Source organism: Physeter macrocephalus, chromosome 4 (assembly GCF_002837175.3).
Source record: "Physeter macrocephalus isolate SW-GA chromosome 4, ASM283717v5, whole genome shotgun sequence".
Classification (NCBI taxonomy): Eukaryota; Metazoa; Chordata; class Mammalia; order Artiodactyla; family Physeteridae; genus Physeter; species Physeter macrocephalus.
In genome coordinates this window covers 76,084,482-76,207,129 of record NC_041217.1, presented here as the reverse complement: position 1 = coordinate 76,207,129, position 122,648 = coordinate 76,084,482, and the positions used below count along the sequence as shown (strand labels likewise).

Below are 122,648 nucleotides of genomic sequence, written 5' to 3'. Positions count from 1 at the left end.
GACCGGCAGTCAGTCCCTGGCAACACTGCTTTATGACATGCCCTCGAGGGCAGCATTAAGCAGGGTGCCTGCACATACCAGGTGTTAAATAAATGTTGGCGAACTAATGAATAAGTGATTACTAGCTCTCTTATTGGGGATGAGAGGGGTACATTTGACCAAATATTGCTGGTGAGTACAAGACAGAGTAAGGAGTCTCTGGGTCCTCTTCTTCCTTTCACAGGAGTAGTATCAGGGGTTGCTCTTACCTGCAGCAGGACCTTGACACATTGTGGCTGGCAGGAAATGGTGGCCAAGTGCAGGGCGGTGCTCCCTGGAAAGCGCAAGAAGGGGAGAGGGAGGGTGGGTGGCCCCATGCATACCGATGACTCACAGGGAGGGAAGGCAAGAGACGCACGGTTAATCAGAGGGAGATTAGAGAGAGAGGCTCTCAGCCACAAGGGGCCAGAAATTCCTGTTCCTCAAGTGCCTGGTACCTGCGGTGGAGGTGGGAATGGGGGTGAGGTAGGCCCAGCTTGCAGGGAGCGAACCCCTGGAAGGACACTGGCCAGAACTTATGAGGAGAGAAGCAGGAGGGCTACAGTTGGAACCTCCAGCAGGGCCCAGCACTGGCCCCCCACCCCCCGACTGCTGCTGTAAAGGGAAAAGCAAGCAGCATGCCCCAGTGCTTTAGTCTAACTCACCATTCTCATTCTTGCTGTTGATGTCAGCCCCATTTGCAAGTAGTATAGTCAGACATTCTGTCAGGCCTTCGGAGGCTGCCAGATGAAACCTGCCAGGATCAACACAAGGATGAAGGGACCAGGGGATGAGGAATGGGAGAACATTAATGAGCACCGCCTACTAAGCTCCGTCACCCCGGAGCCAATCCCAAAAGCAGAGAGAGAATCTCCCGTAGCCTGACTTTCTGAGAAAGAGAAGCCTATATAAATGGCCTACCATTAAAACTTCAGAGGAGGCTGGGAGCAAAGGTAGAAATAAGAGCTACAGGTCTCAAGCAATCTCAGAGTACTGCAGGGGTGTCCAGGGAACACATAATTACCTGTAACTCAGCACAGGACACTTGGCAGACTGGAAGTGTCACAGGGTGGGCCAGAGCAGAGGGCTGGACATTTGCAGCCTGACTTGGGAAGAGACAAGGGCTAATATCCCTCTTGTCCTAATCACTCCTTCCAGCCACATGACTCTCATGGCCACCACTGCACTCCTAATTTCTCAAGCATACACAACCTCCTATCTGTACAATGAAGAAAAACTCTATTTAGTGTATGTTTCAGTTTTCCGTTTGTTTCATGGGTTTTATGTCCTTTTTTGGTCAATTTTGTTGATGTGGGTCGTGAGGTGTGTGGACCTCAGGGACAATATCTTCTTCCCCCACTTTGTGCAGCACTTGATATGTAGCAAAGATTTATTGATATACTTGCTAATTAAGACAAAAAAGGGCTCTGACGTTGTAGGCATTTCCTGGTCTTACATCATATTGGGGTTTGGGGTTTTTAAAGAGAACCACATACCAAGGGTGGGGATCAAGAAGGCTTACTTACGGGGACTGGCCGTTCGAGTCTAGCTTGGTGGGTCGGGCAGATTTCCTGGAGGCGAGGACAGCCACGCATCCCACGTCCCCCCGCCGCACTGCCTCCAGAAGCTTCTGATCACGGCGGTTCCATCTCTCCACCTGGTCCAGAGCCACAGATTGTGTGAATATAAGAGACGGGGGTAGAGTGGAAAAAGAAAAGAAGAACATGGTTAGGATGCCAAGCAAGGGAAAAGGGACATCCCTGAGATCCTTTCAATGTTCCACAAGTCACTCAGTCTAGATCATTTAGTCCTTCTAGGTGGGCCAGTTAAATAGTCACCAACTCATATGCCACTGGGGAATACTGCCCGTTATTGCCAGCCCTGGACCAGAAGGTGCTTGGACTACTGAATTAAAAATCATTTTTGAGGACTGAATGCATAGTATTTCAAATGTCTTTTTATCAACATTATGATTATTGTTGTTAGGTGCACAACCTCCCAGCAATCGTAGCCATGACTTCTTTCCCTTTTGCTCTTTAGGTCTTGCTGGAGCAAACTGAACCAAACTGACCACTCTGGACTGGGTTCACCTTGCCTCTCAATGCCCCGTGCTCCTCTGTTTCTTTGTTCTCAGATATTTGAGAAATCAAGCCACCTAGCTTTGGGTCATAGCTAGGAGTCCAAATACCTATCCATAGCATCTCTACCCATTGGCTTTGGGGCCCAAAACTAGGAGGAGAAGCACAGAGTTTTCGTTTTCCCTTCTCATACCTAAGCCCTCTGGCTAGTCCTTTTTCCCCTTCCATGGCAACAACAACCAAAAGGCAAAGACAGGTCCCTAGCTAGGCTTGAGGAGGCAGCTCCCCTCCTCCACCCTTCCCTCCCTCCTCATTTTCCTGGCAGGGAGCAGCTGTCCCAGACAACAGCCATACCTGGGCACGCATTGTTCTACCATGCCAGCTTGACTTTTTCAGGTGGTGGGGTAATTACAATAATTGAAGTATCACAGGACATGAAAGAGCTGTGTAAAAACACCCAGAGCTGAAAGCACAGAAAAGCCTGGTTTGGTCCAGAGAGGAAAGGAAAGGAAAGGAAGAAAGGATGCAAAAATCTGTGGAATGGTGAAAAGGGCCCGAGGTGAATATTTGTCAGCAGGCCTAAATTCACGGCCTGGTTCAGCTACTTCAGTAATTCACAGACTTCAGCTATGTGACCTAGAGTAAGCCATTGAACACCTCTAATCTGTCTCCTCATCTATAAAATGTGGAAAATAATAACTACCTCATCATGCTGTATTAAATGAGCTAACTTATATAAAATCTCTCTGTAGGGCTTCCCTGGTGGCGCAGTAGTTGAGAGTCCGCCTACCGATGCAGGGAACACGGGTTCGTGCCCCGGTCCGGGAAGATCCCACATGCCGCGGAGCGGCTGGGCCCGTGAGCCATGGCCGCTGAGCCTGCGCGTCCGGAGCCTGTGCTCCGCAACTGGAAAGGCCACAACAGTGAGAGGCCCGCGTATTGCAAAAAAAAAAAAAAAAAAAAATCTCTCTGTAAAAAGCTATACAAGTGTATGGCATCCTTATAAAAAAACAGGAAGCAGTGGGGGACTGGTGGCGGCACATTGCATTTTATGAGGTGTAATTGCAACAAGAAGAGGCTATAGGAGAAGGTGGGGAAAAAAGGGGTATATGGAAGCCAACTCATTTTCAGATACATAGCCCGGGCAAATTATTAATCAAGAACAGGAAAGACTTTAAATGACTAAACCATAAAATTTTCTAAGGTAGATGGATTCTGAGGTAATACTCATGAGGTAATTCCTCGTAGCCCTTTTAAGTGCTATTTCAATTACCCTCTCAACATCCCTGGAAAGTAGTTAGGGCTGATATTATTTTATCTAGTTGACAGAGAAGAAACTGAAGCACACTGAGGTTAGATAACTGTCCAGGGTCATACCACAAAATAGTGGTTAAATTGAGATTAGAACCCAGGCCATCAGATGCCCTATTCTATTTCTCACCACCAGGCCATGTACTACGGAGCTATGGAAGGTTAACTTATTTTCAAATAAACAGTCTAAGACCGCCTCCAGGGTAAAGCCACCCACCTTCAGACACTACTCTGTACAAGAAGAAGAGTCTCCAAACAGGTTAATTCTCAAAGGACATAATAAGCAAAATGACTGCTCCACATACCAACAGACTGAGATGTAATAACACGTTATCCAATGCCCCCTGGGGGGCCAGATCACCCTCAGGAAAAGCAGACAGCTAGAACTACACCTCCACACAGGACACCACCATCAGCTGACCTCAATCGGAAGTTCTCTGTTTAAAATCCTGATTCTAACACTTTCTATCCTTGTGAATTGAGGCATGTAACAACTTCTTGGAACCTCAGTTTGCTAATAAAATAACACTATATAAAGCACCTAGCACTGTCTGTCATGTAGTAGGTACACAGTAAATGTTAGTCCTAATCCCCATCCTTCCTAGCCTTGCTTGGCACATTTTGGGTGTTCCTGGGCTCAGAATTCTCCATCCAGGGGAGTGGGAGGAAGGGATCTTGATCATATCGGGTAATGTATGCCAGTCAAGCTGTATAGATGGTAAAGGTGCTTCTTAGCAAGGTAGATAATTCTCTTTCCAGCTAGATAGTTCTAAATCCACCCAATTTACTTCCTATAATCTTGTTATACCAAGAAGAAATTAGAATAGGTAGAAATTCTTCACAGCCAAACCTCCACAGAGCTAGGGTGAAGAAGAACAGAGGGGAACTTCCCTGGCAGTCCAGTGGTTAGGACTTTGCACTCCCACTGCAGGGGGCACGGGTTCGATCCCTGGTAGGGGAACTAAGATCCCGCATGGCCACATGGCACGTACAAGAAAAAAAAAAGAACAGAGGGATGCTTCCGAATTCCAAGATCCAGTCTATTGTTCACCCCAGCACCTTGGGAAAGAGGATAACCATCACAGCCTCAAGGGAGAAATCACCAAATTAATCAGCAGACTCAAAACAAGGATAAGCTTTGTAGCTCCCGTAGCATTGGCGGGGTGGGGGGGTGTGGCTTTGTAGAAGTAATTGCAGCCTCTCCTTATCTCTGGCCGTGTGTCTATGACCATCCTATCAAGATGGAACACACCAACAGTAGAGAGAGAAACAGCAGAGAGAGTGGTTATCTCTGTAGGACAGGTGAATGGAAATGGAAATGCTGCCCTGGAGGAACCAGGAGCTGTCTCTCAATTTTTAAAATGCAATTGACATTCCTCTAAGCTGATCCAGTGCCTACTGTTTAAAGCTATTTTCTGACTTACTTCCTACATAGGCAGAGTAAGCTGCCTATGTAAGACACCCTCAAAGGTATCATCTACTTGACTAGATCAAAATGAGATTATAGGAGCTGGCTTTTGTTTGTTTGTTTCTTAAACTTCCTATACGTATTCTGGATGACTTAGATTAATTTTTAAATGATCACAGATCCTTCAGTCCTTATCTCAATCTGAGGGTGCAATTTGGATCCAGGGGTGGGAGCAGGGAAGGAAAGGGGCAATCTTCTGCCACGACTGGGAAGCCAGGCTTTGGGAGTGGTCAGGAAGGCTGTCACACTATTTCTCTGACAAACTGGTTCAGAGCGGTTAGCCACCCAGGGAGTGGAGGAATTTATCATGAGAAGTGTGGGGAAGTTTCAAGAGGAAACAATTTACAGCTTAAACTGGTCTGTTTTCAATCTCATTGGGTCCATACCCTGACTGAGGAAACAGTTTTCTTTCCAGCTAAGTAGTTCTAAATCCACCTAATTTACCACCTATAATCTTGTACTAAGAAGAGTTTAGAATGGGTAGAAATTCTTCATGGCCAAACCTCTGTAGAGCTGGGATGAAGAAGGACAGAGGAATGCTTTAAAATTCCAACATTCAGCCCATTGTTCATCCCAGCATCCTGGAAGGTAGGCATTGACCAACAGTTGGAGAATCAGGATGAATGAGATAGTTTCCGGATTCCTAAGGAGCAGGCAGACTCCACAAACCTGAAAGGGCAGGGCAATGTAGAGGACTTTCAGTAACTAAGGAAGAGTCCATGTGAATAAGAAAATCATCCTGAGTTAAGACATTCTGGGTAGCCTCAGATTCTGGTACCTTTAGTAGTCATTCAGTAACTGCCTTTTGATTGGTTGATTAATGTGTAGAAACTAAGTGGGGAAGCAAACATTAAGTGGGATGAGAACAGGCCTCAACAGAGTTCCTACTCTTGCCTCGTAGGTCACTTCCAGGCTTCTGTGGCCTGCCCATGCAGAGTGAGCTGAGCATTTCTCACGTTTGCTCAATGAATGACCTCACAAAGTCAAGTTAGGCTAAGCAATATTACTACAGGTAGTTGGCTACTTCACTTCAAAATGAACCGTCATCCCAGTCTCCACACAAAATTTCATCCCTAGATAGGGGGGGGTCTCTCTGTAAGACATCTTCAGAGAAGGAGAAGCTATACCCTCCCCTAGCCACTCCCTTCTGTAGTCTTCCTCCCTGTGTTTTGTTCTGGGAGAACATGGGGAGGACAGTGACTTCTACTGGGAACCCTCAGAGTGAATCCATTTTATCCTCTTTGCCTCTCACCATTACCGTTCCCCAGCTCAGTCAAAGGAAGCAGAGAGTATAGGCCCTAAACAACTGGGTGAGGGTCTAGAATGAAGGAAGATTCTGGGGAGAAGCAGGCAGAAGGCCTTGACTGGTCCAAGAACCAGTGTGATGACCAGGCACTGCAGTGAACTGGCCAGAGTGGATTCTGCAGGCAATTTACCCATTCCTTGGGGAGCAGCCAGGCCACTGTCCTCCTCTGGCAGTGCCTGTCAGGCTGGCCAGGCCGGAGTGCAAGATTAACCCGCAGAGAGCAGGCAGAAGGAGGTCGGGGAGTTGAACAGCCACTGGACAGAGAGGAGCAGAGCTTGAAGGGGAGAACAGGAGAAGGCTGCTGCTGTCAGAGCACCGACTGGAAAGAGGTTTGGAGTGGTGTCTGAGAGCCAGTGGTGGTGATGAGAGAATGGAAGTAGAAGTAGCATGGGGTGAAATGGGGGCAAGGACAGAGAAGACTCTATGAGGAAGGGCTAGGGGAAGGCACGGGGATGGAAGTACTTGCTGGACTGAGAGCAAGGATTAAGCCATATAGGGGGGCAGGCTTGTGAGGACAAGGCAGGGCTGGTAAATGGGGTGTGGGGCAGTACTTGGGAGATAGAAAGGGGCTTGGGGCTGAGCAGGGGCTGGGGATAGGACAGATGCTTGAAGGTAGTTCAGTACTGGGAAACAGAGAAGTAGAGAACATAGCCTTTGCGAGGGGGCAGGGGCTGCCGGAAACATATCAGAAGTTGGGTGTGTAGATGCTTGGAGGACAATAAAGGGCCAAGGGAAAGGACCTTGTGGGGGACAGGGTCTCGAGGAAGGCAGGGCGGGAGGGCTGCACTGCGGGAGCGGAAGAGCTAGAAAGACTGATAAAGAGAAAAGGCGACGGTGCGTGGAGATGGGACTCAGGACTTTTGTCACCACAGGGCTTGGACCCCAGCCTCATGCCCATCCTCCCAGACATTGTAGCACATACCGCCACCTGTGAGCTGGAGCAGGAGAAGATGCGCTTCATGGCCGGGGCCGGGGCCACGGGGGGACGGGGACGCGCGGAGAGCAGGGTCACAGGTTCCTGAACCCACCGGACTCTTCTGCCGCTGTGTAAGAGAGCTGTCAAAAGCAAACCGGGACCCGCCCCAGGACCCACCCCATTCAATCAGAGGCAAGAATCCGAGGGCTGGGCTTAAAACTCCGCCCCTGGCCCAGCCGCACTCCGCCGTTGCGGAGGCAAAACTCCTGCAGTCTCCGCCTGGGCTTGGTCTCAAACCTCACCCTTCCAAACCGAACCCGCCCCCAGCTCCGACCTGCTCTATCGCAAAAGGGACCCCAAGTCCCCAGACCCGGGCTCCGGCTAAAACTCCTCCCCCTACCCCGCCCCGCCCCTCCCCGCCGTTCCAGGCTGCGGCTCCACCCCAAGCCCCGTCTCAGCCCCGCCCCCCGGAGCGCAGCCGCGGGAGTCTCCGGGTGTGCAGGCCTCTTAGCAACTGTCGCATTTAACAACTGGTGACGACGATTTGATTATATCCAGAGACGTTTGCCAACTTAGTTACCTCTGCTTCCTCCCCCCATTCCACGGCCAAAAACCCAGGCACAAAGAAGGATTTGAAGAGAGCAGTCTGGAAACGGGAGGAGATTGTAGTGCCGAGCGAAGGACTGAGCGTGGATGATGCACGACCCACCGCAACGTGAAGAAAGGGGACCAGGCCTAATATCCCAACGCACCTCTACGTTAGAAAAGGGCACAGGGAGAGGAGCGATTTTTTTTTATTCTAAGCATTCCCTTCCACAAAAATACTCCCAAAACTGCCTTCACTATTTCCACTGCCCTTTAAATTCAGATTCTCAGCAATTCGTGCTTGAACAGTCAGTCTACCCGTCTCTCTTTTCTCCTCCCTTCAGCCAGAGAGAGCACACTCAAATGCATATGAAAGCCTACAGGAAAGTTCAGAGTTCTTAACGTGGTTTACTAGGCTCATCAGGAGCTGCACTCTGCCTGTTCAAGTCTCATCTCTCACTACTTTCATAAACAGTCTAATGCTCAGGCTGCTCTAATCGACTACAATTCCCTTCCCGACTGGTGATTAATCCTCCCTGGAATGCCTCCTCTCACACTTGGTGGCCCCTCAAGACTTTTTTTTTTCTGTAAACTTTTAAAATCCCTCCAACCTCACCTAAAAAAGTGTGCCTCTTGTGTGCAACACATTTCTAATACTGATATGTCGTCTAGCAGCCAGCTCTCTGTATTTTCCATTATATGTTTACATGTTTGTTTCCCCTACTAGACTGGGCTCTTTGATGGTAGGAGTTGCATTTTATATTATTCAAATTGCCTAGCACATATTAGGTGCTTAATGTCTGATGAGTGAATGAACAAAAGAATGAATAAAGGAACAAAGGAGCAACGATGAGAAGAAAGCAACACCTGTGTGTCTGAGGAGAGCCTGGTGTTTCTACAGTGGCTTCTCAAACTGGCTCTGCTTCAAAGGAAGAAAGAGGTTAACAGGCTTTTTGAAGAATAGGTTGGGGTTAGAGAAAGTCCCATTCTGGCGCTGAGGAATAGAGAAGAGAGGGATCTCTAGGTGGAGAAAAATATTAAAAGTACTGTTTTAATCATGTGGAGAGAGAATTAGATGAACCAGTCCTCAAGGATATCCATCTTCCTTTGCAGGCTGACTGGGGAAAAAGAGGGGAAATCTGTCAACATAACCATGGCCGCAGTCCTTGCCCCAGAAACAAGTGTGCTGCATAAATGTTGATCAAACTATAGCCTATATGAATTGTACTAAGGGCCACCATGGATCCTCCTGCCACAAAATAACTCACCAGCTTGGCACAGAATGGTTGTCCCAGCCTAATAGGCCAGGTAACTATAACAATAGTTACCATTTATTAAGTACTTACTATATGTTTACTTTACTTGAATCATCTCATTCAGTCCTCACAACCCTAATAAGTTTAAAGTCAAGAAAGTCAAGACATTGAGAAGTTAAATCTGTTCAAGGTCAAGCAGGATTTAAGTGGTAGAGCTTAGATTTAAACCCAAGTCTGTCTTCATTCTTAACCACTGCTCTACACAGCCTTTTATCTGAGCCTCAGGGTAGTTATGACTTGCCCAAAGCCACTTAGCTCATAAATGGCAGACCTGGGATTTCAGTGTAGGCCTATGTGTTTACCAAACCTACACATTTTACACTCTACGCTCACTTAAGTAGGTGAGAATTGCAGGAGGCTAGAGTACATCTCCAGTGGGAGAGTCACAGAAAATATTTCAAATACTTCATAACCTTGCCTTCCAGGGACTCAATTGTAAAATTGAGTCTCAAGGTAAACCGAGACTCCACCTCTCACTGTTTGTGAGCAGTCTATATCCCAGGGAACTCAAATAGAGCCAGAAGTCATTTGACACTGAATTTTATTTGTTCTGACCATCTGATATACTGTCTTCCCTGCTAGGAAACAGAGACAATGCTGTCTGCAAAAGGCCAGAGGCATGCCAAAATAAACACTGTGACCAGATCTCAAGAACAGCCCTGGAGGACAGAGTCGGTGGCGGCTAGTCAACTGCCCAATCGGGTCCCCTCTCTTCTCAGCTTTAAATGGGTGCTGATTCTTCAAATGGCTGTCAGAGCTGCCCTCTGGAGACCAGTAACTAACTTTGGTGTCCAAAGTCTTGATTACAGAGAACTGTATGTTACCCAGTTGTCAATGAGAATCCAATTCTCTTTACTGGCCATGACCAAAAAATGGGAGTCAGGTGGTGGGGTGGTCCAGAGATAGAAACTAACTTGAGAATATCCAGTAAACATCAAGCAAGGGCTGTCCAACTGATTCTACCAGAGAAGCCCTACCAGGTATGACTGGAGATGCCCCAGAAACATTTCCTAGGAGCTATTTGTGCTACATAAACAGTTCCAAGTAAGTAAGGGCTTGCTTCCCAGAGACCTCTTGCCACCTACTTCGGCTTCTTCCTTAATTCAGACCCCATGGGGCTGCTGCTTCCCAAATCTAGTAAGGTGAAAGGGTTTCCCACCATCAAGCAATCCTCTCCCTTCTCTCTAGTTTCTATAAGGAGGCTCCAAGGAGGCTCATGAGTGTGTGAGGCCTGAGAGAAGAGAAGACTGCCTAGGGTGTCCAGTCTTCTCTGTTATTCCAGCTCTAGCCACGTGGGGGCCCCTGGCTCCAGAGAATCGGGCACCCAGCTCTGGCTTTGCTCCCAGGGAAGGCTGGAGAGTTGGGAAACCCTTGCCCAGCAGGCCTGGGGCAGCTCCGTTTCACCAGCACCTGAGGGCGGGCGAGTGCACCACGAAAGTCTCAGGTTTCAGGGGGATGGCAGTTGCCTGTCTAAAGGCTTCTCTGTTCCTTGGAATTGTACAGAATGTCTCTTGTGGCTTTTCCTCCTCCCTCCTTTTTTCCTGTTGACTCTCCCCATCCGGCCCTCTGAATCACCAGACTCCACAGGAAAGCAGCAGATGTTGACTTTACTTCGTTCAAGCCAACGTCAGCTCTCTCCCCTGGAGTGGGGAGAAGGCAGGAAGGTGAGAGGTGGAAAATGGAGGAAGATAACCCTCGTCCTTTCCAAATTGTGAGGGAGCATGTAGAGGGAAACTGAAAGAAGTCAGGGACCTAGGCAAAAGATTCTTGATTCCTGGGGATGGGGAAAAAAGGGCCCTACACTAAGGCCCCAGTGTTGGCTCTGGAACCAGGATGGTAAGGAGGGAAGCACAGGGTGGGAGTGTTTAGTGCCAGCCCTTCTTGTCTGAGGTAAGGCCTCATCTCTTGCCAGCAGCATCCTCATGACTCAAAGGTCAAATCAGGCTGCAGGTCTGGGGAGATAGTCCAGAGGCTTCTTCTTGTCCCGTCTGAGCCCCCAAACCTCTGCTGTTATGCAAGTCTTTTGGAGAAGCTGCCAGGGAGGACTTTCTAGGGCTTTATTCTACATTCATTGCTCCAATTTCTCCTCTCTTTTTTTCTTCCTCGGGGATTTTCTTACGGGCAAAGAAGCCAAGCTGTAGGGAAAGAGATAAGAGTCATCACCAAATGCCCTGCCTGGGGACCCGGCCAACAGCCCTCAGATGTATCTGAAGTCTTCAATTTTGTTCTGCTTCCAAAACTGAGATTCAAATTTATTTTATTTGGCTTAGTTTAATTCAGCCAACATTTGTGGAAGACAGTGAAGGAAATCTGGGCATGACACCCACAGCCTGCTTAGCTGCCCAGCACAAATCCAGTCCTCCCGGCTATAAACAAGGGTTCCTTAATACACGAGCACCACGCCCCGTACTCCCCACGACAGCAGTGCTTACCTTCCAAAGGCAGAAGACAAGGAGAGCAAGCAGAAGCAGCCCCCCCAGGACGCTGCCAATGAGGGTCCACAGGGAGATGAGGACAGGGCGGGACTGAATCACCTCCAGGAGGCTCTGCATAGGAAGAAGAGTTGTTTTTTATTTGCGCCCTTTCGCCCAGCTAGCCTCACCCCACATTGTAGCAAAGCCAGCCACAAAACAGAAGACGAAAAGGAAAGAGACTGAGGTACGAATGGAGGCAGTGGGACCCCACCCTTCTGATTTATCACTTCTGACTGCCTGACGGCTGCCTAATGAAGACACCTCTGTTCTGAAAAAGCTCACAGGTGCCCTTAGGCCACTGCCACCCTTACTAGTTCCACAGCTCTCAGACCCAGTCTCCAGCCCCACCTCACTCCAACGGGAGGCTTCAGTCAGCTGTAGGACACTGCCCTCCTCAGTTCCCAGCTCGAAGGTGCTGACCACTGTCAGAGACTTGAATTTGGCCTGTGAATGGAGAGACATTTAAAGTGAGCCATCATCTGAATTGGGAGATTGGGATTGACTAATATATGTATAAAATGGAGAACTGATAAGAATCTGCTGTATAAAAAAATAAATAAAATAAAATTCAAAAAAAATAAAGTGAGCCATCATCAGGTGATAAGGCTCTCAGAACCCTAATGGCAAAGATAAGGCTGAGGGGCACAACTTCCAGGACGTTCAAAACCAGAGGAAAAGGTTGGAGACCGATGGGGAAAGAAAAGAAGGGTAACAGATGGAAAGCCTATGGCCCTTCATGTACTCTGTTTGCTCTACCTGAAATGCATTCAACTCCTCTTTCTTTGGCTAACTCCTACCCTTCCTTTAGATGTCATCCCCTCTGGGAAGCAGGGAAGTGTTCCTTCCTAACCCCCATCACCCTGGATCAGGTTATAATATTCTGTTTACTTCTCTGTCTTTCACCTCTGAACTCTAAGATCCTTGAGGTCAAGGGTTGTGTTAGTAATTTATGTGTCCCTAGTGCCTAGCACAGTTTCTCAATCAATCTTTGTTAAAAGAATAAATAAATGAATGAAAAAATGATACCAAAGAGAGATAGAGAACCAGACTTAGGGAAGGATGGCCTGTCAGACTTCACTTCCCCTGAAAGATGCCTACATCCCAGGGATCTTGTGTAATTCAAAGTATACGGAACACGGGAAGGCACAATATAAACCCCTAGTACTAAACAGCTGTTATAATTAAGAGGTCATTTCCCTTCTCAGGAACTCACACGACTCCTGACTGCCTATCATATTAGGTTCGATTTCATCTTCCCGGCTTTAAAGAACTTTCATAATCTAGATCTCTTTCACTATACAATATCACTTCCTACTACCCTCCATGCTTACCCTGCATGTAATATCAACTATTTACTCATTCATTTAATAAAAATGTATTAAATCACTACAATGAGTTAGGCATGGTGCTAAATGTTGGGGATATTCTCCTCAGTGTCTACCTAATAGAGGGCTTTTTATATAGCAGGCATTTGATGGGTTGATTGAATTTAGGTATCCTGTAAATGTTGGTTGATTATTGATATAACACTAAGAGATGATAAATGGAGGAAAATACAAGAATAGTAACTAGCTTCTAGTGAGTTCATCTCATTATTCACTTAGTCTTTACAACAATCCCATGAAGTAGGTTTTTCTTCCCCATTTTAGAGATGAGGAGAAAGAAACTTAGAAAAATGAAATAACTTTGTGAGTAGGAGGCAAAGCTCAAACTTGAACACGAGTCTGTCTACCGGAAAAGGCTATGCTAAAGTCCCAGATAGGAGCAGCAAGGGAAAGCAGTGGAAAAGGAAAAGCTTACCCTTCGGAAAAATTCATTGTGAACCAGCCTCAGTAGTCCAACAGAGACCTCAGTCCCCTTTGCCAGTCGCCCAAGGTGGCACCTCATGACCTGACACCGGGAATTGTTCCCATTCTACCAGAAGAGAGAGACAGATCAGGACACTGGGGTGGAAATATCCCTCACTCCCCACTCTACTCTCCAGCCCAAGGCTCCAAACTCTACTGCTCCCCCCTGCATTCCCAACTCTGGACACCTTCTTCACCCTCTTGTGACTCATACCAGCCAGCTTGTGTGCTGAAGCTCCTCTGGATGCACAGGGGGCTCTGGGGGCTCAGTCAGGTTCTGCACTGTGCAGCTTGCCTAGAGGAAGATCCAACTTGAGGGACCCTCTTGATGGTGAGGGGCCGGCCACTCCAGGCTGAGCAGGAACACACCACCCACACTCTTGTAGTTCTTCCCTGGGTGATCCCTTTCTTTCATCTCATAGAAGCTACATATGTGAAAGAAAGGCGCCCCCAGGGAGGGAGGAGCCCGGAGAGCAGTGACCCAGGACGCTGGGAGCTGGGTGAGTCCACCAAATCAAGATGGCAGGGTTCCATACGCCCCTAGCCCAGACTCACATTGTTAGTGATGACTTGAGACAGTGACAGGAAGTAATTGCCCCCGTGGGCCACAGCTGGAAGGAGGGCTGAGATGATGAGGCCACTGACCACATAGCAGCCAAGGTTCTGAACCTAAAAGGAGGATTGGAAATGGGAAGAGGTGAGAGACAGAGAAAGACCCTTCCTCATCTGTTCCCCTTTACCCTGGATACCACTGAAATCTAAGAGAGACTCCTCCCATGCTTTTCCCAGGAACTCCTCCCCCTCCCTCTGCTTATGCCAAGGTCCCTCCAGCTTCTCACCCTAAGAGTGGTTTTGAATTCAGGGCCAGGGCCCACTGGGAGGGTCCCATATGGGTGAACCTCATAGCGGTGCAGAGTGGACTCACTGCGTGGACACCAAGTCAGGAAGCACATGGTCACAGCCGTGACACAGACACAGGGGCACATGATCAGCACACAGACATGGATTCAGGGAAGGTAGGGCCAGCACATGGATAAAGAGATGGGGGTACATAGAGAAGATAGAAATGAGACATGACATAGACTTGGTACAAACTTTATGGCCACACCCCATATCCCATCACACCAGCTCCAACCCCCAGGGCCCAGCAAAGCCCTACAACTAGGATGCATAGGTATACCTATACCTAAGAAAGAAAGATGCTTAAGAGAAGCTTCAGCCTGAGTGGGACTGAGGGCAAAAAGATAGAGCAGCCCTAAGGGTTTGGTGTTTGGGAACACTGAAGCACATGGAGGGAGAGGGGGGAAACATAAAGAGTATGAGTCTGGGGTCAGAATGGGGTCTCAGTGGGGAGCTGAGCCATACCTAGAGAATAGGAGGTGAGGCTCATACTGGATGTAGGCTGAGGTCTGGGCTGTGTTATCATGAAGCGTGCCATTTCTCTCCAGGCTATTGCTGTAGGGTCAGGGGGAGAGGCTCGCATCCCAGCCCTGTCTCAGACACCCCTCTCTAGAGTAAAGGAGTCACGCTGTTTCCACCCCTGCTCCCACCCACACACCACCACCACCAAGACCCAACAGGAGAGGCCTGGGAGGAAATGCCCATTGTTCTCACCTGCTGGCAGTCAGCCTCACAAGGACCTGGCTCAGGAGGAAGGAGCAGCTAAACTCAAACTCTAGCAGAAAGGTCACCTGGGGGAGAGGGACATGGTAGATTTCTCCTCATGGGACAACTACAGAGGAACAGGAGCCCTTGTGTGCCTCCTTTCCTAAACTCCCAGGCCCCGCAGATTCCAGCCCCTGATCTCTCAGAGGCCCTTTCTCATCCTGGGCCCCAACTCACCTTGGCTCCAGCCTGGAAGACAGGATGCCCCACGCTGCAGAGGCGGGCATGAGGGGAAGGGGCTGCACACTCCACCTTCGCTGGCCCGTACCCCTGAGAGCAGAGGAAGGGGGGTGGAGGCTAGGGTGGGGCTGCAACCGCCCTCCTGCCTGCAACTTCTAAACACAGCCTTTCCCTAGGGCCCCTCACAGACAATACCCCAATCGTCCTCCTCCTTCCCTGACTCCTCCCAAATTCCCTCCCCTAAGGGCACCTGAGGAATAAAACTGGACAGGTGAAGGTTTCTGGAGAAGCTGAGACTCAGGCTAGTGTTGTAGGCATTTTCCTTCCTGTTCTCCAGAGTTGCTGACACCAGCACTTTCCGTCGACCACCTCGAACCACGAATGGGTCCTTCCTAGGAGTCATGGATAAAAGAGAGCCCAGAGTTGAAGGAGTGCCAGAAGCCTCGCTTCTGTCTTCCTGGGCAAGAAACAACCCTCAGTCTCCCTTCAAGTCCCTTCTGATCTGTCTCGGGTCACCCCCATTTGGCCAGTTCATGTCCATCCCACCTGGAGCCTCTGATGTCCATATTAGCTCGAAGTACCAGATCTGTGACACATTCATTGTCAGGGCCACAGTCCTTCGAGAAGGGGACCTAGAGGAGAGAGAAGGGGCTGAGGGCTGAGAGGAAGGCGTGGGAGAAAGGAATGGGATTGAGGGAAAAGTGAAAAGAGTGGGTGCCCAAGTTAGATTTCACTGTGATCTCATGTCTCCTCCCTCCCCTTTCTCTTGAATTCACTGAGAAGGGCAGTGTTGGGACCCAGGGCAGGGCAGGGCTTGGCACTTCTGACCAGCTTTCGTATGGAGGTGGGTGAGCCCTCATCCAGCACAGGCCCTGGCTTTGTGGTGTTGTCCAAAGCAAAGGTCACAGTCAAGGCCACTGGCCGGAGGTAATCTGATGTATCCTGAGAGAAACCAGAGTCAAGGATCATGGGGAGCCAGGATTAGGGATACCACCCAGGAATCCTAGCAGAATGTGATAATTATGGCGATATTTACTGAGCACTTTCTGCGTGCTGGGCACTGTCCTAAGGTTTTATCAATACTATTACATTTAATTCTAAGACAGCTAACTCCTATTTTGTAGTTGTTATTATTATCCCCCCTTTTCAGGCAAGGAAACTAAGGTTTGCAGGTTATATGACTTGCCAGAATTCACAGGTGGTAAATGGCAGAGCAGGACTCAAACCCAGATCAGCCTGACTCCACAGTCTGATCTTTCTCACTTTCCTGACTCTGGCTTTCTTGCCGATCCAGCAGAAAGTCCTCCCTCTGATCCAGCCTTCTTCTCACTCCCAGGCCCTGATGCAAAGCAGTTCCTGCCCCCTCCTCACCAGCACATGGAAGTGCAACGGCTCACAAGTGAGAGTCCCCACACTGAGCCGGAGCCGCCTACGGGACAGCCTCTGGCCAGAGCCGTCAAACGCTGCACGGGCCCCAGCTGTCCACTCATCCAGCGATGCTGTGAACCGCACATCTGAATGGGGCAGGCAAGAGTGCAGGTGGAGAGGGGTCCCAAGACCATGGCAGGCAAGGGGTTGAGAGCTGCCTAGCATGCACGCTAGTCACTCACGGAATTGGCGATCCCAGCGGCCGGGAGTGCGGGAGGTCACTTGGAAGCAAAGGGCTGCGGATAGGCAGGCTGCCTCCTGGCTGCGTCGCTTGCAGTCCCTCTGAACCACACTGATGGCCGACGGGGTCACATCCAGTGAAGGGGCCAGGTGAACAATGGGCCGGGAGCTGGGAACAGGATGGGAAAGAAAGTCTAACAGAGGGAAGAAAGCCCTTTGAGAAAGGCAGTCCCCAGTGTTTGCCTCCCTGAGGTCAAAGGAAAGAATAAGGAGCTAGGGGACACATGTGTCCGCCTCCCCGGAACCTTCTGACAGAAGTAAGATAATAGCTAACATTTTTTAAAATTAATTAATTTTTATTTTTGGCTGCCTGGGTCTTCGCTGATGCGTGTGGGCTTTCTCTCTAGCTGCGGCGAGCAGGGGCTACTCTTGGCCTTGGTGCATGGGCTTCTCACTGCGGTGGCCTCTCCCGTTGCGGAGCATGGGCTCTAGGTGTGTGGGTTTCAGTAGTTGTGGTACGCGGGCTCAGTAGTTGTGGCGCACGGGCTTAGTTGCTCCGCGGCATGTGGGATCTTCCCAGACCAGGGCTTGAACCCGTGTCCCCTGCGTTGGCAGGCGGATTCTTAACCACTGCACCACCAGGAGAGTCCCAATAGCTAACATTTAATCAGCATTTGCCGTGTGCTAGGCACTGTGTTTAGATCTTTTCACAGATTATCGTGTTTAATCCTCACAACAAACCTCTAAGGCAGGTACGATTATTATTCCCATTTTATAAACTAGGAAATGGAGGCACAGAGTAAGTTGATCAAGAAAGCCAAATGTAACTTTGTGACTCCAAAGCCCTTGCTTTTAACAGCTATGCCGTGCTGTCTACTGCTACCTGAGCTGGGGCCGCTCACCTGAGCAGGATGGCTGCCCCTTGGGCACCCACAGCAACATCTACCAGGTCATCTCCATCCAGATCTAACCGGCCATCCACACTTCGGCCAAAGTAGCTGAGGGCATGTGGCATGGAGACAGCAGCAATCCGCTGAGAGGGAGAGAGGAGACACTGAGCAGAGACTCACACAACTGGTTTCCCAGGCCTCCCACCTGGCTTTTTCTAATTCTCCCCTCAGGCATGAGAGAAACTTGCCTGTGTTCAGGAGTCCCTAGTACAGCAACATGTTTCCTACCCCACCGCCTCACCTTTTTGGCTACTGATACAAAAGGCACTTGTTCAGTTTGGGTCTCAAGCCCAGGGGAGCAATGATAACCAAAGGGGGCACCTCCTTTCCCCTTCCTCCCACCATGCCCCTGCCTCGTTGGGGCACTCCTGACCTGGGCAGGATGGGGCTTGACTCCACTCTGGGTCCCGTGATAGAGGTACAGTGCTCCACGGTGCCCATCCTCCAGGGGCGCTCCCATAGCCACATCAGCAAAACCATCTTGGTTCAGATCAGGAAGGGCAGCCATGGCAAAGCCAAATCGAGCATCCTGTGGGGGTTCTGGCTGAAGTGTTCCCTGGAGCGTCAGCAAGGACTGCTGGTGGAGGTGAGGAGAAGACAGAAGATGCTGATTTGACAGTCCCAACCACTCGGCCAGCCCTCAAATGTGTGTGCCTTCCCTCACTCCCTTTTCCCCCCAGAGACGAGCTCTAGGGTATCCCAGCAAATCTCACCTGGCCCACCAGATACACATAAACACGTCCTGTCTCCTTGTTCTGGGGCCCCAGGAACATGGGGGCAGCCACAAGCAAGACATCAGTTGTTCCATCCCCATCCATATCCAATGGGCAGAGCTCACTGCCAAAGTACGAGCCAATCTGGAGAACGGTGGGTAGTGGTGACCCCAGAGGAAAGGGAAGGCAAGATTATGGACAAGTGGGAAGCACCTGCCAATCTGGTCCTCACATCCCTGACAGACTCTGCCAACCAGAATTCAACACAGACTTTTAAGGCCCCTCTCTTGTCCCTTCACTCTCTTCCCCCACAGCCTGAAGGTCCCTCAGGAGCCAAGGGTCTCACCCTCCCTTGGATGCCCTACCTGCTCTCCCTGGAGGCTCTGGGCGACCCTCACAGCCCCATCTTTCTTAAGCTGGAAGGCGATGACCTTTCCTCGATGTCTAAACCGAGGAGCTCCTGAAAGAAAGAGGCGGCGTCCACCCCGCAAAAGCATGGAGGAAACAGAGTAACCTAGAAGTGGACAAGGAATCGGGGGTGAAAGGGAAAGAAGATGGGGTCAGAGTAGGAGGTTTCCCTAAAGGCACAGAAGGGGGTCCCAAAGGAAGGTAGCAGGAGATCAGTGAGAAACTGCATGAGTTAAGAGTGAGCACCTTATACCCTCCATCCCACACCCCACTGAGGAAGCATTATTTTCCCCCTCCACCGTCTAATCCTTTGCAGCTCTCTGCTACTCACCCAGGTAGGCTGCATGGTTCTGCAATGCAGGGGGGAACTCATCTTCCAGGGCCGTCCGTGGCGGGAAGAGGCGGCGACCTCCTTCAAGCCATAACACTGAGCCCCCCCAGTCATAAGCCCCTACCATCCCGAAGAGAATCCCATCCTGTAGGGCAGAACCAGATGGGGTCGCTGAAAAGACAGTGGGGAATAAGAAGAAAAAGCTCTCCAGGAGTGAGAGGGTCACTGAGGGCATGCTGGGGTCAGTTGGTGAGGTATGGGAAGGTCAGCATGGACACTGGTTAAAGGAGGAATCTAGAAGAGCCCTGGGGTTGAAGCTGTCTGAGTTAGAGGCTGGAAGGAGTCAGACGTTGAGAGGGGTCAGAGTCTGTCCAACCTTTAGCCGATGAGTAGAGAAACCAATCTGAGACATTTCCAGCCCAAAGGAGCTTTCATTTTCTCCGTGGGACCCTTGAGTGTGAGAAAACATCATGAGGCAATATAAGGGAAGACAGTTTCCCCTTTGACCTTCTGAACTTATTCCAGAAGCCCACCTATACCCCAGAACTCCCCCTACCCTGTCCTCTGTTTCTCCAGGGTTATCATTACCCTCAAGGCCAAAAATCCGGTCCCCTAATGCATCCACAATGTCAGTCAGTGCTGCTTCATCTGTGACATTGAAGAAGAATCTCTCATCTGGATCACTGGCAATAGCTCTGATTTCCCGCAGGAAAGAGCTGGGGTCTCGCTGCCGCCGGAGGTAGTGACCAAGGACCTGGGGTCAGGAGATAAAGGTGGGGTCTGCTGGCTGTGTGCTGTGAGACGGTAGAGCTGTACAGGACACAGCCAACTAAAGAGAAGAAAGAGAATATGGCTGATGTCTGGGAAGTGGTCAATGCCCGTCTTCCTTAAGTTCCCAGTCCTCAGTGTCACCCTCCCCAATCCCTTCTATCCTTCCAGATCCAGAGCTGTTCTCACCGCAATCCCATAGCGTGTCACTCTTCCAGCTTCACAGGCCTTTAGTGCTGTAGGAAGTTCCTCTCCATCATGTGACTCTCCATCAGTGACAACCACCAGTAGCCTGGCAGCCTCTGGTCGGCCCCCACGGGACTGACTGAATCCTTCTGTGCTGAGAAGAGAGAGAAAGGAGTGAGGTGTGATCAGATGTGTGCAGATAAATACACATACACACAGTACTTAACGCTGTCGGCAGTTCACTGAGGCCAGGCCTCTTGCCTTTTAGCCCATCTCCCCAGCTGTCTAGCATAGAGACTGGCACACAGTAAGAGCTCAAATATCTGAATGTCATAGAACATATAGAGCAGCATATCATCAATGCAAGTAAGTATAAAATCCATTCACTCATAGATTCATTCAGCAAATATTGTATTTAGGAGGACAAATATTAAGGGAACGTAGAATAAAGGAGAATGGTCAGGTCAGGGGAGTCTTCCCAGAGATAAGTTTTGTCACGTTTGGAAAATGGGCTAGGACATGAGTGATGGAAAATCCGAGGGCCAAGAGAAAAGTGGGAGTGGAGGTATATAGGCAGAGAGAATTCTGTCTGCAGAGATAAATAAAGCAGAAACATGGAGAGACACAGACACAGACAATTTGTAGAAATGCAATGAGTGCGATGACAGCCAATTTAACCTTCCCCCACCTACATTAGTGTGCAAACAAAGATAAGCTGGCAAGACGTCTTGGGATGTACACAGTGCACTCCAAAGCCTCCCCTAACCCTTCTGGCTTCCCACACCCCCCTTCCCAGTGCCTCACCAGGCCATCATTATTGCTTGAGCAGTCTTTGTTTCTCGTCCCTCCCGCCGGCTCAGGTTCCTTGCTGCTCTCACCACTTCTTCTTTGGTTCGGAAATCTCCCAGGGACCACTCATGTACAGAGCTCTCCCCATACTGTACCAGTCCCACCTGAGTATAAAGTGTGCACTCTAATGGAGTGTGTGTATGGGGGTGGGGAGTGGAGAAGGTACGCGAGAGAGGGGAGACGAGCACCTGGATACTACTGAAGATGCTACCTGCATTTACCTCCTCTCTCCCTGTCTCTCCCCCTCCAAGCCCATCCATGTTGCCTTCTCTTACCTGTATCTGCTCCGGGTCAATAAATAATCTCCCTACTAGTCTTCGCAGGAAGGTCTGAACTTCAGACCAGGGGTAGATGCTGTTGGAGCCATCCAACACAATGACGACATCCATGTATGTGGGGCAGCCTAGGAGGAGGGGTATGGTGATGGGGAACCGAGGGGTAAAGGACATTGGGCATGGGGGCAACAAGGGAAGAGGTCACAGGTGGGCACATTTAATTCAAACATTTATTGGGCACTTCTTACATATAAGGAAGGTAGTGTGCCAGGTCCTGGGTAAATATAAAAATGAATAAAAGAGAAGATGGGCATATATACAATTGACTAAAAAAACAAAGAAGGAATCCAGCACTAGTCGAAACATAGCACCACTCTGTGATGTGAAAGAAAAAAAGAGGGTCAGTCCTGATGGTGGAGAATCAAAGGAGGCAGCGACTGAGAAGATACTGAAGACTGGAGATGTTTGAGGAGAGGAGACTAAACAGGAAGGCATTTGGGTGGAGAACACTTTAAACAAAAAGAGATGGAGGTATAAAAATAGATGACACACAGGAGAATGGTGAGGTGAAGGCTATAGCCAAGGTGCAGGGTATGAAGGGATATAGTGAGAGTTGAGTTTTTGAAGTTGATTAAATCAGTTCATGGAGTCTTGACGACCTGGTAAAGAGTCTGAATTCTCATCTGTTAGGAAACATGGAGCTTTTGCGGACATGTTAGGTAGCAGTGAGGATAAGCCATGCAGTTCCCCTGTCAAGCATCATACCCTGTGGCCCCATCTTTTTCCCACCCTGCACCCAGTTCTAGGGACTGGGTCCTCAGGCCCTTCTCCTGGCTCACGTTGTACAGTGGGTGCCAGGCTTCCCTGGGGCCGGAACGAAGCATCTACACGGGCACATATCCCAGAACTGAAGACAGATGAGCCACAAGCACGAGACCAGAGAGGGGCACAAGCCTGGGGATGGGTAGAGGAAACAGTTACTCCCAGGCTTGGGAGGGCACCCTCAGAACATGCTCTTTGTCAAAAGAGGCATTGAGACCACTCCCCAAGACCCCCCTCCTTGCTTTCTAGGGTTTTTAACTCCTTGACCCCTCCACATAGACCAGTTTCCCTTATCATATCGCCCTTTTCTCTACCACAAACCTTCAGAGACCCCGCCACCACCCTTTCCTTAGCTTACCATGAATCCCCCATCACCAGCTGTCTCCAGGAGAGACATCCCCAGGTGCATATTCACAGCAGGACGAGATGAATTTCCTAGTGGATAGTCACCTGGTTGGAGTGGAGTGGAAGAGCATGAGATCATGGGGTCACAGATGGGGTGATTGAGTTCAGGGTGATTTTGGAAGAGGATGAGAAGAGGTCCGGATCAAGTCAGGAAGAGGAGTACGTGGGATATGGAGGTAAAGAAGTAAGGTGTGATATCACTCATATGTGGAATCTAATTTTTTTTAATGTTATCTATGAACTTATTTACCAAACAGAAACAGACTCACAGATTTTGAAAACAAACTTACGGCTACCGAAGGGGAAACATGGAGGGGGGAGGGATAAATTAGGAGCTTGGGATTAACATACACACACTACTATATATAAAATAGATAATCAACAAGGACCTACTGTATAGCACAGGGAACTCTACTCAGTATTCTATAATAACCTATATGGGAAAAGAATCTGAAAAAGAATGAATATATGTATATGTATAACTGAATCACTTTGCTGTACACCTGAAACTAACACAACATTGTAAATCAACTATGCTCCAAAAAAATTAAAAAAAAAAAAGTGAGGTGTAAGGGGTCAAAGCTACTAGTGTATCAAGGTTAGGGGTTAGGAGTGGAAGAGTGAGGAGTCTTCTTACCCAAGTGGCCCTTGGCACATGGGGCATTGTGGGAGCCCCCTACAGGGCAGCGATAAACATCCCCCCTTCGGTCACCTGAAGGCCCATCCCAGGGGGCACCCACCAACATCCTGGGAGGAGGAAATGAATACAAGCATAGCGTAAATATGACACTTGAGATAGGCCAGAGGGAAAGGGCATGGTGACGGCAAGTCTAGAGCCCCAGCCATTTCCAAAGAACCAGATTAGTTTATATTTCCATCTACCTTGCCTCCCCTTTAACAGCTCTATCACAGTCCCAATCCCACGGCCCTCTGGTTTTCTCCTCACCATCGGCGTCCACCCCCAACATGTTGTAAGACACTGTATCCAAATTCAGCCTCCGGTGGCCCTGGAAATAGGCGTGGGTGGTGCACGTCCAGGTTAAAGGGGGAGCAGAGACCTGGGGGCCCAGGATCATAAGGTTAGCAGGAATCAGCCAGAGAACCTAATGAATGCCCAGAGGTACAGCCAGAGAGAAACCGTGAAGGGAACTTTTTGATCTCAGCCTATCTCCCTTCTTTTTACTCATAAGCTGCCCTGGACTCTGCGAATGTCATCTACTCCAAGCAAGGATGATTTTCCTCCTGTGTTGGGGTCCAGATGTCTAAACTGTGGCCCTCTGCCATGCTGTTGCACAGATGTATTTCCATTCCTATCCCCCAAATTTCATTTACAGACATGTCTGGAAGGGTCAAATTCCTCTTTTCTACATCATTCCTCCTACACATCCTCCTCTCCAAGCTGTGAGGGTCAAAATAGGGAGAAGGCCTTTCTGCAGCCCCAGAACAACTATTCCTTACAAATTCTCCCCAAACCCAGGACCATAGGGAAAACAAGAGGAGGTTAGTGAACACTGCATGTCTGGGTCTCTTCTTCTCTTCCTGTCTCTTCTTGACTCCCAGTATCATTGTTATACTCTCACTCTCTTTCTCCAATGTCTAGGTCTCTGGCTGATTCCAGCCCTGGAAACCTCAGTGGTAATTAACTGGGTGGAGCCACTTGCCTGCCTACATACATGGTTTGCCATACATCCTTTCCAAGGGTCCCATCACTCCCAAAGTTTCTCATGATCCACTTCCTTTCTAATTCATCCCCCCTCCCAACTGCCCCCTGCCTACTTGCATCTCTTCCTTAACTCTCAGCCCACTCTAAAGACCCCCTCAATCATGTTCTTGCTGACTCTTCCCTCCCAACCCCAATCTGTTTAAAATCAGAGCTGGTATTTTAGGAAACGAAGATTACAGGGCACTGATGAGGAAAAATTCCAGGCCTCTTGTCCCTCCCATGGTTCTTTCCCTGTGACTTGTTCCTTCAAGTAACCCCCCCCAGGCCACCCCACCACCACTTTCACCAATGGCTATAGCTCTGTCTCAAACCAAGCTCATTTTCAGAAAAGTGTTTTGTATGTGAGGCTTTTTGCCTCCAGGAAACTGGCAAGGCTGTATGACCAGCAACTGTAGCTCATTGGTTAGATAAACCCAGAGTTCTGACCACACAGTTAGTCAGTTATGTCTCAGGAACCCAGAGACAACCAAGGGCAGGGAGAAGTAGGGAGGGGGATAATAGTAATCAGATTAGCCACGTGGACGTTCACATCATGTTTCTTTTTGACTCCTCCAGGGCTTAGGACAAAGTTTTATTTAATTGGACACAAATGTTACACAAGGCACTGGACAGCTTCAGCCTTTGCCAGGCAGTCATATGTGTGGGCAAAAGAATGCAAACCCATGCGCACGTGTACGTGCGCGTGTGCGCACACACACACACACACACACACACATACACACACGCACACACATGAAACATAGAATCGGTTAACCTCCTAACCTAACTCCCAAAGAATTTTAACCGTAAAGATCCCAATGCTAAACAATCCATATATCTTCCATTCCCACCAGAAACCAAGAAGTTAACCTCCCTCACCTGTCAGGAACATCAAGGGCAAGAACAGGTGGGGGATGAGGGGGAACTCCATGTCTGGATGTTCTCTGTCTGCGTGAGAAGTCCTCTGTGCCTCTGTCCCTCTCCTTCTCTGTTTTCTGTACTTTCCCTCCCATCCTGCCCCCTCCCACTGGCAGCTAAAAATAAAGTTGGAAGGAATGGGAGGAGTAATGGTGGCGAAGTGTGAGGAGCCCCAGACCAAGGAAAGGAGGAATGAGCAATTTTAGTGTATTTCTCTGCCTTGGTGCTGCCCCCTGGAGGCATCATCTCAGTATCCAAAGAGAACACAATTCTTGACTTTCTGTCCTTTCTTTCTCTTCCTTTTTTTTCTATCCTTTGTTGTTGCCTAGCAATAATGCTTTCCTCAGGTTTGGAATAGAAGGTAGGAGTGGGAGACAGATTCTTTTTACCTCCTAACCTTATTTATCTCAACCTGGAATATGGAAAACGAAAGAGCTGATAACAGTGACATCATTTCCCCACCTACTCAGAGTCCCAACATGTGAAGACACAGCCCACCCACAAACCAAGACTTACCATCCCCATTCCACTTAGTTCTTTGTGACTATTGGCCTATGCTGCCTTATGGCATCATAGTTTTTGAAGGAACTATAAACCATGAACTGGTATGGGGTATGCTTTGTGGAACCAGTATGATTACTTTAACATTAGACCCCCCCATCTCCTCAACTAAGCTATAAACTTCTGAAGTTGGGACCATGGAGCCTCTTAGCTTTTTGTATCTCTACCACTTAGTATTATGCCCTACACACTGTAGATGCTCAATAAAAGTCTGTGGGTAATGATGCCAGTGGCTAATCCTATGGAAAACCCAAACCATAGTGACAGAAACAGGGGCCTCAGATGACCAGAACACATGGGACCAGACCAAACATCAATGAGCAAATTGATCTTTAATTTGCTAACCTGGAAGGCTTGCTATCCATCATGGGCTTGGGTCTCAGCTATTTACACAGAATCACTGTACAGTATTTACAACAAGATGCTAAACAGAGCATCATCCTGGATAGTCAAAGAAGGGGTACGGAAAGGCTAGAACAAAGCCCTGAAATCAAAGTGTAAGCAGAAACCTGCAGGTGTGAGTGGAGGGAAAGGTAAGGGCAAATCATGAGAAAGGTTGGTGAGGTAGACATGAGAGAGGAAAAGGAAGCATGAAACTACTTCTGGTGCATGTGGGAAGAGTCCACTGGGACATAAAGCCTTCAAAATTATAATCTGGAGTCTGAAGGGGAAAATAACGGCCACAAGTCACCTTTGTGAGGAAAAAGAAGAAGGCAGTTAGAACCTTATAGACCATACCTTCTACCTCCCATACCAAAAAGTAACCCTGCTGACTAAATTCCTATGACAGGGGACTGAGAAGGTACAAAAGAGATACAGAGACAGAATCTTAAATAGACTTAAGAGACAGTAAAAAGAGTCAAGACAGACACAGACAATGCAATGAAGAAGGAAAAGGACAAAAGTTCCAGCAGATCTGAACATGTGAATCATCCAAGTGACTTCACAAGTCACCTCTCCTCACCTCATCTTCCCCAAAGCTCCTCCCTCTTACTCCCAAATCTCTGGATTTTAGCTTTAACCAAGGAGTGGAGTTAGAATGGGGCTGGTACACGGGGACAATCTAAAATTCCATCTCACCAGTTCAGATCCCCTCCTTATCCTGTACCAGAATATCAGGGCTTGAGTCGGAGCCAAGGGCATATTAGGGTGAGAATAGACAGGATGGAGGACACGAGGCCACAAAGTCCCACAATTCCAGGACCACAGCGCCAGAGGCCTAGTTTGTCCAGTGGAATGAAGAGATCACAGGCATTTCTGACCACATCCAGCAGGAGAGGGGGATGACCTCGAAGGACCCGAGCCAGGAGCAGGACTCGGAGCCGAAGCTTCAGAGCCACCTGGGGCAGACCTCCTCCTGGAGCCCCTGGACCCCTAGGTCCCCCAGTTTCAATTCCTCCTGGGACTCCTCCTCCAGAACCCTTCAGTCGCCGACTACAAGCTGAAGACTCTTGTTCCATCAGTAGGCGAATCTCATAAGCATCACGACTCAAATTCATGATGAGGGAAAACAGATAGTACCTGGGATACACAGGGGAGAAAGGTCAGTACAGATACATATACCCACTTAGCATATCCAACAGAACATTTAAACTTTTTTCCCCCATAGTGCAAAAGGATTACATATTAGAATACCAGAAGTGAATGTTATTACCCACTATTAGAAATGTCCTTCCACCTTTCTGTAACTAATGAGTTTACGTGTACCTTAAGATCCTGGCTTACAATAATGAGCATCATGAAATATTCCAAGATCAACCTCATATTTCACTTTTCCACTTGGCAACCCATTAGCACACACACATTCAACTTGAACTACAATAATGCAATTTTTTTTAAAAGAACACCTTCAGGGCTTCCCTGGCGATGCAGTGGTTGAGAATCCGCCTGCCAGTGCAGGGGACACAGGTTTGATCCCTGATCCGGGAAGATCCCACATGCGCGGAGTAACTAAGCCCGTGTGCCACAACTACTGAGCCTGCGCTCTAGAGCCCGCGAGCCACAACTACTGAGCTCACGTGCCACAACTACTGAAGCCCGAGCTCCTAGAGCCCGTGTTCCGCAACAAGAGAAGCCACCGCAATGAGAAGCCCGCAAACCACCATGAAGAGTAGCCCCCACTTGCCCCAAACAGAGAAAAGCCCGCGCACAGCAATGAAGACCCAACGCAGCCAGAAACAATAAATAAATTAAATAAAATAATAAAATAAACAAATTTATTTTTAAAAAAACACCTTCAGTTGTTTCAAAGACTCAAACACATAGACCATTTAAATCCAATACTTTTGTTAAAAGAAAACAAACAAAAAAACGACGCCAAGCTTGCCAAATGTGTTAGATTATAAATTCCTTAAGAACAGTCTACGTTTTTTGATTTTTAATCCATTCTGACAACAGTGGTCTGTATGCAATATAACTGTCCTACCCCTAATACATATCCTGAATCCACATCTATCTATTGTACTCCACCATCACAGTCTAAGCCACCAACATCTATTGCTTGAACTACTACTTTAGTCTTTTAACTGGTTTCTCTACTGCCACTCTTGTCCCCCACCCCCAAGAATCTAGTTTCACACAATAGCTGGCATAAACGTAAATCACATTATACCCTTTCTTAAAACTCTCCATGGTTTCCTTCCTATCACATTTAGAATAAAATACCTTAGATAGGCTTACAGAACTCAACATCTGACCCCGCCTCTCTAATTCCGTCTTGTACCATTCTTTCCTTTAATCACTATGCTCCAGCTACATTGGTTTCTTTCTATATTTTGATCCCATTAAGCTTGTTCCTGCTTTAGGACCTTTACACTACCTCATCCCTCAACCTGGAATAATCTCTCTCCAAAATCTTCAAATGGCTGGCTCTTCCTTGCACTTTAGGTCTGAGCTTCCATGTCACCTCTTCAGAGAAGCCTTCTCTGACCCCCGATTCTAAAGTAGCAAGCCATTTACTGTCTATCACATGACCCTATTTTAATTTCCTGCACAGCACTTACCACTCTCTGATGTTTTTCTTATTTATTGTTTCTTTGTCCCCTCCCATTACAATGTAAGCTCCATAGGAGCAGGGATGGTGTTTGTCTTTACCACTGTATCCCTTTGTCTAGACCAGTGCCTAGCATATACTAAGAGCCGAATAAATATTTACTGAATGAAAGTATAAACATGGCATATAAACTCTTCTAGGGAGTTGCTTTTCCATACCACTCCAGCCATGCCTCTGCCCCCACCCTTCATACACCATAAGTCTTGTTATAACTGTAATCACTGAGAAAGATGAAGAGAAAAGAGAGACATAAGTGGAGATGGAAAGATGCTAATATAATGTAAAATAACAAAGCAAATCATAGGGAAACAAATAATATGTATAGAGATCATTTTATTTCCAAATCATATTCCTTTCCACCTTCATTATAGCCTGCTCCTTAGTCCAAGCCAACATCATTTCTTGGCCGTATTAGGGCATCTTCTCCTCTTTAGCATTACTGCAATCCATTTTCCACACTACAGCAAGAGGGATCTTCTTTAAATGCAATTTGAATCATGTCACATCCCTACTTAGAACCCACTGTACTTAGGATAAAATTTAAACAAAACTAAATGAAAAAAATCCTACCATTACCTAGGAGTCCTTGCACGAATGATCTGGCCCATGTCTACCTGTCCAGTTTGAAATTATGCCCTTACTCAATACCGTCCACCACACTGGCTTTCTTTCTACTGCTCTAATTCCATGAAGTTCTTCTTGGTTCAAGGCCTTAGAATGAGCTATTTTCTGTTTGGAATGGTCTTCTCTGCTACTGTTTGCTTTGTATAACTTCTACTCAGACATCAGGTCTGAAATAAAATTTAATTTTCTCTAAGAGCTCTTCTCTGACCTTTCAATCTAAATTAGCTCCCCCTGTTATATATCTCATAACACCCTGTACTTCCCACAAATATTTGGTTTGGTGATTTTTGTTTTAATATCTGACTCCCCCACTAGACTAGAAGCTTCATGAGAGCAGGAACCATAGCTCTTTGGCTCTTTGCTTTATTCCCTGGCTCATAGTAAGCAGCTACTAAGTATTTTTAGAATGAATGAATGAATGAGTAAGCAGCGAGGGGCATAAACCTGTGGTATAGACAAAAGCAGAATTAAAGCAATGTAATGAATATCTAGTCTTGTCCAATCTTAGTCATTCATCATGAAAGAGCATCTGTCTTCCACCTGCCCCCATTCATTATTCTCTGATGGTTTAAGATCTAAATGAAGGTTAGAAGCCAAGTGATTAAGATGTGTATATTCTGGGAAGACCCAAACGATCATTCTCTCATGAAAGGCAAGCTATGCAGTATGGAGAATACGATAGGTCTTGTAGGATAAAAGGATATCAAACCTGAATGAACGCTGGGCCCACTTCTCCTGATCCACACGGGGAGCAAGTCCAGACTTTCCAGCCCACAGGACATTGTCACAGGCGAAGTACAAGGCTCTATTGAGGTGACTAACAGTGATGCAGAATCTCAGGACAACATCTGATAGATGCACAGCTCGTTTGGCTGACTCAAGGGCATCTGCTGAGTTACCGAGGCGTAGAACTTGTGGGGATTAGCAAAGAAAAGCAAGGATTTGAAAGTAGAGAGGCAAACAGAGAGCAAGACACAGAGAAAGAGAGAAAGCAAGAGAGTGAAAGTCAAGCAAGTGATAGAAACAATAATGAACAATTTTTTAAAAACAGAGTAGAAATAGTTCAATTTTTTTTACGTCCAATTTAGTTTTCTCAAATTTGCCTCATTCTTTCCAATCCTTCATTACTCTTACACCTGCTCTCTCACCCCAATCGGGAGGCTTGCAGAGGATAAGGGCAGAGGCAAGTGAGGGAGAATCGGCAGAGAAGGTCAAAAACAAGAAGGAGGGACTAAGGAAGAATAGCTGGGGATGGAGGAAGTGTTGAGGTAATAAAAGGAAAGGCACAATTACTTACGCTTTCTCCCTAGGCTCAGATGACCCTCCAGTTGTCGAATCTGTTTCTGTAACTCAGAACTGGCCCCATGTTTCTGCAGTGCATGGCCAAGAAGGGAGCAAGCATACTGGGCGGCCCTGGAGGAGAGAGAGGAGAGAGAGGTAAGGTAAGGTGGAGACCTCCCTCGTCTCCCCCTCAAAAATGTACTTCAAAAGGCAAGTATGGGGCTTCCCTGGTGGCGCAGTGGTTGCGCGTCCGCCTGCCGATGCAGGGGAACCGGGTTCGCGCCCCGGTCCGGGAAGATCCCATATGCCGCGGAGTGGCTAGGCCCGTGAGCCATGGCCGCTGAGCCTGCGCGTCTGGAGCCTGTGCTCCGCAAAGGGAGAGGCCACAACAGTGAGAGGCCCGCGTACCACCAAAAAAAAAAAAAAAAAAAGGCAAGTATGGACTCCCACTTCCCCTGTTCGAGACCATTCCCTTTCCTCCTCTTCATGGCCATATCTCACCGTTTCTCCTCCAGGCCAGGGGAAGAGAAAGGTATAAGAATAAAAAGGAGCCTAGAAGGGGTTGGGAAGCACTACTTGGAATTGAGGAAATAAGAGATCTGATAATGTAAAGCCTGAAAAGGACAATGAAGGCGGCAGGGGGTCCATCACAAGCACATCAGTGTGAGCATGTATGTGATATGTGAGGGAGTGGGGGATAGTTGGAGGACAGGTTATTCTTCAAAACAGGTGAACTAAGAGATTTTCCAGGCCTTGAGATGAATCGAGACTAGAAGGCAAGGCGGAGGCAGAGGAGCTAGCGGGTGACAGTAGGGTGAGTGGACACGGGAACTTCGGAGTGCCTCCTCCGCTCTGGGAAGAGTCCAGGTCGCTATTTGCCACGGAGCGAACGCTCCTCATTCCACCATCGCCCAGTGAGGAAAGTGCTGGTCTTATGTGAACACGCAACCCTGAGCGGCCTCCCCGCCGGCCCACTCGTGCCTCAGTTTCCCCATCTTTCCCGTGAGCAGAAACGAACCATGGCCTCACGGCCGGCTCAAATCAGCCCCTCTCGGTCCGTCCGGGCCCCCGTAGCCCGATTTGACCCTGTTTGACCCCCGTAGTGTGAACTGACCTCGCCTCAAGAAGATCTTCCTCTGCCCGCCCTCCCCCCATTCCTATTCGGGCCGCACCTACACAGCCGCTCCCGGGCCTGGCTCTGAGCGCTGAAGCGGACCCAGGCGTCCATGACAGCGACAGCCCGGCTCCACAGCTTCGCTCCCGCCCCACTTCCCGCCCCTAGTCACGCCTCCTGGACAACCCAACGGTGCCGCGCGAGGGACAAACATCATCAGAAAATAAAGGGAGTGGAGCCGGCCCCTGAAGCGAAATTTCAGAACGAGAAGGCCTTGTCTCTGGGCCTATACCTGCGTGTTTTTTGTGCGTGTCTCCGTCGCCTTTTCCTCTAATCAGGTGATCTCTGTTGCCTAAGCACACCTCCAGAGGCACATTCTTCTTTAAATATTCTGGACCAAGGGCGGGGCTTGCTGGAGTCCGGGCGTAGCGAGACGGCGCCGCAGTGCTCTCGCCAGGGCAGCTAGGATAGGGTTGCCCCCAACCCTGGGGTGTTTCCAGCAGAACACCCCCAACACACACACACACACACTCACTTGCACGCTCCGACCGAATCCAGGGCTCTAGGGGCTAAAGAAGTCTATGGAAGTAGAAGCCAGCACCAGATCCCTGTTCCCTGCAGGACCCTGACAGTTGGACAGGTGACCTCCAGAATACAGACGGAGAGTCTCCAGAGACAGAGGCTTTAGTGGACGAAATTCGCAAAATAACCAACTCATATCCTTAAAAGGAGAGAGAAGAAACAGTGGACGCAGCTAACCTCTTCAAACCCACACTTCATCCCCCTACCCCTTTCCCTTCCAGGTCACCATGTCTGCAGGCAACGGCACCCCCTGGGGGTCAGCAGCGAGGGAGGAGATCTGGGCGGGATCAGGAGTAGAGGTGGAGGGCGCAGAGCTGCTCACCTTCTCAGCTGCCGCCAAGGTCCGAGTGGGAGTGACTGTTGCGCTGTTTGTTTCTTCGGCTGGAGGGAACCTGGCCGTGCTGGGTCAGTGACACGGCCGCAACCCAGCCAGCTCCGCCCCTCTCGGGTAAGGCGACTCTTTGCCCATTTAGCAGCTGCCGACTTACTGGTCACTTTTGTGGTTATGACCCTAGATATAGTTATGCCACCTGGAATATCACTGTTCAATGGCTGGCCGGGGACATCGCATGTCGGACACTCATGTTCCTGAACTAATGGCCATGTATGCCGCAGCTTTCCTGCCTGTGGTCATTGGGCTCGACCGCCAGGCAGCCGTACTCCACCCGCTTGGACCCCGCTCAACTGGAAGGAAACTTCTGGGGGCAGCCTGGGTACTCGTTTTCCCGCTTGCCTGGAAAGAGAGTGACTTGTCGGAACTCAGGGCTAAACTGGACAAGAATTTGGGTACACAACAGGAGCCTTCGGATTCAAGGGGTGTGCTTGGCCGTGGTCACCGTTAATCCTCAGCGTGGGGGCCTCTGCTATCTCTCTTGCAAGTTAAGATCATTGCATGTTAATTTGTATTTCTGTTAAGAGCCTTTGTTTTTACTACACTTGGCTTCCACCTCTTTGCCTCTTCCGAGTCCCACCTTTTTCAGATTATTGCAGAAAAACTCTAGGGCATGGTGGAAACATATACGGGAAGACATTAAGAAGACAGTGAAATCAGGGGCTTTGGGTAAAACTTTGTGGTACATTCATTCATCAATTCAGAAACTAATGTGCATCCCCCAGGTGCGTTCAAATGCTCTATCAAGGATAGAGCAACAAAGTCCTGCCTTCAAGAAATTTATAGACTAGTGCAGAGTCAAATTAGTACGCAATTACAATACAGTGTGCAGTTAAGCATTATGCTAAAGGTAAGCATAAGGAGCTAAAGAACTGTCCAAGACCCACTCTTGGACAGTCAGGAGAAGCTTCCTGACTTCCCAGAGATGTTACAATTTGATTCTTGAAAGATAGGTGTTCAGACAAATTACAGCAGGAGGAATGCTGGAGAAGGTGGAGGGTGGATGATCTCAGAGTAGCTGCAGCTAAAGTTGAGGACTAGAAAGTGGTGAGTAATGAGCCTGGAGGGGAAGGAAGAACCAGATCACAAATATTAAGCTTGTACTTTATCCTGAGGGCAGTGGAGAGACACTAAAGTAAAAGGTGGAGAATGACATAATCAGATTTGTATTTTTTACTCTAGCTTTATTGTGGGTGTCAAAACTGGAACAAAAGGGAGCATCTGAAATTGAGTACCAATTAATACTGAAAATGAACTAGAAATCTAGAAAAAAAAAAAGCTAAATATGAAGCAATTTCTTCAAAAAAACCAAAACCACTACCACCATCTGGGATGAGGGTATAAAGCAGCATCTCTGAGTCCAGGGTTAGGATTGTCAGGGAGAGGGCTAAAATTTCAGTCTCTGGAATAATGCATTACAGAGTCAGATTTAAGATTTGATCCTTAAATCCTCAAATATTAGAAATATAACTAACAACAGTTAGTCTGACTGCAGTTCTAAGACAAACAAAAAATATTGCTTCCAACAATATGTTCCAAACAGGACCTCTGTTACACAAAGTTTTAAAAAGCAGCATGTTGCCTCAGTGCAAAAGGAATTAGTTGGGTTTATATTAGGAGTTTATTAATTAATTAATTTATTTTTGCTGTGTTGGGGCTTCGTTTCTGGGCTTCGTTTCGAGGGCTATCTCTAGTTGTGGCAAGCGGGGGCCACTCTTCATCGCGGTGCGCGGGCCTCTCACTATCGCAGCCTCTCGTTGCGGAGCACAGGCCCCAAACGCGCAGGCTCAGTAGTTGTGGCTCACGGTCCTAGTTGCTCCGCGGCATGTGGGATCCTCCCAGACCAGGGCTCGAACCCGTGTCCCGTGCATTAGCAGGCAGATTCTCAACCACTGCGCCACCAGGGAAGCCCTAGGATTGCTTTTGTTGTTCGTTTGTATTACTTTGCTCTGTTTTTCCTGAGTCTAGGCTCTACCACTAACTAGCTGGATGACTTTGGATAAATCACTTGAAACATATAGGCCACAGGATTATGGAATAGGAAATGCATTTCATCCTTTCTTAGAGCCTGACAATCCGACGACAACAATGCAATCTCTATTTGCTTCAATAGCAAACTGATGGTAACATGATTCAGGTGCAAAAGGTGTTATTTTGGGTTCTAAATTAGCGACCTCTTGTATAAATTCTGCATTGCCCATATGTTGCATTTAAAATATTAGTGTCAATAAAAAATTGTCAGTATGGTAAAGGGAATATTGTGTAGTTAGAAATTATTTTTGTAGACTCAAGTTTCCAAGTAGCAGAGGTAAAGACTTCTACAGTAGGTGGTAAATTGCACATAAAATAGGGAAAGGAGAGTCAGAGGTAGGGCTATGGACCAAAACATAAATCCAGGAGACTTGCCTATTTTTTAAATTAATTAATTAATTAATTAGGTTGTGCCGGGTCTTAGTAGCGGCAGGTGGGCTCCTTAGTTGTGGCATTCGAACTCTTAATTGTGGCATGCATGTGGGATCTAGTTGCCTGACCAGGGATCGAACCCCACCCCCTGCACTGGGAGCGTGGAGTCTTCTAGCCATCTGGGAAGTCCTGCCTATTTTTAAACCCCTTCTCACAACGTGTCAAGTATTTCTAGGCGTGGTGCAAAACCGCGCCCCCACCCCCCAAGAAAACGGCCAGAAACATATGGACTCAAGATAGGGGAAGAGGAAAGACCACTTCCCAACTAGCTCAGAATAGCCTGATCATAACTCCAAGCAGTTCATAAAATTGTATGTCTGTGGCTCACACTATTCACCTTTCCTAAAAGTCCCTCATGCCTGCTGAAATCACTTTCCAAATGCCTGGTATCTAGAAATTTGATACCTACTAAGCTTGCCTTTTATCAAACCAGTAGTGACTCAGTCTACCTTACCTGAAACCAAGGTACTAACCCTGAAGCTCTCAACTGAAAAATACTCATTACTGATTCAAACCAAAAACCCAGCAGTTTACCAAAAAGGAGAAGGGGCAGCCAACAGCATTGGGAAAATGTTAAATTTTATTATTTAATGTTGCTTCACCATTGTAAGTTGTACACATAACTATTACTAAAGGTCACTTTACAGAGTGACTGCAAAATGGCCTGAAATTTTAGCAGCACCCATTTTACACAAGATTTCTTTTTTCCACAGAATCACAGACACATCAGGAAAATAATTTCAGCTAAAAATGTTGGTGAGGTGGAAGAGATATCCTTTGATAAAATGCAATGTTAGAACAGTACTTGAGAAGACAGGGTTCTTTAAGTCCCAGATTTAACAAACATAGCCTAAGAGGAAGATAGGGAGTTTCAAGATACACTCCTAACCTTTTAAATATAGCGCCATGGATGTGCCATTACTCAGCACTGCAGGAAATTAAGAACGAATTGGGATTATGCACTGTATTAGCTCCCAAGTTTTCTCAACAATCTCATAAATAAAAAAAAAAAAAAGAATGAATTGTGAAGAGATAGTGTTGAACTGGTGGATAGGTTGGCATGGGAGGGGAAAGGTAGACCAGTTCTAATAGTCCTTGACTCCACTCCAGCTGTTCCTGTTCCATACCATCCGCTGAGCTGGTCCAGTCCCCTTCACTCAGTGTGTCACCAAAGGCAGCTTCAAGGCTTGATGGCAAGAGACCACCTCTTCACCTTCTGCTGCCTCTTTCTGCTGCCACTGACTGCCATGACCGTCTGCTATAGCCGCATTGTCCTCAGTGTCCAGTCCCCGGACAAGGACGGGGAACCATGGTGAGACCCCAACCCTCAGGCCCTAACCCATACCCTAAAACTATTGCCTCTAGCCTCATAAATTTGATAGCTATCTATCAAACCAAAAGTGAATTGCTAACCATATCTCTAGCAGCTGATGCTGCACATAACTTTATTGAATGCCTTCAATTCTAACCAGCCACAATTCTCTGAAGTGGAGTTAGCTGGGCAAGAATTAAGGAGAAGGGTGATCAGTATTCCTTTGCTCTTGGACACCAACAAGACTTCAAATAGACTTTGTAGCTTCATGTAACACAGCACCTCAATCGAAACCTTTTTTGCAGAACGTCTGTCATAATCTCTGGTGGGAGGGGAGCGTATAGTCCCAGGTTGGGAAGGGGAAGAGGGCTCGTACCATTCTCTTCCTTATAAGGGGAGAGCTCCATCTCACTATTTCTGCCCTTCCATCAACTCAGAAGCTGAGTGGTTCTGAATTTGAGTGTATTTTCTAAGTTCCCAGCCCCTGCTGGTGAATTTGCCCTCCACCGCTCCTTACACAATCGCCCCCACGTTCATCTTCAGGGTCTGCGACTGGCCCTGCTTGTCTTGCCGACCTTCGTCCTCTGCTGGACACCTTATAACCTGCTGGGTCTTTGGTACTGGTTCTCTCCCACCATGCTAACTGAAGTGCTTCCCAGCCTCAGCCACATCCTTTTCCTCTTTGGCCTCCTCAATGCTCCTCTGGATCCTCTCCTCTATGGGGCCTTCACCCTTGGCTGCCCAAGAGGGCACCAAGAACTTAGTATAGACTCCTCCAGGGAAGGAGGTTCTGGGAGAATGCCCCAACAGGAGATTCAGGCCCTTAGACAGATAAAGTACAAACAAATGTGGCAGCAAGAAAGGCAGGAGAAACAAAAGAGACATTCCTATGACATCCATTTGCTCAGGAGAGCATATATAAGAACAGAATAATTATTCTCTAGTATCATGAGAACATCTCACTTGTACCCCTGCTCCCTTAGCTTCCAAGTAAAAGAAATACTGAGCAGTGTTTCTACTTTGACCCTAAGTGAGACTTGAGACTATATTTAATGCAGAAACTCACAAAGAATTCAGTCCCTGGAAGAAGTATCTTCACAGTGACCCAGAGTGTCTTACTGTAAATAGTGCTTCAGAGCTTGCAATGTTAGAACAGGAAAGTAATTTTAGAAAACAAAAATTGGACATTTATTCATAACTCAAAAGAAACACTAAGCAGGTAGGGTAAGAGATTAAGTACAGACACAGTGAGTTCCACCCCAGCCCTATTTCTGCAAGGCTTCATAGTCAAACGGAATCTCTGGAGAGAACACCTGGACAACAGAGGATGGGTCAGCGACGCCTCCGGTCTGGACTCCTGCTGCGTCTGCGGCCACCTCTAGGGAGAAGGAAAAGGGGCAGGGTCCATCAGAGAAACATAATACCATGTCCTTATTCTGTTTTGCTCATATTTCCTCCACTAAGATAGTGTTTCCCCTCTCCACTTTACCTCCTCTTGCCCTTGGGTGGACCCCGAACAAAACACCAGTCTACGCTGATTGGCTGTCCCATCAAATCCTGGCCATTGAGTCCCTCCATAGCAGCTTGGGCCTCCTTGTATGTTTCATACTCAACTAGAGTATATCCCTGGAACAAGTGAAAAGACAGATTATCAAGACTCTCCTATTCCATCAAGCTTTTTTCTACTCAAACAGAAAAATCCATAAACTCTAAACAACAAATGTACATCATATATCCCTATTATATATACAACTTGTCTGTCTGTTTCTGCCTGTCTCTTTGCTATGTCTAACAAAATCAATTCCCAAAGTCATTTTATTTCAACTTTACTCTTGGCCAACCACAGCAAACATGGGAGAACTACCAATGCTGTCTAAGGGTTATGGGTGAAGAGAAGCAATGGAGTATCACTAAGAATACCTTTAGATATCCTGTACGTCTGTCCAGGTTGAGGTGGATGTTTTTTATTTCTCCATACTCTGCAAATTTATCATGGATGTCTTCTTCCGTGGCTTCCTCATGGACTCCAGTAACAAAGAGAATCCAACCTTCAACAGCTGTTCGGGAAGGGAGGGAGGTTGTTTGAACATATGAAAGATAAACTTCAAGCAAGATCACAGAAGTACAGTGTGTTCAGACTCCACAGAGATTGGTTAAGCTACCTCTGACCCCATTCCTACTGGGTTTTATTTCAATGGCCCCTAATTCTCTACAGACCGACAGGCTCCATTTACTTACAGCGCTGTGGTCCGGGTTCATCGCCATCCTGCTCCACGCTGTCATAATCCTCACGCATCCGCGCTCGAGACCCCTCTTCTATTAGAAAGACACAGGAGATCACCGGAAATCCCCCTTCTCCCACTGTTCACCATGAGTCTTCATGGGGACTCCAAAGCTCGTCGCTCTCGCCATTCTAGACCCCATTCCACCCACAAACACTCACCAGAGCCAAAGCCACGGCCCTTCCGTTTCTTCGCTTTTTCTTTCAGTTTGTGGATGCTCTCTGCAGCCCCGGAAGTGAACGAATAAGTGAGAAAGATAACAATTATTTACAACAATAGTCTCCTTCCAAGACATTATCTGAAACCAGACCCCCACCACCCTCCAGGCTCAGTCCCTTCCCGGCCCGCCCCCATTCCTCCCATCGGGGGCGGAGTCTCCAATCAACCGAAACCCAGTCCCCCGGCTCCCATCCTCCCTGCTGGGTAGAAAGATTACATTTTCCTAATACGTCCTTCTCTCGCACCTTCCCCGCTTCCCGCAGCCGCCTCCACTGGCCTCACCGTCCCCATCCTCATCCATGGCGAAATCCTCGCCCCCGGCCTCATGAAGATCCAGTACGTCCGCCATCTTGCCTAAGCTCTAACTCTCGTCCGTGACGCTCAAGTACTTGGCTCCTCGGGAAGCTGTCGCGGAGGGGAAAGGTCGCCAGTCAAGTTGACCAATTAAAAACTAACTCTAAGTCCTGCCCTCGGCGCGGTAATAATACGCATGGAGGCGGGCCTACTTTGGGAAGATACCGGAAGTGCTCCTATAGCCATCTTGAGCGGGTCGCGAGCTGAAGGGGCGTGTGGGGAACGCTGGGGGTGTGGGCGTAGTTAGTGACTTCCTCTTACCTAGAGCAGACGAAGAGAAACACTACTGACAGTGAAGCCCAGCCTAACTTTATTAGAGGGTTGCTTTTCGTCTCTTTTCATTTCATTCCATACCAGGAAATGGAAGTTGAAGAAAGTTTTTTTCTCTAAAAATTTGCAGGCCTATACTGTTCCGAGGAGCAGCCGGATCTGTGATGGAAGCATTAAAAAAAAAAAAATTGTTCGGTCAGCAGTGCTGCCTCAAAAAGCTGCTTCTGGAACGTACTGCAGCACGGGCTTTCTCTCAGAAAATCAGCAGACCTGGGTGACCGTGTTGATTGATGAGACAGATATCAACTTTTCTTTTTTAAAAAATAATCTCTCTGGGAATTCCCTGGTGGTCTAGTGGTTAGGACTCCCGCTTTCACTGCAGGCGAGGTTCAATCCCTGGTCAGGGAACTAAGATCCTGAAAGCTGCCTGGTGCGGCCAACAAAATAAAACTAAAAATCTCTCAAACTCTGCCTACCACCTATGGGAATTAAAAAAATCATGGCTTTAAACAAAATAGGGGCTTTAGCTTCTTTGAGGATAGTACAGATATTTCACGTTTAAAAACCCAGGAGTTGAGGCAAAGAAAATATTGCCCCCACATTCTGGAATCCTACGTAGGCCTCACACAAACAATAGTGGACTGCATATTCACTTATTTATTAATTTTTAAATCAAACAGTTATGAATGCCTATAAGTGTGTCTAATATTAGAAGAGGTGCTACCAATACAAGGGGAAATACTTGCATTATCAACAAACACTTTATAATAAAAGTGATCGTTGCCATCACAACGCACTAAGGCAATACAAAGAAAGTTTCTAACAGGACGGGAAGTAAGGAGAGTGCATTTAAGGCAGGGCTTCCATTTAAACTGGGCCTTTAAGTCTGGGTAGTTTTCCAGGCAAAGGAGTTGTATTGAGACTAAGATACACTAATCCATTTTCTGTAGTATGTAGTGTGATCTTTTAAAAAATCAGTTGGTCACATCTCTACTAAAAACCCTTACTTGACTTATTTATTTTTTGTGTGTGTTTATATACCATTTATTTTGCCTTTAATCTTTTTTTTTAACATCTTTATTGGAGTATAATTGCTTTACAATGGTGTGTTAGTTTCTGCTTTATAACAAAGTGAATCAGTTATACATATGTTCCCATACCTCTTCCCTCTTGCATCTCCCTCCCTCCCACCCTCCCTATCCCACCCCTCTAGGTGGTCACAAAGCACCGAGCTGATCTCCCTGTGCGATGCGGCTGCTTCCCACTAGCTATCTATTTTACATTTGGTAGTGTATATATGTCATGCCACTCTCTCCTTACTTGACTTATTTTTGCACTTAGAATAAAGTTCAGACTCACACAGCCTGCTCTGCCTATGTCTCCAAACTCTTCCACCACCATTCTTCCCTCTCACCCGTTAAGCTCTCCCTATACTTTCCCTCAACCATGTTCTACTCTTTCCCATCTCTGGACTTTTTGTAACTCTCTGTCCCTGATGCTCTTGCTCCAGCTTTTCACATGGCTAGTTCAACCCCGTCCTGTAGGTCTCCCTGAGATACTGCTGGCACCCAGAGGGGTCTTCTCTACTCTATCTTTCATTCTTATTTCCTTCACAGAACTTAAATTCAAATCTTTAATTACCTTGTTTACTTTATAACTTGTTTATTGTCTGTTTTTCTCCTTAGAATGTAATCCTTATGGCAGAGATTCTTATGTACAACTATATCCTCAAAGTTTAGACCAGTGCCTGGTTCATAGTAGACATTTGGTAAATATTATTGAATGAATATCAGAATGGCAAGAAATTCTGTATGCCTGATGCTGTGTAATCAGGAAATAAAGCTGGAAATATAGTTTAGGGCCAAACTGTATGTCATGCTAAGGATTTGGAACTTACCCTATAGGCAAGAAATTTTTCTAATTCAATATTTTAGTATTCATAATTTTTAACATTTGCAAATAGCCCCCATACTATTTTCAATTTGTGTTTTTTCCTTAGACTGGCGTTTTAAACAAATTTACACTAAATTTAAATATCACTGCCATAAATGGAAAACATATTTTTCTATTACAAATTCAGCTAAAAGCATAACTAGTAAAAATGAAAAATGTTTGGCCATGTACCACCTAAAATCTTCTCATATAATACCAAGGGTTCACATATAGAACTTTGGGAAGTGCTGCTAAAGGTACAGATAGCTAAGTGATGGTTTAAGCAAGGGAGTGGTACAGTCATAAGTATTTTAGAAAGAAATCTGATAGTAGTGTGGAGGATGTTAAGAATGAAGGTAGAGACTAATTAGGAAGCTACTGCAGTGGTCCAGCCCCGAGATGATAAAGGACTGAACTAAGACAGTAGATATGGACAAAATAGATTGGGAAGTTTGTACAGAAAGTAAACTCAACAGTAAGTGACTGATTAGATGATAATAGGGAGGCATTGAGGATGGATCTGAGGTTCTAGCTTAGGTAGCTGGGCAGATAATAATTTCAATAGCAGATCTGGGGAGTCAAAGAGGAGCACGTATGGAGAAATGGTTTTATTTTAGATATGTAAGTTCAAAGAGCTTGTGTCATTCAGGTGGTAATGTCCAATATGTGGAAATATAGATGTAAAAGCTCAAAACAGGTTGGGGTGGGAGGAATAGTTTTGAGCATGGTATGATAGTGGGTAAGATTGCCAGTGGAATGGGTAGAGCTTCAGGAGAAAGGGCCAAGAACAAAATTCAGGCTCCTCAAATATCTGGAGAAGTGGAGGCAGATGCCTTCCCCCAGCAGTACAACCTTATTTCTACCACCCAAAAAATACTAAGAAAAGTTCTTTTTTCATATATATGTAAAAGAAAGGGTCATTTTAGAGCTCCTCTGATACACAGGTCTCAAGAAAGAATCAATCTGGCTCACTAGACAAAAATCTATTTTTAATTGTATAAAATTATACATATAAAATACATAGAAAGTACTAAAAGGTAAGTAAAACTTTAACACCAAAAGTAGACAGATCAGGGAACAATTTTTCTCAAGTTCTTTGGGATCTTACTGGTTGGTATTTGAGAAAAATAATCCAGGAGGTGCAAAGACAAGTTCTTCCCATAACTCAACACCCCTTAACACTTCCCAGAGAAAAGAGCAAAGGAGAAATGAGGGTTTATGATATCTGGATTATAAATATCAATAAAAATTGAATAGACACACCTATTATTTAATGTAGGAGCTTCTGCTCCAACCCTACATGTGCTTCATGGAATACAGAGATGGAGCTTGGAGAATTCAAGGAAATCCCTTTCAAGCACTAATACAATTGTAGCTAGATTCCTTGCCTCTGATCCCATATGTACTGGTCACTAAGATGATTTCAAAAGCAAGAAAGCTGACTTTCATCTTTTCCCTATCTGATCCAAAAGAGCAAACTGTAGCCTGTTTCCTAACCCATTTCTAAAAGCAAAGTGTATAATTGTTAAATGGAAAGTGTAATTGCAGGAACATTAAATTTCCCAAACTCAGTTTAGGAAGTGCACTGAGCTATAATATAGTATAAAGGCGATTACAGAAACAGGAGAAAATATATCTTAGAGAGACCTACAAAAAATTCTCCCAAAGGGAAATGCTTTAGCTGTACTCCAGATCATTTCTCTCCTATTTTACCCAGGAAAGAGGTAGGGGAAGAGAATAGTATTAAAAACACAGGTAGCTGATCATTGATTCTCTTTCCCCTCCTGCAGTCTCTCATGGTTCCAATTAGGAAGTGCCATAATGCCAAAGTCTCATCTAATTTTTCTGATCAACTCATGCTCTAATAATCAATGTGGAGGAAGAGGAAAGAAAAGAGGGAAAACAAATGTGAATCTAAGGTATATACATCTAAGGTCGTAAACAGCAGCCACTTAGTGGGAGTAGGAGGAACATAGCCCTCACCAAATTGGACAGATAATGTTTCCAAAGAGCAAAACGATGGGAGGAGAAAAAGGAGGGAAATATGCTTTACCTTCTACCAATCTTTGCAGGCAGGAAGATCTATAACCAGGGCTTAACTAAGCTAGGTGAGCAGGGGAGGAGGAGTAAAAAAAGAATACTGAAAGGTAAGCAACTTCAACCCTGACCCCTTCAGTAGAGCAGAGTATACTGGAAATCTGGACTACTGGTATGGTATGGTATGCATGCCCCAGAAGCAACATAGGTGATAAACCCCTACAGATTGTGTTTATACTCCCTCTCTTGTTTCTGGGCAGTTTCTCAGCAATGATTTAAAAAATAAGAAACCAGATCTCCACTTCCTTCCAAATAATAAAGTAAGGAAGCCCCAAAAATGAAGTACCATTTGGAGGCAGAGGAGGAGTAAGGTAGTGGTGTGGAGGAGGCGGTGTAGGTTAGGAAATATCTAGTTACTGGAGGAACAACTTGGTACCAAGTAGCCCCAGCTCAAGAGAAACCAAAGCCGAAGTCTTCATTTTCATGTCCTGTTGGGTCCAAGAGAAAGCAGGAATGAGGGTGAGGGTGGGGCACACAGTCCTTATTCAAGCTCCCTGTTATTTTAAAAGGAGACATGAACAATTAGTCAATCATTTTGTGCTACTGAAATGACTACATAGAGTTACTGGAGTGTAAGAGCTAACAAAGCTCCAAAGACAGCCTGCTCTTCTTGTAAAGTGGTGTGGAGATGTTTTAAAAGCAACTACATCCAAAAACTACAAGTAAGAAAAGGGATCTCTCAGCAAATAGGAATCCAGGTGTAGAATTTATACATATATATATGTATTTTAAAGTATAAAATTGAGAAAGTATGTACAGAAATCACACTAAGTCTTAGAAAGGACATATAAAAAACAGGCCTGGAGAGGATGGGGAGTATGTAGGTAGATGCCTAGCAATTGGAAGAATGCATGTTGCCCAACTGCCCAGCAGCCAGCATGAGAATATCTTTCTTCTCCTTGTGGAAGCGCAGCTCCTTGCCTGCCAGCCGGGCTTCATCCAGCTCCCGCTCAGTAGAGGCCAGCTCTCTAGACAGCGCTCCTGGCACACTCTGCTCCCGGCTCACCCAGTCCAATGCCATTTGGTGGCGAATATCATCGTCTAGGGCCCGGTGTGAATAATGAGCCAACACTTCCTGGAGGGGGAGAGGAATGTCAAAGTCACAGACAAAGTAAAAGTTCATACCACATTGACCCAACTGGGACTAGGAACTCTCAGCCTTTGAGTCGTAACTGAAGTCAGCACTGGAGTCCTTTGAGGAGATTCTTATGGGGAACTTTCTGGTGGGAGAAGCAAAGCAGGTAAAAGAATCACAGTTAAGATTTTAAAAGGAAAGATTATAGGAATGAAACCTTTAAGTAAGGCTTTCAGGATTCACAACCTGGTAGGCTTGCTTATTCTAACACAACATCCACCCCCAAATAGTCCTTCTGGGACTTCCCTGGTGGCACAGTGGTTAAGACTGTGTGCTCTCAATGCAGAGGGCCCGGGTTCGATCCCTGGTCAAGGAACTAGATCCCACGTGCATGCTGCAACTAAAAGTTCACATGCCACAACTAGGAGTTCACATGCCACAACTAAGGAGCCCATGTGCTGCAACTAAGACCCGGTGCAACCAAAATAAATAAATATTAAAAAAAAAATAGTCCTTCTGCCAGACTCCCCTCACCCATAGGAACTCTTACCTGCCGAGAGCACTGTCTTTCTCTCATGGCCTTAAGGCTGCCATTCCAGTGCAGCAGTTGAAAAACTGTCATTAGCTCCTGGAGGAAGAAAATATGAAGTGCCAGGACAGTGGCATATATAATGGGGGGTTGCATCGGAATTAAATGGGGAAACTTTCACAAAATGTATTTGTGGCAGCATCTCTTATACCAACTCTGATACGTCCTTGGGGGAAGGAAGATATTTATATTTTGAAAAATATCCTAATAACCTTTTCTGCCTTCCTTTCCAATTGAGTGTTAGTAGGAGGTGCGCACGCGTACGTGTGTGGTGTGTGTGTGTGTGTGTGTGTGTGTGTGTGTGTGTGTGTGTGTGTGTGTGTATACAGGCTGACCCATGTTATTAGAGCCAGGGAAGTAGGTGGAATAGTATAGTACCTGGAACTCCAACATTGACTTGCCCTTGTTGGATTCCAACATGAATCGGAAGGCACCAATCCCTGTATTTGGGTTGTCAGCTTCTTCCCTGTTGCCCTGGTAACAGAGGAAAGGAAAAGACAAATAGATTTTCAATCAGGATTATCACCTCAAACAGCACTGTCAAGAGAAATATTATGCAAGCCACATGTTTAATGTAGTTGCCACATTACAGTAAAAATAAACAATAAATGTTAATTTTAATAGCATATTTTATTTAACCTAATATACTCAAAATATTATTTCAACTATAATCATTATAAAAATTATTAATGAAACATTCTTTTTCTTCTACTAAGTTTTCAAAATCTGGTGTCTCTTTCATCTTACAGCACATCTCAATTCATACTAGCCACATCTCAAAGGCTCAATAGCTATATGTGGCTAGTGGCTATTCTGCTGGTCAGCACAGTCCTAGAGGCCTCCAAAGTCACCCCACATTTTAACTTAGGTGACAGAGAAAAGTCAACCTGGTTTTCCCTATTTTACAAAAGGGGGAACACTGAAACATAGAGAAGAGTCCTGATTTAGCTAAAATAACAGAGTGAGTTCAGCATACAGGATTGGACTAGCCTAGAGGACAATTGACAAATGCATTTTAAAGGGCAACAATAAAAGTCATAAGCATGGCAAATTCTGGGTAGCAGTTTGGCCACCTGGACATTTGCTTCGTGTGTCTTCTACTGGCGACATGACCCTGCAGGGGTAGAACTAAGATACATTGTCCTACCTGAAAGCCTAGTGTGTACAAAAAAACAATACAGTATAGAAGTTAAGAGCATGGACTAGAGCTCCTACTAGTCTTGCAACCTTGGTGAAGTTATTTAACCTCTCTGTTCCTCAGCTACCTTAACTGTAAAATGAGAACAATCATAGATCTACCTTACAGGATTGTTTTAAGAATTAAAGAGTTTTTAAATTTAAACTTAAAAAGAGATAAATGCAGTCTAAAAATTCCAATCATATAATTTCGGTGCATTATTGTATTGGACCTGGTGTCCAGTTACACAATCCAAATCCATTCAGGTACTGGCTCTGGTTTTTGCTATTTGGTGGTGGTTTCATACTATTGGAGATAATTCCAGATCCTAGGTCTTGCAGGGACTTCCAAAATAAGGGCATCTCCTGGTTTACTAGTGACCCTTTTGTCAACCTGATCTAGAAGAATAAGGCCAGGAGACTACTGGGAACACAGGGATCCAACTTTCTCCTCCTGCTTCCTGAGCGGTTTCCTGCTCTTTCTAGCCAGTTCCACACACACCCCACCTCCCAAGATAAGAACTTTATTCTGCTCTCTTTGAGCAAGGGGACTGGATAGAGGTCAGGAGCCAATCAAGTTATATCCAAATTAAGTTTATTGTGGGATGCTTTATCATGGGGTTTTACTGTATATGTATCACACCTAAAATAATGCCAGGCACTTAATAAGTATACCATAAGTGCTAGTTTATTATTATTATTTGCTTTCACTGTGCTAGAATTAACAAGATGTCAGAACTACTCAAAATCAACCCACTTTGTTTTGTGGCTCGTGAGAAACAATTATGCCACATGTAGTTAATCTTTGTGGTGAAGCAAAGATCACAAAATTTGGATTTAGAAGTGAAAATCTAGAGGCAGGAAGGAAAAAGGTGGTAATTTTCACTATTAGGATTTAGGGCTCTAAAGCAAGCAATAGTTTTCATTTTTATCTACAATAGTTCAATGCGATACCTTATTCATTACCTCCAAACTTTTCCATGATATGGCCCAAAGAAAATAATGACCCTATCTGTACAGCCAACTGGGATATACAGAGAAGGCTGCTGGCAGAGCAGCTGCCAGCAGAGGATGCAGGGCAGAGAAGTCCATCTGCCCTAGGCCTTGTTCAATTCCCCTGAGAGTTGAGGGGATCAATATCACGGCACATCTGTAACCTATTTGGAGTACACCAGTGTGGCATGACCCACCATTGTCAAGTTCCACCACATATGACACTTCTACACCTAACAAGGTGATAAATGAGCTCCATTTATTCAATAAACATTTAATCACAGAATACTTGATTAGTGGTAGGAACATTAGAATATAATTGGAAAGGAATTAGAGTTAATTTTAATTTAACCTACTTATTTTACAAATGAGGAAACTCAGACCCACAGAGTCTAGGTGATTTGTCAAAAGACATAATATAGTGTCAGATTCAGGACTTCTGAAGGACAAAAGCTAAAAGCAAAGAATGTGGACATCACTCTTTGCCCATGGCTAAGACCAAATGAAAATTGTTATTCTGGAGTATGGGAATTCCATTGGGATATTAATGAGAAATCCATTAAGTTCTCAATTTGGGGGGTTAATCAAAAAAGAATAGTGGCATGAGAAGAATAATAGTTTACATTTCTTAAACACTTTGTAGCAGACACTGCTGGTGACCTATCCAATATCTATTTCCTTCTTCCTTGCTAAAGAACCTTAAACTTGTTCTAGTGCCTATACATTTCCCAATTGCCTCAGAGAAGAGTGATTTTATCCTAACTCCAGTGGGTAAATCCTAATCCCTTTTGCCTGTAACCGGTTTTAAGGTGGGAATTCTGGGCATTGGGTGGTAGAGGGGAGTTCTGCTGGAGAGCTTCTGGGAAAAGATTCCTTACTACTAAAGAGACACGAAAAAAGATGGTCTCTTTCTGTCTCTGAGTTTAGTTTTGCCTGTATTTAACAACTGGAACTCTGTAGCTGTCTTGCACCCTGAGGGGAGTCAGCCCAAGGGCAAAGCCAATATCTAGAGGATGGCTGAGTTGAGAGATGGAAAGAATTTGGGCCAGTAGATGATGACATTCTTTTTTTTCCCCCCAGGTTAAATGTCTGCTTTATTCAGATCCAGTGACCAGAGGCCCAGGCAGCCAATTTTGCAGGAGATTTTGCACCTGAGTGTCTCCCTGCCTCACCCTCCCAAGAATGTGCTCCTACAGATGGGACATCAGAACTCGTCCTTTATGTCAAAATGGGACTGGTCTTCCAGCTTGAAGTCCAGGTTGGGGCTGCCATCCTAGATGATGACATTCTTGATCCATCGAATTATCTAGCCCTGAAATCTGCCCTACTTCTAGACTTCCTATCATGTTAGATAACACATTTCCTTCCTTTATTAACTCAACTTGAAGTGAGATTTTCTATTACTTGCATCCAAAGGCACCTAAACAGATAACATGTGCTAAGTGCTAGAATATATTCTCTTTTATCCAATAATCCTATGTGATAGGTATAATTGTTATCCTATTCTACAGATGAGGAAACCAAAACAGATTAAATATCTTGTTCAAAGTCACATAACAAGTAGAACCATAATTTCAAAACGATGAATTCAGAGCCCATGCTCATAACCACTGCTTTCTATAATCCAATCTAATGTTTCATTTTATAATACACTAGGTGACTTAGGAGTAAAAAATGTGCTTTCTTAATTTTAACTGATTTGATTAATATAAAAATGTTTTTATTCCCTGCAGATACTGCTGACTGGGGCAAAAAGTAATAGGAGAAAAATAGATGGGTCCTAGGTTACAGAGGGATTATGATTCAGTGTTCAATAGTAATCTACAAAACAGATAACTGAAGCAGTTTAGTATATGTAATTACATCATAAATGCAAAGAAAACATAAACAGAAAATTGATCTGACTTTATCTCCCTATCAATGGTCTTGCGCAGAGGGAGGAAGAAGGCAGTGCTAATTTCTAAGATGTACCTCTAAGCTAGAAAAGTCTGTAAGTTGACTTGGGTTCTAGTCTTGGCTCTACCATTTACAAGCTATACTACTTTAGGCAAAACTTCACTTCTGTGTTTTTAGTTTCCTCATCTGTAAAATAGGGGTAATAATAGTACTTGTACCTCATAGGATTGTTGTGAAGATCAAATGAGATAAAATACATATAAATCCCCTAAAATCGTCCCTGGCACAAAATAAATACTCAATTAGGATTAGCTATGGTTATCATCATTATCATTATCATTAGAAAGAACAGATGTTCTTTTTAAAGGGGGTAAATAAATTACACTCCCCATTCCTAGAAATGTAAAAAGACAAGATACTTGTATTATAAAGTGTTCTTCATTAATAAGATGAAGTAATGGAGGCAGGAAACAAGTGACAATAAAAACAGTCATTAAAAATAAAGAACAGGGCTTCCCTGGTGGCGCAGTGGTTGCGCGTCCGCCTGCCGATGCAGGGGAACCGGGTTCGCGTCCCGGTCTGGGAGGATCCCACATGCCGCGGAGCGGCTGGGCCCGTGAGCTATGGCCGCTGAGCCTGCGCGTCCGGAGCCTGTGCTCCGCAACGGGAGAGGCCGCAACAGAGGGAGGCCCGCATACCACAAAAAAATAAATAAATAAAGAAAGAAAGAACAGTGAAGAAGGGACTAAGGTCGTAAACCAAAATTGGGAAAAGTGAAATTCAAGCTCAATTTTTATTTTGTAATACCTCTAAACTTCCATAAATCTTGAAATAAAGGTTTCTAGACACCAAAGAGACATAATGAAAGAGACAAAATAACAAAAACAAAAACACACATAGAGACTGAGACATGTGGAGCATATAATACAAAAGACTTACAGAAAATAAACAGAAAGAACAGAAATGCAGACAGGAAAGAAAACCAAGAATTCACGCTCTGTTTCCCAGGAATATACAAGATTTCCCAATCAGCCAATTCTCCCACCCCCCACTCTCCTCCCTTCCAACTCCAAGTAACTTACATTGAAAGATGCCAGGGCCTCAGAGACACTCTTCTCAATGAACTCATCAGTGATTCTTCGGGAAGGATGTTCATTAAACACAGAGTTCATTAGCGCAATCTTTGCAGCACTCCGCCGGGCTTCAGCTTTTGTGGGGCAAAACTAGGCAGGGAGACAGAAAAAATATGTGTGCATGTGTATCTGAGAGAGAGGAGGGAAAAGTGGGAGGGAAACACTTGGGATAGAAGACACTTGGATACTCTTTGGTGAAATCAGTTTGTTCAACACACCCTCCAAAGTTTTTATTGTAAAATGGTTGGGGCATTTGGAAACATAAATTTGATTCAACATCCTGAAGTCATTAAGGAACTGGAGACAGCTGTAGCTCATACCAAATTGAATGCAGGATGAAGAAGACTGCTGAGGTCAGCATATAATCACTGGATATGAAAAATACCCCGTTTAAACTGTCAAGAGAATTAATTACTCAAAAGCCAGATTCTGGCCAGTCTGTTAGAAATCTGTATCTTGTTCTCTTATTCTGCAGACAGGCAAGAATTTTTTCATCCCTCTAGATAACCTAAGATTAGAACAAAGCTATGTCTAGGCTGCTTCTGCAGAGAAGCCCTCTAGTCTCTATCAGAAGCACCCATTTGGGATTCTTGGACTTTTCTTTTAGCTATGTGCAGGCAGTTTCTCCAATAATGTAGTGAGCTACGGAGCTATCCCTGAACAGAGTCTAAGGTCTGAGGAAGGATTTTATAGTCTTTCCCCACCCCCTCCCAGTAGAAGCAAAGAGAAGAGAGGTGGCTAGGGAAAGGAAAGCTGACCCGAGGAAAACAAGAAAAAATTTTAAATTAATTCATGTTTTTACATTGTATCCAACATATGTAGTATCATAGAACAAGCCTGATTTTCAAAAGTCTTAAATCACTCAACTTCAGATCCCTAGCCACCTTTATAATTCATCTTCACTGGCTGCCTCAAAGGCCTCTGTGCCCTCTGTCATTTATGATTAGGATGAGAGAAAAGGAAGAAAGTGATGTTATAGTTTTAAAAAGTAGACCAGGTTATGTTTGCTACTTAACCATCCTTAATATCAGTAATTCCCAGTTTCCTTTAGCTGACAGGTCTCTCTGAAACAACATATGGAGTTTGGTACATTAATCCTGTTTTCTTGCTTATTCAGTTTCTCTGTTTCCACTTCTCTCACTATTTATTAGCCTGCTGCTCTTTCTACTATATAGTGCTCTTTCTGAAAAGTCATCTATGAAGAAAACCACCAGGAGAAATTTCACCTGCCAAAGTGGATATAAAAGATATAAGCTAAAAGGGGCCAAGATAGATAATTCTACTCTTTCAGGAAATAACAGAAATCACATTACTCTAATGGTCCAGTTTGGGGCATCCCCATAAAATTATTAAATCTTTAATCAACAGTATGATGAGGTGGGAAAAGGAAGGAAAGGTCTTATTTTCTAGTAGCAAAAGATAAACATTAGTTATCTTGGGCATATGTTTATTTCTCTGAAATGGCTGGGGTTCTGAGAGAAAAATTTAGTCACCCGATTTGAAATGAAGCTTCCTTAGGACTGTTTCCATTTGAGGCAGGAACTGAGCTACAATGGCACTCATTCATGCAACAGATTTATTAAGTGTCTATTCTCTGCTGGGCACTGAGTTTGACAGTAGAGATTTAAAACTGAACAAGAAAGAAGACAGACATTACCTCTGCCTCCATGGAGTATAGTCCACTAGGAGAGAGAAACAGTCAATTACGATATGTTTTGATAAATGGTATGATAGGGGAAGTTCAAGGCACTATGGAAGCACAGAGCAGAGGGTATAACTTTGTCTCAGGGTTATAGAAACCATACAGAAAACAGAACAAAAGTGTCTAGTCTCTTCTCTAAATTCCTACTCAGGCTCTAAGTTGACATTTCAGGAGGCTACCTTCCTATCTGCAATGTGAAAAATCCATCTTTGATGATAATATTCACACTAGTCAAATTTCTCGTTACCCTGTAATAGCATCAACGCTTTTCATCATCATATACTACGGGACTTTCATATAATTGTAGAATGCTAGTACCAGAAATACTGGTTAGACATAATCTAATCTATCTCCTTCATATTATAGATGGGGAAACTGAGGCCCAGAGAAATTACTCGACTTGCCCTGTTAGCAGTCAGGGGAACAAGAATTTGGATCTCCTAACTCTTAGATGAGTACTATTTCCACCATATATAGTCCCTCTCCTTTGATCTCTTAGAGAACTCAAACATTGCTTTCCTTAGTGATAGCCTATGAAAAAGTACCGGGGGCAATGAATATTATTCTATGTCCTCAAAAAGAGATAGCAGGAAGTTGGAAAGCCAGATTAGAATGTGAGTTAGATGCTAGTAGTCTGCTTTTCTTTCAGCCTTCAAAAACTCAAACCCACTTTGAATTTGAGCATGGTTAAAAGAAAAGCATGCTACTGAGGTTTTTTCTGCTCAAATGAGCCTCAGATGCTTATCAGAATGATTTGCCCAGAATTGGTCCAAGTCCTCAAATATGTGACTTTGGATAGAGATTTAATGGCCAAAGTGACGGAGAAAGACATTAGTAGCACCTAAGCGTTTATCTTTGCTACTGCTGCCTCAGAACTCTTACCTGGAAACTCCCAAAGCAACTTCCCCCAGGCAGGGTGACATAGCAGACATAGGGAGGGCTGTTGGAGGGAACCATCTCATAAACCACGAGAGCCCCATTCTTCAAGTCAGCCCCACGGGACTGTTTCATCTGCCAGAATTCCTGAAGTGCCTCCACCACATTCACTACAAAAAGAGAAGTAGTTAAGTTCAGCAGTAAGAACACTTCCAAGCAGTGCTCTGCTTCAATACAGTATCTGTAACCTGTACTTACATTAAGAATCTAGGCCCCTTAGCTCCCTACCTATTACCATTTAAAAGCATTTTAATTAATAAGCCTATGCTGTGATTAAGTCCATTTGCATAGGAAGACCAGAGTATGCCTGCCCTCCTCTGCCACATCCCTAGTTCACATGTGATTAGTCCTAGACACCAAAGGAGAATAGCATAAATATTGGAGGCCAGAGTTTCCAAGGTCAGCATACCATTATCACTGACTGATGAAGTACAAGTAGATTATTCCACAATTGGTTAGCTGGCCTAGAAGAGTAATAACCACCATGATCATAAATGCTAACATTTACTGAACACTTACTGTATGTCACATTTTCTCCAAGTGCTTTACCTATTTAATCACAACAACCTTATGAGGCAGGTACTTTTATTTTCCCCATTTTACAGATGAGGGAAATGAGGCATAGGGAAGTTAAATAACTTGCCCAAGGATATAACAGCTAGAAAGCAGAAGAGCAAGAATTCAAACCCAGGCAGTCTTGGTTCCAGAGTCAATGTTCTTAACCATTATATAATACTGTCACTCAAGGAAATATGGCCCTATTAGCCATTTTCAAGGCTGTGCTTCTGGTGAGCAAACCCATGACTAGCTTCCTTTTCCATCCTGGAATACTATGTGTATACTATATATATATATGAGAGAGAGAGAGACACAGAGAGAGGGAGAGAGAGAGAGAGAAAGGGAGAGAGAGAGAGAGAGAGAGAGAGAAAGAAAGAAAGAAAGAAAGAAAGAAAGAAAGAAAGAAAGAAAGAAAGAAAGAGAGAAAGAAAGAGAGAGAGAAAGAGAGAAAGAAAGGGAGAGAGAGAAAGGGAGAGAGAAAGAAAGAAAGAAAGAAAGAAAGAAAGAAAGAAAGAAAGAAAGAAAGAAAGAAAGAAAGAAAGAAAGAAAGAAAGAAAGAAAGAAAGAAAGAGAGAAAGAAAGAGAGAAAGAAAGAGAGAGAGAAAGAGAGAAAGAAAGGGAGAGAGAGAGAAAGGAAGGAAGGAAGGAAGAAAGGAGGGAAGGGAGGAAGGGAATGAATTCTGAGGCTTTCCCTAGGCATAAATGATCTTTGGAAGGACTGTATATTGGGAAACACTCCTCCACAGGTGTCTTGCACTACTTTCCATCTTGCTAGGTATGCCAAGATTTCAAGGCCCTGACTGCTCTTTACTTGGGCCCTTTCTCAGGATTGAATTTGCAGCAAGAAATCTTGAGGGATGAAGTAATGTCTCCCTCTGGGACAAAGAACAAGCTTGCTTACTGTTTGCTATAAAATGGCAGGTTCCCCAAGCTCAGTGTTCCTCTCCTGTAATGCAACCCATGGCCTGTAAGCATCCACCTGAGCCCTCCACATCAGACTTGGGAGACAAGGGAACCAATGCAAGCAAACAGGATGCTCATGCTACTTGCTGTTCTATGAGTAATAAAGTCCTTAGTCTCTGACCCAGAAGTCTCTTGACTTCTGTCAGCATCCATGAAACAGTAACTGGCTATGTTATTAGTTGTATATAGGGTAAAATCAAACTCCAGACTTGACACTGTATTCCAGAAATTCCAGAACAGTTCCTTTCATCCCCCAATACTTGGATTCAATTATTCCACAAATATGTATTGAGTACCTACTCTGTGCTAGACTGTGTGCTGGGTGCTAGGCTACAATAGTGAGCAAAACCATACACTGTTCCTTTTCCTATGCAACTTACAGTCTAAAGAGGGAGAGAGAGATTAACCAAATATATAGTCCCATACAAATGAAAAATTGCAACAGTGATAAATGCTATAAAGGAGTGGTAAATGGTGGTAAATGTAGGAGCATCTAACTAATTAAGAAGGTCAAAGAAAGCTACCCTGACAAGGTAATATTTAAGCTCAGATATAAGTATGAATTACCTAGGCAAAAAGGTGAGAGAATAGCGCTCTGAGCAGAAGGAACAGCATGTACGATGGCTCTGCAGCAGCAGGAAATATGGTGAATAAAGGCACTAGTGTGGCCAGAAAAGAGAGAGTGAGGGGTAGTATAAATGCAAGGTGAGGTGGCACACACACACAAAAAAAGCAGGGACCAGATCAGGTCAGACCTGGTGGGTCATGTTAGAATATTGGCTTTATCCTAGGAGCAATGGAAAGCTATTGAAGGGTTTTAAACGGAAGGAGGGATAAAATCAGTTTGTTTTTGGAAAGGATCTCTTTGACTCTAAGGTTCCAAACATTTCAAATGGCTTTAACTAAAGCCTCGTAATAAAAAAATCATCACACACATTCTCCAATATCTTCCAACATGACCACTCTCTAAGTTACAACAAGGACTCGTTAATTCTATTATATTACATTAGTTAAGATCTGACAAGGAGAAGACACCAAGATGGGACAGACATGCAAGCGATTTACTGGGGAGGAAGCAGGAGAAGGGAGAGCCTTCAGACCATGTTCTAGGTCTGACACCTGTGGAAGGAGAAAGGGAAGGCAGGAAGTTTGGATATGTGAGTCTCAGACTGCAGCACCGTTCCAAGAAAGGTTTGGCCAGGCCAGTAGGAAGTCCTCAAGCCAAAGGAATCCCACGTCTCACTAGGATGTGCCTGAGTTAGTACCCCTGCTGTGCTCAGTCACTGACTGGGAGCAGCCTGCAGGATGTGTGGTCTCAGTGCAAATGTGGTGATGAACTCAGAGGCGACAGCAGTTTAAGGCTGTCAGTCAATTATGCTCCCTGCAGCAGGAGATATTAAATATGTTTTCATGGCTGCCACACACACATTAAACAAAAATATGAGCACTTAATAGGTGCATAGCTCTATTCTAGGCATTAGAGATGCAAAGATGAATAACATACATTCCCTGCCAGGAAGGTGTTCAAAAGCTAGTGGCTAATAATAACTTATCTTACCTGCTCTGCAACTGAAGCAAGCACTCCATGTACCAGCCAGGGTTTGAAAAGCAGCATAAGCTCTTTACTAATACTCTACATTTAACTGACTTTTTAAAATGTTCATTCTTCCATTAAAAGACAGCATGAAAAGAAAACTCTCCTTTTCCCACTCTTGGTTTTAGCAGAGGCTCTTCAGAGGTCACTGCTGCCCAGAAAGCTTAGCCACCCTTGTTCTTTTCATTTAGATCTTTTCAGGCCCAGTTCCCTCTTTGAGACAATTTAGCACAATGTGCTGGGTGACAGCTCTCCTGACATGCAAACAACAGGGAGAATATTGAAATAAAGAGGAAGGGGAGGAGACTGCTATAATGGGGAAGGTCCTATTAAAAAGCATATGTCCATTCCATGTCCAGTTAAGTCCCTTTTGGCACAGAGTACAGGACTAGTTTTTAATGATTACTCAAAGCCAAATGAAACAGGGAGTCTTATTTCAGAAATGTGAGCATGAAATGAGAAACTGGGCAAAGTGATCAGGAAAAAAGCAATGAATTGTGATCTGCATTTGAAAATGCTCATAAGACTCATTCATTTCTAGAGCTGAAAGGGACTTTAGAGATTATCTAGTCCAACTCAGGCTAAGAAATGACTTGGTTGAGGTCACATAGCTGTGGCAAAAGTGGGGCATGAATGTAGAAATTCTGATGCCAATGTTTTTTCCAATTTGGGAATCTTAACCCAGGGTCCAAGGTCCAGTCCATGGTTGAACTTCGTGGGGGTTCACAAGTCCCCTAAAACTCTAAGTAAAATTAAGCATGTGCGTGTGTCTGTGTGCGCGTATAAGTATTTGTGTGTATGTGGGTGTAGGGAGGGTGCTGATAGTTTTGATCAGATTTTCAGCGAGGAATCATGGATATAATGGTTTACGTAAGGATGGTTAAAGGGACAGTGAGGTAGGAGGGTAGCAATTACTGAGACATACATATCTGACAGCTACAATTAATTATTGGAAGTCACTGATGGATGCTGGGCTGAAAGGGACATGAAAGACCATGATAGTGAGGAATATTCAAGCGCTTGTACCATAATGTTGAACAACAACAAGAAAGATAATACTTTTGGTTTTTCCTTAGGAGATAAAATATTAGATGAATGTCTAAGAGGTAAGACAGACAGATTGTATACCCACCAGAGTAAAAACATTAAAACAACACATGGGAACTTCCCTCGTGGTCCAGTGGTTAAGACTCCGTGCTCCCAAGGCAGAGGGCCTGGGTTTGATTCCTGGTTAGGGAACTAGATCCTGCATGCTGCAACTAAAAGCCTGCATGCTGCAATGAAGATCCCGCTTGCTGCAACTAAGACCCAGCGCAGCTAAATAAATAAATATTTTTAAAAAATAAAATAAAACACCACATGAAACTATAATAAAAATTTTATAAAAATAAATACAATCTTGTAGTGGAGCAGCATGGATAAATAGATAATAAACAGATAATGAAATTGAGAGGTGAGTGAGAAGGTTCTCTCTGATCATACAGGATGGTGAGAATAGTCTGGCCTGGCTTAATTCACATTATTATGAAGATAGGGAAGCTGGTTAACAATACTTCATCTGACATTTCCTATTTCAATTTGTAGAAGGTATCCCTGAATAGCCCACAGTGCATAGTCTCTGGAAGGGATGGAAGGGAAGGATTGAAAAGTGATGTGACTTTGGGAGAGGACTATGGTAAGCTGAATAATGCCCCCTGCCAAGACGTCCATGTCCTAATCCTTGGAACCTGTAAATGTTACCTTATGTGGCAATGATTTTGCAGACGTGATTAAGTTAGGGATCTGAGATAGGGAAATTATCCTGGATTTTTGGTGGGCCCTAAATGTAATCACAGGTGTCCTTAGGGAAGGAGACTTGATGAAACACAGAAGAGGAGAAGGCAGCATGAACATGGAGGCAGAAATTGGAATGATGCAGTCACAAGCCAAGGAATGCTGGCAGCCCCCAGAAGCTGGAAGAATCAAGGAAGCAGATTCTCCCCTAGAGCCTCTGGAGGGAGCACAGACCTGCTGTGACACCTTGACTTTGGCCCGGAGATACTGATTTTGAACTTCTGGACTCCAGAACTGTGAGAGAATAAATTTCTGTTGTTTTAAGCCAACTTCCTGATAATTTGTTACAGCAGCCACAGGAAACTAATACAGGGTCTAATCCAACATTCCAAAAATTAGAAACATTCCGATCAATCATTTTAACTACATAGTCACTTACAACAAAGAAGCTGTCTGTGATTCTGAGGGAAAGGAAAAACTAAACAGAAAATACCACACAAGATTCATTTGTTCAGCCTAGTGGAGTAGCTGGGCAGAATTTCCAATCATGTAACCATATTGTGATATAAAGGGACAGCAATAATTTTAAAATAGATACGTTTGAAGAGGGCAACACAGAAGTTACAGAGCAAGGAAAGTGACTTGGTCATTCAGGCAATCGTGCCAGTTTAGAGACTACCAGCTGTCAGCCATTAGAAGAAGGGGTCTATATGCCATGTGGAAAAAGGGGCAAAGGAAACGTTAATGCTAACAATACCTATCAAATGCACAGTTATCAAAGCACATCCATATGCGTAATAAGAGCAGCCACTCATTGAGTACTAACTATGTGCTGCGTGCTTTACGTTCATTATCTCATTTAATCCATGCAGAACTATTAAGATAGGTTTTATAATACCTATTGCACAAATTTGGTGAACAAGCTAAGGAACAGGCCCCAGTGGCAGAACCAGGATTTAGAACCAAGGTTTGTTTGCCTCCAAGACCAACCCTCTTTCTGTTGTACTATCCTGTTTTATTGCATCATTAATCCTCACAGAGGCTCTGTAAAGTGGACTGTGAGCTCCATGAAGATAGGGACTGAGTACCTGTCTTGTTCACCACTGGTGATCAATAAATATTCGTTAAATGAATGAATGGAACAGATGAGGCCTAGAGAGATAAAGTAATTTATCCAAGATCACACAGCCATTATTTGACAGGGCCAGGTTCTCTGATTCCAAATCCTATGCACTATAGACTGATTAAGATCCTGTAGCATACTGAGCTAGGTGTGTATCTTGGGCAGGGACTGCGGGGAGAGATATAGGACAAACAAGTGAAATAACAGAAGAATTTTAAAAAATAAATGCTGAGATCCTACATGAGTCAGGTAAATCTAAAGACCGTGCCTGGAAAAGGTGAATTTAGAGCAGTCAGGAAGAAGATGATGAAAGATCTGAATTGAAGATGATGCACTAAAGTATTGCTGGATTGAGGACTGGTCTGGGCAAAGACTAAAGTAAATTATATTCAGGGGAATAGAGCCAGCCCCCAAATACCATGCCATCAGTCACAAAGGTATGTGGACATATGCCAATGGCAGCTTTACCTATTAATTGAAGCAGAATAAGTGATTCCATGTGGTGAAGGACTTCTGAGCCAAATCAGCAGAGATTCCGCTTGCCTGAAGCTAAACTATCTGCCAAACTTTCCCAAAGTACTGGCTGGACACCCAGACTGGAAATGAGAAACTCAAGAATAATGAGAAGGACTGTGGTGGGAGGTAGGGAGGTTGGAGGGGAGAATTGCTGGAGAGTCTGAATCCTGACTGATTGCTCTTGGTCAGTACAATCCTCTTGTTCCCTCATTCTTTCTAAGGAAATGAAAAAGGTTTTACAGGATGCTCAGTTTAGACAAGAGCCTCTCCAGGTAACCCAGACAAGAAAACTGTCACTCCTCTACAATTTTAATAAACACCTATAAGTTTCTAAGAAGAAGCCTTCAGATTTAGGGTGCCCACTCCTGGCTACTCCTATGCCCAGAGGCAAAGACCTTCCCTTGGTCTCGACTTAAAAGAGACCTGAAGCAACAGGACAATAGCTAATGGCAATTCCATTATATTGCTCTGTTAAGTCTAGGAATTAAACTAGAAAAACAATTATATTCCCTCATGATGAATTTCAGGATCATGTGCATTTGCATTCCCAGCACCTAGCAGAGTGACTGCCCCGTGGTAGGAGTTCAAAATGCTGAAGAACAAAGGGAAACTGATGGGAAATATATCATTGTGCATATAAAGCAAAATGGACCTAAAAATCTGTTTTCATAGGCATCATTGGTTTCACAGTTAGGATTTAACAATGAGAGAAAATGATGTGTTCTTCCCAAAGAAATATGAACCAATAAATTTGAGAGAATACTTATCATTTTCTAAAGTACCCATTATGTGTCAGGTGCACTATCTCATTTAGTCCACATCATAATTCTTGAGGAAACTGAAGCTCAGTGAGGTTAAGTCGCTTTCACAGAGACACAGCTGGCAAGTGACAGAGATTTAATCTGGGATTTAATCCAGACTAGTCTGACTCCAAAGCCTGTGTGTGTGCTCTTTTCACTGCACTTTCTCAGGGAGAAAAAAAAAAAGTCATTACTATCTACAGAGAAAGCCCCACAACCTTTCTCTGTATTAATGTTAAACTAGAAAATTAAAGATACAGTCACTTCCAGGTCAGGCAGGACCTAGCCAAGCAGAGAGAAGTGATGTCTCAGAAATTCCAGACCTGAATGCTGTATCCCACACTGCTCACTATATATTTCTTGTTACACTATAAATCTGGAACTCAAACTCAGGAAATTCTGCACTGGTTAAACAAAAACAACAAAGAAAATTCTCACATCCCCCTTTTCAGAAACCCTGGAAATTAGACATCTTTAAGATGAAGATTTCTAATGGAAATAGGGTTTCTGCCTGGCTCATTTCCACTGAATTTAACATTGAGAGAGCCAAGGCCTGGGATTTATCCTCAGTTCCTGGGCAAGGGCCAGGAAAACTGAGCCAGCCAGACAGAGAGGCTGGAGTTGTGAGGCTCCATACTTAAAAAGACACCAAAGAGGTATTAAGTCACAGGAAGCTGGTGTGGGCTCAATGGTATGGGTCCAGATTTAAAGGCACAATTATAGCGAACTTGTGAAAGCACTGCCTAATTCCCCAGCAAATCTGAAGTTGCATTGGAAATCTCAGAGTGACATGAGTAAGAAAAGAATTTAAAAGTCAAGGTTAAGGAGATGGAGTAAATTAGCAGGGAGCCCAGGAATTGCTGAGATCACAGAAGATTGAGAGGATATGGATGAGAAATGTCTTGGATCTGAGATAAAGGATAGGATCCCACACAACGGGGTCTAAAGGCAGAGAGATGTTAAGGCATTAAGCTACAGGAGGAATTCCATTTCTAAAGGAGAAAAGGTTGGATAGAAAAGAGGGTTGTATCTGTAAAAAGGGGTCCCTGGAGAACATAGTAGTAACTCAGTAAAGGGGAGGGGTGGGAGGCTTAAACGTGTGTATGAATGTGTGCGTCTGTGCGTGTGCGAGTCCGTGTGTGTGTGTGTGTGTGTGTGTGAGTGTAGCCCAGAAGGAAACTCCCCAAAAGGAAATGCATGTGAAGGCTCTGCGCCAGGAAAAGCGATCCAAAGGACTGTGGGAGCAAAGCTCCCTTACAGAGAGGGTGTCCCACAGGAGGCCAGACCCCGCAGACTCACCTCGGCCATAGCCCTGCGTGTGTTTGGCGAAGCTCCTCACCACGGCCTCCACGGCCTCCCGCAGCACTGCGGGGCTGCCGGCGGCGCCGGGGGGCAGCGGCAGCCCGGCGGCCCCGGACAGGAGCAGAGGCGGCGGGGGCGGTGCGGGGGGCGGCGGGGCCGGCGGGGGGCCCGCCTGGGGTGTGGCGGTGGCGGCAGCGGCCCCAGTCACTCCGGGCCGAAGCGCTCGCAGAGTGCCCCTCCCGCTGGTGCCCACTCCAGGCTGCAGCCGCTGAGCTCGCAACGTCTCCATCCCGGCCGCCAGTGGAGTAGCGGCCCAGAGCTTGCCAGCCTGGCGAGCTAACGGTCCCAGCCTCCCCCGCCAGCGAGCGCCCAGGGACTGAAGGAGGTGCCGGAGCCCAGCCGTCAGTCAAGCGGGGGCGGGGGTGAGCCAGGTCCTATGCCAATCACCAGAGAGGGGGCGGGAGCTGGCCGGCTGCCGCTCCGCCATAGGCAAATTACTGAGGAGGGCGGAGGTTCTGAGCAACCAGTTACAAAGAGAGAAAGCGATATCCTCTATACGGGAGAAGCTTAGCTTGGGCGCGTCTTTGGGAGTCCTGTGGGGAGTACTAGAAAGCGGGCCAGACCCCAGGGCCGAGGCTAGAGGCAAAAAAAAAAAAAAAAAAAAAAAAAAGGCCTGGATGCATGGCTGGGGAGAACTGTGGACAGAGTGAGAGGATTCTTAGAGAGCCTTTGTCCGACCACTTCATTTTACAGATGTAGATGAGGAAACTGGCTCAGAGAAGTGATGTGACTTGTCCAAGATCACATGCAATTGGTGGTGGAGCTAAAGCAAGGAAAGATACTGGCATTTACTGAGCATATATTTACTGTTTGTCAGACACTATACAATGTACTTTAGTGCACTGTCATCTAATAGTCACAATCACTAACTAGACTTTATTATTTTACGGATAAGGAAACTGACAGAGAGGCTAGATAAATTGTCCAAAATTAAATAGCCAGGAGATGGCAAAGGAGGGTTCAGACATAGATCTTCTGATCCCCAATATTTTAATCTTTTCGTTATACCACATCGTTGGGTCATTTTCTGATTTCACCTATTCTAAGTTGAGGGAGGGAGTAAGAAAGAGTAGAATGGGTTGCTCCCATACCTCTCATTAGAGCAAGGAAGAGTTAGATTATAGGAAGAAAACCAGCAAGCTGAAAGGTCCAGGGGGACAGATTAAGACAGGTACCTTCGTTCACAGGTACCTGTCAGGCTGGGTTCCTCCAATTACTTTTACGCGCACACGCACACACACACACACACACACACACGTTTGTCAGTTGACTATCATACCATTTTTACCTAGGCGAGATTATACGATTCCTCTCTCACTCTCTCTCTCCACCCTACAGTAGCTCAGAACTCAAGGATGGGGAAACAGAAGCAAGAAGTAGAAGAAAATGGATGAAATGCACCTGGTGAGATAAAAGTTAGGCCCCCAAGGAAAAACTGTGAGTGGTCAAGACATAGGAAGCTTGAGAGAGGGACAGTTAATCTATTGGGATATATCTGCTGATGGTGGAGGGAGGGATTCTTTGTAGGAATCTTAAGTTAAAGAATTTGAGGATGGACATAGGGGAGACTGAGGGAAATGAAAACCTATCAGATGGCTTAAAACCTTCAGGACATGGGACACTTGCCTTTTCTTCTACAACCACAGTTGGTCTCCTGGAAAGAAGGTGTCTGGAACCTCGAAGTATCCCCTAGATCATTATAGCTATAGTTAGCATCACCCTCCCTCCCTATTTCTCATTCCCCACACCCTCCACCCCCAGCAGAAGTGACAAAACAGAGACTTCTGAACACATTTATTTGATATGTCGAGTGGAGAGAGGAGTGATTTAGGGTTACTCCCCACTTCTACCTGTGGGGGTGTTCATAAGCTCAGACAGACAGAACAGCAGCTTAGAGCCCATGACCCACCTCCTGGAAAAATGAGAAAACCTGTTGTATTGGTTGGGGGAACAGGATGGGAAGAAAAAGCAGGAAGCTGAGAAGTAAAGCTGAGAGCAGGAAGGGCAGCAGCAGAACTGAGGCTGGGGATTGCTGCAGGAAATTCCCAAGGAGAGTGAAGAAGATATCCTGAAAAGTGGTTAGGGCTGGAAGCAGGGTGTGAACAAGGAGCCAAGCCTGGAGAGAGAAGCAAGACCTGCAGAATGGGGTGGGATATTCACGAAGAGGGTAGAGTGTCCAAAATCATGAGCGGGCTGTGTTGCAGGGCATACATGGAAAGCAAGGGGTTACTATTGCAGGAGGTCAAAGAGATTGGAGACTACCCATAAGTAGGGGCTCCCTAACGCTTCTGAACAAATGCGAGTGAGCTTGGGACCCTTTTGGGGCCCTAGCACAAATGGTCCTGTGTGTGAGTAATTCCCATATGCATGTGAAGTGGCCAGGGCATGAGTGCATGTGTCTATATGACCAATAAATAAGAGTACTTACCCTTCCCTGCAAGTACGAGTACTGTGCTTGTAGACACATGTTTACCCATGTGTGCGTGCGCTGAGCCCATGAGCACATGCAACAGACCCCTATGTCCGAGGTGTGTGTGTGAGCTGGTTCTTCCACCCTTCCCAAGGTCTTGATCCCCACCCTCCTTGGCTCCTCTCACTCCTCTCAGCGCCCAGGCTCCCCTGGCCCGCCTAGACTCTGGAAGCCCCCTAGCAGGCGGATCTGCTCAGTCTGCATGGAGTGGCGCCTCACCAACTTGCGCTTGGTCCTGGGAGAGCCTGGCGCCCCCGCCTGGGGAGGGGCGGGCAGCGAAGGCGCCCGACCTCCGGGTTGGGGGCGAATGTCAGGGATGGGAGGGTGGGGGCTGACATTGAGCGGGGGCAGGAAACCAGGCCGTGTTTGCGCGATGTGGTCCAGAAGCAACGTCCCCGAGCCCCTCCGCTCCAGCAACCCCGGACTCCGCCTCCGCCCGCTCAGCGGAGACACAGCCCCAGGCAGACTCTCCTGGGACTGGCGCGGGGAGGGAACAGAGCCGGCTGGAGGGAGGGTCAGCGGGGAGGCGCTGTATCTGCGGCGCTCCAGGGACGGGCGGCTGCACTCCGGCGAGTCGGGGCAAAGATTTCCGGGGATATCGAGCTCCACCGGCTCCATGCGGCTCAGTTTCTGCCTCAGCCCTGAAGGGGGGCCAGGCTCCTGAGCTTCTGGCGCTGTGTTTCGGCGCGAGAGAGGACCCCCACCCGTCACTTTCTCCGCCCACGGGGGCGGATCCTCTGGGCCTTCAGTGCTATGACGTCTGGAAAGACGCGGTCGACCTGTCAGGGTCAGGCCGTTGAATTCGGTGGTCAGGCGCTCAATTCCCGGCCTCCCTTCGGCAGGAGGGACCGGTTGAGGAGGGGCCACTAGGCCCCAAGGCTCGGAGTTGAGCCTTTTGAGTGGTTTTGGAGGATGACGGGGTGGTTTGGGGAGTGGCTCAGAAGGGGAGGGGTCATCGGGGGGCTTAGGAAGAGGGAATTCAAATACGTCCCGCTTCTCCTCTTCTTCCTGGGCGCGAGGGGATAACAATCCCTGTCCTCCTACTCCTGCAGTCTGCAGTTGGATTTCCGAAGGCGATGTGCAGACCCCCGGGCTAGGAGGAGCGGGAGCGGGGTCCTCCACCCCCGGGGACGGTGGGGAATTGAGATACTGCCGGGTCTTCTTGGTGCCCGAGGGCGAGGTGTCGGTGGTGATGATGATGACCTCCGTACCCTTGGCCTTACAGGCGTCCAGCAGCGTGGCAAGGGTCTCGCGATCCCCGCGGTCCAGGGCGTGGACAAGCGCCGAGGCGCCAGCGTGATCTCGGACTGAAGGGTCTGCGCCATGGGCAAGGAGCAGGGAGGCCACCGCTGCGCCCCCGCCGCCGGCGCAAGCGTGCATAAGCGCCGTGCGCCCTAGGCGATCTGCGATGTTGGGGTCCGCGCCTTGCTCCAGAAGGTAGCGTACCATGCGCGCCTTGTTCTGGGGGTCGTCGTAGCGGGCCCGACAGGCCGCCATTAGCGCAGTCTCCCCTTGGGCATCACCCTCATTCACGTAGGCGCCCCCCTCCAGAAGCAAACGGGCCAAGCGTAGCTTACCCTGACCCACGGCCCGAAGAAGAGCGTGGCCCTCGGTGTGCAGCATAGCTGCCGCTGGGGCGAAAGCACCGATGGAGCCGGGACTGGGACCTGCCGAGGATGGCTAGGGGATTGGGGGTGGTGGCTGGCAGAGGCCCGAAGGCTCAGTGGCGAAGCCAATCCCTGCAAAAAAGAGAAAGATCTTATTTACTGATTCAGGCAGGGAAACTGAGGCACTGGTGGAAGGACCGGCGTGGGTCGGGGGAGATCTCCCCGGCACTGCACACAGTCCTTCTAACTCCTGCCTTGAGCCGCCCCCATCCCCCCAGCGCATGCCTGAGGAGGTGGGAAGGGTGCACCCGCACTGAAGGACGAGCGCCAGTGCAAATGCGTACGTGCACGCGCAGGGATATCCGCACCGCCACCCTCACCCCACGGCTTATCAGACCTTTCCAGCATCCCCCTTTTCTTATCCGTACTTGGAATCCCCCTTCCTAGGATGCTGAACGCCACCCCCCGACACACATGCACCCATACATTCACACACAGTCCCATTCCTAACCTCTTTTAGGTTGCCACAGCCCCACAAACTGAATGGGGGGGGGGAGGGAGGCAGCTTGCAGAAGTAAAGCTGAGAGCAGGAAGGGCAGCAGCAGAACTGAGGCTGGGGATTGCTGCAGGAAATTCCCAAGGAGAGTGAAGAAGATATCCTGAAAAGTGGTTAGGGCTGGAAGCAGGGTGTGAACAAGGAGCCAAGCCTGGAGAGAGAAGCAAGACCTGCAGAATGGGGTGGGATATTCACGAAGAGGGTAGAGTGTCCAAAATCATGAGCGGGCTGTGTTGCAGGGCATACATGGAAAGCAAGGGGTTACTATTGCAGGAGGTCAAAGAGATTGGAGACTACCCATAAGTAGGGGCTCCCTAACGCTTCTGAACAAATGCGAGTGAGCTTGGGACCCTTTTGGGGCCCTAGCACAAATGGTCCTGTGTGTGAGTAATTCCCATATGCATGTGAAGTGGCCAGGGCATGAGTGCATGTGTCTATATGACCAATAAATAAGAGTACTTACCCTTCCCTGCAAGTACGAGTACTGTGCTTGTAGACACATGTTTACCCATGTGTGCGTGCGCTGAGCCCATGAGCACATGCAACAGACCCCTATGTCCGAGGTGTGTGTGTGAGCTGGTTCTTCCACCCTTCCCAAGGTCTTGATCCCCACCCTCCTTGGCTCCTCTCACTCCTCTCAGCGCCCAGGCTCCCCTGGCCCGCCTAGACTCTGGAAGCCCCCTAGCAGGCGGATCTGCTCAGTCTGCATGGAGTGGCGCCTCACCAACTTGCGCTTGGTCCTGGGAGAGCCTGGCGCCCCCGCCTGGGGAGGGGCGGGCAGCGAAGGCGCCCGACCTCCGGGTTGGGGGCGAATGTCAGGGATGGGAGGGTGGGGGCTGACATTGAGCGGGGGCAGGAAACCAGGCCGTGTTTGCGCGATGTGGTCCAGAAGCAACGTCCCCGAGCCCCTCCGCTCCAGCAACCCCGGACTCCGCCTCCGCCCGCTCAGCGGAGACACAGCCCCAGGCAGACTCTCCTGGGACTGGCGCGGGGAGGGAACAGAGCCGGCTGGAGGGAGGGTCAGCGGGGAGGCGCTGTATCTGCGGCGCTCCAGGGACGGGCGGCTGCACTCCGGCGAGTCGGGGCAAAGATTTCCGGGGATATCGAGCTCCACCGGCTCCATGCGGCTCAGTTTCTGCCTCAGCCCTGAAGGGGGGCCAGGCTCCTGAGCTTCTGGCGCTGTGTTTCGGCGCGAGAGAGGACCCCCACCCGTCACTTTCTCCGCCCACGGGGGCGGATCCTCTGGGCCTTCAGTGCTATGACGTCTGGAAAGACGCGGTCGACCTGTCAGGGTCAGGCCGTTGAATTCGGTGGTCAGGCGCTCAATTCCCGGCCTCCCTTCGGCAGGAGGGACCGGTTGAGGAGGGGCCACTAGGCCCCAAGGCTCGGAGTTGAGCCTTTTGAGTGGTTTTGGAGGATGACGGGGTGGTTTGGGGAGTGGCTCAGAAGGGGAGGGGTCATCGGGGGGCTTAGGAAGAGGGAATTCAAATACGTCCCGCTTCTCCTCTTCTTCCTGGGCGCGAGGGGATAACAATCCCTGTCCTCCTACTCCTGCAGTCTGCAGTTGGATTTCCGAAGGCGATGTGCAGACCCCCGGGCTAGGAGGAGCGGGAGCGGGGTCCTCCACCCCCGGGGACGGTGGGGAATTGAGATACTGCCGGGTCTTCTTGGTGCCCGAGGGCGAGGTGTCGGTGGTGATGATGATGACCTCCGTACCCTTGGCCTTACAGGCGTCCAGCAGCGTGGCAAGGGTCTCGCGATCCCCGCGGTCCAGGGCGTGGACAAGCGCCGAGGCGCCAGCGTGATCTCGGACTGAAGGGTCTGCGCCATGGGCAAGGAGCAGGGAGGCCACCGCTGCGCCCCCGCCGCCGGCGCAAGCGTGCATAAGCGCCGTGCGCCCTAGGCGATCTGCGATGTTGGGGTCCGCGCCTTGCTCCAGAAGGTAGCGTACCATGCGCGCCTTGTTCTGGGGGTCGTCGTAGCGGGCCCGACAGGCCGCCATTAGCGCAGTCTCCCCTTGGGCATCACCCTCATTCACGTAGGCGCCCCCCTCCAGAAGCAAACGGGCCAAGCGTAGCTTACCCTGACCCACGGCCCGAAGAAGAGCGTGGCCCTCGGTGTGCAGCATAGCTGCCGCTGGGGCGAAAGCACCGATGGAGCCGGGACTGGGACCTGCCGAGGATGGCTAGGGGATTGGGGGTGGTGGCTGGCAGAGGCCCGAAGGCTCAGTGGCGAAGCCAATCCCTGCAAAAAAGAGAAAGATCTTATTTACTGATTCAGGCAGGGAAACTGAGGCACTGGTGGAAGGACCGGCGTGGGTCGGGGGAGATCTCCCCGGCACTGCACACAGTCCTTCTAACTCCTGCCTTGAGCCGCCCCCATCCCCCCAGCGCATGCCTGAGGAGGTGGGAAGGGTGCACCCGCACTGAAGGACGAGCGCCAGTGCAAATGCGTACGTGCACGCGCAGGGATATCCGCACCGCCACCCTCACCCCACGGCTTATCAGACCTTTCCAGCATCCCCCTTTTCTTATCCGTACTTGGAATCCCCCTTCCTAGGATGCTGAACGCCACCCCCCGACACACATGCACCCATACATTCACACACAGTCCCATTCCTAACCTCTTTTAGGTTGCCACAGCCCCACAAACTGAATGGGGGGAGGGAGGCAGCTTGCGTTTGGGACCTAAAACGGGTGGGGGGAGAATTGCGGGTTTCTTTTGCCCCTGCTACATTCCCCATCACTCCTTGCTCTTTCCCCTTCCCAGGCGCTGCACCCAAATAGATACCTGTAAGTCCGCAGAATCTCCTCCGGGCCAGGACTGAGGCCAGGGCCACGGGGCAGCTGGGGTGGCGGAGCCGGGTTCCTGGGGGCCCACATGGCGTGGGGGTGGGCACCCGGATTCCCTGGGTGTCAGTATCTGCGCCCGGGCACAGAATCCTGGTCCCTCCTCCCGGTGCGCCCCGGGCACAGCGCCGGCTCGGGAGGAGAGAAGCTGAGGGGGGGGGGCGGAGCTCTGCCTCTCTATTTATAGCCTAGTCTCTGAGGGTGGGGGCGTCGGGCATCAAACCGTTACCCCACCCATGCACACATAAACCCTCAAAAGCTAGAGGCTCCAATCCTGACTTCCCTTGCTTAGCCGACCTCCCCTCAGTCACAACAAACCTAAGTGTTCCTTAGGAGACTCCTCCGCGACCCAGACTGGGACCATCCTAGTTCTTCGTTGAGCTTCAGCAGATCCCCATTCTCCGAGCTTGGTGTGTTGATGCGCGCCTGTGCGCCAGATCTGACCTGCCACACACAGCACATGGCACACTGTGCAGAGGGGTGGAGAGAGGCGATGGCGATCCACAGCCGGGGTCCTTACTGTGCAGAGAGAGGCAAGAGTTGTGGCTGCCTTCTCGTAGTTTAAATGTCAGGGGGAGCTGGAGTCACACAGTGATACATCTTCATTCCACCTCCCCCAAAACGGAACATGTACCACAAATAAACTTGGACCTCAGCTCCCTTGTACAGACCTCTTAGATAAGTATGAGGAGGTTGGATATCTGGGGTCATTTTTAGGTACAGCAAGGGGCATTCCCAGTTGTCTCCTCTCCATATTCTTGGAGGGGTGGGAAGGAGAGAGATAGAAAAGGGGCAGAGAAGAGTGAACCTTGTAACACATCCTCTCTCATTGCATCTCTTTACTCTCAGTCTTGCTTAGAATCATTATTTTTCCATCTCGCTTAAAGGTCTCTGTTTGAATCGCTCCTTAAAGTCTTCTTCTCCCTGTCTGTAGCAGTCGGTTTCTCTCACTGTCTGTCTCTGCCTCTCCTCACCATCTGCCCTGTCTCCATGGTTACCATAGCTTCCATCTGCATATTTTAGGAATGAGTTTGTGTCCAGCTGGAAGGCGCCAGGGGGAGTGGGAGGGGGAGTGAGGAAAAAATCCTAAGGATTTGGAAAACTCACCTGAGGTAATTCAGAGGCTGGAGGCCACCAGACACAAGATACAATGTTCCTGGAGAAGGGGGAGAGAGAAATATTTGCAGGGAAGCTACCCATTTTTACTAGCTGCCCTTTATTGGAAACCAACCATGTGCCAAGTACTTTACATACATTATCTCCAATCCTCACAACAACACTATAAAGTAGGAATTATTTTCTTGTTATAGATGAAGAAACTGAGACTTAGTAAAGTTAAGCAAGCTCTCCAAAGCCTCACAGCTCTGTTTCTGTCCTATTCCAAAGACTTGGTGCTTGCCACTCCACCTACAGCCTTCCCAGTCCAGAGGCTTCACTCCCAGGGTCATTTTCTCTGACGTCTGGGTTATTGTTCTTGACTAACTCCTAGATTCTATCTCTACTCTGAACTCTTTCCCTCTGTTTGTTTTTTGCGAAAGTGGGACTCCTCCTCCCACCGTGCCCCCTTTTACCAAGGGCTAGGAGGAACTGGAAGGCAGTGGGAAATGCAGGAAACACTGGATTCCTTCCCTGTCTCCTCAACTCTGGTTATCTGATTCCTAATTCTTCCTTTCCCAAACCCTCTTTCCATCTTCTCACAGACATGGCAGCAACCCACAGGAAAACATTTTTCTAGAAAAGAAATATTCATTGGTGGTGCTGGAGGGAGGCAGTGCAGGATTGAAGGGAAGGTTGGAGTAACGGAGGAGAGGCCCAGCGTGAAGACAGAGTCACAAAAAGAACGACCCTTAAGAAGCAGGTTTCACAGAGGTTCATTTCTCTGTGGAAGCTCCCTCAACAGAGTCCCTCGGTGAGATGTGAGAGTCAGGTTCCCTCTGTGAACTGTCGCTAGCCAGGGGGATCCTCCATCTGAGATGAGGTGTGAAATGACTTGACCCCTGGTTGATTCTGCAACTCCATCTCTCTCCTCACCCGGCTTTTCTAGCCTGAGTTCCGGCGAACTCCCTCCCTCCCCTCCTCAGCTTCAAGTGGGCGGACCTCCCTCCTTGGCTTCTCCAAGATTGGCCGGGAGAACTCACCAATGGGGAGCTCTGGGAGGCGGACCTAGAACGCCAACAGCTTGAGGAAGACCAGCAAATTTCAAGTTGGCTGCGGCGTGTTTTCCGCGTGGGGGAGGGGCAGCAGGTAAGGCCCCGACTTGGTGGCTCTGACCTGGTTCCGCTCCACACCTTCCGAACTAGTTCACCAGGGCCAAGCTGCTAGCTAGATAGACGCTTTCCGGCAGCCTGTTGGATCAGCCCCCTTCTAGTTCCCTACCCCTTTTTCCTCTGTGCTCCCATTGCTCTGTTGATTGTGTACCAGAGAAACGTAGTTTTCTTTCGCGCAAAAGGGAGATATATTAAAGGAGAAAGTGAAAGACTCACTCTGGTACCTCTGACTCTTTGCTATGGCGTCAGCTTCCCCTAAATCTATTACTATTAAGAGCCTGACAAACTCCTGTTATCTATCAAGACTCTGATGAAATGTTACCTTTACCTGTAGCTTTCCTGGTTCACCTTTTTTTGCAGAATTAATTATTCCCCAGTCTGACGATAGCATTTTAGGCATACCTCTGTTGGAGCACTTAGTACTCAATCCCTCTTTAATGTTTCTATTCTTTTTAGAATATAAGGTTTTGTAGGGCAGGTTCTAATATTTAATACACAGTGCCCAATAAAGGTTAATTGGATGGAATTAATTGGGGAGGAAGAATTTAAACTCCTGATGTAATTAGGCAAAAATTAATAAAAGATAAAACAAAATACAATACAGTATATAATTATGACCTCTTAAATTAGTGGTTCATAATATAATTGCTCCCACAGTCCAGAGAAGGGAGAAAGCTAAGAGGACTGGGATGGTGAGGGGAGGCTTTAGGAATCACAAAGTCTCAAGTTTGGAACAGACCTTAGAAATCATGTATTCATTCATTCATTCATTTTTAAGCAAATATTTATTGAGCATCTACTATATGCCAGACATAATGCTAGACAATGGGGATCATAGTGAATCCTCTACTTTAGATATGCATCCTTCCTTTGATAAACCATATTTAGTAAATGGTTATCCAGCTTCAGTTTAAACTTCTTAGTAAGAGAACTTCCTATCTCACTTTGTTCTTCAATCGGTATCTAACAAATAAAACGGATATGTGGTTCAACAAAATGCATTCCACTGTAAAAGAGGAAGAGCTGTCCTAGTGGTAACATTCTTAAAGATAAAGAAAATCATCCCTTTTGTTTTCTGATTATAGAAGTAATATACATTTATCCTAGAAAACTTGGAAATACATAAAGGTATAAAATATCTATTATTTCATGACTGTGATATAGTGTTATTATTTTAATATGTATCCTTTCAATTTATTTTCTGCTTGTATACATATGTATACATCTGTGTGTTTGTGTATATATTACACACATAGGGCCATACAACAAATACAACTTTATATCATGCTTCCCCCACTTTACATTATATTGTGAACATTTTCTGCCTTTAAATATTATTTGAAATAATTATTATGTCTACATAATAGACTAAGATGGATGTTTGATTTTTTTTTAACCATTCATTTTTTTGTTGGACCATTTAGGTTATTTCAGAATTTGTGCTACCATGGATAGCTCTTTGATAAACATGCTTTTACTTATATCTCTGACTATATATCTGATGATTTCTTTAGGATAAGTGTTTAAAGTGGGATTACTGGGTTGAGGATATGAACTTTTAATAGGCTATAGATTCAAGTGGTCAAATTGCTCCCCCAAAAGACTGTGTTTATAGTCCTCCCAGTAAGGTATGAGAGTGTCCATCTCAAAAAAACCCATGGCAGCCTGATTATTTTTTAAATCTTTGTCAATTTCACAGGTAAAGAATGGTTTTATTGGCTATTCTTTTTTTAATTGCCTATTTGCACATTTAATCTATTCATGTTCTTTGCACATTTATTCTATTGGGATGATTTTTTTTTGTTTGGATTTCCATGAGTTCTAATATGAGTGTTAACTCCTTGTCTTACTTATTACAAATATAGCAAACTGTAAACATTAGAGTGCTCCAGGCCTCAGTCCCTGGATCTCTTCTTTTCTCTCTTCACATCCACTCCTTTAGGTATCTCACCCAGTCTCCTGGCTTGAAACATTTGTATACTGAGAGCGCCACTAGAATGTAAGCTCCATTTAAACTCCATGGGTGCAGGAGTTTTTTGTCCATTTTGCTCACTGATACATCCCTAGCACTTAGAACAGTGCCTGGCACTTAATAAGAACTCAGTAAGTATTCATTGAATGAATTTAGATGGTTTTTAAATTATTATTATTCCCATTTTACAGATAAGGAAACAGGTTTACAGTTATTAAATAAATTGCTGAAGGTTGTATAGCTAGAAAATGACTGAACTGGGATTCAAATCCATGTTCTTAACCACTACATGTACTGCCTTTCTTAAATTTGATGTAATTGTTTTTCTGTATGTTCTGTTGAAACCTGCTTCATAGTAACTTCTACCACATCACACAGTTATGCTTAATTGGGAATGAGTATAATGTATATGAGATGTTGTTGTTTGCAGGGGAAGGAGAGTACAGGGGTAAACACTAGGGAGGATTGATGTTTATGGAGGAGCAGTCTGGGACCAGGTTATGGGAAACCTTAAACATCTTCAAGAATTTAGACTTGGGCTTCCCTGGTGGCGCAGTGGTTGAGAGTCCGCCTGCCGATGCAGGGGACGCGGGTTCGTGCCCCGGTCCGGGAGGATCCCACATGCCGCGGAGCGGCTGGGCCCGTGAGCCATGGCCGCTGGGCCTGCGCGTCCGGAGCCTGTGCTCCGCAACTGGAAAGGCCACAGCGGTGAGAGGCCCGCGTACCGCAAAAAAAAAAAAGACTCAATCACAATCTTAAATAGAAGAGACTCATTGTAGATTCCTGAGCTGAGTGGGGTCCAGATAGTTTACAGTTTCCCAACCACCAGTTTAGTGCCTTAATTAACTAAAATTTTGTCTTCTTTTTACCCCACATCCTTGAGGGTCACTTGGTTAGTATGTGGAAATGGAGTTAGATTTGTCTAACCTGAAAGCTCATGGCCTTTTCTTAACTCCTCACTGCTTTGCAGTCAAAACAGCTCCTGTGTCCATTGCTAGAATTGTATCTATCAGGTGGAAAGACATCTAAGCCGGCTAGTTAGAGTGTCTTTTCCCTGGAAAGGGCCTGAAGACATGGTGGCAAATTCTTACTACTTCTCTAGTGTCTGTAAGACATCCTCTCTCCTCTAATGTGTTCTTTAAGTCAGATCACAGTTTAATCTATTAACTAACAGCCATCTTTTCCTGACATTTTTCTTGGCACTTGGACTTGAAACTTTCCAGTTCCTCAGGCACACATTTTCCCACCTCTCCTTCCTGCTGCATATTGTTAATCTCATCTACTATGCTGTTTCACTATATTTTTAATTTTTTTATGAATATTTTTTTCTTATTACAAAAGCAGCACCTATTCAGTACAGGAAAAAAAAAACCATAAAATACACATCATCAAAAAAAACCAAAAACCCATCACCTCCAATTAACCAATGTTAATTTTTGTTGTATATCCTTCAAGAACAACTTTTTAATTCATATATCTGGATGGGTGTATGTGTTTGACAAGACAGATTACTTTGTACATATTTTAAAATCTTTTTTCCCCCTAACTAATCTTTAGTGGAGTGCATTTTGTTGAGCCATGTATTTCTTGTTTTATTTGTTAAATATTGATTGAAGAACAAATATCCAAAAATGGAATGACCTGCAAAGTGAGAGAGGGAGTTCTTCTACTAAAAAGTTTAAATCGAAGGTGGATAACAATTTACTAAATATAGTTTATCAAAGGAAGGATGCAGGTCTAAAGTAGAGGATTCAATATGATCCCCATTGTCTAGCATTACGTCTGGCATATGGTAGATGCTCAATAAATATTTGTTGAAAGAATGAATGAATGAATACATGATATCTAAGGTCTGTTCCAAACTTGAGACCTTGTGATTCCTAAAGCCTCCCCTCACCATCCCAGTCCTCTTAGCTTTCCGTGAGAGGAATTATATTATGAATCACTAATTTAAGAGATCACAATTCTATACTATATTGTCTCTTATTGCTCCATAGCTAACATATTGTTAGTATGTGCCCTTAATATGATGTGATGAAAATGGCTCTTTATCTCTGTGATCTTCCTCCCCGAAACACACAACCCCAGTCTAATCAAGAGAAAAACATCAGAAAAATTCAAACAGAGGAGCATCCTATAATACTTCTAACCAGTACCCCTTAAAACTGTCAGGGTAATGAAAGACAAGGAATGTCTGAGAAACTGTGAATTTTGAATTGCTACTTAAGTTTCTTGCTTTTTTTTATTAAGAAAATTTATTTCTTAAAACAGTTTTAGATTTACAGAAAAACTGAGCAGATAGTACCAAAAGTTTCCATATGCCCTGGCACCAGTTTCCCCTATTATTAATGTCATATATTAATATGGTATATTTGTTACAATTAATGAACAAATATTGATACATTATAATTATTCAAGGTCCATAGTTGATTTGGAGTTCCTTAGTTTTACCTAATGCTCTTTTTCTGTTCCAGAATCCCATCCAGCTTACCACATTACATTTAGTTATCATGGCCCTATTATGTATTGAATATGTCTATACATACATATACTTACATGCACAAACATATATGTATATGTACGTATACATACATAACTGAAATTGAAAGGATTCATATGCAAATACTAATAATGATTATTACTACATCATGGTCATGAAATAAGAGGTATTTTTATATATACCTTTATGTTTTTCCAAGTTTTCTAAAATAAATATATACTACTTCTATAATTAGAAAACAAAAGGAATGGTTTTCTTTGTTTTTATGAAGGCCACCACTAGGACAGCTCTCTCTCTTTTACAATGGAAGTGTGAACTTTCCTTGTTTTTGATGACCTTGACAGTTTTGAAGAGTACTGGTCAGGTATATTATAGGATGCTCCTCTGTTGGAATTTGTTGTCTTTTTTCTCCTGATTAGACTGGGGATATCAGCTTGGGGGAAGAGGATATCACATCATATTAAGGGTACATACTAACAATATGATTTAATTTTGTTCATGTTGAAACCTTGGTCATCTGACTGAAGTAATGCTTGTCCAGTTTCTACACTGTAAAGTTACTGCCCCCACCTTTCCAAAATTGTTTTGGACAGAGTTCCCTATACACAGGCCATACTTAAGGAGTGGGGAATTACACTCTCTCTTTTTAGGGTGGAATCTACATAATTTATTTGGAATTCTGCATGAGAAATTTGTTTTTTCTCTACCATGTATTAATTTGTTCAAACATTTATTTATATCAGTATGGTCTCTTGGATATTTATTTTATACTTTGGTGTTATAATCCAATACTACGTTATTGCTCAAATTGTTCAGGCTTTGGCCATTGGGAGCTCTTTCAGTCAACTCTTATGCTCCTTTGACACAGCCCCATCAATGTGTGTATTGTTTTTTTGAGCACTTTCTTACTTTCTGGCACTACAAGATGCTTCAGTCTCATCTTGTATATTTCCTGCCCCAGTCCTAGAATCGGCCATTTCTCCAAGAAGCCCTGGTTCCTTTTATTGGAAAATGGTATTAGAAGCCAAGATCTGGGTGCTAGGTATCTTCTCTGCTACTGGGATTTCATTTCCTTCAAGTTTCATTTTCATTTGATGACTTTCTTTATCCCCCATGCTATCTGACTGGCTTCTCAAAAATGGTGACAAGAGGCAAAGTTCAGTTACGGTAGCAGGAGGAACTTTCAATTCCTCACAGTTGATCACAGTGGAATGGGCTGCCTTGGAGGAAAATGGACACCCTCTCTTTAGGAAAATGCCACCAGAAGCTGAATGACCAACAACTTACAGAGGGTAGTACTGTACTGGGAGGGTGTTTGGGCTAGAAGACTCCATGGGTCCTTCCAATTCTAAGATTCTGTGTTTCCAGGTGGTGTTTAAAAAGATCAACTTGGGCTTCCCTGGTGGCGCAGTGGTTGCGCGTCCCCCTGCCGATGCAGGGGAACCGGGTTCGCGCCCCGGTCTGGGAGGATCCCACATGCCACGGAGCGGCTGGGCCCGTGAGCCATGGCCGCTGGGCCTGCGTGTCCGGAGCCTGTGCTCCGGGAGAGGCCACGGCAGAGGGAGGCCCGCATACCACAAGAAAAAAAAAAAAAAAAGATCAACTTGATTGTAATGGCTCTTATCACATACATCCCCACCCCCAATCAAATGACAGTGAGACTGATGACTCATTCCTGTTCCCTCCCAGTGTCTGGCACACTACCTTTCTCATGGTAGATGCTTAATAAATGTTTTGCTGAAATGCATTGCATTAGATTGAGTTTAGGCCTGGTTGGGTTTGGAAAGTGAGGGAGAGAAAGAATTCAAAGATCATACGTAGATATGCAGATGGTGATAAACATCACATTAACTTAGGGGCATAGGAAAGTTTCATCCAAGGGTCTAGTCACTTTCCTCTTTGTGCTACAGTCACACCATATTGCAATTATCTGTCCTGCTGGAACCGTGTCTCATCCATATTTTATATTTTTAGAAATACCTTGCTTGGCACTATGCCTGCTCAAAATTTGTTGAATTAAACTGGCTTTTCAGGTCTCTGGGAGAAAAGATTGAGTGTCTCGTACCTCCCTGGCTTCCTGTCTGTTCTACTGTACTTTTTCTCTGTGTTTTTGTCTTTATCAGGTTTTTCCTCTTGGATGTCTGAATCCCCAGGCCCCCTCCATCATGGCCAGCCGGGGTGGGGGCCGGGGTCGTGGCCGTGGCCAGTTGACCTTCAGCATGGAGGCTGTGGGCATTGGGAAGGGGGATGCTTTGCCCCCACCCACCCTGCAGCCTTCTCCACTTTTCCCTGTGAGTGTCTGCCCTCCTTTCCCAAGACTCCCATATGCCCCTGGCTGACTGTGTATGATCCTGGATTCCTCTTGAGCCATCATAAAATCATCCTCATCTTGCCCCTCCCTGTCTGTATACTCCCAACTTATATGGGATGTTTTCCAGACAAGGAAGTGTCTACCCTCACTTTTTACATTCTCAGCTCCCCAGCTTTCAAAATGCTGTGTTGCTCCACCCATTTGCCTTGGTCCTCTGCTCAGTGGGAGCATTGGATTGAATTGTGGGGAGAGGAGTGGCCGTCCCAGATTTGTACTCCAGCATTTTCTCCCTGAATTGACCATTGCCTCTGCCTCCTTAGCCCTTGGAGTTCCGCCCAGTGCCTCTGCCCTCAGGAGAGGAAGGGGAATATGTCCTGGCACTGAAGCAGGAGCTTCGAGGGGCCATGAGGCAGCTCCCCTACTTCATCCGGCCTGCTGTCCCCAAGAGAGGTCAGTTGGAATGCTAGTATCATGTTCTGAGTGCCTTCCATGAGTAGTGCCCTATACTTAGCACCGCTGGGGCCCAGAGAGGCCAGAAGAGGCACAGCAAGCTCACTGCCTAACTGGGGAGATCACAGTAATTACCCCTGCATTTGAAATGCATTATGGTATCCATGGTTTGTTTTGAGTCTCACAATAGTCTTGGACAGTAGGAGGTTAAGTATTAAGATGCCCATTTTACAGATATAAATGGGGAGATGTATTAAAATTTTTAACAATCTGGATATTGCAGGTACCAACCAATCAGAAGAACTTGAGAAGGGGTCTCTGAGAAGCCCTGTAATTAAAATATTACCCCTTTGGTTTGTGGATCATGGAGAGGTCGGGGAGCCAGGAGGGACTGGAGAACAGGGTGTACTTGGGAGGTCTGGGATAGTGGATATTTACCAACTGGTGTGGAAGTACAGTATTTCAATGTATTGACAACCAGTGCTTTCCTACTAAGCCCTAGAAGCTAAAGTTCAGAGCGATGAAACACTTGCCTAAGTTAGTCCCATTAACGAGGAGTAAAGGGAACACTGAAACCCTCGTTTCTTGCTCTAGTATACTTTCCACTGTACCACACTACCAGTCAATATAGCCATGCCTTTGCATTAAGGGAGATAACAAAAACATTGTAATTTGAGGTGGCAAAAGGACAGGTTAGAAGAGTGTTGAAGGTCCTCATGGAAGCTGACCCCCTGGGCTCTGGGTCTGGGGTGAGGAAAAAGACAATTTCTGAGTTTTGAGAGGGCTGGACCTCAGGAAGAACCCTGTTCTAGGGCTCTGAAAGGATAAAACTTTGACCCTTGACCTCTGATCCCTCAGATGTGGAGCGTTACTCAGACAAATATCAGATGTCAGGGCCGATTGACAACGCCATAGATTGGAACCCTGGTAGGTGATGGGCCCTTTCATTGACCTCCCTTCTTTCAAATGCTTGAGATGCCTCAAGCCACAAGCCACCACCCTCTCCACCCTCCTCTGTCTCCATCTTCACCCTATTCAGGAGCCTTAGATGTGCTCCAAAACACTCTCAGACTCTACCTAAAAACCTATTAAATGGCCCCCACTCCTCTGGAGGCATCCAAGCCACAGTTTTGTTCCAAGCAACTTTGACCCAGCCCCTTCCTTCCTCACCCTTAACCCTAATCCTTACCTGTCCTTTCAAAGAGTCATCATTCACAGGGCACCCCAGGGCAGAGTCTTGCTGACTTTTACATTCCCGCTATTCCTAGATTGGCGACGTCTACCCCGGGAGCTAAAGATCCGAGTACGGAAGCTACAGAAGGAGCGTGAGTGTATCTAGAAAAAGGAGGGAAAGGAGAGGTTTCCTTCATCAGCTGTAGGGCCAAGGCTGCTGGTGGTCTTGCCTGCCCTCCTAATTCCTACCTACCCAGTCTACCCCGTATTGTTGCTGGGTGCCATGGTGGCCACATGAGGGCAGCAGAGTGACATGGTCTATGCAAGAGGGTGGGGTAGAACGCTATCTAGGAAGTTTGCTTTGATGGTTCACCTTTTGATCCTCTCACCAGGGACCACCATCCTACTCCCCAAGAGGCCCCCTAAGACCACAGAAGATAAGGAGGAAACAATACAGAAACTAGAGGTAAGGAAGAAATGCTCATAGAGACCACCTTTGGCCCATGTGTGCCTCAATTTTTCCCTTCTGTGAGCTGAGTTCCTCTTCCTATTCATCTTCACATAAGACCCTGGAGAAGAAGGAAGAAGAAGTGACTTCAGAGGAAGATGAGGAGAAAGAAGAAGAAGAAGAGAAGGAAGAGGAAGAAGAAGAGGAGTATGATGAAGAAGAGCATGAAGAGGTGAAGGGGACCTCCTTTCATTCTCAGGCCCCCTTTCTTCCACTCATAAGCTTTGGGGATCTCAACTTCGGAAAGCTAGAGGGCCAAAGGAGATAGTGCCTCCAAAGGTTTGCACCCTCCACTTTACCTGTCCCTAGGCTCTTCTCAAGAGTGAACTACAGCTTGAATGCGGAGTGAACTATAGGCCTGGAATGCTGTGATTAGGAGGGAAGGGGACTGGTACACAGGGATGAAGGAGAATGCTGAAAGCATGCCGACATACCTTTCTTCCTTCCTTTCTTTCTTTCTATTTCAGGAAACTGATTACATCATGTCATATTTTGACAATGGAGAAGACTTTGGGGGTGACAGTGATGACAATATGGATGAGGCTATATACTGAAGAAGGACCCTAAACAATACCCTGGACATTCATATCTTTCTTGATCTAGGACACAGAGAGTAGCTGTCCCCTATTATTTGGTTTTGTGGACAGGCAAATCATTTGCTTAGAATCCAGATAACCTGTTTGGTCCCTGGAGATAGGAATAGAGAGTGACAACAGATAGCTCTCTTTTCTACCCTTCCCCTCCCTCTCTCCTGTGGTATTGTATCCCCTCTGATATCTTGGGGAAAGGACAAAGGACCAATGTCTTAATTGTATGAAAGGGAGAAAGGAGGGTGGAAAGAAGGACTGGAGTCATTAGAGCTGAGACAGCTGTGCACATGCCCCTACCCATTTATAGTTCTTTGTGGAGATAATTGGGGGTGCGAGCAGTTAGGAGGAATAAGGCCAGTTTTATATTTTTAAATAAAATGTTTTTATCTGTCTCTCTGTCCAGGGTGAAGCCTAGGGGGAGAGGGCTGGAGGAATGAAGGGGATGCCTAGTAAGCCATTCTTCTCTCTTCACCTGTTAAGAGTCCAGTGTGACACACTGGGGGTTACAGTCTTCCTGTCCTTTGCCCCTTCCCTCCTACCCCCATGGTGGGACACCTAATCCCCATCCAGCTCTGCCAAGGCACATTCAGGAGCTCATCTGCAGGGCTGCGCAGAGAGAGTTGTATACAGCCCACGCCCTGAAGACCAGCTGGCTTCTGGGCTTCTGGTCCTGAGGCAGTGGGGACGACATGATTCACGTGTGTTCACATGTGTTCACAGGGACACAGGCCCTCACTTTCGCACGCTTGACCTTGATCTTGTCCTTGTTTACAAGGAATGATTACAGCTATTTTTGTGGGGAGAGTCAAGAAAGCCAGGTGTGGGGAGGGAGTAGGGAGGAAGTGCTGATTTTTCTTCAGCACGCTCGCCCTCTTCCAGGCCCTGGAGACCCCACTTTGAAAGGTGTGTCTGTGAAGCAGGAGCCCCCTAAATAGCCTATTCTCCACTTCCGGAAGCTGCTGTGTGGCTGAGTTGCAGTTTCCCTTCTGTGGAATTTAGTTAGCCTTTCTCTCACTCCCTTCTTGTGGGGAGGGGGAGGGGGTAGGCAGTGTTGCTTTACAGGAAGTAAGGAGGGTGCGGAGGAAGGGGGTGACTTAGGGACACTCAGCTCTGAGAGGTGCTTTCTCACCCACACAGTTCTCCCTTGGGTGAGGTCACTTCCCTGGGCTCTGATTGGCTTCCGAGGAAGCCCTAGATGTACTGATTGGTTCCAGCCACTTGACATGCAGCAGTCACGGGCGAGCTGCATGTCCAGAATAGGGACTGGATAAGGAAGCAGGCACAGATAGCTGGGATGCTGTCATAGCGACCTTACTAAACATTTGAAAGCCATAAAGATGGGATGCAGGAGAATCTTCAAGAAATTCCCCAGCCATATTCAGGTAGGCAGACTGAATTCCCTACAGCATCAAGTGATAGAGACTGGCAATGTTAGATATTTCTGACCCAATTGTAAAGAATGAATAGGGGCTGTGACTCCACTGAGGGAAAGCACCTTAAAAGCCTGGTTTGGGTGTGGTAGTAGGTGTTAAGGTAGGAGCCAAGAGAACAGAGAAGGAAACAGGAATAGAAGTAGAACATTCCAGAGTTATTGAGCAATTTGGATGATTGATGTGTTTCCTTTTCTAGTTCTCTGAGGTATTGTGTGAGTGGAGTAGGGGGAGGGGCCAGGGGACCTGTCACTGGGGTTTCCCATAGTCACACTGTAGCCTGTGATTGTGGCTAGGGAGAAATTAGCAGGAAACAAAAATAAAAGACCCTGGAAAAATCTCCTTTTACCTTTCTCCCCTGCATATACACACATACCAGACCTAATCTGGTTAACTATGTTCGTGTCTATGTGGGGGGCACAGTTGACCTCCTAAATCCCACCTAATGCCAGCATTAGGTGGGATTTAGGTGTACTTAAAAGAGTGGGAACAAAGAAGATTCTAGACAAGAGACAGGAGAGGAGAACTGAACACACCCCTGCCCCCACCTCTATACACACACATCCTTTTCCCATGAAATAGGGGAAGGATAAAGGTTAGAGTGGCCTCTTGGGATCAGTTGTACTTCCTCAAAGACAAAGTGTCAGAGAGACCAGACCATTCTTGGACTCTTTCCTATCTGGCCTCCTGCCCTTCCTGGCAGGTGACCTTGCTGAACAAAGCCAGAGACAGGGGACCCAGCAGCTTCCCCAGATTCCGGAACAGTTCCAGGAATGAGCTAGACTGTTTCCATTGACCTTTCCCCTACTTTCCATAGGTTCTATTGGGCAGGCTGAGGCAGAAGCCTAAGACTCAGTAAATAGAGTCAGGGCTGCTAGTCCTCCGGAGGACCACCTGAGAGGGTAGAGGTCCAGGCACTACTTGCAAACATTTAGAGAGGCCCCATGTGGTTCTTGCTCAGCCCTGTACTGCATGCTTGCTTATGTTGAACAGATTGCTCCCATGCCCACAGCCTAGGCTGCTCTGGCCCCAGGCAGGGTAGGTTCTCAGTCAAGAATCCTATCCTTCCATACCCCATGTTCCATCCCTAGCCTACTGGTCCCCTCCCACCTTGGGCAGGAAGCTTGAGATTGGGGTCTGCAAATTTAAGCTCAGGGACTCAAGTGATTTGAGGGAGGGCTGAATGAGAGACCTCATGCAGTTTAGAAGATTGGGAGTAGAGAGAGACCAAAGAAAATTGGAGGGTCAAATATTGGGTGGACAGGACACCCATGGTTGGTGAGGTAAAGACACGTATTTTCCTCAATTCATTTTTATTGCTGTTTGAACTTTGAAAGGAAGGAAGGGTGGCTTGTAGGCTTAGGCTAGTTTAAGAACTAAGCCAAAGGGAAAAGCTGCTATCTCAACTGGGCAAAGCACTGGTTTATGGTCCTAGTTTCACCACTCCATAGCTTTGTACCCTTGGGAATGTCATTTAGTCTCCAAGTGTCAAATTCCTCATGTATGAAAGGGAATTTGAGTTAGATGTCCACTAGGAAATCCTTCAAGCTGATGTTGATCCACCTGCAAGAATCCAAATGGTTCTGAGAACAAAGGTCAGGATGTGTCCAGCTTTTGCTGAATACATTCCGTCTGCCGGATTTCCCCACCTTATTCTCAGCTGGGCAGGCTAAACATACCTCAGGCAACTAGCCAGTCCTTTCCAGGAACCTGCTTCAGCCCAAGTAGCAGAAGGATCAGCAAGTCCATTAACTAGCAAGGAAGGAGACACCCCTGCAGCAGAGTTCAAGGTCACAGTCAGCAAGCCAGGACTCAAATCAAGTAGGCCACCAAGGAATTTCTGACTGAGGAAGGGGCCTGTGGGGCAGGTCCTCCTTATCTCCCCTCATGTAGCATGTCTGGCCAGAGGACAGAGAAGAGAAATGAGCTAGACAGGAATAGTTGAGTTAGCTAATCTGGCCAGAGCAGTGGTGACCCTTTCTCCACTGACCTTTCCCCTATTGAGGCTCACTTTTTCCCCAAGGTCATTTGGGACCAGAAAGTGGGAAATAACAAGTTCTAGTTTCCTAGTATCGCCTCAGAAAGGTCTTTGCCTTATCCCCAACAGGACTTAATTTGCCATTTTGTACTCCGGAGGGAAGGGAGGTTCCCCGTGCAACTCTAATGGGAGTCAGTGGAAAGACAGTGATCCAACCGTAATTGCAGGACCTGAGAGGCTAAGTGTGATCACCCTGGGCACCCAAAATTTGGGGGTAAGGAATCCAGGGATTCCTCAGACCCAGTCCTGACCAATGCAGGGAGGGGCTATGCCCCGGTGACCTCTGACTCTGGGACTGTTCTCCATTCTCAAACCTCTCCTCCTCCTGGGATTCTCAGCTGTGGGCTGAGGTTCCCAAGACATGGACCCCTGCCTCTCCTTGAATCTTCTCCATTCTCTAATTCCTTTCCCTTGGTATAAAATAGACAAGGAGAAATATCCAAATCCTGTCTCTTACGTTCTCTGTTACACTCAGGGCAGCCTTAATAGTGCTAGAATAGGAAGGAGGTTAGACCTGTCTTTGCCTTACCCAAAAGGATGAGGGGGACAAACTAACCTGAGTCATGGACACAGATCCGGGATATTTCCTATCTTGGAGAGAATAGATGAAATCCCATGTGGACAGGGAAAGAAGCACTGGTACTCATCCTCCGTATGCTCTGCTATGGCCAGAGAAGTAGCCATTCTAGAGGGGAAATTCCCTCATCTAAGGAGGTCAAGCTAACTCTTTTACCTCATTTTTCGCGGGCGGGGGTGGTAAGAGGATGTGAAACAAAGATGGGCTCATTGAGAGGAAGGACAAATGCTGACTGGTCCTTTTCTCAGCCCTCTGCTCCCTGTCTCCAAGCCTCTCTCTTGGCCCTTGGACAGTCTTTCTTGTCTGACCATACTTGGATGCTCTTGGCCCCTCACCTCTCCCTTACATGGCTCCTGTTTTGAGACTTGCTTTCCATCCTGAGCCACCATTCTAACACCTGTCCAGAGCTATCAGGGATGTTTATAAACTTCTCAGGAGCTGGACTGGGCCAGGTCAGGAGGGGTGGCTAAGAGCCAGAAAGAGAGCTTGTCACTCAAACTCATTCTTATTGTCTTTCAGATTCCTTTCCTTTTCTGACTCTGTAACCACGTCTTTCTTTCCATGTCTCTCTTTGCCTCATGTCTTTAGCATTATGCTACTTGAATTAGGTTATCAATGGGTGATGTGGTGAGGAATATTTGTAGCCACAGACTACACATCTTCCAGAATGTCAATTTTACTTTTAAGATTTGCTGGGGGAAGATAAATTATTCTTATACTAAAATTACACAAATATATTATGCAGTGTGAATCAAAATTTGCACTTTTTAAACATAAAACGGGTACTTCAAAGACATTTCTGGCTTGTGACAGGCTACTTTGGACTGTTCCAGAAGCCCGGGGGGAAATTCAGTTTCCCTAATCTTAGGGGTCCTTCAGAGGAAATATTTGAGAAGCTCTACTTAGAGCAGAGGTGACAACCTAAGGCAAAAACCTTAACACCAGACAAGAGCCAAGAGTCAAGAGTATAAAGGAGTGAAGCAGGTGAGTGTAATGCAATAGGGAGTGGTAAGAACTGGCAGATATAAGTCTGCCTGACCCTTTTAGCTCTAGCAGGTTGATGCCATGAAGGAAGGTGGGCTCAGTGTTACCAAATGTGGTTGCTTTTTAAGGGAAGCCAGAACAATAGATTTTAGTGAGATCTGGTTTTTTAATGTTTACAACCAATTCAAATATTTAGGAAGAAGCTGTACAAGTTTCTAAATGCCTGCAAGCTTATTCCACCTATGGGCCCTCGGTTTGCTGCCTCTGACCTCTATCAACATTTCTTCCACTTCCCAAAGGTGTATGTGGCCCAAATCTGGGCTTCCAAGGTCTCAAATTCTGTTCCCAAGAGCTGGGGGCAGTGAGGTTCATGAGGTTACAGGGGAGAATGGAGCTCTCCTGCAGGACAGCTTGGGGAGGTAGAACTGAAGGGAAGCCTTTGGGTACCAATGGCAGGTGACACCTTTCTCCAGCGGGAGAGAAGGAGCCATTGGTCACTGCCCAACCACCTTTTCCCTGATCTTCAGGGATATGGAGCTAAAAACATCTTGGGGTCTGGAACAGAAACCAAAGATTCCTCAGAGTTGGAAGATGAGACAAGCATGAAAGCCCACGCATAGAGAGAAATGGGAGAACAGGAGACGAAGGAAGGAAGCTGTGAGCCTGGATAGATGAAGGAGGAAGTCAGAATTTAGACAGGTAAACTGGAGAGGGAGGGGTCTTCAGCCACAGAACCATATAAGGGAAACACAGTTCTCACGCTCCTGAATCCCACCTCCCCTCCCAGCAACTGAAATCCTTCCCCTGTCCATCTGTCCAAGAGGTTAAAAATATCTTAGCTGGGTACCCAGCCAGACATTTCCAAGAACCTGTTTACCGACCATCTGATTGACTTGGAGAGGTGGTCAGCAGCTCCATCACCCAACAGGGAATGAGGATGGACCTTGCTTGACATTCCAGGACTCAAGGCCCATGGGTGTCACCACTCTGTCCCCATGTTCTGCCTTTCCTCTTCCTTCTCCCATCACTCCATGGCCTGGAGATGACCAATCAATTGGTAGTCAGAAAAATCCCAGTCTTCAGTCTGTCCATCCTTTTCATAACAGGCTCCATAGAACGTACAGCAGGGTCACACCAAGGGAACGGTCAAGACAAGACAGGAATAGCCTAAATAGGCTAAATTGGGCCTCATCAGTGGGGCTCACCTCCACTGGCTTTTGTGCTACTCCGTCTAGCCCACCTCAGGGAAATAAATCAAATGAGATGCAATACCTTCAAATAAAGAGTCCGAGAGTTCTTTGTAGTGTCACAAACAGCACTCTCTGTTTCTCAGTTTATCACTCCAAATGGTGGGAAGCTTTCCCCTGGAGTTGTATACTGAAAAGTTAAGAAAGCTCAATTAGTTAATTTCCAGAAGGTGATAGAGTTACTCCAGAGGCCTGTGAGGCATGCTGAGAGTATGAGAGAGAAAACTCTAGTGGTCCCAGAGCTATACCACGGGGGTGTGCAGAGGGCCTGTCCTGGCCCAGGGGTGGGAGTCCCAATAGTGGGCCACCTCTCCCACTACAAAATTAACTACAGGTTGAGTCAGCTTCTGTACACTGACCTCTTCTCAGATTGTTTTGCTCCCCCAACACAGGAAGGGAATCAAGAGGAGCAAAGAGAGAGTGGTGTTACTTATGATAGGTCAGAGAGGAGGAACAAATTTGGGGACATGCCTGGGAGTGAGCTAATCAAGGTAGTGGTGGTGAATATGCCTCCTCTTTTATTTTAGATAACAAGCACAATAACTTTGCCATTGTTCTAACACTTCATATATATATATATATATATATATATATATATATATATATATATATATATATACATTTTTTTTTAGGAGAAATAAAGCTGTATTAGTTTGCTAGGGTTGCCAGAACAAAATGCCACAGACTGGGAGGCTTAATTAATTTTCTCACAGTTCTGGAGGCTTTGAGTCCAAGATCAAGGTGTCCACAGGTTTAGTTTCTTCTGAGGCCTCCCTCCCTTGCTTGCAGATGGCCGCATTCTTTTTCATTTAATTAAAAAAATTTATTTTAGGGCTTCCCTGGCGGCGCAGTGGTTGAGAGTCTGCCTGCCGATGCAGGGGACGCGGGTTCGTGCCCCGGTCCAGGAGGATCCCACATGCCGCGGAGCGGCTGGGCCCGTGGGCCATGGCCGCTGGGCCTGCACGTCCGGAGCCTGTGCTCCGCAACGGGAGAGGCCACAACAGTGAGAGGCCCGCATACCGCAAAAAAAAAAAAAAAAAAAGAAAAATTATTTTATTTATTTATTTTTGGCTGTGTTGGGTCTTCGTTGCTGCACGCAGGCTTCTCATTGCAGTGGCTTCTCTTGTTGCAGAGCAAGGGCTCTAGGTGCATGGGCTTCGGCAGTTGTGGCTCATGGGCTTTAGAGCGCAGGTGCAGTAGTTGTGGTGCACGGGCTTAGTTGCTCCGCGGCATGTGGGATCTTCCCAGACCAGGGCTTGAACCCGTGTCCCCTGCATTGGCAGGCAGATTCTTAACCACTGCACCACCAGGGAAGCCCCTGGCCATATTCTTGCTGTGTCCTCACATGGACTTTCCTCTATGAGCTGAATGTGCATGTCTGTGTCCTAATCTTCTCTTCTTATAGGGGCACCAGCACACTGGATTAGGGCCCAGCCATATGACCTCAGTTTAACTTCATCACCTCTCTTAAGGCCCTATTTCCAAATACAGTCACATTCTGAAGTACTAGGGTCTGGACTTCAACATATGAATTTATGGGGTTTCAGTTCAGACCATAAGAGCAGCTGCTCCCTGTTGGTTGAAGCAGAAGTCTCTTCTCAGAGGAGAGAGGAGTCTTCCCACATGGCCTAGAACTTGACCCAGCCAAGTCATGACCATGACTCTGATTCCCTGTTGTTTTACCACATGTCTCTGTGACTGAGAGTGTAGATCAGGGAATGAAAAAGAAATTATGTCCTTAGTACATTTTCACTAAATATTTCAGCCTTTGTGAGGCCACGTATTCACAAATCAAGTAAAGAAGTTACGTTTTTGTCACCAAGTGGTTGGCCTTGGAAGGCACACAACTCACTGAGGAGCCACATAAGTGTCTCCAATACGCTGAGGCAGGCCATGAACACAGGAGCTGAAGACAGTGAGAAATCAGATGTCACATCCTAGTTGGGAAGCAGGTGCATCACCAGGTTAGTTCAATCAAATCCGTGTTATAGGTGCTGGGGTTGAGGCCGTCAGTCCTGGAACACCTTATCAGAGAAATTTGTATTTTCATATGGCCTCAAGTTACTGGCATCCTCCAGTACTCCCTTTAGCATTTCTTGAAGGGTAGGTATTATGGTACTGAACTACTTCAGCTCTTGTGTGAGAATGTCTTTCATTTTTCCTCATTCCCAGGTTTCACATGTGGATGACCAGGGTTCACACTTAAAGAACTTTACCATTTTCTTACAGCTACATTGGCCCACAGGAAAATAACTTGCCTGGATAGTACTTCTTGCTTTTAATGGTTACGATTTTTGCCAGAAGATGAGACAATGGATGTCCTCCAGCATCACTTCTATGTACATATTTCTCTGCAATGTGTCCAGCAGGTCGCACTGTTTGTGGGTGAGTTCTACAAACACGTCTTCAAAGGTCACTGATCTCTAAAGCATAAGGGATATTCTGGTTCAATCAGCATCATTCTTTCCAGTGCCTCCCATGACTTACTGTATTCTGTTGGTCAGAAGCCAGTCAGTAGCCACTTAGTAGTTGCACAAAGAGTGGAGTTTCCTCGCTGGATGTGGATCACAGTCTGTGGCTGGGAACATCCAGGAAGGCGGGTTCAGTGTTTTCCCCCAGAACTGGGAAAAGTGGCTGCATGCTGGAAGTAACTGAAAGTGATGAAAATCCAGCCTCAATCATCACTGAGAAGGTGGGGATAAACCGCGCGGGGCGGCTGGAAATGAAGGCACGGTGCCGGGAGGAGCGGGCATGACCCCTTTTCACAGGTTGGGGCGCGGGCGGGGAGCGTCTTCCTCCTGCAGCCCCGCCAGCCGACACATGCCCCGAAGCCACCACACGTGCTCCCGCCACCGCCATGGCGCCTCCCCTCCCCACATAGATTTTTTAAATCCTCACTTCTAAGGTAGTTACTATTACTGTTTCCCATTTTACAGATAAATTGTAGCACAGAGAAGGTTAAACAAGTTGCAAGGTCATACAGCTAGTTAAGTGGTGGAAGTAGGATTTGAATTTAGTATGGTTCCAGTTGGTATTGTGCTTAATTACCACACTATACTATTTCTCCTTAATAGTATAGGGAGGCTGATCCCTGAACTTTTTCTAGGCTATAGACTCACCTATTGGGCCAGGACCTGCAGCCCTGGTTCTGCAGTCATCTCTGAGAGGGAGTTTTTCAGCTTTGGAAATGGAAGTGAATGTAGGGTCAGAACAGAGAATGGGACAAAAGTTTCTTTCTTTCCACTCCAGAACTATTGAGGTCAGGATGCTTGGGACAGGGGCCATCAGAGGGTCAGTAAAACATTTTCCTTATCCATCTTATGCATTCCATCACCTAGAGATAGTCCGAGGAAAGAATACTAGGAAGGGGTCTGTATACTACTGAAAGAACTGGGCAAAAGTAACTCTTTTACCCCACTTCATAACCTTCAGCTCTTAGGTGATTGTTTTTTGTTGACCAGGTGTTTGGTCAGATCTTCTCTCCATACTTTTCCCTCCCGATGCCTCAACCCAAGTTATATCCTTGTTTTTCCAGTCTGTTCAGAGTTATCAAGGTAGCCAAGGATCCTGGTTGTGGAAGTATCTGTTTTTTTGCTTGTTAATTTTACTTTCTCTAGCTCTTTTCTCTCTTTAGTTTTCTTTCTGTCTTCTCTCAGATCTTCCTATACCAGATTGGGCCTAATGAATAAATGATACTAAGAACTGGATCTCCTCAAATGGCTGTACATGTAGGTTATAGCTCTTTAAAAATTAAAAGGCATATGAGAAGAGCAAAGGAAAGGAAGACCCAAGATATCCACCCACTTAAGCAGAGAAACAGCTGGGCCAGGACCTAAGGAAGAGTACTTAAGCAAGCCTATGTGCAGATGTCCTGGGGTGGGTTAGAAGTTGTGTATCGAAGGCAAAAGGAAGACCAGTGGAGACTTTTGTGCTCAAAGGGAGGGATGCATTTCCTCTGGGTGAACAGCTATAGCTGCTTCCTTCCTTCCTCAGATTTTGCTGTGCTGTTCAATATGATAGTCACTAGTCACAGAGAGCTAACTAAATTTAAAATAAACAGAAATAAAAATTCAGTTCATCAGGAAGAGTAGCCACATTTCAGAGCTCACTAGTCACATGTGGATAGTGGCTACCGTATTAGGGGAAAATATAGAACTTTTCCATCATTACAGAAAGTTCTGTTGGACAGTGCTGGATTTGAGGTATTAGGGTATCAGGAGGAGGTGCATATGTTCTGGCCCTTCAAGGATCAAATCTCTATCAGACCTTGGGTGTAAGTTATCTACCCTCTCCATCCCCTTCTCGTATCACGTACCAGTAGCAGGCTGTATACACAAACAACCAGGCTTTTGTGCTCCATGGTCTCTCCATCTCTTTGTCCTGCCCTCTGGCCTGCTCTTGTCCTTGCTCTATCCCTCCAGTCTCTGCAAAACAAGCTCCAGAAAAACTTTTCCATCAACTTTGACTTAGTTTCCTGATCACAGAGTTGAAAAAGGGCGGAGGCATTTAATTCTTGAACAGGTAAGAAAAGGAGGCAGAGGTGAGAGTAAAGGTCACAGTCACCATGGCAGCAGAGCTAGAGACTGACACCTTGGTAAAGGCCAGAAGAGAGCAAAAGAGCTGCTGAGAATGAAAGATAGATGCAGACAAAGATTGAAGTGGAAAAGAATCTTTTCAATCCTTTCTGTTCAATTTACATTGATTTTATGAACTTCCAGGAGCCTGAGGTCTGGAATTACTATGTGGAGGTCCATACAAAAGCCAACCTCCAAATAAGGGCTAGGACTAGATTTGTCTGCAAAGATTTAAATGAACCAGAAATCAGAACGTACGCTAACCTCTGCCATCTCAGGGTTTCTCATCACTAGTCACTCCTTTCGGAATAATAAAAATCATTTCAATTACAGGTGGAATTGTGTGCCATCAATCTGTTATTACTCTACAAGGAAGTAACAGAAACTGCTGAGGCATATCGTAAGGAATGAGGGTTGGTTTGAATATTCAGCAAACATTTACTAGGTTATGATCATGTACTTGGATACGAACTGTAATGGGAGCTGCAGAGATAAAAAACGGTAGCTGCCTTCAAATAACTCGATGGTCATAACTCTAAATCCTTATGTCCTGTATTATGTCTTCCTGCATATAAACCAGGCTTATACTGGGAAGAAACTATGATGAAACCAAATTATGAAAAAGACCCATAACCTTTTCCTTCCAAATCCCCTCACAAACTTCATTTCCCTGTATTTCAAGAGCTCATTAAACAAAACAAAAATCAAAGCTTCATGCACTCCGCAGTTGAAGGAATTTAGTAATGATTAACTATAGATGTAGAAAACAAGCTTGGACCACCAGAAGATCCCACTACAGTTCTTTAGTGAATTGGACAAAAGACAATGTAGCTCAAGTTCCTTCCCTCTTCACCCCACCAACCCGCATTCTGACTGTATTCATTACGGTCAATAGAAAATGGTTTCTCTACAGGGTTTTCAACAATGTGAAGTAGGGGGAAAGCTCCTTTGGGCAAATTTTCTTTCTAATAACTTCTTTAACACCATCTCAGAGACAAGAAAACAAACTTTATTGCCATTAAAAAAAACTTTATTTTATTTATTTATTTTTTACAAAGAATACCCCCACCTGGGGTGAAAAAATATATCTGGTTAAGTACAAAATATAGTTTTTGTCATACAAAAAGATATACAATTAAAAAACAAAAAAAAAATGAAACCACCTTCAGCCCACATACTTTCTCAGGAAAGAGAAGATAGAGCTCAGTGCTCTGACACAGGACAGTGAACAAAGTGCTAAGGCTGAGGGAGACTGAGCAAGTGCTAGAGGCTGCAGTGAGAGAGGGGCTGTCAACATCCCTGTCTCCTAACACTGGGCGGGAAGGGAGCCCGCACAGCTTTTGTGAAGACCTGCCCTCTAGTTTCTCATGGCAACATCTGGATGCTCTGATCACAGTGTTGGGGCATTTTGATCTAGAGTTCCTCCTTGGGTTTGGAGAAGTCACAGTGGGCAAGGCTGATAGCAGCAACCCTTCTCATATAATTAGAGTGTCAGAATTGCAGAATTCTGTACACTGGGACAAAGTCTCAAAAGCAGTAACACTTTTTTTTTGTCATTGTGCTTACCCCTAGAGACATAGTAGACCAGTTTTAGCTTACACTTGAGAAAGGAAAAAAATCCCAAATTTGACACAAACTAAAGTGCTAAGAACATCACCTCAGAATCAATTCCAAGGAGTCACATGAAAAGAAAAACACATTCTCCCACATGAAAATGTTTGCCAACAGGAGAACACAGTGCAATAGGCTCTAAAAATGGCTTTTAAGACCTTTGGTGGGGCACAGTTACTACCGCTTTACACCTGATTAAAGTACTTTCTGAACAAAGACAACCTTTGAGCTGCTTCCCTTTAATCCACATGGGAAGCTCACTCCAAAGTCCAAACCAAATCAGCTCTGGAGCTTTTTTTTTTTTTTCTATAAGTGTACAAACAAAGGGGAACAACGATTTTAAGAACATCCTTTTCCCAAAGTTTTGGCCGTGATTTTTTTCCTTTTCATTTTCCTAGTTTGCTAAATTAGCTCTCCTCTACATGGCAGAGGTTCAAGGTTTATTGTTATACCAATCTATAATCCCCTCCATAAAACACTGGGAAGACCATGCCAAGAGGCCATTTCTACCCCTTATTCAAAACTACTGAAAATGCCTCAATTTTCAAAGAGATTTAAGAAAATGGGATTGGCCTGAATTTTTCTAGTATGTTTTTAAACCCATCCATCAAAATACCCCGTATCACATCTCACTGGCTGAGGACAAGTGTGCACCCATTAAACCCCAGGAGATTGCATGCTGATCACCTCCTACACTGGAGAGTCAGAGGCTAGGGTGGACCAGTACCCCACTGTAGAGACTGCTGAGTCTCTAAAAAAGTACGAGTCCAGGAAGAGAGATGAAAAGAAACAAGTAGGTACAGCCGCTTCTTTTCTTCCACATGCTCACTGCACATTGTTGTTGAGGATGCAGGGATCCACCTGGGAGGAAGAAAGAAAACATTTTAGTTTGGGTGAGAACTAAAAGAACAACCCAGTTTAGCAATCCCTCCAAGTCAACTTCCTATAGTAGGCTTAGGGCAAATGTAGTGGTAAAATGACAATTCTCACCTCACTGTAAGTAGGTGGTGGCATGAACTTGAACTCAGGAGCATACATAAAAATAGGGCTGTCTTGAGAACCATCTGTGTCATCTAGCAGAGGAGTAGTGGGGCTCTCCAATCGGTGATCTTCAGGAATGATATCCATATAGCAAGGAGGAGCTAGAGAGAGAAAGTATGGGAATAAGAAGCCTGGCCAAGGAATGCTTGACCATCACCAATTTTACAAACCCAAGCAGGCCAGAGAGGAAGAACAGACATTAGGTCTAGCTTACCTTCTGGGGTATCGGGGATGTTTAGATCTACCCAACTCATCTCAGAACTGGTTCGGCTGGCCATGCTGGATGTCCGGCTACTGAGGCCTGACCTGCTGCCAATTACCAGGGGCAGGTCAAGAACGACTTTCTTGGAGCCAGGGATGCTAACATAGATCTAGAAAAGGAGACAGCAGTTTGTTAGACTGGAGAGCTGGAGAAAACACCACTATTGTTCTGACAGATGAACGATTTCTCTCTCCAGCCCCAACCACTCACCAATAAGGAGTATTCAACTCGAAGGATGTTGCAGCCCAAGATAGAAGGCCTGATCTTCTGCACCCGAAGGCTCTTGCCACGCCATGATGCGCAGGTTCCTGAGATAATGTGATTGCCTCTGACCGATGACAACTTCTGCGTCAGCATCTTGGTTTGGCCATTGGCAAGGTAAGTGTGGCGGGCTACAATGGCAGCTTTGGGGACCACGATGCGGGAACTCGTATTCTCAAAGTCAGCATGGATGTTAATCTCATCGCCTAGCAATGAGAAAGATGAAAACTGATGCTTAGTACAGTTGATTACTTTCCATCTGTCCCTGTCTCCTGCCCTCACCCCCAAACCCACAGTTCCTGTTTTAATAGTCTCCCATTTTAAACACTAGATCCTTACCTTCACAGAATCCTCTTCTGTCTATTTGGGCAGAGACGGACACCCGCCCATCAGGAATAAACATGCAGGAAACTTTCTTCTCCTTTTTAGCAGACACAGGTGCCTATGTAGAATGGAGGAGAAAAACGTGTTTTTAGAATTTCTAGAGATCCTTTCTCTGCTTCTCTATCCTTTCCACTGCTAATTTAGAATAGGCAGCTTTCCCTCCCACCTTGATGACTTAGGACTTGATTTCCTGAGGGGCTTCATTCTAATGCCCTAGACACTTGACTTATTATCCCTGAAACCCAGAAGAACAGAATCTTAAAATGAACCTCACCAGTAAATCAGGGGTATTGACATCCACTAGATCCATCACTTCAAAGTTTTTCTTTGTCTCCTGAGTTGGGTGGCTGGGGCGATCAAGAAAAGCCTTCACCCAGTAGTCTACACACCCATATTTTCCTTTGAAAGATGTTCCCAGAGGCCTTTATCAAGAAAAAAGAAAATTAATTTTAAATTGCTCTCCAAGAAGAATAAGTGATCAAAGGAGGAGAAGGTAAGTCTACAGATGCATTTAGCTGATACATACCCCTGAGGAAGCTCAAACCCAAACTTGTATTCATATTTGTTTCCAGGTCTCATGATCACCATCTCATTCTCACCTGAAGGGAGAGAAAAGCGAGTAGCCATTAGGTTTCTTGCTACACTTAAAATGCATCTGTGCAATATGGAATTCTTTGGCAGCATACAAGAGTATTGTAGAACCCCCATTTTCATCCCTTATGTTCTTAAACGAGAAATTCTGATGCATTTCGTTGAGCCAAAAAGTTGCAAAGCCCTACAGTGCTCAAAGGCTCAACCAGAACAGTTAAGGTACTATCATCTCAAACAGAAAGCAAACAGAATAAAAGTTATGTACACAGAAAATCTTTCAACAGCTAAGGCAACATCCCTCAGGATCACCTACAGAACACAGCACCATAAGAAATTGCACACATCACCCTTTTTTGGGTGGGGGGTGGGAAGAGTTTACAAATTAAAACTAAAAAATATAAGGAAGCCACACAAAATGCAAACCACACAACCTCAGCAACTTAGAATCTATACTGCAGGCTCCATTTATTCGTATCAATTCTCTTCTCGAATCAGCTTTCACCTTCCAGCAAACAGCTGGGTCACTCACCTGTTGGCTGGTCGTCCAGGAGAAGCGTGTCTTCGTAGCGCAGGTAGTTCAATGTCTGTTTGCACTGTTGGGATCCCTGCATCCACAGGACTTTGGCCAATCCGCAAGCCAGGATCCTGACAGCTCTGACTCCAGTGACTTCACACACCTCCACTATCACACGGCCAGCCACCTTCTCCCCACTGCCGTACACCTTTTCGGGGTCGTTAAAGACCACCTCGAAAGACTTGATCTTCTTGAACATCACCATAATCGGGCTGGGTTGGCTTAAGAGTTAAAAACGAGGGAGGAAAAACAGATCCCCAAATCAAAGGACCTTTAGCAATAAGTTAAAACTATTTCAGTCTTCAATCCTCTACTAAATTTTCGATAAGATGTCCACAAAAATTGTAAGCTGCTGCTTAGGCCAAGGGATTTCAAGAGAAAAATATACCCTTTCTTTTCTTTCTTTCCTCCAACAGCTGGAAGAGAGCCCCCGATCTCTGCGGAAAGACTAAAAGCACACCGCCTGAGAAGCCGAAAGGAGAGTTGCAACTAAGAGCCGGAAACTGCTCTATATAGTAGCCCGGCAGGCAGGGCCACGCGAGCGCTGGCCTGGAGGCTCGTGCTGCCCTCGTGCACAGCCCTCCCATTGGCTGCCCGTTCCTTGTTTACCAGGAGCCCGACCAATCAGTGAGGTCGCAGCAGCGCGTGGACACAGTGTGCTCCTGGCGGGGAAAATAGTTGTTGTGCATCGCTGCAGGGCCAGGAGGAGGGGGCGGAGGGGCTGTGGGGCGGCTTCCCTTGGGCCCAAAGGAAGGAAGGATTCGCTGCCCCTAAAATTTATCCGAGGCGAGAGTCCTTTGAAGGATACTTTTGGGGTGCCAACGATGTTTTGAGGTAAAAGGAAAATGTGCTTATGAGGGAAATTCGTGCCTAGCCTCAGCCAAGGCAATTAATTTAGAGGCAACTGTTTATTTCCGACTTACAAATCGCAAGTCGTGTGAAAAACAATCCCAGAGCTCCAGAATAATTTAGGATCTGGGCGGAGGACAGGGAGTGCCGCTGTTACTGTTCAGGAACATCCCCTTCTTCTGTTGCCCCGCACCTCTTCAAAACCAACAAACAACACCCCACCCCAAAAACCTGCTGTGTGGGAAGGAAAAGAGAGCTTGTCACAAAATTTTAACCTCTCTTCAGCGTTCACAGGAAAGCGAGTATGTGGGACTGATCGGCCTTCTCCCTCCCTTTCTAGCCCCCGGGCTCGGGGCTGTGCGCCTCAGACCATGCGCCCTCCACTCTGTTCTCGGGACCGGAAACAGTGCGGGCGTGTCCACATCCTCTTGCTTATCCCCTCATCTCTTCAGTCCCTAACTGCAAAGTTGGGGAACACTTTATGTTCCGCCAGTTACCTCATTACCTCTTTAGTAAAGTGTGTTTTTTAGGCTCGGATTATCTCTCACTCCCTGCTTCTCCAGGAAAGGAAAATAAAAATAAAAAGGGTGCTTCACTCTTTTCACTCTCCCCCCCCCCCGTTACGGGGAACACTTTATGTTCCGCCAGTTACCTCATTACCTCTTTAGTAAAGTGTATTTTTTAGGCTCGGATTATCTCTCACTCCCTGCTTCTCCAGGAAAGGAAAATAAAAATAAAAATAAAAAGGGTGCTTCACTCTTTTCACTCTCCCCGCCCCCCCGTTACTTTAACTCTTTCTTGTCTTTGTCCCCTCTCCAACTTACGAAATCAAAGGTACATCCCTAAATCTGCTGCCTGTGTTCCTCACAGCCTTCAAATTAGTTAAAAGCAAGAAAGTTCTCTTGTTTGTAACCAAAGTGTCCGAGGAAACATGGCCGTATTCCTGTTTGAAGGAAGCATTCCCCTGTCTTTGAAAAGTTTTTCGTTTTTTGTTGTTTGTTTTTTTTTCCGTAAGCTGTTTAGAAATTGCTGAGAAAGGGAAGAGAAGACAGAAGGATCACTAGCGCACTATATATTCATGCTAAAAGAAGCCTTGACTCTTCGTCCTGTGTTGTCGTTTGGTTCTCTGTCAGATGGGCTTTTCCTTAGCTGGCCATGAGATGCCTTAGGAACCGACTCCTGAGAAATTTTTCATAAGAAAAACTTGTGTGCAGAGACACAGGGATTCTTCTCCCTTGTCTTTGATTCCTGATTCCCTCCCATTTGTTGGGGAATCAGGAGATGACCTCATTTCTTGTGCTGGAAAGAGAAGGAAAATGTTCCCAAGATTGAGATGGGGAAGTAAATAAGAAGCATTAGAATATCCAGAAATCCTACCCTCTCAGCAAAAAGACGGCTATTCATTGCTGTGAAAGATCCTTCTTCCTTCCTCACATACCCTAACTGGGTTGACACTCTAAGGCTAACAAGTGACAACTCAACCCCCCCATTAAGCAAGCTCAAAAATCAGGCATCAAGACTAATGGAAAACACACGCACACGCACAGCACCAACCCCCAGGAACAAAAAGGGGAACATGTTGATCCTTAGGGTGTGTGGGTTTGAGGCGGCACCCTGTTCAAGAAAGTTAACCAATAAGGCCTGAGTTATTTTCAGTCGGTCAACAGTATTGATTGAGTTATCTGGAGCAGGGAAGGTGGGACTCTCATTAAAGTAATTTTAAAATTTTGAATTATAGTTTCTGAGAGAATTTTTAGCTTGATAGATATGAAAGTACATAAACATGAAATATCAAAATGTTTACAAAGAAATTCATGAATCAATATTGTTAAACAGTGTGTGATGTGTAACTACATAAATTTTGAAGGACTGAGAGGAGAGGTGAGTGTAATAGACCAGGGTGGTGTTGATTTGGGACATCTTAGAGAAAAGGGAATGCTGATATTTATTTGGGCACATCTGTGAACTTCTGACTTAAAAAAAAAAACCATAATACCATTCCCTTTTGCTCTAAGTTCCTCCCTTGGGCTCCAGTTTCTTCTTTCTTTCCCGTTCAAAACTTGGTACAGACCACTTTTTTTTTTTTTTTGCTTGTGTTACGACTGGGTTCCCTTAAATGCCAAAAACCTATTTCACTTTGGCAGCAGCTGCTGCCTACCAGGCCTGTAGCCAAAGCATGTTCTGAAATGGAGTCCCCCTGGCAGAGTTGTTTACAGCCTTTCACCTTATAACCTGGTATTCTGATGAAAATGTGCCTTCTGATTCTTCTTTCTCAGTTCCTGTGCCAAAGAAGAAAAAACCTTGTAAACTACTGTCCTGAAAACAGAGTACAAACACTTGTGGAGTGCAAAAGAGAAAAAGGGCAGGTCCGGTAAGGAACAGCCAAGGAGGGCTAAGTCCAGTTTTGCAAATTAGATCATCTTTACCTGCTCCTTCCCCACCCTCTTCAATCCCAGTGCCAATAGGAAACCAAGTGGTGATTGTTGTTTGCTTTACAGGAGGTGGTTGAGTAAAGCCAAAGCGTTCATGAAGAGAAGTGCCCTCAGTGCTCAACTGCCAATCAGAGACAAGGAGCTGGTTGCATTTTTCTTTTCTTTAACCTCTGGTGTGATAAACATTTAGGACTCTATTAAAGACTCAAGTTTCCTAATAACCCCTTCTTTTTTCCTTTTAATTGCTACTGTCATCTCCACTCTGTAAACTTTCCTTTTACTCTTATCTTTTCCATTCTCCTCTAGGGAATATTATTTTAGAGACAAATAAAGGGAGTGTGGCATTTGAGGCTGACCAACTTTGTGTATGCCTCCAAGTCATAGATAACTGAGAACTTAGAGTTCAAAGTGACTTTTTGGCTATTTATTGAGCACTTATAATGGACCAGTTCCTTTACATAATTACCTCAATAATATTTTATTTATAGGTTCATCTGTCATCTTGTTCCAGAAAGGATTTAAGGGTAGATTATTTCATTTAATTCTCACAATAACCCTGTGACTCAGGGTTGATGAAGTCAGGCTCAAAGCGTTAAGTAATTTGCCTGCAGTCACAGATTTTTGTAAATAGAGCAAGATGTTGAACCCAGATCTGTCTATATGTACCCTTTCTAATGTGTTGTCCTGCCTCTCAGTGCTTTAACATATGGTACCCTGTTTGATCTTCACTGTAAAGTATTCAGAGAAAGACTCATAAAGTGTTAGAGTTAAAGGGGACTCTAGCAGTCTTTTTTTTAAAAAGACATATTCCCTTATTTTAGTTAAGTGACTTGCCCTAGGACATACAGCTAGTAGGACATACAGCTAGTAACTGGTGGAGCCACTCTCCAAACCCAGGATTCTTAATACTTAATCTAGAGTCTTATCTCTAGTTTGCTTTGTAAGGGTTCTTGTTTTTCAGTTTAGCTTTAATTATCAAAAAATACTCCATCTGAACAGATTGGTGGTTGCCGGGGTTGGGGGGTGGGCGAAATGGGTGAAGGGAGTCAAAAGGTATAAACTTCTAGTCATAAATAAGTCATGGGGATGTAATGTACAGCATGGCAACCATAGTTAATAATACTGTATTGCATATGTGCAAGTTGCTAAGAGGGTACATCTTAAAAGTTCTCATCACGAGAAAAAAATTCTGTAACTATATATGGTGACAGGTGTTAACTAGACTTATTGTAGTGATCATTTTGCAACATATTCAAATATCCAATCATTATGTTGTACACTTGAAACTAATATAATGTTGTATGGCAATTATACCTCAATTAAAAAAAAACCCTCATCTGGAAGCCCACATTTCATGTTTATTGGGGTCTATTTTTCTACTATGTTGAGGAAGGAATGGAGATGTAGAAGTTGTCCAACTTCAGGGAAAGATGGGGAGAGGAGGTAAATTAATTTGTTCAGAACTACTGCAGACTCATTTAAGATATTTCTTAAAGTTGCCTTATTATATAAAAAAAAATTTTTTCCCCCTCTCATGCTATCACCCATATGTTTTCTTTCCTTTACTGTCAAATTTCTTAAGAGAGTAACTTATACCAGCTTTCTCTGTTGGCTAAGCTTGTCCCTTTGTAGTCTGGCTTCTGCTATCACTGAAATGGTTTTCTTAAAGTTTTCCAGAAGAACCAGAGTAGTTTTTTAGGCCTTATTTCCCTTGACTCCTGTATAATTTGAAAACTGCCATCTTTTCAAATTTAAACGTTCATCTTGACTTTTGGATTTTATCCTTTTTCTCCCTTGCTAGCAATTCCTTTTTTCTCTGCCCTCGCCCCCCACCCCCCGAAAGCTTTTCTCCTTGGCCCTCTCCTTTTCTGTCTTCAAGCTTTGCTGTTCAGTTTGCCCATCTGTACATCACTCAAGGAAACCTCTAGCCCGCCTTGAGATTTCCGGTTGGCATCTCAAATTCAACTTGTCTAGTATGGAGCTCATAATCTTCCCCTGTGCTCAACCTCAGTTCTTACCCTTGTTTCTTTTAATGGGACCATTATATATTCCCCTGGTTATCAAGGCATAAAGTCCCGAAATTGTCTTCAATTCTTTCCTCTCTGACATTCCCCACGTTCAATCAACTGCCAAATTCTGAAGAGGCCATCTTTCCAGTGTTTCTAGAATTTCTTATTTCTTACTCCACTGCCATCACTCTGGTTCATGTCTGTGTTACTTTTGCCTAGATTATTTTAATAGCTTTTAGCTGATCTTTCTGCTATAATCTGTAGACCATGACTAGATTAATCTAACACAATTGAGTTCCTATCTGTTTCTGCGATGCTCCAAAACCCACTGCTTACTGAATCAAATTCAAATGCTTCAACCTGGTATTTAAAGCCTTCACAGGGACTTCCCTTGGTTGGCGCAGTGGTTAAGTATTCCCCTGCCAATGCAGGGGACACAGGTTCGAGCCCTGGTCTGGGAAGATCCCACATGCCCTGGGGCCCGTGCTCCACAGCTACTGAGCCTGCGCTCTAGAGCGCACGAGCTACAACTTCTGAGCCCGAATGCCACAACTACTGAAGCCCGCATGCCTAGAGCCCGTGCTCCGCAACAAGAGAAGCCACTGCAATGAGAAGCCTGCGCACTGCAACAAAGAGTACTCCCTGCTCGCCGCAACTAGAGAAAGCCCGCACGCAGCAACGAAGGCCCAACACAGCCACAAATAAATAAATAAATAAATTTATTTTAAAAAATAAATAAATAAAATAAAGCCTTCACAAATTGACCTAAACCAAACTTTCCAGTCTCATTTCTCTCTACTTCCTCAGAAATGTACCCTACACATCAGCCAAACCTGAGTACTCAGTATTCCTCTAATGTATCGTTCTCCGCATTTGTTTATGCTCTTCTCTCTACCTGGAATGCCTGACTTTCCTCCCCATCTCTACTTTTTGAAATCCTACCCACTCTTCAGTAGACAGCCAAATGACTTTTCCTGTATGAAACCTTTCCTGATTCCCAAATCCCCTCATCTCTCACCTTGTAACCAGATAGGATTTCATTCTCTTTGAATACTCCATTCCACATTGTTTATATTTCTCATATGGAACTTACATGTAAAGTTTCTTTTCTCTCCTAGGTAATGAATTCCTAGAGAGTAGGATCTGTGTCTTTTTATTCTTCATAGCATCTAGCAGAGTACATTTCATAGAGAAAATATGTTATTAAATATAAACTGCATTGGTAGACTGGGATATGTCTCTGGAGTAGAATATGTTACTAATTCAGAACCTAGTATAGTTTCTTATCAACAATAAGAAACCTCAATCTCAGTTCCTTCTGCTATACTTGAACATAACCAGTCCCTCCTCAAAGCCTGTGGCCCAATTATGTATAGAGCAAGGGTGGTGAGGGTGGTGAGGTGGTGAGGGGTGATGGTTTATTTCTCTATGAGGGAAATCTGGACTGTGTTGATGTTTATAAACATGAGAGAGATGGGACATTTTGTGCTTAAACCAACTTCCCTTTTCTGAGAAATTCTTTCTTACACAATTCAGTAATCCAGTTGGCTCAGCCCTGCCACCCAGTGGATAAATTAAAGTATATTGAGATCCTTAGTCCATACAGAAGCTTTTCTGAGACCTGAAACTTGACCCAGACCACTCCCCTGAGTGACGAAGATGATTCTTTGATCCTGAGAAAGGAGCAGAGGAGGGAATATGGTGTTCGTGACTGAGAGGACGAAATTACATATTAAAACAGTTTTCTGTTTTTTATCCATTTAACAGTACTTTCTATGTTAATAGCATTTTATAAATGTACATAGAGCTAAATATACATGTGCATTATAAAGCAATTGCACAAACATTAGATTCTCACTAGATAGGCAGGCAGATATTTTGTAGAAAGGAATATTGCAATGTAGAGAGCTCAAGTGACTTGCCTAACTTCACGCAATTAGGACAAAATTCATCTAATTTATGGCTCAAAAATCTTTCCAGTAGAGCATCTCTTATCCTTTAAAAAAAAAAAAGTCATCTCCTTTGTAAAGATTTCTCTGATTTCTACAAGCAGATTTAATTGTCACTTTCTTTGTATTCCTAACAGCATATTGGACATACTTAGATATATTATGAATATTGGTCATTTATCTGTTTATTTGTCTGTTCCTTCCCACTAAACTGAGTTTCCCAAAGATAGGAACCATGTTGTCTTATGGCCTGGCATAGTTTAGGTGCTTCAAAAATTGTAAATAAGGGTAAAAGTCAATCCGTAGAGGATTATTTTAGCCTGATCAGCTAATGTGTAGCATATTTAGCCCATCGAATTGCTCATCCTTCTAGTTTGGGCTTCTTCTGCAGCATTGATGGTATTCTCCCCAGGCTTGGTCGTGGTAGATGCAGGACAGTGATCTCCATAAAGAGAAAATTAAACCATGGTAGAACGTTTTCTGTTCCAGGTGCTACAGTTTCAGCAAAGGACCTTTCGATTCTTCGCTGGGGTGAGGCAGGGTGGGAGGGCAGGATGAAGAGACATTAATTTTTTTTAAAAATCCAGCTTAACTAGTTCCTCATAGGTAGAATTAGAAATGCTGTATCAAAGACCAATTACACAAAACCCTTGATATTAAAAATATTGAACCAGTAGCAAAGAATGATTCCATAATAGCCCTGCAGTGGAGGCAGAATCCAGTTATCTTTCCTGATTTCTCTTTCACTTTCTCAAAGCCCACCCTCCATTCACACACAAATTTTACCTCAGGAAACGTATGTAACTTATTTCTTCTTATTAACTATTAGGAGAATGATGAATAATTTGGTGTGGGAGTAGGCAGAAAAATTGAGGAAGGCCTATTATTTTCTAATGTTCTATCTTCCTTCCTTTCCTTAGTGCTGGTGCAGTTTCTTGGCACTGATTTTGAGAACGTGTAATTACTGGACCATGGAAATTATCTGTTTCCTTGAGAAGAAATGTGGGAAGGAACTTGCCATGAAGTATACAAGGTGGGTAAGAAGGGGGTTGGGTAGACCTGAGAAATGGTTGAGGTGTCCACAAGTATAGGAAGCTAAGGGGAAATGCTCAGGAGTGGCCAAGGTGGAAATGCCCTCTCTTTTTAAAATCAAAATAATGTAACATAATGTAGTTAAAAATCACATAATATTTGATGCTTATGCAAAAACGCAGCAGTCCTCAGTTCACTCCACTGAGATAATCTCTTCCAATTATTTCAGCTTTTTCATCTGGTATTTACTTCATATTTCTAAATTATATGTTTCTTCTTTTGTTTCTTAATTTAGAAATATTAGACATATCTGCCCTTTTTTTGTTATAGTATTTGCAATTTTAAGCATCTTACATCACATTGTATCCCTATATTCCTGTTCCTCCTACCTCATCCTCCTTATAGAGTTATATAACAGTTTTGGTCAAATCAGTAGTCATTGTTTACATTATTATCACTGTGTAAATAGTATCAATTGTGGAGTCAAGTAGTGTATTTTGATTGTTTTGTGTCCTGAACAACCCTTTGTTTGCTATGAAGTTATAATTATTTAAGCAATTTATTTAGTTTATTACGCACCTATCCTCAGTTTATGTCTGAAATGCCAATTCTGTCAAATACTTATTAATATTTTCTCTCAAATGGTCAACAGATCAGATAATCTAAGAAATTAATTTTCTTTTTCCTGAAGGCTTGCTCCATCCCCACTGGGTAATTCTTTTTAGTCATCAGTACTATCTGCTGACTGTGAAGTGAAGTGGAAAGACAAAACTGAGGCACAGGGTTGATATTTTTAAACCAGAAAATGTCATTTCTGTGATCTCTGACCTGGAGAATGACAATCTGGAGGAAGGAATGTGGTCCTTGTGATAGGAGTAGAAGAGAGAGTGTACAATATTTAAATATTCTCTTTCCTTTCCCCATCATCCTCCTCTTTTCTGTGTTTTCCTAGAAGAAGGAAATTCTGTTCTAATCTTCCTTTTTATACTGTGGTCATTCTAAGCCTTTGACTGATCCACCAAAGGAAGAGGGAAATGCAGGCTACCTATTTTTTAAAATTACATATTTATTGGGTATACTGGATGTTTGATGAACTGCACATATTTGAAGTGTATATTTTCATGGCATTTGAAATGAAATCACTGCCACAATCAAGATAATGAACATGTTACTCCAAAAAATTTATTCACGTGTCTTTGTAAACCATCCCTCCCTCCCTCCCCCTGACCATCCCCAGGCAACCATTGATCTTTTTCCTGTCACTATATATTAGTTTACACTTTCTATAATTTTATATAAATGGCAGTATACAGTATGTAGTCTTTTTTGTTGTTGTTTGGCCTCTTTCGCTTGCATTCTTATTTTGAAATTCATCATATTGTTGTGTGTATTAGTAGTTTATTTCATTTTATTGCTGAGTGATATTGTACGCAAGTCATTGTGCAGACACGTTATCATTTTTCTTGTATCAATACTTAGAAGTGGAATGTTTAGATTGCATGGTAAGCATATGCTTTTAAAGAAACTGCCAAACCATTTTATAAAGTAGTTGTACTATTTTACATTCCCACCAGTAGCATGTGAGAGCTTCACAATTTGTCAACACTTGATATGGTCAATCTTTTAAATTTTAGCCATTCTGGTGGGTGTGTAGTGTTTTCTTATTGTTTTTTTTAATTTGATTTGCATTTCCATAATGAGTAATGATGTTGAGCATCTTTTCATGTGCTTATTTTGAGCTACCTATTTTTAAATACTCCATTGGTAATAGGGTTAACCTAAGTTTGGGCAAAGGAAGCAGTGTTGCATGACATGTGCCATAAGAGAATCTCACTCACCAATTGGCTGCGAAATTCTTCTTAACTTACTTGAAATTCCCACACCTGAGGGACAAAGTTACGTACTCTTTTGAGTTGAGAGAACCAATATAAGGAGCAGTTTCTAAAAAAGATGTTTTGAGTTAAAATGCCTAAGTTATCTGTAAGTGAAGACAGCAATGGATATGTTTCCTCCAATTTTCTTCCATTAGAACAGATTGTTTTCTAGATTAGCTAAAGGTCATATAGGGACTTCCCTGGTGGTCCAGTGGTTAATACTCCTGCTTCCACTGCAGAGGGCGTGGGTGCCATCCCTGGTCAGGGAACTAAGACCCCACATGCCTCGCGGCATGGCCAAAAAGAAAAATAATAAAATAATAAAGACTGTGCTTTGTGGGAATGGCAGAGTGGCTATGATCCTTAGAGAAGGTGGAGAGACCTGAATGGAGGATGAAGAATTGCAAAAGAAATTTGAAATGGCAGCCCAGATAGGACCCCCTGTCTGGTAAGCAATGGCTGGTGTGTATATGTATCCTGGGGGAGTTTGGTCAGGTGGGTGAGACTGAGAGAAGAGGGAGGAGACAGGGTGAATACACAATTATGTTAGGGAGGGCAGGCCCTAGATAATGGAGTGCCTAAAGGGGAGACTGAGACCAGAAGCAGGGGGACAACACTGAGTGTTAACGTTATCTCCTTCATAGTTTTGTTCAGAACAGAACTGTTACTTTAGAACATCCTGAACTAGAAGAGCTTCTATTTTCAGTCTTTTCTTCTACAAACTAGATTCCTTCAATATGGGGCCTTTCCCACCCTTTTCCAGCTCTCCCTTTTGGGTTTCATATGATAGAAGAAGAGAATAGTTTTTTGTGGTGGCAGCCACTACCTGCAGCTCCCCTTCCCTGCCAAGCTCCACAACCAAAATCTTTAATGGCTGTTTTCTTGACAGCATAGTTTTGTGGTTTAGAGTTAGTTAGGTCTCTGGAGCCAAATTGCCTGGGTTCGGTCTGTAGCTCTACCATTTATTAGCTGTATTACTGTGGGCAAGTTGCTTAATCTTCCTGTACCTCAGTTTCCTTGTATAAAAATAGAGATAAGAATATTACCTTCCTTAGAGAGTTGTGAGGATTAAATGAATTAATAATTTTAAAGTGTTTAGGGAAGCATTGGCGGTCCAGTGGTTAAGACTTGGCGCTTTCACTGCCATGGGCCCAGGTCTGATCCCTGGTTGGGGAACTAAGCCATGCTGCATGGCCAAAAAAAAAAAAAAAAAAAAAAAAAAGTGTTTAGAACATTACCTGGCAAGTTTTAAGCTCTCAATAAATGTTAGCTGTTAATTCAATTTAAACTCTTTGGCCCCACTTTCAAGGCACTTCATAATCTGGCCTCTGTCCATCTACCCTTCTATCCCATTACTTCTTGTCTACTTCATTTGAGTTTTGCGATTTCCTCACTGAATCATGACTCTATGTATAACTCCAGATGGTGTCCGTTACCTGGAAGGTCCTTAATTCAAATCCTACCCAATCTTCAAAGATCACTTCAAATCCCATCTTCTCTACTACCTCTTATTATATCTTGAGTTCTCATCAACCATCTTCCCATTTGGACTCATAGTACCATAGAATTTAGTGAATAATTACATGCTCATCACTCCTTCATGTGAATCAGTTTTGTCTCCCTAATAGCCTGTAAACTTCCTGAGGGCAGAAACAATATCTGATACTTCTGAGCCCTCTTTCAGTGGAGTGAACACATTGTCTTTATGCCATCTTAAGCGTCTGTAAAGAGATTCGACATAGGCAATAAATGTGAAGAATTCATAACTTTAATAACAGATTAGTTAGGGGTGGGGATGATAGCTTCTTTCCTATCTATGCTATTCTCCAAAGACAGAGATTCCCTTCACCAAAAATCCAGACAACGCCCACTTCATCTCTGAACCAAGAAAGCAGAACACATCTTACCCACGTATACTTATCAAATAGACTCTTCTCCCTATCATTTCCTCCTCTTTCCACCTTCCAAGAGAAAATATCATTAGATTTTGAGTTTCTGATGGGTAATGATAATCTCTTCCTCTTTCAGTTCTTCTCTATTAAAAGTCTCAACCCTTAAATTTTCTACTGATGTTCAGGACCCCATAACCTCTAAGCTTGTAGGGGTGATCTCAGGAGTAGATGGACTGGAACAATTTGCTTACTATGAACAAGACTGGGAAAATTAGTGAAGAGCCCCTACTGAGGTCTGGAATGCAGAAACCTGGCCCAGAATCCTCACTCTGATCATTTTAACCCTGGACTGCAGCCTCTCTCACTCTGGATAAATGTCATTGTTTCATGTGTCTCTTAGTCCCCACTGTTTCCTTCAGTGATCCTTTATGTTCTTCCTTGCCAATCTCTATCCACAAATCACTTCTAACCCAGTCATGAGATTGCTGGCCTAGTTATTGAATGCAAAGCCACAGAACAAAGACCCCAGAAAGGAGTGGGGCTAGGAGGGTTACTGAGGAAAGAGGAACCCCAGCATCCGAGGGGAAGAGGTGCAGTTTTTCCAAGTCTGGCAGGAAGGCTCGGGCATCCTCCAGAGCTGCCTGAGCTGCCACAGTAAAGTTGGGGTCACCAGAGATTAAAACATCAAAGACACAGGAATGGAAGTAAGCGTCTTCAACTGGCAGGCCTTCCTTGCACAGCTGTCTGGCAGTATCAATGGTTATAGCTCCCCAACGACTGCGCTCTGAGCGTGAGAGTCGCTGACTTGGAGGGCATCCCCCAACGCAGAGCTGCAAGTCCTGCTCAGCTGAGAAGGCCCTGGCCACATCCTCTGCTACTTTGATGGAGAAGGAGAGCTGCCCAGCTGTCTGCCGAATGATTATAGTTGTGCCAATGTAGGCAGCTCGGATCTCCACATGGCTCCCAGGGTTAGCAGTTCGAATGGATAAACTTGAGCCCCCAGGTCGGTCACCTCCATTGATAGAACCATCTTCAAAGGCTGCGGGAAGATTGTCCACCTCAGCCTGGTAGACCTTCTGATCAATGCATTCCTGCATGTTCTTAAATATAATGGTGAGCTGCGAGGGCAAGAGGGAAAACAGTTTATTTTGGGCTCAGTGCATCCTACCCGCTTCCACCAGTCAGGCCTCATTACATAGTCAGGGATCTGATCCCAGCAGAGATGAAAGGCTTATCATGGTTCTCACTCCTTGATCCCTTCTTTATGTTCCAATATTGCTTTATCCCTGCTCAACCCCTCTCTTTCTTATTTGGTCTCAACCTCAGAAACTCCCACAGGAGAAGGAAAAGTTTCCTTTTTGTAACTCCTCAACCCAGGGCTCCTCAACTTTCCTCTTTCCAAATTTCTCTTCAGTGTTTTCTGCATTGGTGTGAAATTCCCACTGAGGGCAAGTGATTTACAGGAGCGAGTGTTTGGTAGGAGGGAGTGATTCAAGATGTGAGAGTGGTTGAGGAGGAAAGGGAATAGGGAGCATTGTTGAGAAGTAGTGGGGATGGCATGGGAGTGGTACCCTGAGGTGACCCTGGGAGGATCTGGAGGAGCAATTGAGTCCCTGACCTTCCGGGTGGTGGTGGCGTTGGCCCCCGATGCCACGGGGGAGCTGGTGGCCTGGACAAAAAGGAAGTCATTATCCAGCAACGGCCAAGCTCCTTGGACACGGCACGTGTGAAAGTGGTGATGGAAGCTGCGCACGTGAGGGTCCCCGAAGGAGGCGCAATGCAAGAAGCCTGGGGACTGACCGTTCAGCCGGAAAAACCGGCCTTCATAGTCACAGGGGTCCGGGGCTGGGGAACCAGAGGAGCGCACCGGGCCTGCGCCTGGAAGGGCTGGGCCCCGGGGTGGGGGAGGGGCCGTGGGGCCCTGGCGGGAGCAGTTGTGCTGGATCATCAGGTCTTCGATGCCGTGCACAGCAGAATGGAAGGCGAGGTCCCCGCGGCAGGTGCGGGCCGTACGCCGAGTGCAGAGCGCGTAGGAGCGGAGGGCTCGGCAGAGGCCGCTGGAGCCCACCCCTCCACCCCGGCCTCCTCCTCGAAGGGCTCCTGGTGAACCCCCACCTCTAAGGCTCAGAGTGGAAGATACATACTCAGCATTGCAGCGGAGGATCTTGCACTGAGAATGAGCTGAGGACGGAAGGGAGAGAGGATTGTGAGATGGTCCCCAGATCCCCGCTCAACCATAACTCTCCCAAACCTCATCAGGGGATTCCAGCCGGTCCTAAAACCCAACTGAGAGCCTTCCACAGTCCCCAGTGCGCAGCCGCGAGCCCCCAGCCCCCAGCTTTCGTCTTGTCCTCTTTCAATCGTGCTAAACATGTGTAAGCCCTGCTAGATCTATTCTCCCTGTGGATCAAGGGCTTTCCCAGTGCCCTTCCCCAAGTTGAATGGAGAATAAAATATACCTATCTGAGAGTGGGGCGAGTGACTGGAATTCCTCAGCACCCATCTCTTCTCACTCACCCAAGCTCACATGCCCACCCCTACATAGCAGCCTACCCCCTAGATTCCCCAAACCCTTATCTAACCCTTCCTTACCATGTCCACAGAGGAGCAGCAGGAGAGTGAGAATGCTTAGAGTTGGGGGACTGCCATGGGGGCACCAGGGACTAGGGGACTGGCCTGGATCCCCCATACCTATCCAGCCAGGTCCCCCCAGGTTCCGGTTCTTTCCAGCTGGTGACCCTCCTACCTAGTGAATTTTGACCGGACGTCCTGTAAGGGACTGAAAAAAGAAATTTGGCTGGGCATGGGGAAAGAGAAGAGTTGAAGATTGTTCAGAATCATGTGAAGAGAATCTCGGGAGATCAGGAAAAAGATGAGCAGACTGGAGTTTGGGGAGAATGGGACTCCCTGAACTAAAAGTGAGGCTGTTAAGCCTCTGTGCCCTGCTCTTGTGGCCACTTTCAGGTCCCTTATGCAATACCCCTAGGTGGGGGTGGAAGAAAGGTTGAGTGAACTCAGGGGGGCAGAGTCCACTGTATTGCCCCATTCTGAGCTACCAAACAGCAGAAATGTCAAAAAAGGAGGAATCATGTGGATAGATCAGACCTCAATCATACCAGTGGGCTCCGCAACAGAATTAGGATCTGAAAATACTTCAGAAACATACCTCTTATTTGCCCTTCCCTATCAGGAGGGGACACCCTCCAGAGGTCATTCATTTATTTTCCTCCTTTGTGTCAGAATTTTCAGCGAGAAGGAGTAAGGGTGGTATAACCATCCCTGTTCTCTAGAACATCAGTATTCAAATGAAAAGGGAACCAGTCTCCTTCATCTACTCTAGAGAGCAAAAATTAGAATCCCTCTATCTCAGGGAATAATGGGATGCAAGCCAAGCATGCAAATAAATATTTGTTTGTAAGTCAACATTTCTTCTTGTATTTTTCCAAACCTCACTGAAGAACCACTATTTCCATTAACCTAACCTTGCAAGTTTAGAAGTTCTCAATCTTTTGATGAGAACAGGGCTTGGGGAGAGGCTAACTCCCTTTTGCCAAACTACCCTCTCCTGGGATAAGGATACAATTGAGGGAGAGTCATGCAGGAGGAAGAATAGGATGATGGGACTAGAGTTGTGGGGAGAAATCATTTACAACAAGCAGTAACCCCCACCCTTGGAAGCCCAATGTGAAGGGCACTGCTAAGTAGGAGCAGGATAGAAGTGTATCAGTGACTAATCGTCTCAGGCTAAATTTGGCCTTGGTGAGAAAACCACAGAATAGGAAATGTGGGACACATATTAAAGAAGGAGACTTCATCAGAAGTCTTGAGGTAACAAGATAAGGAGAGAGATAAGACTCTCAGAGGAGAGACGGACGTTTAAATTTCTAATGGCCAGAGGCCAGAAAGAAATAAGACAGAAGGAGAAATGGAGATTGGGGCACCTTGGTATGGGAGAGATCCTAGCTTTTGGACCAGAGACATCCAAGTAAATGTTGTAATTTTATGAAATTCTAACTTCAATCCTAACTCCAAAAGCTTATTAAAGGAATTGCAGTTTCATTTTGACTTACTGTTTCCAGAGGTCAAACATTAGTCTGATATCCAATTCTCCAGCCATGACTGTCTACTGTCAGTCAGCTCCAGCCAGGGGATCCCCCGTCTCTTTCTCCATGTCTCCCCTAGGTCCCCAGACTGGCTGCAATCTCACTGAGGTCAGGGAACCAGAGAAGGTCTGGTGTGGGGGGAAGGGGGAGTATATGGCTGGCTGGAGTACTGGACAGCTGAGCAGGGGAGGGAGGTGGCTACTGAGTTGACTGTTTTAAAAATAGCTAAGTCCAAGATTCCAGGAGCATTGGTGGGGGTAGGGTGTTGGAGTGGGGGGAGTGGGGAGGGTAGGAGGATTAGAAACAATATGGAGTATAGGGTGCCAAGTGCCGGGGGGAGGACAGAAATACGACAAGCAAGTCAGATATCCAGTTCGAGCTTATATGCTTCTAGTTACTGCCTACTGCAGGCAGCCCTTCAGCATCGTCAGTAATGAGTTCCTGGCCTTTAAAAATTAGAGTGGACAACTGTAGGCATTTCATTCACCACCCTCATCCCTGCTGTACTGAATACTGCGTTTAGTTTCTACAGAATATATCTAGGAGGTAGCTGACTTTAAATAAGGTGCATAGCAGAGGTAGTTCACAGCCCCTCCCCCATTTTTGTAGAGATTTCAGAAGGACTAAAAAAGCCAGCCGTCTAAAGAAGAAATCTGAGCTCTGAGTTGTTTAGGATGAGGGTTTGTTTCAGTCTACCAGCTCAGATCCTTGCAGCTGTCTATCCCCCTACCTCCTCCATCCTCACTCCCTTGTTTATGTAGCAATTCCTCTTCCCAAGTATACACACAAACATATAAGCTCCTGAGTTTTTGGGGAGGAAGCTAGCAAAGGCAAAGAGAAGAAGAAGGAATGGGGATAGAATTTTTTGAAGGTTAGTAACCCACAGGGAAGAAGAACTTGGAGAGATAACAGAGAAAAAGAGATTCAGAAAGATACTTTTGTGGAGTAGCATAATCTAGTGACCTTTTAAGATATTGCAGCCAAGGAATTTAGCTATGTCATATTTTTGCAGCCATAGGCACCAGGGATCATCATCTCTTAGTACTTGCCAAGTGAAATTAACAGAAGGACTGATTCCAAATACTGTCACTAAAGCATCTTAAGTTGCTCTACATTTAATTCAGAATTTAGAAGTCCACAGAGTACTCTTCTCTTTTTTATACATATAGATCTGAAAAATTTTCTCATGAAGCCATATCACAAGGGCTTTTATTATAAAAATGTAAAATGACCCCAACCAAACTATCCAAATGATTTTAAAACACAATAATTTGACTATGACATCCCAAGTGGGATATACTCTAAGGACAAAAAGAAGTGCAAAAACATTTTGGGTAGTCCTATTGTTGGTGGTAGTGTTGGTATTGTTATTCTGAAAGTATTGTGGGTGTACTGTGGGATAAAACAAATGAGTAATAATGTTAGTGTCTTTGTGAACCAGGATTTTTGATATAGAATAAAGAGATACAGATTTATGATTGATGAAGTTAAGTAAAAACTCTATATTCTGAATTTAAATTGGAAGTATAACTCATAGTTATACTTTTATATGCGGTATATACTCATAGTTATACAGAGCTCATGGTGTATTTTATCCTAAAACATATCCTAACTTTATCCTGAAAAGGCCTAGAAACAATAACCCAGTAGCAATGAACACCCCTGGTGTCCAATCTGAGGAATCTCAATACCATTTCACACTAAAAGGAACTCCTTGGAGAAATGGCTAATTTCAGGTATGGGGAGGAATTGTCCAGGATAAGCAAGGAAGTTTTCAAAAACTGTTAGAATTCTATCAAAAGGACTCAGAAGCAACTAGAACAGTTCCCACTGGCCAAAGATGGGACAATTTGAGTGTCAAAGTGGATACTATATGCAATGGATCTAAACATATCAGGTATGTTTAAATCTATGAGTTTACAATGATTCTTTTTTTTTTTTTTTTTTTTTTTGCGGTACGCGGGCCCCTCACTGCTGTGGCCCCTCCCGTTGCGGAGCACAGGCTCCGGACGCGTAGGCTCAGCGGCCATGGCTCACGGGCCCAGCCGCTCCGCGGCATGTGGGATCTTCCCGGACCGGGGCACGAACCCGTGTCCCCTGCATAGGCAAGCGGACTCGCAACCGCTGCGCCACCAGGGAAGCCCTACAATGATTCTTAAACATGCAAACTAATTGGTCATTGTTGGAGAAAGCTGGGGGAACAACTAATTCATTATGTTGAAACTGGGAAGCATTAAGCATTTATCCTATTTTTTCTGTGGGAACACAAGATGAGGGGAAATTTTCTCTTTATAGAAGTTTTCCAGCAAATGAATGAAGAAGGAATGGCATTTTACAATATCAGCATTTTGTAACTCCTAATGAATTAATGTATCTAGGCAATGATCAACGATAGCTGTTATCCATCACAAAAGGAGAGACAAACATGTCCTTCTGATCATAGGTGGAGTACACAATTCCACCTATGAAGTAGTCCTGCAAAAAAAAAAACAACCCCTTCGGTCTGAATCTGATCAACCGGTAGTCAGCGTACTACTTATTTAGAAGGAATGCAGGAGACATAAAATGATACCTCAGAGATGCAAATCCAGACTATGGGCATACTCTTCAGAACAAATGACCTGGGTTCTTCAACAAATAAATTGGGGAAAAAAAAAAAAGACGAAGATGGAGAGGAAACCTATAGCCTAAAAGAGAATTAAGAGACATCAAGCAGTTGCAGAGTATGGACTTTATTGTATTCTAATTCAAGAAAAAAAATTATGAGATATTTGGGGAAACTTGAATGTTGATGAACATTTACTGGATACTTAATGATTTATAAGGAATTATTATTAAAGTTGTTGATGTGGTACATTTTTTAAAAAGTGCTTTACTTTTAGCGATACATCTTGAAATATTTGCAGGTGAAAAGATATGATAGCTGGGGTTTGCTTCCAAATAATCCAAGATGGGGGAGAAGTGGGTGGGGGTAAAATAAGATTGAAACATGAAGTGATCATTGTTAAAACTGGGCAATGGATACACAGGGATTTGTTATACTAGTCTCTTTCTTTTTGTAAATGTTTGAAAATTTCCATAATAAAATTTTAAAGTGAGAAGTCATCTGTGGGCCCTTTGAGATTATTGGAGAATTTTTACCAACATCCTTGTCAAAGCCCATTGACCAAAGACCACTGGGAACAAACCTGAAGTCAAAAAATTGGGTTTCTTGCTGCAGCAAGGAAGAGAATGCTGCAGTGGGACTATGGGATCAGTTCAGTAAGGGGAAGTTAGGAGGAGCCTCTTGTAGAGACTGGGCTGCTGTTGGATGATTCTCAACTAGAGTTTAGATTAGTAAGGGCCAATTCTGGACTGAATATTGTCAAGAAGCAGGGGCATTTCAATGGTTGGGTATCTAAATTTTTATCTAGGAGGTGGAAGGATTAAAGAGGGATTGGAGCTAAAATTGGTTAAAACAACAACAAAAAGTAGCAAATATGAAAGTTAAAAGGGGATGTTTGCACATTTTTGTAATTGCAGAGTGGTCTTGTCTCTGTTTTATTCCAAACAAAGTTGCAATGTGGGTCCGATAAGCTGAGAGATAATAATTGCCAACCTTGACTTCTATACTCAGCTAAAATATTATTCCAGAATTAAAAATAAGTAAAACATTTCAAACAAATTGAAACCTGAAGGAATTTACCAGTAATATATCCTTGTCAAAAGAACTGTTAAAAAAAAAAGACCTATTAAAAAGATTTACTACAGAAAGGATGATATGAGCAAAGAGGATGGATTAGATGGGAGAAGAACTGGTAAACAAAGAAATGTGTGGCTAAATCTAAACAAATAATTACTGCATTTAAAAAACGACTGTAGGGCTTCCCTGGTGGCGCAGTGGTTGAGAGTCTGCCTGCTAATGCAGGGAACACGGGTTCGAGCCCTGGTTTGGGAAGATCGCACATGCCGTGGAGCAACTAGGCCCGTGAGCCACAACTACTGAGCCTGCGCGTCTGGAGCCTGTGCTCCGCGAGAAGAGAGGCTGCGATAGTGAGAGGCCCGCGCACCGCAATGAAGAGTGGCCCCCGCTTGCCACAACTAGAGAAAGCCCTCGCACAGAAACGAAGACCCAACACAGCCAAAAATAAATAAACAAATGTGGGGTTTAATAAATAAATAAAATAAAAATAAAAAACGACTGCTTCTGGCAGTAAAAAAAAACACAATAGTAACACATAAAACAGGCGAGGAAAGGAATTGTAATTAAAGCTGTCATATTGTTTGTCAAGATTTATTGGATTTATGCTTTAATTAATTATTTTAATTAATTAATATTTAAGTATGTATTGTAAGGGTAGGTACCAAAATAATAGGAAAAAAATAGAGTGTGTTATTTCTGAAGCAAGAGGAGAAAAAGGGGAATTAAAATAACAAAATAAGACTAAAACTTGATTAATTCAAAAGAAGATAAGAAAGAAGAGGAAAAAAGTATAAATCAAAACACCATAATAGGGCTTCCCTGGTGGCGCAGTGGTTGAGAGTCCGCCTGCTGATTCAGGGGATATGGGTTCGTGCCCCGGTCTGGGAAGATCCCACGTGCCGCGGAGCGGCTGGGCCCGTGAGCCATGATCGCTGAGCCTGCGGGTCCGGAGCCTGTGCTCCGTAATGGGAGAAGCCACAACGGTGAGGGAGAGGCCACAACGGTGAAAGGCCTGCGTACCGCAAAAAAAAAAAAAAAAAAAAAACACCATAATAATATCATAATCCAAATTTTAAGATCAGGTAATTCTCACTGATCTGTAAAAAATGATTTTGGAAGTGGGGGAAGAGTGGAAGCAGGGTCAGCCATTCAGAACTATGACTGTGGCCATGGAAACAATGAGAAGTGGTTAGTCTTAGGATATATTTTGCAGGTAAAGCTATAGGACTTGCTGATGCTCAGATATTGTTCTTGAGACTAACTTTTACTACTTTTGACAATGTCTATTTTTTAAGGTAGATCATTTCTCTCATGATTCTGTTCCTTATAAAGCTTTAAACTAGTCTATTTTCTCTAAATCCATGGCTTTTGATAGGAAAAGTTTCCCTTCTCTCCTAGAAGATGGTCACTAACTCATTGTTGCCCCAGGATGATTTGGAGCATGGTTCAGGTCCTTTAGATCTTTCCCATCCCATTAACAGACCTGTCTCTTTACCCCTTTGGATTCATTTATATTGTAGTTGTAAGTTACTACATGTTCATTCAGTGTTAGGAAGCTGTAAAGAAGCTGCAACAAGAAAAGTAGTGGAATGAGCTGGATAGCAGCTACTAATTTGTATACTCTGTGCTAGGATAAAAAACATCCCAGGGTAGTGCTACCTTTGAAAGTATAGACAAGGTTAAATGATAGAAGAAACACAGCAGAGAGTATTATGTTGGTTTTACAATAGGGGAGTAGTCTTAGAAATGGGTAAGGAGAATTGTCATGCGACACAGTAAAGCAGATCGACCTAGACAAGGTAATCATAATAATAAAAGTAGTTTAAATAATAGCATTGGGCTTCCCTGGTGGCGCAGTGGTTGGGAGTCCGCCTGCCGATGCAGGGGACGCGGATTCGTGCCCCGGTCCGGGAGGATCCCACATGCCGCGGAGCAGCTGGGCCCGTGAGCCATGGCCTCTGAGCCTGCGCGTCCGGAGCCTGTGCTCCACAACGGCAGAGGCCACAACAGTGAGAGGCTCACGTACCGTAAATAATAGCATTGCTGAATATCTGCTGGTGCCAGACGCTATGCTGAGTGATCTGCATGATAATATTTCTAATTCTTACAACAACCCTGAAAGGTAGATTTTATTCCCATTTTACAGATATGGAAACTGAAGTTCAAAGGACCATCTTGCCCAAGGTTTACCTAATTCAAGCCCAGATTTACCTGACTCAGGAGCCAATACTCTTTGCATTATAATGTCTTTTATAGGTTCAAAGGTGGCTGAATTTAAAGGATGAAAAGGAAAACAGAAAAGATACAGATTTAGACAGGGATGTGAGAGACAGTATTGGCAGAACAGAAAGAACAATCCCTAGATCTTCAAATTAGAATGCTGGCTAGGAGAATGGGCCTATCATTAGCAAGTAATAAGAATAGAGATAGGGTTTCCCTGGTGGCACAGTGGTTGCGAGTCTGCCTGCCGATGCAGGGGACATGGGTTCGTGCCCCGGTCCGGGAAGATCCCATGTGCCACGGAGCGGCAGGGCCTGTGAGCCTATGGCTGAGCCTGCGCATCCGGAGCCTGTGCTCCGCAAGGGGAGAGGCCGCAACAGTGAAAAGCCCGCGTACAAGAATAGAGACAGGCTGGCATCCAGCTTTTATATACCTAAGGAGTTCAACAAAATTTGTGTTTTGACTCATTTAAACTATGTTACTAAATCCCTAACTTATAGCAGTATGCTAAAAAAAAAAGATAATCATTTGATAGCCTCTTTATTTTGTGTCAAATGAAAAAAAAAAGGAAACAAGATACTTTTTCAAATTCATTTCAGATAAAGCCAGTGATGGTTATGGTGTTCAGTTGTTATGGGTATAAGGGCCTACTTGATAAATTCACCTTTTAATAAAAGTTTGCGGGACTTCCCTGGCGGCGCGGTGGTTGAGAATCTGCCTGTCAGTGCAAGGGAACATGGGTTTGATCCCTGGTGCGAGAGGGTCCCACGTGCCATGGAGCAGCTGGGCCGGTGTGCCACAACTACTGAACCCGCGTGCTGCAACAACTGAGGCCCGCGGCCCTAGATCTGATGCTCCACAACAAAAGAAGCCACCTAAATGAGAAGCCCACACACCGCAACGAAGAGTAGCCCCCACTCGCAGCAACTAGAGAAAGCCCGCGTGCAGCAACGAAGACCCAACGCAGCCAAAACAAAACAAAAAAAAGTTTGCCTCTTTTGGCAGCTTGATGTGTTTCCTTTTAAGAAGCAATGGGAATTATATAACTCATTTTCTTTTTCTTTTTTACTGTTCATAAATCCAGAGGTAAATATAATGCTCAATTATAGTATTTATATTAGCTCAGGTTTTTGCTCTATAGTTTGTCTTTTCTAAAGCTTTTGAATCTTCTATTTTTATGTTAGCTGTTTGCTGTATTTGGTTACAAGTGAGGTGTTTATTTTTAACACCTCACTTCAAATCTCTTTTGGGAAAAACGTTCCCAAAACGTAAAAGTAAATCAAATATTTTTGGAAGTGTGAGTTTAAATTTAAATTAAATAAAAAAGCATTCATTTTTTTCATAGCTTGGAATTTTGCCATTTTACTCATTCGGAGCTATTATATAAAGACGTATTCTTTGTGCCACCTTTACCCACACATTTGATGTTTTTATCAATTCCTGCAAAGGTGAAGAAAGCGGTGCTTACATTTCCCTGTATGAAGGTGAGAGTTCCAAAAATAAAATGTTTCTAAAATCTAAGACTGCCAATGCAGTAAAAGATAAGTTTCCTCTTGTTGAACTGATTAGGAGGTTGCCCGTGTGAGATTACTTGGGATTGAGAGTTTATAAATTAATGGTTCTTAACTTTTGGGGTCACAAACTCCTTTTGAAAATCTAATGAGAAATATGGGCCCTGTCCTCAGAAGAATGCTCTAGTACGAGTACTTGACATTTCAACCACAACTTCTCGGGGATAGATATGCCTCTTACTAGAAGGCTAGAATAGGTAAGACGTGACTCCTCTTTACTGTGATAGCACAGATTCCTAGTCACCAACTAGCCAGGGAGCCTTTATTGTGGATAGCAGTAAGAGCAAAGTAGACACTTGCTAAATCAGCCTTGAGTAAGTCAGTCAATACGTAGCTCAAAGCAATAATAGAATCATAGGCAAACAGATTCTGCTCTTCCTGCTCCAAAAGTATTTCGCATTCTCTTTGAAGCAATTCCATTATGGTCATCAAGTAGTTCTAAAAAATACTCAAGTTGCTGAAGAATATCCCCTACAATATATGCCCTCATAGATTTTGTTTTGTTTATTTGTGTTTATATTAATTTCTATCTTGAGGTCTTATAGAGGGGAGAACTCTCTATTAACTATTTGGGTAGAAAATTCTGTCATGTTGCCATCAAGTGTTTTTATGTTTCATGTTTCTTTTGTGGTGTGTGCAAAGTCCTGACCACTAGCACACTATTAAAAAGACATTATTTATTTATTTTTTTTTTTATGGAGCCAACCACCAGAGGCTCCTGGACTCTATGGAAGTCGCAGATCTTCTAACATCTGAAAAAAGGATTATCCTTTTGAATGTGAAGGTGAATGTGAGTACTGAGAAAAGGTAGAGCAGGCAGTGAAAGTAATGAAAAAAGAGAGATTAGGGTTCAAAACATATTGAAGTGTGTCTTAGGGACCTTGAATGTAAAGCTGCCTTCAGTGTTTCTCAGTGGGGCCTTATTGACATTATGGGAGGGACAATTTTTTGTGTGTGTGGAACTGTCCTGCCCAGTGCAGTACATTTAGCATTCTTGTCTCCCCTCCCCTGTCAAATGCCACCTGCATCCTAGTCAATGTAAATTTTTAATGCCCCTACATTTTTCCAAAGGCCTCCCAGGAGGTGGTACCACTCTGGTTGAGGAATACTACTAGATATTCTTTGTTTTTTTAACATCTTTATTGGAGTATAATTGCTTTACAATGGTGTGTTAGTTTCTGCTTTACAACAAAGTGAATCAGCTATACATATACATATGTTCCCATATCTCTTCCCTCTTGCGTCTCCCTCCCTCCCACCCTTCCTATCCCACCCCTCTAGGTGGTCACAGACCACCTAGCTGATCTCCCTTTGCCATGAGGCTGTTTCCCACTACCTACCCACCCTACGCTTGGTAGTGTATATATGTCCATGCCACTCTATCACTTCGTCACAGCTTACCCTTCCCCCTCCCCATATCCTCAAGTCCATGCTCTAGTAGATCTGTGTTTTATTCCCGTCCGACCCCTAGGCTCTTCATGACATTTTTTTTTCTTAGATTCCATATACATGTGTTAGCATACGGTATTTGTTTTTCTCCTTCTGACTTACTTCACTCTGTATGACAGACTCCACCACATCATTTTCAATGGACAATTTATATGTCTCTCTTACAGAAGGGACACAGTTTAGTAGGGATGCAATTTGGCTTTGACCTTGGTATCTGGTCAGAATATGCTCTTCAGCTTCATCTTCAGCCTTGGTCTTTGAAAGGCTGAATAGCTAAGTTCAGACTTCAGCATCATTTCTGGGTTCCCTGGCCTTGTGTATGATCCATGAGCTATGATTGTGTTACATAATCTTTGCATCCAAGAAGCAAAATAATCTCCATTATACACACATGGCATGTCATTTGGCTCTACTGCTAATAATCACTTTTTAATGTAGATCACCTTCTAGAAGTAACTTGTAATGAGTATCTTGTTTTGTGCTCTATTTGTTGAAATTCTATCAGTTAAAGAATAAATGTATATTTATTATTGCAAAAGTAAAATGCTGTATCACTCATGATAATTATAAACACTGTCCCTTTTTTGGGGTACAGAAATCATTATTAAGCCTTTCAAATGTTTAAATATAGAAGGAAACATTGATAGCTAATACAAATATTGAGAAAGCATGTCAGCCAAATACTTTTAGAAGATACTTTTTGAGGCAACAACAATAAAACATTAAAATAATATGAAGCAGAATGATAGAGATTAGATTGTATCGTAGTTCTAATCTTTGTAGAATTGTCTGTGACACTAGCATTTGCAACACTAAACAAAATAATGTTTTATTTTATTTTTTAAAATTTATTTATTTATTTTTGGCTGCACTGGGTCTTCGTTGCTGCACGCGGGCTTTCTCCAGTTGCGGTGAGCGGGGGCTACTCTTCGGTGCG

The 122,648-nt window shown here is 45.2% G+C and overlaps 10 protein-coding genes, 1 long non-coding RNA gene and 1 pseudogene across 20 annotated transcripts; 3 read left to right on the top strand and 9 right to left on the bottom strand.

Annotated features, from left to right (window-relative positions):
* Positions 1 to 327: 327 nt before the first annotated feature.
* On the bottom strand, positions 328 to 8,398 carry LOC114486051 (ankyrin repeat domain-containing protein 35-like). The gene is made up of 5 exons (XM_055083951.1): positions 7,678 to 8,398; positions 7,104 to 7,224; positions 1,545 to 1,675; positions 684 to 772; positions 328 to 476 (listed from the first exon to the last, which is right to left on the bottom strand). The coding sequence occupies exons 2-5, from the start codon at positions 7,140 to 7,142 to the stop codon at positions 415 to 417; spliced, it is 321 nt and encodes a 106-aa protein (XP_054939926.1). The 5' UTR covers positions 7,143 to 7,224; positions 7,678 to 8,398; the 3' UTR covers positions 328 to 414.
* Positions 8,399 to 10,654: 2,256 nt separating this feature from the next.
* Positions 10,655 to 25,882, bottom strand: ITGA10 (integrin subunit alpha 10). Its single transcript, XM_007130775.4, is given in 31 exon segments — positions 10,655 to 11,093; positions 11,095 to 11,133; positions 11,431 to 11,544; positions 11,821 to 11,916; positions 13,273 to 13,386; positions 13,534 to 13,614; positions 13,875 to 13,988; positions 14,159 to 14,243; positions 14,685 to 14,774; positions 14,934 to 15,010; positions 15,162 to 15,254; positions 15,415 to 15,556; positions 15,711 to 15,796; positions 15,993 to 16,106; positions 16,536 to 16,678; positions 16,775 to 16,941; positions 17,675 to 17,805; positions 18,096 to 18,299; positions 18,436 to 18,579; positions 18,801 to 18,949; positions 19,175 to 19,319; positions 19,551 to 19,624; positions 19,763 to 19,928; positions 20,132 to 20,282; positions 20,933 to 21,081; positions 21,253 to 21,380; positions 22,092 to 22,206; positions 22,433 to 22,524; positions 23,117 to 23,226; positions 23,426 to 23,537; positions 25,061 to 25,882. Coding segments are annotated over 31 exon segments (3,504 nt in total). The 5' UTR covers positions 25,113 to 25,882; the 3' UTR covers positions 10,655 to 11,066.
* Positions 25,883 to 25,973: 91 nt separating this feature from the next.
* PEX11B (peroxisomal biogenesis factor 11 beta) lies at positions 25,974 to 31,917 on the bottom strand. Its single transcript, XM_007130772.4, has 4 exons — positions 31,790 to 31,917; positions 30,634 to 30,749; positions 30,046 to 30,247; positions 25,974 to 27,181 (listed from the first exon to the last, which is right to left on the bottom strand). The coding sequence occupies exons 1-4, from the start codon at positions 31,843 to 31,845 to the stop codon at positions 26,776 to 26,778; spliced, it is 780 nt and encodes a 259-aa protein (XP_007130834.1). The 5' UTR covers positions 31,846 to 31,917; the 3' UTR covers positions 25,974 to 26,775.
* Positions 31,918 to 32,025: 108 nt separating this feature from the next.
* Positions 32,026 to 37,013, top strand: LOC114486188 (gonadotropin-releasing hormone II receptor-like; annotated as a pseudogene).
* Positions 37,014 to 37,640: 627 nt separating this feature from the next.
* On the bottom strand, positions 37,641 to 39,386 carry RBM8A (RNA binding motif protein 8A). Of its 2 annotated transcripts, none has more exons than XM_007130771.4 (6): positions 39,263 to 39,386; positions 38,923 to 38,982; positions 38,718 to 38,792; positions 38,400 to 38,536; positions 37,969 to 38,105; positions 37,641 to 37,857 (listed from the first exon to the last, which is right to left on the bottom strand). In XM_007130771.4, exons 1-6 carry the CDS (start codon positions 39,327 to 39,329, stop codon positions 37,812 to 37,814), a joined length of 522 nt encoding a protein of 173 aa, XP_007130833.1. In that variant the 5' UTR covers positions 39,330 to 39,386; the 3' UTR covers positions 37,641 to 37,811. The 2 variants fall into 2 exon arrangements, with proteins under 2 accessions (XP_007130833.1, XP_007130832.1); XM_007130770.4 differs by having other exon boundaries at positions 38,718 to 38,795; positions 39,263 to 39,383.
* A 3,118-nt stretch (positions 39,387 to 42,504) lies between these two features.
* LIX1L (limb and CNS expressed 1 like) lies at positions 42,505 to 62,123 on the bottom strand. Its single transcript, XM_024119803.3, has 6 exons — positions 61,760 to 62,123; positions 53,080 to 53,243; positions 50,445 to 50,585; positions 45,676 to 45,771; positions 45,259 to 45,336; positions 42,505 to 44,708 (listed from the first exon to the last, which is right to left on the bottom strand). The coding sequence occupies exons 1-6, from the start codon at positions 62,049 to 62,051 to the stop codon at positions 44,466 to 44,468; spliced, it is 1,014 nt and encodes a 337-aa protein (XP_023975571.1). The 5' UTR covers positions 62,052 to 62,123; the 3' UTR covers positions 42,505 to 44,465.
* Positions 62,124 to 63,609: 1,486 nt separating this feature from the next.
* LOC112063838 (ankyrin repeat domain-containing protein 34A) lies at positions 63,610 to 65,967 on the bottom strand. The gene has a single exon (XM_024119647.3). The coding sequence runs from the start codon at positions 65,913 to 65,915 to the stop codon at positions 64,425 to 64,427; it is 1,491 nt and encodes a 496-aa protein (XP_023975415.1). The 5' UTR covers positions 65,916 to 65,967; the 3' UTR covers positions 63,610 to 64,424.
* A 520-nt stretch (positions 65,968 to 66,487) lies between these two features.
* LOC102981399 (ankyrin repeat domain-containing protein 34A) lies at positions 66,488 to 69,695 on the bottom strand. Its single transcript, XM_007130767.3, has 3 exons — positions 69,246 to 69,695; positions 69,079 to 69,142; positions 66,488 to 68,699 (listed from the first exon to the last, which is right to left on the bottom strand). The coding sequence occupies exon 3, from the start codon at positions 68,581 to 68,583 to the stop codon at positions 67,093 to 67,095; it is 1,491 nt and encodes a 496-aa protein (XP_007130829.1). The 5' UTR covers positions 68,584 to 68,699; positions 69,079 to 69,142; positions 69,246 to 69,695; the 3' UTR covers positions 66,488 to 67,092.
* A 102-nt stretch (positions 69,696 to 69,797) lies between these two features.
* Positions 69,798 to 81,483, top strand: POLR3GL (RNA polymerase III subunit GL). The gene is made up of 9 exons (XM_007130766.4): positions 69,798 to 69,837; positions 71,355 to 71,548; positions 78,167 to 78,334; positions 78,675 to 78,804; positions 79,663 to 79,731; positions 80,073 to 80,129; positions 80,370 to 80,443; positions 80,544 to 80,657; positions 80,953 to 81,483. Exons 1-9 carry the CDS (start codon positions 69,798 to 69,800, stop codon positions 81,037 to 81,039), a joined length of 933 nt encoding a protein of 310 aa, XP_007130828.2. The 3' UTR covers positions 81,040 to 81,483.
* Positions 81,484 to 82,189: 706 nt separating this feature from the next.
* LOC112063860 (uncharacterized) lies at positions 82,190 to 95,124 on the top strand. 5 transcript variants are annotated; one of them, XR_008617135.1, is made up of 5 exons: positions 82,190 to 82,457; positions 85,954 to 86,104; positions 86,632 to 86,803; positions 89,581 to 89,736; positions 95,036 to 95,124. It is a non-coding gene; the product is annotated as an uncharacterized lncRNA (long non-coding RNA). The 5 variants fall into 5 exon arrangements; XR_003679512.2 differs by having other exon boundaries at positions 85,934 to 86,104; XR_003679513.2 differs by lacking the exon at positions 85,954 to 86,104 and having other exon boundaries at positions 86,301 to 86,803.
* On the bottom strand, positions 92,938 to 97,157 carry TXNIP (thioredoxin interacting protein). The gene is made up of 8 exons (XM_007130765.2): positions 96,605 to 97,157; positions 96,011 to 96,083; positions 95,759 to 95,906; positions 95,440 to 95,542; positions 95,050 to 95,306; positions 94,792 to 94,948; positions 94,527 to 94,678; positions 92,938 to 94,397 (listed from the first exon to the last, which is right to left on the bottom strand). The coding sequence occupies exons 1-8, from the start codon at positions 96,852 to 96,854 to the stop codon at positions 94,362 to 94,364; spliced, it is 1,176 nt and encodes a 391-aa protein (XP_007130827.1). The 5' UTR covers positions 96,855 to 97,157; the 3' UTR covers positions 92,938 to 94,361.
* An 11,389-nt stretch (positions 97,158 to 108,546) lies between these two features.
* HJV (hemojuvelin BMP co-receptor) lies at positions 108,547 to 112,912 on the bottom strand. Of its 5 annotated transcripts, none has more exons than XM_007130764.3 (4): positions 112,757 to 112,912; positions 111,279 to 111,483; positions 110,305 to 110,867; positions 108,547 to 109,804 (listed from the first exon to the last, which is right to left on the bottom strand). In XM_007130764.3, exons 2-4 carry the CDS (start codon positions 111,373 to 111,375, stop codon positions 109,181 to 109,183), a joined length of 1,284 nt encoding a protein of 427 aa, XP_007130826.1. In that variant the 5' UTR covers positions 111,376 to 111,483; positions 112,757 to 112,912; the 3' UTR covers positions 108,547 to 109,180. The 5 variants fall into 5 exon arrangements, with proteins under 5 accessions (XP_007130826.1, XP_028344698.1, XP_028344699.1 ...); XM_028488897.2 differs by having other exon boundaries at positions 111,279 to 111,465; XM_028488898.2 differs by lacking the exon at positions 111,279 to 111,483 and having other exon boundaries at positions 110,831 to 110,867.
* Between the last annotated feature and the right edge of the window lie 9,736 nt (positions 112,913 to 122,648).

Coding starts and splice junctions, on each gene's coding strand:
- LOC114486051 (XM_055083951.1), bottom strand. CDS start 7,142: ATGAAGCGCATCTTCTCCTGCTCCAGCTCACAGGTGGCG. Junction 1,676..7,103: donor GCTCCAGCTCACAGGTGGCG/GTATGTGCTACA, acceptor GCTCTGGACCAG/GTGGAGAGATGGAACCGCCG. Junction 477..683: donor CAACAGCAAGAATGAGAATG/GTGAGTTAGACT, acceptor CCTCCACCGCAG/GTACCAGGCACTTGAGGAAC.
- PEX11B (XM_007130772.4), bottom strand. CDS start 31,845: ATGGACGCCTGGGTCCGCTTCAGCGCTCAGAGCCAGGCCCGGGAGCGG. Junction 30,750..31,789: donor GCCCGGGAGCGGCTGTGTAG/GTGCGGCCCGAA, acceptor TCTCTCCTCCAG/GGCCGCCCAGTATGCTTGCT. Junction 27,182..30,045: donor TGGGCCCAGCGTTCATTCAG/GTTTGATATCCT, acceptor TGTGTATCCCAG/GTACTATCTGTTTTCCCTCA.
- RBM8A (XM_007130770.4), bottom strand. CDS start 39,329: ATGGCGGACGTACTGGATCTTCATGAGGCCGGGGGCGAGGATTTCGCC. Junction 38,983..39,262: donor CATGGATGAGGATGGGGACG/GTGAGGCCAGTG, acceptor CCGGGGCTGCAG/AGAGCATCCACAAACTGAAA. Junction 38,106..38,399: donor GACGTACAGGATATCTAAAG/GTATTCTTAGTG, acceptor CACTTGTTCCAG/GGATATACTCTAGTTGAGTA.
- LIX1L (XM_024119803.3), bottom strand. CDS start 62,051: ATGGAGACGTTGCGAGCTCAGCGGCTGCAGCCTGGAGTGGGCACCAGC. Junction 53,244..61,759: donor CACGCAGGGCTATGGCCGAG/GTGAGTCTGCGG, acceptor CTCTTTTTGTAG/TGAATGTGGTGGAGGCACTT. Junction 44,709..45,258: donor AAAGACAGTGCTCTCGGCAG/GTAAGAGTTCCT, acceptor CTCCCCCTCCAG/GAAGTGTTGGCTCATTATTC.
- LOC112063838 (XM_024119647.3), bottom strand. CDS start 65,915: ATGCTGCACACCGAGGGCCACGCTCTTCTTCGGGCCGTGGGTCAGGGT.
- LOC102981399 (XM_007130767.3), bottom strand. CDS start 68,583: ATGCTGCACACCGAGGGCCACGCTCTTCTTCGGGCCGTGGGTCAGGGT.
- POLR3GL (XM_007130766.4), top strand. CDS start 69,798: ATGGCGATCCACAGCCGGGGTCCTTACTGTGCAGAGAGAG. Junction 71,549..78,166: donor GCGTGGGGGAGGGGCAGCAG/GTAAGGCCCCGA, acceptor TGTCTTTATCAG/GTTTTTCCTCTTGGATGTCT. Junction 78,335..78,674: donor AGCCTTCTCCACTTTTCCCT/GTGAGTGTCTGC, acceptor CTGCCTCCTTAG/CCCTTGGAGTTCCGCCCAGT.
- TXNIP (XM_007130765.2), bottom strand. CDS start 96,854: ATGGTGATGTTCAAGAAGATCAAGTCTTTCGAGGTGGTCTTTAACGAC. Junction 94,679..94,791: donor CATCCCCGATACCCCAGAAG/GTAAGCTAGACC, acceptor TTCTCTCTCTAG/CTCCTCCTTGCTATATGGAT. Junction 94,398..94,526: donor CACCACCTACTTACAGTGAG/GTGAGAATTGTC, acceptor TCTTCCTCCCAG/GTGGATCCCTGCATCCTCAA.
- HJV (XM_007130764.3), bottom strand. CDS start 111,375: ATGGGGGATCCAGGCCAGTCCCCTAGTCCCTGGTGCCCCCATGGCAGT. Junction 110,868..111,278: donor GCTGCTCCTCTGTGGACATG/GTAAGGAAGGGT, acceptor TTCCGTCCTCAG/CTCATTCTCAGTGCAAGATC. Junction 109,805..110,304: donor ACGCCACCACCACCCGGAAG/GTCAGGGACTCA, acceptor TTGCCCTCGCAG/CTCACCATTATATTTAAGAA.